Source organism: Haliotis rubra, unplaced genomic scaffold (genome assembly GCF_003918875.1).
Source record: "Haliotis rubra isolate DU_JTF1 unplaced genomic scaffold, ASM391887v1 Scf1186, whole genome shotgun sequence".
Taxonomy (NCBI): Eukaryota; Metazoa; Mollusca; class Gastropoda; order Lepetellida; family Haliotidae; genus Haliotis; species Haliotis rubra.
The window spans coordinates 133,295-265,495 of NW_025765099.1; the positions used below are offsets into that span (position 1 = coordinate 133,295).

Here is a 132,201-nt window from a genome sequence, read left to right on the forward strand (position 1 = left end):
ATGATATGAAAACACTGAATGTAAATAGACTGAAAAACTTGACAATTATTGATCTCAATGTGTGATGTATTAAGGTCACACTTTTGATAATGTAATAATTTGGTTTTTCTCTTATCCTGATGTGATATGAGATGAGATGATTAAAACACTGCATGTAAATAGACTGAAAAACTTGACAATTGATCTCAATGATGTGGTACTTTGTGATAACACATGTATTAAAGTCACTTTTAAAATCTGTCTTGTGTCATGTTGTGCATCTCAAGTGGACCAGTCCACTGTATGGAATAGGTAACAGCCAGGAGATTAGTTATGCAACAGACCATAAACTATGTTGTTATAAGCTGTAGGGGTAGTGGCATGTAGGGGTAATGGGTGGTTACCTGCCGAATTGCCTGGTGGTTACGGAAAAGGGCGAGTGATGACGAATGCTTCAAGGGCCACTCGCCCCTTTCCGTAACTTCCAAGAAGATCGCTATTCGGCTTGTCCCGGAATAACACGAGTTGGTCACGAATGAATAGCTTTCGTCAAGACGGTGATTCGGGTGAGTGAATTCCGACAAAGGTCTAAACTGTTCCCATGAACCCCAATGCAGGTATTGCTGAGTAGGCGAGATATCCATTCTCCGCCAACTTTTCTCTCAGCTGGAGTTAACAACGAACAAACTGGAAAATGAGTTCCACCTATGCACATTCCATCTTCCAGGTAAGGAATTTGTTCTGTCTCGTTGGCAGACATAAAATACACGACAAAGCAAGCGGGCCAAACAAGCCATACTCTAAACAGGCTAAGAAGCTTAGACGAAAGAATCTAGGATTCGCGGAAACACATATTTAGTATAAATCAAACTTCAAAGGATTTGCGGAAACACACACTTGATATAATTTAAACTTGATTGTAAGTTTTCATTTAAAGATTTGATTAAGGGGAATTCTTTAGAAGTTAAATTTTCGTTTACATTAAACGAAACTTCTCAAGAAGATAGATGCACTCTCCACAAACATCGGTCCGTCACTGATCATCGCTTTAAAAAGGATTGATTTAATATTGTGTATCACGTAGATGACCTAATAAGCATGTGAGTAGCGGGTTTATGTCATTGTAAAATGGGGGAGGGTGTTTGAGAGAGAGAGAGAGTGGGGGGGAGAGAGAGAGAGATTTCATAAATTGAGTCATCTCACCCTCTTCAGAAAGACAATTGCATCAGAGAGCATCTGATTTAATATTGTGTATCACGGAGATGACCTAATAAGCATGTGAGTGAGCGGGTTTATGTCATTGTATTCCAAATGGCGGCGGAGGGTAAATAATGGAGACAATCCAGAGAGAGAGAGAGAGATAAGGGTTGCATAAATTGAGTCATCTTACCCTCTTCAGAAAGAAAATTGCATCAGAGAGTATCTAATTTTAACAATTGCCCGGACCCCTCCCCCCAGATCCTCGGCCGAAAGACAACGGCCTCGAGCGTGGATCAGTAAAAAGACCATTGTGTCTTATTTGACATAAACGGATTATGATATCATTGATTTGCGTTAGTCTTGTTATAACCTGTATTCACTTCAGGATTTTAGGTTTCTAAGTGCTGCTGATCACTGGATTGTCAAGTTCTGATTCGATTATTCACAGACCACACAAAAACTCGACTATTACCGAGTGCGGCGTTAAACAACATACAAACAAATACTTTCTGAAGACGGTAAAAAATGATGGTGTCTATTTGGCATAAAGGGATTATGATATCATACATTTATCTGTAAGAACGTTACACGCCTACACAGGTGACTCAGTAAATACACTTCAAAATGTAATGTGTGGGATAGGTGTAAACCGGTGTAGTGTTACATTTGTACACCCTTGTGATTTGATCCGTTGCAATGTTTTTCAGCTATACTAATGAAAATGTTTTTCCTTTATTTCAGTCAGTGGTATGCCAAAACATTTATAAGCAAGTCTCACTTTTTAAGATATTAATTTACCAAATAAAATCATTGTAATTGTGGTATATGTGAACTTAGAAAATACTATTTCATATGAAAAGGATTAACAATACAATTCAGGGAGATATATACTACCCATCAAAAGTTTAGACTCACTAGTATAAATATGTAGCCACTTACTTCGGTCAACTGTTCTAAACTAGATTTTGCAAATACTCAAATAGTACTGTTTAAAGGTACTGTTTACACATGAACTGATGTATTGTTAAACAAATTCGTAACGATGATAAGATTATTGTCATGAGTTAAATAAATGATGAAACTAAGTCAATTATGACAATTGGCGAATTCTTAACAAAACTTTACACCAAAACGCAGCTGTTCACATGCACAATATTTGCACATGCTTTTAGGCAATTTGATGCATGATTCTCGTACAATTCAGCTGCATAAGATTTGCAGTTGGTTCCTCCAAATTAGTGGAGAAATTCATCTTCGATGTAACCAAATATGTATACATAACAACCAGTGAGTGTTATAAGTGAGTCTAAACTTTTGATGGGTAGTGTAGAAGTAAGAAAGCTGTGATGAGACCAAGAAAGGTCGTATTCAAATGTATGTTATTTCACAGGTGTCAAATTTACCTTTACACCGGCTATGCTGACGGGACAGGTAGGAATGTTATTCCGCCAGATGACCTAATTATAGCAGACCGTGGAGAGACAACAAATATGGCGGCTATTTCCTTACCTGGTGGCTGAGTGGGATACTAAAGGATACCTACATCTGAATTTCATATTTCCATCGTCATATACACCTATTTGTGCCTTTGAACTTCGACGACAACAACAGGTGAGTTTCTAATAGCGTTTCACCGAGGGTCACCAACATGGCCGACAATGACAGTGTACATGTCGGTTGCAACACGAGCTATTTTGGTGCGTGTATTTTAAGAAAGGATAAGCCGTTGGTTCAAACAGTTATTGAAAGGTTTATTTTAGATGTTTCAGGAAATTTATAACATCCTTTGATTTTCCTTTCTATGCGTGTCATGTCTGTTGAAAGCCATGTTTTGAAAGGCGGGATTCAAATATTTATCGTCCTGAGAGCTTGCATTCCTGTGTTGTGGTTGTGATAGGACTGTGTGGACGATCTTCGACAAGGCCACAGTTCAGTTAAAGAAGAAATTAAACACACAACCGCTCTCACAAACACAAGAACAAATTTCCTGAAAAATATTTTTTTGGCACCCGAATTGAAAACCTTATCAATGTCATACTTATGTCATTCCTGCAAGTGGATGTTTTGGTCATATACTGACATATATTCAGAATAACGTTACTTAGTACAAACGGTTGCATTTTTTCGCAAATTCATTCGATATGTTTGGAGTATTCCTTACCGACATAACACAAAATAATACAATTCGATTCCCCACATTGGTACAATGTGTGAAGCCCATTTCTGGTGTCCCCCGCCGTGATATTGCTGGAATATTGCTAAAAGCGGCGTAAAACTATACTCACTCACTCACAAAATAACACAAGACAATGTATATGCTTAGGTTGTGTCATACCGAAACGTTGGTATTAGTAGACACAATGAACAAGACACAACCAAGATGTTTTCTTTAAATACGACAGTTAAAAATAATAACATATATTTTTATCAATATATGTGGTCTGAAGTCTTACTACCACAAATTTTGTGTTTCTTCAAATATATGATATGCACCATAAACTGTAAATATTTGTCAGTTCAATTCATGTTTGATTAATGGTTCTAAATATGCATTTATGCAAATAGGTAATTACATAAATACGGATCCCCTTTGTATACCAGTATTGTTTAGCGAAATGAGAGGCCTGGGGAGTCAGGGGTATACTATGTTTTGTTTTTACTGCACCGCTCTTAAACATTAAACATTTCCCAGAGACCTATTTTCCCGGAAGTCACATCTCTAACATCTAAACTAACACTTATTCTCTGAATATATATAATTTTGTTAGAAACAGACAATTTCTTTTAAATTGAAAATGAGCCCCGGTGAGAAAGGAGATTCGGAACCTGAAGAGATCTAGACTTGTTTTATTTAGGGTTTTAGCATTGCAGTAAAGGATGGACGTAAGGAAAATATAGACTTGCACAAGTCACTCAGCTAATAACTAATACTTTTAAATGATAATTTCTAACAAAAATAGACTGGGGTTCCCTTATCTAGACTTGCCTCTTTAAAGGATAGAATTACTATACATGCATGGGCTTAGCACTTCAGTACAGCCTTGGAGCAAGGCTACTCAACACACAACACTGTTGGAGAGGACCCCTTATCTAGACTTGCCTCTTAAAGGATAGAATTACTATACATCCAAGGGCTTAGCATTCAGTACAGCCTTAGAGCAAGGCTAGGGAAAATAGTGCAGTTCAGGGACCGTGAGACAGACTCCTCGAAAACCTAGCACATTCCCCTGGGATCAATGTCACGCTACAGTCACACAGTTCAACGAGCCATACATTCAGCTGTCACGCTCCATTTCACCTCCGCTATGTCAGTTTTATGATGCACGTGACAGCAATCTTAACTGACATGAAACGGGAATACATTTCTGGAAGACAAGGCTGGAATCAATCATATCAAGTCAACCGGTGACGATCAAGGTTAGAATTGGTCTTCAGTAACCCATGCTTGTCGTAAGAGGTGACTAACGGGATCGGCTGTTCAGGCTCGCTGTCTTGGTTGACACATGTCATCCTATCCCAGTTGTTCAGGTCGATGTTCATGCTGATCATTGGATTATCTGGTCAAGACTCGACTATTTACAGACCGCCGCCATATAGTTTTAGTAAAACTTCACCCACCAAAACTTCACCCACTCTCATCTCATCTCATCTCATTCAATCATAACATGTCTTTGGTGGCTATTAAGAAGTTGCAAGAACGTGTAATACGACGCATTTTGAACTTTATATGTTTTAACGTCGACATTTTCGGGCTAATTCTTGCCTTTCATTAGATGGAGGGACGGTGGGGTAGCCCAGTGGTTAAAGCATTCGCGAGCTCCTCTTTAATCGCCAGGGGGGCGGTGGGGTAGCCTAGTGGTTAAAGCGTTCGCTCGTCATGCGATTTCATGGGTGCAATATGTGAAGCCCATCTCTGGTGTCCCCGCCATGATATTGCTGGAATATTCTAAAAGCGGCGTTAATGTACACGCCAGGACTAAGTGCATAGAATGCTTGTACATATGAAACAGTTGTGTGCAAAGAAGGACAATGACTGATTTAATACCAGTGCCGCCGATAACGGGTTTCGGGACGGTAGAATATACCACCAAAGGTTTAAGTCAGAAAATTGTGCTTATAATGCAACGGATATGAAAAGAGTATGTTTGTATGATATAAGAAACTCGAAGCTTTGTTTCAATATGTGATTGCTTTGCAAAAGGGTAGACCAACGCTTCGTCTCTGAAATTATTAAATTTGATGGGTCGTCTCAAAAGCAAATCCAGAACGGGTGTTGCAGACGGTGGTTGGGGTCGGGCTTGTGGGGTAGAGATATAAGCTGAGATAGATAATCCTTTAGGGGAAGCAAACGGCATGTCATTACAATTTACAAATAATATCCAGTCCTGTCGGTGGTCATGCCACCTATATATTTTGAGACATTTAATACGATGGCTGAATTAAGGTTTCCATGGGTATCATACCATTTTACGTATCTCAACATAAACTTTAGGATAAATAAATGAGACATAGTCAACACACATGAAAAAGCATAAAATATCTTTGAGATGACCCCTTGTGCTTGTAGGCAGTACGTGAATTTCATGCCAGGTGAGTCGACGGTCCGTCGTCATACCTGGCTGAGCGACCTAATTGCCATCTATAGTCCGATCTATTGTTTTGGGCAAACATGCTTTTCTGGAAATACTATTACGCATCCCACTCAATGCCCAGTTAGGCCGATGTGGGTTATTTCGATATATGCTATTCGTAAATTTGTCAATTTTAGGGATACAAAGTAACAGCCTAAAACATTTTTTTTCTATTTCCGACAGTACTTTAGGTTCCATGCAGGTAGCAAAAGCACTGTAAGTCCCCATGGTCACTAGTATGGTGATCAGCCTTCAGTTGTTGGCGACCTATAGCTCATTTTTATAGTGTATTGTCTTCATAAATGAAATAATTGTACATGTACATGCTAGTTTTAGACACCATCTCCATCCATTTTACAGTCCTTCGATGACTAATTTTTTAGCAACTGATATTTATTGTTTAAGTAGAACATTTCTCGTCACTATATGGCTGAAATATTGCCGAGGTGACGGTAAATTTTAACTCAATCACCCATATGAAGACTGTCATATTAATTCTACGTTGAGAAAAGATTTTGCTGTGTGAATACTCGATTCGGCAAACTCGTACCACTCATAAAATAATTGAATAATAATCCAGAATTGAAAACATAATTTCTGAATGGGCCGCTAATATTGAGTCCGGGGGATGGAGTCATGGGCCCTCATTTTCCCACACCAAGAATGAACTCGAGGTATACATTTGATCATACAATTGTGTGATAATGTCATTATTCAAAATAGAGGATATTACTGTCACAGGTCAACCTAAAGGTCACACACACACACCTGGGTCGGAAGGGGATAAAAGGAGGGTGGGGCTTAAGGGTTCAAAACTCAACATTGATTAGGTGACACAAAGGTCACACGCTTGTGTGATTACGTCATAAAACAAAATGGCGGAAAAGAAAAATATTCAACCCATGTCAATGCCCGACGATGCTCAGTAAGTGAAAACCCATTGCTTCGGATGTAAAAATAGTTCATTTATCCCTTGTTCCCGCCCGGGGGACCAGAATGTAATCGCCTTACCTTTGTGACGTAACACACTGATGTAGACATAATTATCACAAGCCAAGTCTGACCTCGGGTCACCACACGTGTCTTTGACCGAGGTCAGGGGGCGTCTCAAAGGAAGACTCGAATAAATGACATGAAAGAAGTTAAGGCGATTGATAAATCTAATCGATCAATAGGCGTTATAAGCTGGTGTAATTTTATACCGGTCTTTATCTCCTTACAAACTGTCATATTGTCGGGTCACATGATTTCAAGTTACCAGCAAAATGCTTCAGGGGTCGTTGTCTGGACGGGTACTACAGATGTGTACTCCGGGTACGTTACTGTATATAGAAATGTTCCCTAGCCAAAATCAGAATACAGAAACGTACCCAAGGACGAGTCCATTCTGCAGAATAGACAGAAACCCATGTGCTTGACATAAAAGGCGACTATCTTGGACTAACGGAGGTGGTCCATTCTGCATCGGTTCCCAATTGCGCAGATCGATGCTCATGCTGTTGATCACTGGGTTGTCTGGTCCAGACTCGATTATTTACAGACCGCCGCCATATAGCTGGAATATTGCTGAGTGCGGCGTAAAACTAAACTCTTAGTGCTGTTGTACGAAACAACCATAGCGCCAAGACTACCGTAAGTCTATGTTAAGGTATTCGGTTCCCAATTGCGCAGATCGATGCTCATGCTGTTGATCACCGGATTATCTGGTCCATACTCGATTATTTACAGACCGCTGCCATATAGCTGCTGAGTGCGGCGTAAACTAAACTCACTCATTCACTCACTATGTTAAGGTATGGGAGTTACGGTCACCTTAGTGCTAAGATCGCTCTGTACAACGGCACCCAGAACTGTCACACTGCTGTATGAGATGCCTTTGATTGTGTTATAAGAAACGAGCATACACAGTACCGAATATTCGTGATGCCCCATGCCACTCGCAGTCAGTTGAACGGGAACAACGAGAGTCTGTTTGATTTCATTTGAGACGGATGAATTGCTCACTAACACACGATTTAATAAAACAAAACCAGATTTTGCACAGTCACATTAAATCAACAGACCAACTCCGATGATTTGTCTCATAGTTTAGGAAACCCGAATAAAAAAGTTACAAACGATAATTATTTTGTTGTCACTTTTCGCTATTTTTGACGAGGGGGCACCACCTGCTGGTAGAACAGCCAGGTGTGCGACTTGCACGTCTGAAATTGAAATTTCACTGCACACGCTTGTTGATTACCTGGCTGTTCTACCAGCAAGTGGTGCCCCCTTGTAAAAATAGCAAAAAAAGTGACAACAAAATAATTAAAAAAATTCCGGTGTCTCACATGGAATCAAACGGACAATACAGTTTTTTCGGTCTTAGGATAATGGATACTGACTTGTCCGTTGAGAGTAACCCTTTGGTTAGGGTACATTTCTGTATACAGCAACGTACCGGGATACATATCTGTAGCAGAGATGCCAACCCTTACGCTTTAGGCGTAATTATTACGATTTTGACCATTAAATTACGCCATTACACTAAATCTGCGAAAATTACGCTTTTCTACTCGTTTTACGAAAATCAATAATTGGATAAATTTTGACAGGGAAGTGTTTCGTAACGCACAGGTGCAGGGGTGATGAAATGGCCTTACACCGATAGGAATCGCTTACTCTTAGCATCGCACTCATTCCAATTAACTTGCAAGGAATTAAAGTATTTTGAGTCACATGACCAACAATTTTCGATGTATGGAGCTTCATTGTGATTGGTCACATGTGTTTCTGCCTAGAATCTTCCTTTCGTGAAACCGTGTACCATGTAGAAGCGATCGGCAGACACGTATCACACTTTTTAGGTCCAAATTACACTTTTTGACCTCAAGTATTACACTTAGGCCCAAAATAGGGTTGGCATCTCTGCTGTAGTACCCGTGCTGACAACGACTCTTTCAGCCAAAATAATCCCTACCCTCTGAAATACAGTAATCATGGAGGTCAATACAACGGGCAGTGAAAGGATACAGGTATAAAGACCGTAAACACGGACGTCCATACAACTGACAGTGAAAGGATACAAGGTTCAAGACCGTAAACACGGACGTCCATACAACTGACAGTGAAAGGATACAAGGTTCAAGACCGTAAACACGGGCGTCCATACAACTGACAGTGAAAGGATACAGGTATAAAGACCGTAAACACGGGCGTCCATACAAATGACTGACTGACTTAGTTTGGTTTTACGCCGCTTTTAGCAATATTCCAGCAACATCACGGCGGGGGACATCAGAAATGGGCTTCACACGTTGTGCCCATGTGGGGATTCGAACCCGGGTCTTCGGCGTGACAAGCCAACGGACAGTGAAAGGAACAAGGTTAGACCGTAAACACGGCCCCGTCCATACAACTGACAGTGAAAGGATACAGGTATAAAGACCGTAAACACGGCCTCCATACAACTGTTCAAGACCGTAAACACGGACGTCAATACAACTGACAGTGAAAGGATACAAGGTTCAAGACCGTAAACACGGACGTCCATACAACTGACAGTGAAAGGATACAGGTATAAAGAAAGGTAAACACGGGCGTCCAAGACCGTAAACACGGACGTCCATACAACTGACAGTGAAAGGATACAAGGTTCAAGACCGTAAACACGGGCGTCCATACAACTGTTCAAGACCGTAAACACGGACGTCCATACAACTGACAGTGAAAGGATACAAGGTTCAAGACCGTAAACACGGACGTCCATACAACTGACAGTGAAAGGATACAAGGTTCAAGACCGTAAACACGGGCGTCCATACAACTGACAGTGAAAGGATACTATTCTGTGTTAACTAGTATTTATATTGATTAAACTGGAGCGTTTAATGTACATGATGGTAAACAAACTGTGTCTTTGTGAGATAGACCGTGCGTGATACTATTAATTAATTATTTAAAAATCTTTTATGATTTACGACAATAAACCGACAACTCTAACATATTGACTGTAACGTTACCATGGTTACTGGGGTATCTTTTCCCAGAAAGACCAATGGTTTAATCGACGCGCCACATGTTAGTGAATATATATTCAAATGGTAATGTATGCATATTATATATGTACTCGTGCATGGAATCACTTAAATTACTATGCGCCATCAACCTTGATATATTGTGCTCTTAAACGTTTTGTCCTAAAAACCCTCGTTAAGATGAAGAAATACGTATTATTTGTTTGTTTGTTTATGTTTGTTTATTGTTCAACACCGCACTCAGCAATATCCCAGCTTGGGGTGGGGGGGGGGGTCTGTAAATAATCGAGTCAGGGTCAGACAATCCAGCGATCAATAGCATGAGCATCAATTTACACAATTGGGATACGATGACATGTGTCAACCAAGTCAGCGGGCCTGACCACCCGATCCCGTTAGTCGCCTTTTACGCGAGCATGGGTTACTGAAGATCAATTTTAACCCGGATCTTCACGAGTCAGATGTGCATATTAAGTTCGATACCGTTTATACTCGAAAATATTTTCGTTTTACACAACTTAAATGTAGACTTTGAGTTTTCAGTCTTTGCTGCCCCACAGTCGAATTTCACACGTATTTTAGCACGCACGTTCGGCACAGAACATATAAGATACGCTGTATAAAGGAATACTTTTGTCTGATGAATAAGGGAGGAGAAATTTATAGATCTTTATCTTTATAAGGAACACGGCGTATAAATGAGTATACTTATGTTCCTTACAATTAAGGGACGGTGGGGTAGCCTAGTGGTTAAAGCGTTCGCTCGTCACGCCGAAGACCCGGGTTCGATTCCCCACATGGGTACAATGTGTTAAGCCCCTTCCTGGTGTCCCCCGCCGTGATATTGCTAAAGGCGGCATAAAACCATACTCACTCACTCATTATAAATAAGTGGCCTCCATACATTTACCCCCTTACGTGTCATTTCTAAATGGCATTAAAAGACTAGATAAAGTATACTCTTTGTAATCAAATTACGATATTTCATTGGAAAGAAACCTTAAGTTTTGAACTTAACATTTAAATGATGGAGGTGTTTTGCAAGTTTAAATTTGCTACCTTGCGTAATATTACACTCCACATGGGTACAATGTATGAAGCCCATTTCTGGTGTCCCCCCCACCCTTGATATTGCTGGAATATTGCTAAAAGCGGCGTAAAACCATACTCACTCACCCACTTAATGTCACACAATTGTTATGTCAGTTGAACTTTGGAATTGAGTAAGTGCCCCTGTAGTCACTATGCTGCGCAAATGTCAGTTTAACATCTGAAGTAACTTTAACTAATTGTAGCTTGTTAATATTACACAAATGATATGACATTTAAACATTTGAATTACCACTAGGGTTTCACTGAAGTGTGTAGTATATATAGCAGTACTTCAAAATGTGTTCGTATATATTCGAAATATTCAGTCATGACGACATGTTGGTTTTAGCTGGGGTGTAGTCACGCTGTCAGAAATAAACATGATAACCTTTCCACGAACCGACAATGCTCCTGATAACGCTGAGTCAACAAGGAGTCCGGCATTACATGACGTGATGTGTACAACTCAGGAGGGGTCGTCTCAAAACTCGCTACATTTTATTAGTTCAGTTGTGAAATAATGTGTATTACTCAACCGTTGAAGATATCACTGTTTTATAAATCTACAGGGTTATTACGCATTGTTTAATAGTATCGCGTGCTGTCGGAACTATTTGCACTTGGTCACATGAGCAAACCAACGTGATAAAAAAAATGTCTGCTTATTAGGAAAGATGTTTCAACTGTTCTTTGCTCGGTTGCGTGTAATAGCATTTATATAAAAAAGATAATATGTTGGTTGAAGTATTTGGTCCCTTTTTCATACCCCATTGTTAATTTTTCATACGCGTGTAATACCATATTTATATGATGTAGTTGGGTTTTTTGCAAGTGACCCTAAATTCACTAGCTTGCTTTATATTACACAAACGTTATATCAGTTGAACTTTTGAATTGAGTTAGTGCCCTTGAAGAGAGTTGGATACCAAACCATTCACGAGTTTCATAAATGTGGTATTACACGGGACATCGTATTCTCTCATTCGTCACCACTCGCCCCTTTCCGTAACCTCCAAGAAGACGCTATTCGGCTTGTCCCGGAATAACACGAGTTGGTCACGAATGGAATGCTACAAGAAGGCTTGCCGGAATGACACGAGGAGTTACGAATGACACGATAAATGTGTAGATATCGGAGGAAACCAATTTGTTGGAAAACAATACTGTTTGTCGGTAATTTGTTCCCATGCTGAGTATGGTTTTACGCCGCATTTTGCAGTATACCAACAATATCAAGTCAGGACACACAGGAATGGGCTTCAAACAATCGTCACTATATATGTTATTCAAAAGTCATCAGCAGGGAATTGTTTTGTTTAAAAGTGCGTAAGAGGGATTATTGTCATCCTGCCAATATCGTCATCGCTGAATTTAGATGTCAGAAATTACTCGCATGCTGGAGGCCCTTTTGACACCTTTATCCTACGAGCTAAGCTAGGGACGTTGATCATCTGACAGCGAGGGTTCTATGGAGCTTGACTATTGATAGCACAAAATCAAATTACTCGTTTAAACCTATCTGATTTGTTTTGTTTGGAGATTTTTTTGCACACAGTTTTATTGTTTTTACTCATAAAAAAGGTACCAATTTTGGCTGAGATCGTCTTAATAGGTTATGATTTAACCTATGTTTACATCTTCATGGTAACACTGGGTACAATGTGTGGAGCCCATTTCTGGTGTCCCCCGCCGTGATGTTGCTGGAATATTGCTAAAAGCGGCGTAAAACCAAACTCAGTCAGTCAGTCATGGCAACACGATTATCCTGAAAGACCGATCTTTTACCAATTCTGTATATGCATTCTGACATTGGTTTAGACCAGTAGGTACCATCCCGATCGTGTTATAATGCTGGAATGTGTATTTATCCATGTGTTTCTATACTGTGGAGGGCGATGGGGTAGCCAAGTGGTTAAAGCGTTCGCTCATCACACCGAAGAACCAGGTTTGATTCCCCACATTGGCACAATGTGTGAAGCCTATTTCTGGTGTCCCCCGCCGTGATATTACTGGAATATTGCTAAAAGCGGCGTAAAACCATACTCACTCACTCGTTTTTGGATACGGTCTGCAACTATTTTTGGATGTGAGGCGGGTTCGACCGTTGGGCAAACATTGGCGTGATTTGTTAGACGATGTTATCCAGACACGATTATTTACAGACCTCCGCCATAGATGGAATATTGCTCAGTGCGGCGTTGAACAACAAGCACAACAAACAAACGAATCTGTCTTTTGTCATGACAGGACGATCTGTGGTTTAGCGTCTTTTCTTGCTTGGTTTTTGGTCTTTCAGTAAATTACGATTCTTTTCGAAAAACGTTTACTATTACTCTGTACTATAAGATACTGACATTATCATAAGTATCTTTTATGGGTCAGATTACTCGACAGCGGGGAAAAAAACATGAAGATCCGGGTCAGAATTGGTCTTTAGTAACTCATGGTTGTCGTAAGAGACCACTTTCGGGATCGCTTGGTCAGGTTTGCCGAATTGGTTGACTCGTGTCATCGTATCCCAAGATTTTGGGCTATCTCATTGTAAGAGGCGACTAACGGGATCGGGTGGTCAGTTTCGCTGACTTGGTTGACAAATGTCATCGGTTCCCAATTGCGCAGATCGATGCTCATGCTATTGATCACTGGATTGTCTGGTCCAGACTCGATTATTTACAGACCGCCGCCATATAGCTGGAATATTGCTGAGTGCGGCGTAAAACTAAACTCACTCACTCACTCACTCAAGATTTTGGGATAGACTCACTGTTTATAGATAGCTGGGTGCGTAAACTACAAACAATCAAAACGGAAGCGGAAAGAAAATAAATCATTAATGTAAAATGTTACGATGGTCATCACCAAGGATTTTCCAACCCATGCTTGACGTATAAGGGCAACTAACGGGATTGGGTGGTAGGGCTGGTTGACTTGGTTGACACATGTCATCGTATCCCGATTGTGTAGATCGATGCTCATGATGTTGATCACTGGATTGTCTGGTCCAGACTCGATTATTTACAGACTGACTGTTGCGTTAAACAACAATCAATCAAAAATTTAAAAAATAAGTTTGTCACTCTCACTTTTTCAGTATGGACGAGTTTCCCACGGCGTTCTTCCTGGCGCCCCTGGAGGACGTCATCAACAACCCGTATGTGCTGTTCCGGCTGGTGACCCCCACGCCCCCCAACAGCTTGCAGAAACGTGGAGGGGTGGAGTCAGCAGCGGGGCTTGTCAACGTCATCCCTCAGAGACGGTACGTCATTAAGTTGCCATGATAACATTAATTGTTGGGAAATAAGGAAAGAAGAGATATTTCATCGTAATTGTCCTATTTGGTTTCAAAATATATATTTCTGTACGTGTCATTCGTCGAAGGCGCCGCAATTAGCTGAGAAGACCTGCGTCACGATGTCATATAACTGATTTATGGGAGGCAGCCTCAAACCAATCACACTCACCGAGTTTTGGGGGTTTTTTGGGTTTTTTTTTTATTTTTTGTTGGGGTGTGTGTGTGTGTGTCCGTGCGTGCGTGCGGGTTTGGGGTTAGTGGTGTGTGTGTGGGGGGGGTGGGTCATGTCACAACAGTTGCCTGAAGAGGGTCGGATATTCCAGCTCTATGCATGGCTGGTTTTGAGTACCCAGTTAACGCAGGTAATTGCAGAGCCTTACGATCAACGGCTTCTTTCCCCGAGACTTGGCTATTTATAGGCTGATGTCATACAGCTGGAATGTTGTTAGTGCAGACATTGAACAAATGCCTCACATAGAGCGTGACTTTCTGCCTGGACGAGTGAGTATGGTTTTATGCCGTTGTTAGCAATACTGCAGCATTTTGACGGCGGGGGACACCAGAAATGGGCTTCACGCATTGCACCCATGTGGGGAATCGAACCCGTTTCTACAGACCGACGAGCGAACGCTTTAACCACTAGGCTACCCCACAGCCACTCAGCCTGAACGAGGCAACAGGGATTGAGACTGGATGGATCGTGGGTATTTATGAAATCAGGTGAAACAAATACTCAAATAAAATACAAGATTACCCTCGGATCAAACCCGTGAAGATCATGGTTAGAGTAGGCCCCGGACATCTAAAGATCAGCGTTAGAATAGGCCCGGACATGTGAAGATCAGGGTTAGAATAGGCCCCGGGCCGTGAAGATCAGGATTTGAATTGATCTTCATTAACCCATGCTTGCCGTAAGAGGCGACTAACGGGATCTGGTGGTCAGGCTTGCTGAGTTGGTTGACACATGTCATCGTATCCCAATTGCGGCGATCGGTGCTCATGCTGTTGATCGCTGGATTGTTTGCTCCAGACTCGATTATTACAGACCGCCGCCATATAGCTGGAATATTGCTGAGTGCAGCGTGAAACAACAAACCGACCAACCAAATCAGAGCATATAGGTTTTATTCACCGATGTATAAATACTGAACCGGTCGTGCCGGTTGATTACTGTGATTCACAGCCAAGCAGTGTGTATGAATGACGGCCCTGTGTGATCCGAGCATGTATTGGTTGTCTTCAGGAATGTGTTATACATTATCAAGTCATGTAATAACAAGTTGTATAGCTCCACGTTCCAACAATGATTGAAAACATTGTGCACTGTGTTTGGCCCCATAGGTGTACCATATCACCGTTGGTGTACTAACTGACTTCGTCTTTTCACTCCACAGGGTGTACTAACTGACTTCATCTTTTCACTGCACAGGGTGTACTAACTGACTTCGTCTCTTCACTCCACGGGGTGTACTAACTGACTTCGTCTTTTCACTCCACGGGATGTACTGACTTCGTCTTTTCACTCCACGGGGTGTACTGACTGACATCGTCTTTTCACTCCATGGGGTGTACTATCTGATTTCGTCTTTTCACTCGCCGGGAAGTACTAACTGACTTCGTCTTTTCACTCCACGGGGTGTACTATCTGACTTCGTCTTTTCACTCCACGGGGTGTACTAACAGACTTCATCTTTTCACTCCACGGGGTGTATTAACTAACTTCGTCTTTTCACTCCATGGGGTGTACTAACTGGCATCGTCTTTTCACTCCATGGGGTGTACAATCTGACTTCGTCTTTTCACTCCACAGGGTGTATTAACTAACTTGGTCTTTTCACTCCACTGGGTGTATTAACTAACTAAGTCGTTTCACTCCACGGGATGTACTGACTTCGTCTTTTCACTCCACGGGGTGTACTGACTGACATCGTCTTTTCACTCCACGGGGTGTACTATCTGACTTCGTCTTTTCACTCCACGGGGTGTACTAACAGACTTCATCTTTTCACTCCACGGGATGTATTAACTAACTTCGTCTTTTCACTCCATGGGGTGTACTAACTGGCATCGTCTTTTCACTCCATGGGGTGTACAATCTGACTTCGTCTTTTCACTCCACAGGGTGTATTAACTAACTTGGTCTTTTCACTCCACTGGGTGTATTAACTAACTAAGTCTTTTCACTCCACGGGGTGAACTGGCTGACTTCGTCTTTTCACTCCACGGGGTGTGCTGACTGACATCGTCTTTTCACTCCACAGGGTGTACTGACTGGCATCGTCTTTTCACTCCACGGGGTGAACTGACCACGGGGTGTACTAACTGACTTCGTTTTTTAACTCCACGGGGTGAACTGACTTCGTCTTTTCACTCCAAGGGGTGAACTGACACGGGGTGCACTTACTGACCTTGTGTGTTGGCCCCACAGGATGTACTAACTGACATTGTGCTTTCGCTCCACAGAGTCTACCGAATGGAGACGATTGAGGAAATCGAGATCTTCAAACGAGAGAGTTGATAAAGCGCCCCCTGGTGTTGCAGTGCATGTCGCACTCCGGCGTCGGGTGTGGCTCCGTCGGTTTGGGCTGCGGCATCCTCCCCAACGACAGTAAGTAGTAATCTGAGAAAATTCATATGTGTGACCATGGAGGTTGCTGTTGGCAAGGAAAAGTTGCAGAGTAGTTTTCCACTGACCCTGCTTGTTTTATCTCCCCATTAGCATACGAAAAATGAACCACTCTTGAAAATGGAGGCTGCTAAATGCTTGGCGTAAACGCGTAAAAGACAACATTGTCTTCAGTCAAGCATTCAATTCAAATATTTTCTTAAAACATGTCATCGGGTCTCACAAATAGCATGATTTCCGATACATTTTTTCAATTCAGAAAAAATATTATCTTTTCTTCAGAAAACTGGGTGCTGTTGATCAACCAAACCTACCCCAAGATTCTCAGTCGAATACAAATGGGTTGTGATGCCGCAAAGAACGCTATGGACAAAGGTCACCCTTTCGTCCTTCGGGTAAGTAGGAGCGCTTTAACCGGAACATCCGGGTTACAATATGTGTTGAGCGGCCCTTGCCTATCGTAAAAGGCGACTAACGGGATCGGGTGGTCAAGCACGTTGACTTGGTTGACTCACTATTTACAGACCGCCGCCATATAGCTGAAATATTGCTGAGTGCAACCGACCAACCGAGATAATCAATACAATATACTGAATGTCGACGTCTTTGTTCTAGTTCCAGTTCGGGACGTTGCTGCAGCGGCTGCACACGGAGCTGTTTCCCGAGGAGGAGATGCGGTTCCCCATCCTCCAGTACGCAGAGTGGGAGTTCGCAGAGGTCGTCATCAGGTTCCCTGGGAGTCTCCGCTCTGAAGAAGAAGAACCCCCAACAACATTCTTGTCCCCAGTGGTACGTTGGACCCGGCCCGTAAAGATCATGGTTAGAGTAGGCCCCGGACACCTAAAGATCATGGTTAGAGTAGGCCCCGGACACTTGAAGATCAGGGTTAGAGTAGGCCCCGGACACCTAAAGATCATGGTTAGAATAGGCCGGGACACCTAAAGATCATGGTTAGAGTAGGCCCCGGACACTTGAAGAGTAGGCCCCGGACACTTGAAGATCAGGGTTAGAGTAGGCCCCGGACACCTAAAAATCAGGGTTAGAATAGGCCGGGACACGTGAAGATCAGGGTTAGAATAGGCCCGGACACGTGAAGATAAGGGTTAGAATAGGCCCCGGGCCGTGAAGATAAGGATTAGGATTGGCCCAGAAGCATAAACATCCGGATTTGAATTGGTCTTCAGCAACCCATGCTTGTCGTAAGAGGCGACTAACGGGATCGGGTGGTCAGGCTTGCTGACTTGGTTGATACATGTTATCGTATCCCTGTTGGGTAGATCGATGCTCATGCTGGTGATCACTGTATTGTCTAAACAAGACTCGAATATTTACAGACCACCGACATACTGCTGGAATATTGCTGGAGTTAAGCAACAAACAAACAAAAACAAATGAATTTGGCCGATAACCTTGATATTTAGCAGACAAGTACACGAATGGCCGCTTTGATCTTAGGTTTACTCAAGTGGATGCGTCAGCTCCTTACGCTGTTAGAGCGGTTCGGTTGAGACAACTCGTGTTCTTCCAGAACAAGCGATTCTGGGAGGTAGCCGAAAGGGGCTAGCGGTGACGAATGATGAGAACAATGGTATATTGCTGTCCGTGGTTATACTTGAATGTTTCTAAAAGCTGCCTACACCAATACCGCGATATTAACACAAGCAACCACATTCAGAAAAAGAGTCAAATCAAGCAAGTTGGTAGACGTCGCCTGTATGAGATGAAATTTTATCCTGAAAATGTTTACGTTATGTTTTAATTGATGTTTCCATAATATTGTTTCGACAGTGTACTGAGCTGAATTTCAACTTTGCGGACATCAACCAGAACGAAATAAAACGTGTTTCTAATCCGCAAAACAAGGTGCTAAGAGGACAGATCCCAGCAATAACAGAAGGTACGTATTTGTGAGATTGTAATGAGTGACACATGTCTATTTCGTCGCACTGGTATGTGTAGGGTTGCTTACTTAGGTGTTCCTTTGATGGTGGGGTACCCTAGTGGGTAAAGCGTCCGCTGGTCACGCCGAAGACCAGGGTTCGATTCTCCACATGGGTACAAAGTTTGAAGCCCATTTCTGGTGTCCCTCGTAATGATATTCCTGGAATATTGCTAAAAGTGGCTTAAAAGTAAACTCAGTCAATCAGTCCTTATGCGCTCCAGGAACCTACCAAATTGAAGGTTCGAATTCCAGGTCCAGTCCTGGTTCTGGGTTTGTTTCCTACCATTTAAACATGAAACTCCGTAATAAAGCTGGAATTCTGGTCATATATGTTCCCCATGAAGAGCCAGGTTAGAATTGGTCATGAAGAAGCGCCCAGCAGGATCGTGTGGTCGGGCACACTGACTATGTTGATGCATATGATCGTTTATTACCCACATGGTCAACGCATGGGTAGTTACATAGTAATCTTGTACGTCACACGAGTGTCGTATCGCGTTGAACTGTGTCGTAACGACTTGACCTGACATTCTAACGGTCTAACACTCGGTCTCATAACATACGAATTATACGAAACTCGTGACCTTCCTTTGGTTTCTGGCCTCGCTTTCGCTCGGTCTGATACCATAGGAAGGACACTCGTTTCGTATTTAACGAGACCTCGTGTAGTATTCTCTATTTCCCAGTTGCGTAGAACGATGCTCATGCTGTCGTTCACTTGATAATCTGGTGCAGACGTTCGTTTTGCGATTGCCGTTTGTCGCTTAACGCCGCACTTAGCAATATTATAGCTATATGACGGTAGTCTGTAAACAATCTGGTCGGGACCCGACAATCCAGTGATGAGCATCGATCACAACACGAGCATCGATGTACGCAATTGCAATACAATGACAGGTGTCAACGAGCCTGACCACCCGTTAGTCGCCTCTTATGACAAGCATGGGTTGATGAAGACCAATTCCAACCCGGACCTTCACGTGTTTTACGTTACTGCAAACAGCTGACATTGCAATTCTTTATTCCATTCCGTATTCCATTCCGTATATTTCAGAGGAAATACGAGATGTGCTGCACGGATGGACGGTAAACGAGATCTCGCCATTAGACGATATCGGAGAGGAACGACCCGAGACTTACAACTACGCGCAAGCTGGCCGCTTGTACGAGAGCTTCCGGCGGAAGAAACGACGACAACCAAAGGCCAGCGACAGTTCCCAAGGGGCGGGAGAAAAACCCGATGATAAAATACGTATGCAGAGTGCAACAAGTGGTCAAGACGATAGCATAGACATTAGGGAGGTTGAAACATCGTTTGTGGAGGATGACGGTGGATTTAGCCCTGCCAGACGCAATTTGCCCTCAGACACCAGACAGCCTGTCCGACCCCAGAGAAGGGGAGATAATTACCAACCTCGTTTGCAGGAGAAAAGAGAGCAAGGCTATGGCAATGGTCATCTCTATCCAAACATCACCGTGGTGGACAACAGTCGGGGCCGGACATCGTCCAGCGACAGCTACTACAACATTAATTCAGGTCCTGATGTGCCCAAACCGTTTGACCAGATCCCCCACAGGGATAGTGACCGGTCCTCTCACTCAACAGGGGGTGCGGACAGTGGCTACTCGGGAGCTGACGATGATGGTTTCAGTGGTTACTATGGCAACCGGAGGCAAGATGGCCACCGGAAGCCAGCAAATGATTACATGAGGGAAAGACATGGTCACCATAATGATCCAATGGACAAATACGGCAGCACGACAACGCAGAGAGCTCACGAGAATCTCGGATTCCGTCTGGACGATAACGATGATATCATTCGGAAACATAAGGAGTTAGCTTCCAAAATGAAGCCATCCAGAGGATACGACTATGACGAAGGTGGTCAGTCAAGGCATGTGTATGAACGCCCAAATGAACATTACGAGGAACGGCACGCTTATGCTCCTCGTAGCCGACCTCAAAATCTTCATTACAATGACAATGGTGACAACAGACGGGACAATTACGAACCACGTGACCGATCACGTGGTTACAGCAGCGAGCGAAGTTATAACAGCTCGGCGGCACCAGAAGCCGGGTCAAAGTTCAAGCTTCCGGAACAGGAAGCAATGGCTGAGAGCTTCATCTGATTCTGAAGGATTGGAATGAACAGTTATTGAAGGAGATGTTTATTCTCTGAGAAGTATGGTGGATAGCCACGTACACGGTCTGTACATGCATCTGTACGGTGTACAAACTATTTCAGCATGTTAACAGGGAAAACCATGTATTCGTTGGTGTAGAATTATGCAGCTGAACAAATGCACTCCATTATGATAAAGCCACATATGGAATTTGTGATTCGCGTCACCCATCACCCATCCTATTTCTCTTCAAACTGGATCGATGCTCATGCTGTTGATCACTGGATCGTCTGGTCCAGACTCGATTATTTACAGACCGCCACCATATAGCTGGAATATTGCTGAGTGCGGCGTAAAAGCAAACTCACTCACTCACTTTTCAAACTGCATTCTCAATTCGGTTCCCGTCCCTTATTTTTAGAGCTATGTTGCACTTTTTGATGCAACCACAGCAATGCTGTTCGTGATTTGAAATCGGAAAATCCCACATGTTATTATTTTCATTAACTATGATTTTGAAGTTAGGTTTGTGTTTCCTAAAAATACTTACTCTTATTTATTCGTAATGAGAAACTGTCCTGTGTTTTATGTGGCTTTATGTACTAATGTATGTGTTATTTACTTTACAATTCCTCATAATCATAGTGCATGCTTGGAGGCAGGGGTAGTGATTCCTCGTCTCGGTGATTTCTGTGTTTAAGTCCGGGATGAGTAATCATTCGTGACCCACTCGTGTTATTCCGGGACAAGCCGAATAGCTTCTTGGAGGTTACGGAAAGGGGCGAGTGATGACGAATGGATGAGTAATATGTCATCCGTCACCACTCGCCCCTTTCCAGAGCCTCCAAACCCGTGAAGATCTGGGTTAGAATTGGTCTTCAGCAACCTATGCTTGTCGTAAAAGGCGACTAACGGGATCGGATGGTCAGGCTCGCTGAGTTGGGACACATGTCATCGTATCCCAATGGCGTAGATCGATGTCCATGATGTTGATCACTGGTTTGTCTTGTCCGGACTCTATTATTTACAGACAGCCACCATATAGCTGGAATATTGCTGACAACCAACCAACCGTAACCTCCAAGAAGGCCGCTATTTGGCTTGTCCCGGAATAACACGAATGGGTGATAGGTATGGAGCTCACCACGAACGCTGATCGAGAAACTGCTGAAAGTGACGTTAGACGTCTTCAAAGCTGACACATAATCCGTAAATTTGCGTTCCCATTTTAATTACCTGCGCTCGCACTACAAAGTTATCGTAGCAGGCAGATCACAACTGGCACCCTTTAACACTAAACCAGGCTTAGAGCTAAGATCACGTTTGGAACACGGTTGTGTTCCAGGGCCCCGTTTCACAAAGCTGTCGTAGCGCTACGGCTGTCGTAAGTCTATGCTACAGCGTCGGTGGTACGATTCCTACGAGAAACGTTACGAGATCTTAGGCTTACGAGAGCTTTGTGAAACGGGGCCCTGGCCGCTCTCGTTGACTTATCAATCTTCACTTCGTAATTCAAAACGCCAAAAAGGAAATCATGACACCTGGTGTTGGAGGAAAAGGTACGCATGTTTTGCCAAATTCTGAGAACCTGCCTTAAGAAATATAACCTGAAAGATACATGTATACTTCTTGCCGACCGCTTCACAATCGTAACGTAATTTTGTAATATTTACATCACATATGGTGCTTCTCAACCGCGGAACCCAGCGGTTTTAGTGTTTTAGTGAAGCGAGGTGACTCTACTTCCAGTATGTGTCTCTGAGAGGTGTAAATAGTCCTTGTTATAAAGCCCAGGTTTGCCCTAAGGTCTTGCTCGTGTACAACATGCCTGTACGTATATCCATTCCTTCCGATTGTTTCATCAACGTGTCCTGTGTATATATTGCCTTTAATCGATACTCCATTCACAGTGGAGGTTTCCATAATTATGCACATCAGTTAACCAGCCGGGTCGCTGGAGGTAGCCTAGTGGTTAAAACGTTTGCTGAAGACCCGGGTTCGATTCCCCACGTTGATTACACTATGTGGTGGCCCCCGTCGTGATATTGCTAAAAAATGTTGCTAAAAGCGGCGTAAAACTAAACTCACTCGTTCTCATCCAGAATAATAAACAAGGACGTGACAGTTTCACAGTCTGATTATACATGTTATAAACCTATATCACACATATATCATTTGTCTTCCGTATATCAAACCGTCCTCTACCTACATGTGCCGATGTCTTGTTTACTTTTTCAAAATGAAAAATTAACATATCTTCTCCTCCCTTCCCTCTGAAATTCAAATCGCTCTTAATCACCCAATTTCAAACCATTTATACTGGTGTTATTGATTTGGGATAATTTTTAAGGTGACTTTCTTTGAATGATTACCTCTTTTCCGTTATTGTGCTTTGTCCATCTCATACTGTTCCGGGGCGGTGGGGTAGCCTAGTGGTTAAAGCGTTGGCTCGTCTCGCCGAAGACCCGGGTTCGAATCCCCAAATGGGTACAATGAGTGAAGCCCATTTCTGGTGTCCCCCGCCGTGATATTGCTGGAATATTGCTAAAAGCGGCGTAAAACCAAACTCAGTCAGTCAGTCATACTGTTCCTATGCAAATCAGCACTGCCTTTAAGAGTAGTGGAGGGGCGGTGGGGTAACCTAGTGGTTAAGGCGTTCGCTCGTCACGCCGAAGACCCGGGTTCGATTCCCCACATGGGTACAATGTGTGAAGCCCATTTCTGGTGTCCCCCCGCTCACTCACCCCAGGGCAGGAAAGATCATTGCAGACTATATGCGTGTCTATTATGTATTTGACACAAGTTAATTGTCATTAGAAATAGTAAGCATGATGTTGAAATCCTATTATTTTGTTGAAATATGCAAAAAATCAAAACTGTACTTGTGATTTTTGTCTTGAGCGGATGTTAACAACGTCGTTAAAGACCACCCGACTTCTCACATTATTTTATATATTTTTTCTCATAAAGTGACTGATTAGCCATAGTAAAATGAATATAAAAATTGGGTTGTCCTTTTTTGTAGGAGAACTGCGAATGACTACATGTTCTTCTTCATCGCCACTCGCCTCTTTCCGTAAGCAAGAAGAATATTGGTTTTTGCATTCGTCACCACTCGCCTCTTTCCGTAACCTCCAAGAAGATCGCTGTTCGGCTTGCCGGAATGACACGAATAGTTACAAATGGAATGGAATGGAATGGAATACGAACCGAATACCAAATTCCATTCATGACCAACCCCTGTTATTTCGGGACAAGCCGAGTAGCGATCCTCTAGGAGGTTACGGAAAAGGGCAAGTGGTGACGAATGGAACGGAATGCGGCATTCGGCTAGTCACGGAATAGCACGAAATAGTCACGAATTGTGTCATACCATTCGTGACCCACTCGTATTACTCCGGGACAAGCCTTCTTGGAAGTTGCGGAAAGTGGCGATTGGTGACGAATGCTTATCTAACAGGGCATCCTTTACCTCACCTACTTGGATCGACAACATCAACATTCGGCGGGGAAATGTGATAACGAGTGTTGAGGATATCGACCATTGTAATGTTATAGGTATAGGAGCAGTTAAATGTCAGCATTTTCAACATGTGTTCATTTTCAAGCGAATCCTCCACAAAACTGGTGGTCCGCGGAGCCTTTAGAATATCCCTTTAACCACTCTTCTCAGTTTATACCACAGACGATTGACATGCCGTTCGTTTTCGAAATGAAACAGGGTCCCCGTTCAACAAAGCGATCGTAGCGCTAAGATGATCGTAACTCTCACACTTTAACATAGACTTACGACAGTCGTAGCGCTACGATCGCTTTGAGGAACAGGGCCCTGGATTGTAAAATTGTTATTTGGTTTGAACATTTAAATCTCTTGAAACGTCTATTTTGTCAGACCAAAAATATGCAGACCTGTTAATCACAAATTTATCTAATCGACATTAATCTGATTCCTATGAGTCTTACTTCAAGCACCTTGGGTTACAGCGTTCGCTCATCACACCGAAGAACTAGGTTCGATTCCCCACATGGGTACAATGTGTGAAGCCTATTTCTGGTGTCCCCCGCCGTGGTATTGCTGGAATATTGCTCTAAGCGGCGTAAAACTAAACTCACTCCAAGTATCATGCCTCGTGATATTGCTGGAATCTGGTCCGAGGTTTCTAAGCTCTCTTAGAGCTAAGATAGTCGTAAGTTAATGTTAATGTATGGCACTTACGACCATCCTAACACTAGGTCCAGGTCCAGTTTCCTTGATGTCCGTTAGCTCATTTTCCCAAGGGATGAATATCACCTGGGCTGTGTTTCTCAAACAATCTCAGCACCACGAGTATCGTAAGCCTACGATCACGTATGTGAGTTACGATCATCTTACTGCTATGATCACTTCGTAGACTGACGGGGCGGTGGGGTAGCCTAGTGGTTAAAGCGTTGGCTCGTCACGCCGAAGACCCGGGTTCGAATCCCCACACGGGTGCAATGTGAGAAACCTATTTCTGGTGTCCGCCGACATGACATTGCTGGAATATTGCTAAAAGCGGCGTAAAACCACACTGTCAGTCTACGACTGACTGACTGAGTTTGGTTTTACGCCGCTTTTAGCAATATTCCAGCAACATCACTACGGAGGACACCAGAAATGGACCCATGTGTGGAATCGAACCCGGGCCTTCGGCGTGACGAGCAAACGCTTTAACCACTAGGCTACCCCGCCGCCCTCACTTAGAAATAGCCCCCAAGTATATGCGTGCCAATGGCGGCGCTGTTTTGAATATGCATGTAGAGTTATTTGGTAACTATTTATGACCGATTTGTAGCTAGTGATAGAGTAGTTTCTGAATACAAGATGCAATTACAGGGTACAGTTAGAACCATCAGTGTTTATTCACAGCGTACAAAACAATTGTGGGGCGGTGGGGGAGTCTTGATGTTAAAGAGTACAATGTGTCAAGCCCATTTCTGGTGTCCCCCGCCGTGATATTGAAGGAATATTGCTAAAAGCGGCGTAAAACTAAGCTCACTCACCACCCGACGTATCTTGGGCAGTTTGCCGCTGTTCTCAAAGAATCGAAACAAAGACTTTCTTTCATGAAAATGGCACGGATGTGAAATTCTACTAACCTGTTAGTGTGTATAGTCATCGATTGGTCAGTTTATCTTTGAAATGATAAATTATTGCGACTCTTGTACATATTATTCCATGGTCATTACAAATCATATTTTCTACATACAAATTTGTAAATTTAGAAAATAAACTAATATCAAAACAGTGTTTGAGTGTATATTCGACTACGTCAACGACACCTCATAGTTTTGACGTTAGCGATAACAGCAGAGTATGTACCAGAGCTGTGGAGAGAGAAACTGAAAGACAAGTGGGGTTGTCATGCAGCTGTAACCGTGAACAGCTGGGTTAAAACTGCAACCCCTGCTTGTAAGAGGCGACTAACGGGATCGGGTGGTCAGGATCGCTGACTTGGCTGACACATGTCACCGTATCCCAATTGCGTAGATCGATGCTCATGCTGTCAATCACTGGATTGTCTGGTTCAGGTGAGGTGAAATTTGGTTTAACGTCGTGCTTGAGAATATTTCGCTCATATGACGACGTGCATGCGTGTGTATGTGTATGTGCGGCTGCTTGTACTAGCCCAGACTTAAGCTGGTTTTATACATTCGTGTTCAACTCGCTTTATTCCGGGACAAGCCGAATAGCGGTTACGGAAAGAGGCGAGTGGTGACGAATGGGTTTTATAGTGCTAGCCCACTGAGATACCATGCCGCAGTGAAGCATGAATACCCCACTCAGACCCATTATACTGACTCCGAGCCGACCAGTCCTTGTTGTACCCATTAATGCCGAGCGCCAGGCAGGGACCAACAAGTACCATATTTTAACGTCTTTGGTATGACGCTGTCTGGTCCAGACTCGATTATTTACAGACCACTACTATATAGCTGGAATATTGTCTAGTGCGGCGTGAAACATCTTACTATCAATTAATTATCAGCTATTGGGTGCTTTTCGTAAGACGACTAGCGGGAACGAGTTGTAGGCAAGCCGCTGAATGTCATATATTCCCAATTGTGTATATCGATGCTCATGCTATTGATCTCTGGATTGTCTAGTCCAGACTTGCTTATTTAAAGACCGCCGCCATACAGCTGGACTATTGCTGTGGACATCGTTACACAACAAACAGACTTTAACAGTGTCAGTTATTCATTTCACACGAGGACCCGAGTATGCGAAAATAAATTTGGCACATTCAACACTTGTTAATATGTTTCGGAAATATACTCTCAAAGTTAAAAAAGGTAGGGCAACCTGGACTTTTAATTTGAATAGGAAGCTGTAGCAAACTTTTCAAACACAGATATGTTATTATTAACGCCACATCATTTCTCTTGTATAACCACCCCTAAACACAACGCATGTGTGTGTGTGCGCGCGAGCGCGTGCGTGTGTGTGCATGCATGTATGTATATATGTGAGTGCGTGCGTGCGTGCATATCACTTTGGATACCACCTCAACCCAGTATCGTGTGTGTGTGTGTGTGTGTGTGTGTGTGTGTGTGTGTGTGTGTGTGTGTGTGTGTGAGAACTGGAAATAAAAACGAGATTTAAAAAAAACTTTTAGTGTTTGTTTCTAGCCGTTATATTTTGTTTGGAAAAGAAAACGCACATGCAATTTTCGCGTCATACACCTATCACCTTTCAAGAGCGATTACGGTACAGACAACTAAGGTCATAAGGAAGTGCAAGTCACGATATATACTCTCCAAACATTCAGTACTATCATAGCATCATTGATTGCCTCCGATAGATCTCCCAATTTTTAACAATCGCAAATTAAAAATGAAGTTCCCCTACTTTGTTTTGAAGAGAACACTCTAGTTTTAATGGCTCATGTCATCATTTCTTCATCAAGTCGAGACTGCTTCCATATCAATATTTGTACGAGCAGTAAATATCCCGTTAAGATCTATACTGGCTGCCGCACACCTATCTCCTTAATTTAGCGGTATTTACAAACATTACTCTGCCGTTCGTTACGTTAATGAAACAGAATTAACTATGATACTTAATTAGCTATTTGCCGATGTGTCCAGCCCGTTCACTGCCGCCGATAATGTTTTTATATAACGCGGCGGAAGGGAATCATGGCAGTACAAATAGATGTTTTCTCACAAATAACTGTAACAGTTATCGCCATTTCAGAATTTCTCATGCCATTCGTGAAATAATATACATTTATATCATAAAGTAACCTCCAATAATTGGTTGTGTGATTATTGGAGTGTTTCTTTACAGTAGATTGATAGGGAATGACACAATTAATGTTTGTGAACTTGAATTTGCTATTACATAGATCGTGTGACATCCCCCGATTAACTTAAAAATAATTGGGTTCATAACTTTTCTTTACTTTTTCTCTTATGTTACTTACTGTGAAGAATTTTCTTTTTGCTGTCCTTTATTGTTGTCAAATACCGAAGGGAAAAAATACCGGAATTGTAATTAACCGGTACTTCGCACGTGTGATACTGATGCAATGACGATACTGTTACATGGAGATGACTGTTCGCTAGCCAGTAGCGAATGCTCGAGCTGGTCATGATCAAGCGATAAGCCCAACAGAGTTATTTCCCTTCCTTAGGACGTGAACACTGTTGTCCTCGCAACTAGACATAGAATCACGAAATAACAATCACAGACAGACAGAGTTTGGTTTAACGCCGCTTTTAGCAATATTCCAGCAACATCCCGGCGGGAAACACCAGAAATGGGCTTCACACATTGTACCCATGTGGGGATTCGAACCCGGGTCTTCGGCGTGACGAGCCAACGCTTTAACCATTAGGCTACCCCACCACCCCGAAATAAAAATCGCGATGATTAAATTATGAAGACAGTTGCATGTTTGGGTATTACTTTTACAGAGCAACCAAGCCATTCTGGTGATAAAAAATATTACTTACATTGTTACAATTGTTTGTTTGCAATAAATAACTTGAGTTCTGAGATGGTTACAATCCGACTCTGGATTTATTTAGTAGCATTGAGCATTCGTGACCAACTCGTGTTATTCCGGGACAAGCCGAATAGCGGGTTACGGAAAGGGGCGAGTGGTGACGAATGTGGTATTGAGCAGTCCGTTGATTACCGGCATGAACTGAAGGAAGACAAAGCCATCAACATACCCCGAAAGTTATCTGATCTTGAAGGACATATAATAATAATAAGACGGCTTGTCCGCCGACTGAGCATGCTCTGGCTCTAACGTACAGCACAACGGACATTATTTCCTCGGATAACCCGAGATGTGAGGCTCTACAAAGTTAACAGTCATATGACTTATCCCACCGGGTACCCAATAACTGCTGGTTGAACTGAGGCAATTTTGACAAACAGACGTGCCCAAGGTGAGGCAACACGTGTCATATGTGCTTCGTTGTGGGGCAGGGCTGAAGTCGTAGAAACTCCAGACACGGTCACCCATCCAAGGACTCTCCGTGAAAAAGGTTGCTTAACAATGTGACCTGGGTCCTATGCGCAATGCCACGCATCACCGCCTAGACATGTGCATGGAGGGTGGCCTTTCGTTTGTCAACCCGAGTTATGCTGGCTAGTCCTACTATTAGTTACACAGTGTTTTGAGAGGGTGTACGTATAGGTTAATCACCCTTACAAGGTAGTTATTTAAATAACTACCGTAGTGAGGGTGATTAAATGGCTTACGCCACGAGGGCATACTTATTTACTACGCGTGTAAAGTACTAGGCATGATGAAGATTATCAAAATAAGTACAATTTTATGTGTGTTTTTAAATAGAAATAATTGCCCTAGGTCAGTTAATCAGTTATGCTAATAAAACACTTCAAAGAACAATAGACATTACTTTCCCTGGTGGTTTAAGGGACTGTAAGACCCTTGTAAATTCCATATTTCCTGAGGCGCACCCGATCCCGTTGTATTAATCGCCTCTTACGACAAGCATGGAGCGAAGACCAATTCTAACCCAGATCATTACGGGTTCGGCTGGAGGTGGTCGAAGGAGCATTGACTTGGTTGGCACATGTCGTCGGATCCCTAATGCGTAGATGTTCATACTGTTGATCACTGGATTGTGTGGTCCAGACTCGATTATTTCCAGACCGCCGCCATAGAACTGGAAAATTGCTGAGTGCGGCGTTAAACTATACCAATACATTCAGCTATCGAATGCTTTCCATAAGCCTAGCGGGAACGAATAGTGGGCAAGCCCACATGAATGTCATCTATTTCAAATTGTGCTATTAATCACTGGATCGTCTGGTCCAGACTCGATTATTTACAGGCTGCCGCCATATAGCTGGAATACTGGCTCTGAACAGGGATAATCTACAACATATATAGTCTCCCTGCTCTAAACAGGGATAATCTACAACATATATAGTCTCAAACAGGGATAATCTACAACATATATAGTCTCAAACAGGGATAATCTACAACATATATAGTCTCCCTGCTCTAAACAGGGATAATCTACAACATATATAGTCTCCCTGTTCTAAACAGGGATAATCTACAACATATATAGTCTCCCTGCTCTAAACAGGGATAATCTACAACATATATAGTCTCCCTGCTCTAAACAGGGATAATCTACAACATATATAGTCTCCCTGCTCTAAACATGGATAATCTACAACATATATATAGTCTCCCTGCTCTAAACAGGGATAATCTACAACATATATAGTCTCCCTGCTATAAACAATAAACAATATAACCTCAGCATGAAACACGCACCGATGTAGGTTTTAAGAAATGGCGCGTTATTATATAAAAAATCGATTTTCGTCCAATAATCATGTTACTTTGTTTTTTCGACATGCCAGGAAAGTCCTTTTGAAGTATTGGCTTGTCTCTGCGCAATATAAGGTCTGGTCCAAGGTGACGACAAAACCAGCAAAATACAATGACGTTCAAGAAGATATACGCTATTCCATTTTATTCGGCTTTTCGGAATAACACTATACCACGAGTTGGTCACGAATGGAACCGGAATAACACGAGTTGGTCACGAATGATGGCCATTCGTAACTACTCGCCTCTTTCCGTGACCTACCTGCCGGAATGACCCGAGTAGTTACGAATGGAATGATGACGTGTTAAAATAACCAATGGAATTCATTATTTACATACACTGCGGGACGTGGCTATAAATAGCTCGGGTATTTCCATTTTCAAGGTTTCGTAAATAGTTGTAGATTATCCCTGGTAATAAGCGAGCCTGTAAATCAATATTGAATATGGCGATAAAAACTCGAGGCATCCATGTGATGGGATTAGACTTGAGACGGGAAGTAAACTCGTTTTTGCGTTAGATCTTCCAGACATTGAAATCGAAAGTGAAAGTAGGATGGCAGACGACCTTGGGCCGGGAGGTGTCGCTGTCAACCGCCCTTAGCAACAGACGACAACAGCACTTCGACACATCCTGAAGATTTTCAACGTATTTCGTGAAGTCTTGTACCGTGAGTAGGTTCACTAACGTGTGTGTAATCAACTGGTAATGTTTACAATGGATTTGGAATCTGTATGGCGAAGATTATTGGCTAGTGACCGAGCTGAGACTGAGAAGTGGCAGACAGAAAACTTTGAAATGTTCTGTAATGTCGGTTGAAGACAACCCCGCCCAGGGTCGCCTCCCAACGAACGAACAACATTTGAATCCCATTTCTGGTGTCCTTTTCAGGAAATGAAACTCGGCATACAGATTCTAGTTTCTATATTTGCAATAATGAAATATTACCGATCTAATTTCCACCGACCTCCTTTCTCAGGACATGAAACTGAACACGGAAACTAAATATGAGCAGCCATATTGAAAAATCTGTTGTAGTCATAACTAGGCCACTTTTGTTTAAACTGAAATAACATTTGGTATTTGTGTAGTTGCCAAAGGTACTTATTCAAGTTTTAAGTTCTGTTTTTGTTTTTGGGTTGTTGTTTGTTTTTGTTGTTTTTTGTGTGTTTTTTTGCCCGTTTTTTTTTGGGGGGGGGTTGTTGTTTGTTTTGTTTTTGTTTTTTTGGGGGTGTTCGGCTAGAATGTATTATACCGGATACCTAGCAGGGTTAGGGTTAGGGGTGACAGTCCGTGAGGCCTAAAATTCACACCTAATAAATCCCACAAGGCCTAATTACAGTTTGCCCACATGACATAATTAATAAGGTATTTGGGGCGTGAGACAAGAGTTGGAGAGGCTGATCAGTGGACGGGGGTCACTATGTTAGGGTTAGTTTATTTAGTAATGAGACTTGTCTACTGTGAAAACATTAAGGTTTGATAGATGAAAGCACTTACCTACTGTTAATCTTAATAAGATTAGATCTATTATTGCTGGAGGAGTATTTACATGAAGTGGATATTAATCAGTTTCCTTCTCCAACTAACATGAGAAGGCTGAAACTTGCTATAGATTAGACATATTTGACTTTATGAAGCTGATCAAGCGTGAGCAGTCCAGGACCGAAGTGAGACTGACAAAGTAGAGAGGTCATACACATGAACCAGCAAGGAGACGTCGCTATGTAGCAAGTTGACCAGGGCTTGCTGTGAGCCAAGACCAGGCTAAACACTGGCACCATCATTGTCCTGTACTACACAGACTCAGTATCCCACTTACTTGGTGTTTGGGAACAGTGAATAACAATAAACATAAACATATCACTTTGTCACCTGTGATAATATGCTAAATAATACAGATTTTGTGGTGATAACATAATACCTAATAATATGTTGTTATGATTCCTGTGGTCAGTCCACCCTTATCCAATAAAACCAGTAATACAGAAATGATAAATCACTGTTAAAATAAACATTTCACAATCATATTTGATTTTTGTTGTTTCTTATGATTCACCCCTTCTGTGGTCAATAATGGACCAGTCCAGCAATAATCCACCGTAATCCCATAAAACCAGTGAGGCATGAAGTCCCACATAGCCTAATGAACTGTACCTACCTAATTGAATAATTTTAGGCCTCGTGGGACAACACCGGGTTAAGTTAGGGTTAGGGTTATTTTCATCTCAGTTATTTTATTTTTTTCACCTTCCGCGCTCGCATCACGTGACCTAATTAACTATGGCAGGCAGGTATCTGGTATAATGCATGTGTACCTTTTTTTCTTATCTAAAGTAACAAATATCGATCATGATCATTGACCTTCATTGTTTTACTATAATGTCCATGCCCGTTCCAAATGCATTTTTGTCTCAGTAAACAGTATCTCTTCCAAAAATGTTTGAAGAAAATGAACGTTGACACACAGGGGCTTGCTACGCAAATAAAACTGGCACCAAGGCAGTGTTCATGAATGGTGTTTCAAAGTAACATAACATTGGGTCCTGTGAGTTTCAGATGTCTGTCTGACCCACTGAAAATTCACAGGACCCATAGAATAAAAATTAAAAACACATTTCAGATTTAACATTTCTTATAACTGGCATTGAAATTATTAAAAAACGTAAAATTTATAAACAGCAAACAAGTGTGACGTGCCACATATGACAACTTCAATCAAGGTCATTGTGAAATATACAGTCGGGTTGTAGACTTCCACCGGACCGTCGGCTAATCTGACGGATTTGTTTGAGACGCTATTCGTGAAAACTGCAATGTATACATGGTATATATTGTCACTTAGAACTATATCATCCTTTTATATAGAGCTTAAACCCTGTCAGTGAAAATATATACCCTGATGACAGTGTTTTGCGTTTCAAGCCCCAGTTGCAGGGCATTGGCAAGTATGTTTCACATTTCACAAAGAGACACAGGAACTACCTTGAAAAAATCAGTACAATCACAAGACAATGAAGTTGAAGCGTTAACTGAATGCTGATAACCATGTGAAAATTCAGGGCATCTCAAGGGAATTCAACAATGGCACACATACCATAACATTACCATTAAAAGGTTTCAATGTTTTTAAATCAACATTTGACGTCTGGGCCGTCTTTATCCGACAAGTCTTTTTCTCTTGTCCGTTCACACAAAACGATACATTGTCGGGTTTTTTACCACCAGAAAAATTAGTTTGATGAATTTGTAAACTTTAGATAACTTAAGCCGACTCCTTTCTACGGACAACTTTTTTGGTCCTCAAAATTTGGTTCATCTGCGGGCATAAACTATATATGGGTCCAGGACAAATGAAACTGAACAGACTTGATGGTCATAACAAAATCTAAGAGACAACACTGACTGACTGAGTTTGGTTTTACATCACTTTTAGCAATATTCCAGCAATATCACAGCGGGGGACACAAGAATTGAGCTTCACACATTGTACCCATGTGGAGAATCGAACCCGGGTCTTCAGCATGACGAGCAAATGCTGTAACCCCTAGGCTACCCCACCGCCCCTCCCTCGACAATGACGTACATGGGGACTGGGTAACGGTCCACATTGGCACAGTTTCTTCAACCTAAACAGTGTGACATTACGAAGGGTGGCTTCACATCAGATGCCGTTATTTGAAAATGCCCCCAGCAGTTATTGTCTGATTGTAATAAAGTATCCCAGCTGGGTAGACTTTTTCGGATTTTCTTATACATGGATGTATCCGCTTTAGAAGTTTCACCGTTGACGTTTCAGGTTGTCTACTGATATGTTGTTTTAGGTGTTGGTTGTTGTTGGCGTTGAAGCCGTTATTTGAACTTACCCCTGGTATTATTTGTAGTGGTGACTATTGAGGGGGGAAACAACTACTATTGCAACATATTATAGCAATAGTCTATTGAGACCAACTATTGCATTGCAATATGGTTTTTCTCCTTAAATTGTCTCATTTGAAGTCATTTCCCAAATGAATGTATAGTATGTATAAAATAAACACAAGTTAAAGTAGTTTCAGTCTCTTTTAACTGACAAGACACCCAGATCAAGTAAACAGTTAAAACTTAAACCTATTGGTATTCACAATTTCAAACACAAGCGGTGTTTGCTGCCATGTTAGTTTAAGAAGTAACAGGGGCAGATAACTGTGAACTAATCTGGTACTTCCTGTATTTTGCTCTATGAAGTTTATCAGAAGAAGTCAATTACTAAACTATCGATAGTCACACATATTATCGATGCATCAATAGTTTTTCGTTTCAACCATCGTAATTGCTATCGGAGACTCAAGTTTAACAATTGCAATCTATCGATAGTTTGATGTATCGTTCCAGCACTAATAATTGTGAGATTGTAGTAAAGTATTCCAGCAGTGTACGCTTTTCTGTTTTGATTTTCTGGATGGTATGATGACTGATCCTATTTGATCCTGTTTTTGTGTTTTCACCTCAATATATTATCATGTCATGTAACAATCCTGAATGTGATGTCTATTGACCTATGATATTAAAAACACATTTGATTTATTTGAATCTGTCAACTAAATCAAACCTCACTTTGCCATTGCTGGAAAATTCTGAAAATTTACTTAGGTAAATACCAGTATACAGTTTTTAACTTTAGTGTACAGCAAATGCTTATATGTATTTCTTATGCAACAATGAAGTTCTGTTCGTATCCTTAAAACAGCGTTGACCCATTAGTTTTTTAGGAAATTAAATTTGCATGCAGTACAGCAACTAATACTCCCTTGCTGTAGCCAATGTTTCGTGACATAAACCTACACGTTATTTGTCATCATTCACTGGGTGGTCAGTTAATGATTTTATTACAAGTATAATTAGTGGTAGTCTGGTAGCACCACTCAGACTACCCAACAAAGGTTTCCATGTAGCATTTCTCATGTCTGGAGTATATACTTAACATGATAACTAAAGGTCTGATGTGGCAAATGTGTTACATTTTATGTAATATGTGCATGGAAATGCAGCAAGAGGAATTATCAGCTGATTTAAAAAACAAGTATCGTTCAAAGGATTGACCGATAACATGATAATTGATTAATTACATTTATCTTGCACAGCAGATTTGTCAAAAGGTAACTTACACTGAATACTGTCGTAAAGTGCCTGTGTAAAAACAATGTCCTTCCATCAAAGGATTAACCACCAATATGTTGATTGATTGCTCTTTGTTGTCTAAATAAATCAATGGTCGACATCATGCAAATAAAATTTAGCTGTCATATGTGCTATCTTGGGTGACCAATGAAGTTATACACCAATGGGGAAAACCTGAAACAGTCACATGACCAATTGAGAAACTGTCTCTAGTTAAAGTGGAATCTGTCTATTACGGACTGGCCTGGAACTGACTCATTTGTCCGGATTGTAAAGCAGTTTGGATTAGACAACTTTCATCAGCTACCGTAGGCACTGCCATGATGAGTTACCTCCCTTCGTTGTTAAGGACATGCAACAACTTGAATAGTTCTTTTTATCCCCGCAACACGCTTTATGGGAGTATTAAAATGGACTCCGTCCGTGCACTGCACTTTTGTCTCTTTTTCGAGCAGAACTCTAAAACAGTTCACTATTTCCTCACAAAACTTGGCACATAGATAGATCTGGTGGTGTACTGGTGCCTTTTGATAGTTTTGGAATTCTGAATAAAATATTGTTGGCATTTCCATGGCAACAAGTTTGACTTAGACTGAAATTAGTGGTAGTGCTCTTTTCCAGAGCTGAACTCTAAAACCGTTCAATGTTTCTTCACGAAATTTGGCACATAGATTGGTCTGGCACTGTACTGGTGCCTTTTGGTAGTTTTGGATATTTTGGTCACTTCCATGGCAACCAGCTTGACTAAAACTGAAATTAGTGGTAGTGCTCTTTTCCGGAGCAGAACTTTAAAAACCTTTCAGTACTATCCTTCCACTTTTCTATATACACACCTAAATCTTTGACATAGACATAATCATGAAGAAGAGTATTTTGCCATTGCGGGGATATTGATGACTTTGTCTTCTTGTTGTTTTTTATTTATACTCAGTAAGTATGGTATTTTTGTTCTTATCCTGACTCATGATCTTTGTGTATCTCCCTTTCCTATGCGAATGGTAGTGGAACACTTGAATCCTTTGTAGTTCCCTAAAGCAGACGTAAAAGTACACTCACCCACGAGTTACCACCCTTTTGCCCTTTCCCGTGCAGTCGTGTCACCAGCCTCACTTGTCACTCTCTCCCTTTTCGCCCAAGCGAATGATTGGGCGAGCACTGGAGTCCAGTATATGGCATTATATCCTTTTTATTTAGATCGTATTATTTTTCCTTATCCTGACTCATGCTTAATTGCTTGTCTTCTCCCTCTTGCGAACATAGTGGAACACTTGTATCTCCTTACTGAAGCTCCCTTCAATAAAACGTACGTAAAATCACTAATCACTACTCACCAAGAGTTATCCCTCCTTCCTGTTTTGGCGGGAACTGGCGCCACCGTTCCCCCACATGCTTCACTCTCTCCTTCTTCGCCCAGTGAGCAGGTTGTGAGAGCGCCTGTGTCTCCTTACGGCACTATATCCTTTCATTACTTAGTTAGTTACCTCTATTAGTATATTATAGAGGTTTAGCTAGTATCCTTCATCAATATGTTTTGATATTTTATTGTATTTAGCACTGTTTATTCACGGTGTAGTCCGTGTTTGTTCAGTAGTTTACGTTCATGAAAATATGTTCCAAATGTAAGTTACGTTTCTCTGCTGCTGACCCGCACCTAATATGCCCTAGCTGCACGGTACCATGTTCGTTCAGCTCACGCTGCAATTATTGCAAGCATTTATCTACTTGTGCTTTTAATAAATACCTTCTTTGCGTCCTGTGACGTGCCGCAGATAGGTCGAGAAGGGTTGATCCAGTCATGGATAATTCAGCCGAGTCCCTCACCAGTCTACTGCTGTCTGAAGACCCCCTACTGTCTGGTGTTCCGCTGGAGTTTCCCTCAAAGGAGAGGCGTGGGACGAAGTCCGCCACCTCCAAGAAGAGACCTGCTTCTCCAGACATCCCGTCGTCACAGTCTAAGACTCGGAGATCATCAAACACCCAGCGCAGGAAGTCAGCGCAGACAACCAGAACTTTCTCGGCCGAGATTGTTCCCTTGACAGAACAGGGTCTGTATGATGATCAGCTGATCATCATCCCAGAGGTTCATCGCAAGAAACGACCGGTCTCAGCTACGGTGACTTCAGCGCAGATTTCTTCTCAACCCGAGGTATCAACGCTGACGACAGATGACCGTCCCAGTGGGCCCTCCTGCGCCATCACTGCAGGAAGGGCAGCTTAGTACCACGCAGACCTTCAACCCGGGCGACTTTATGCAGCAGTTCTCCCAGCAGATCATGGAGCTGATGGAAGAACGCTACGCCTGGAAAAGAAGCCAGCCAGCCCAGGTCCCCGAAGCCTTCGCGAAGGCTCCAACGCAGACATCATCTCTAAGGGACCTACCTTCAACGCGGACTTCTGCCAACAGAACTGCACTCCCGGACCAGCCTGCGCCGAAGGTCGTCTCAACCATCCCCTGCGGCGGAGGACTCAGGACGATCAGCATCCGCTGGGTTAGCGTCAGGCCAACAAGATCCCCTGAAGCTTCGAGTCGGATGATCAATGTTCGGCGAAGGAGGAATCGCCATCCTCATTACTCTGGATCGGACAACCAGCCGCTGGCCAGGACCAGTCGCCAATCCCCAGATGCAAACTCAGATGATCAGCGTCAGCGAAGGACTTCAACAACAGTATCTAAGACATCTGCATCCCACAGAGCTTAATGAGGGATTCACCAGGACCTTCGCGAACCCAAGACGCAACTCTCCCATCCAACTCAACCATGACCGCCGATGTTCGCCCGGAATGGATGCTCCATCCAAGAGATCTTCACACAGATCTAAGAAAGGAAGTTACCAAAGATTCAAAGAGAAGTCCCAATTATTTTATATAAACAAGCAAGGGCTCAACCAGAATGAACCTACTGGATCTATGCTTTCAACTGTTCGACCTAATCGACGATCTGAACATCCACGTCAACATAGAGTTTTCCTGGCATGTCACATTCCAGGAGCCAAGAATGTCTTAGCACGCCGACTCTCCCATCCAACTCAACCATCGCCCATGGACGGAATGGATGCTCCATCCAGAGATCTTCACACAGATCATCAAGGAAATAGGAGCTCCGTATGATAGACCTTTCCGCTAGAGGGACCGCGATTCAACCAATCCCACGCTTTCCAACAATCAGCTAACAACATTCGTCTCTCCAGTCCCAGATCCACGAGGAACGGACGCCTCAGCATATCCTGGGAAGGTAGAAAGCGTTTTTCACATCATTGAACCTAGCGATACTACCGAGGGTATTACAGAAAATCATCAGACAAGGAACCTCCAACTGATTTTGATCGGCCTACTGGCCTGCGAGAATGTGGTTCCCCATTCTCATGTGGTTCCCCATTCTACATGAACTCGGACCACCAATACTGCAACTACCAGAGCGTCGAATCTACTAGTACATCCTCACACAAAGCAGGCGACGGCAACCCAAGGGCATTCCAACTTGCGTGTGGACTGTATCAAGGCATGTTTAAACAAGAGAGGGTATTCCGCCAGAGTGGCGAAAGCAGTCAGCACTTGCTTTTACGCAATTCTACACGCAACTTGTAACGACAACAAGTGGCGCAGCTTTGAGAGACCCACGCTGCTAAAATTGGATTTTCAGCTAGAAAAGCAACACATCCCTCAAGTGGCAGACTATCTTTGTCACCTACGCAAACAAAGCTGACTAAAAGGGTCTTCACTCTCAACATACCTAGCGGCATTGAGCTCAGTTATCACTATGAGGACGGGTGCCTTGAAGCTAACGAAAAAGTACCAGAGTTACTGGCCTTGTTACGCTCTTATAATTGGAGGACCAAAACAGAGATTTCAAGCTCCCGGGCGCGGGGACTCAATATCGCTCTCAGACATCTCACAAGTGACGCCTTCACTTAACCACTAGAGACGACATCCTTCGAATTCTTGGCACAGAAAAGCGCTGTTCCTGCTAGCCCTAGCAACAGCAGCCAGGATGTCGGAAATTCATGCTCTAGATTACGAGAGAACGCTTTGATGAAAATCAAAACACAGTGCATATGGGACTGCGATGGGATTTTATCGCTAAGAATCAACTGCCAGGTCAACGGACAGACAATTCCACATCCCAGCATTATCCTCCGTACTTTCGGGACCACATGATAAGCTTACTACTTATCCTTGTGCCCAGTGAGAGCATTGAAAGTTTATCTACATCGATCCAGAATGAGGAGACGCAAGTTTAAACGACTTTTCGTCCCGATATCAACAGCGACACCCGGACGGAAGTCTCCCGCGACTCACGATATCTATCTGGATAAGGACTGTCATACTACACGGGCCTACAAAGCAGCAGGACTCGATCCTCCAAGAGCCTCCAACCCACACTAAATTAGAATTAGGCTGGCATCAACACTCGCTCTACATCGGAATTGCTCGCCTTACCACGATCATGGAAGGCTGCTTCTGGAAATCGGACATGGTGTTTGCAAACCACTACCTGAGAGATATCACCACCGAGGACGTCTCAGGTATTCACCATTTCTGCCCACTGGTTGTTGCACAACAGTTGACAGTTCCCCACAGAAGATGAGTAGTCTCTCGCTTTCTTATCACATGACTTATCAAGCCTACACTCAGCAGAGTTCTGCTTAAGTCCCAAGGCACGTCTCTAGACTAGCATAAGTGATAAACCCAGTACTTGTAGGTTTACTCATACAGCAAAGGGTCGCTTCTCCACATGGAGACGCTTAAATCCACATTGTAATGTTAACAAAAGTAGGACCAAAAGTTAACAATTGTGGTTCCCCATCTAAAGGCAGCTGAAAGAACACGATTGCTAAACAGCAGCAGAGTTTAGCAGTAATACAGTGCCATGATGAAGTTCCCGTAGGGGGTATATATTGACGTAAAATTCATTAAATAAATCCTAAAGTGCTTTTCCCACCACCTTTTCCGTCGGATTCTACAAGCATTAAGCATGAGTCAGGATAAGGAAAAATATGTAATTTGATATTGAATAAAATTGATATTTTTATACTTATCCTGACTCATGAGAAAGCCCTCCCAACCTTCCCACTAGACACTTTGGATTTCCCTGTAAATTCAAGTGTCTGGCTCATATTCAGGAGAGAGTGAAGCATGTGTGGGGAACGGTAGCGCCAGTTCCGCCAAAACAGGAAGGAGGGATAACTCTTGGTGAGTAGTGATTAGTGATTTTATTTTGACGCTTTTATTGAAGGGAGCTTCAATAAGGAGATACAAGTGTTCCACTATGTTCGCAAGAGGAAGAAGACAAGCAGTTAAGCATGAGTCAGGATAAGTATAAAAATATCAATTTTATTCAGAAAATTACATTATTAAAATTACGCTGGGTATGGTATTTGGCTATAATTAACTTGTATTATATGTAAAACATTGAAGAAATTAATTGTATTTGTGACATATTTTCATCGTTATGTAACTTGTTTACATTTCATGTAATCTTGCAGTGTTTGCAGGCACAGGCTATCCGTGGCTGATCCTCACCTCCAATGCCCTTCGCGTGCATTAAACGATGTTCTTCCACCTATGCTGTACATATTGCATTGGTTTATCAAATTTACAATTTAATCAATATTTGTCTTATATCTATAGACGTGCCATGGATCGGGTGAGGAAGTCATCACAAGTCACGCTGATAAATCTGGAGACCAACCTGCTAACCCGTGATGTTGCTTGCTACTGCAGAAATTCATAATACTACTAGTGCTAACCCTCTGACCTGGCGCGACCCTGCTACATCTCTCAGATCTACATCGGAAGACTACGTTGGCTGAACGTCTACATTCGCTGAAGGTCATCTCAGTCTGATGACTTTGTCATCATGGAAGATGATGGAAGGCTGGCGAAGGCTAGCAACACTTTGAGATCTCTGTCTGCGAACCCTCAACGCTCGAGAACACCAAAGCATCCATCTCCAAAACCAAGCCACTCTAGATCGAGATCACACATCTCCCAAGGACATTTTGCGAGGACCAAGTTTGCAAAGGCAGGATTCATGAGAGAGGAGTACTCGTAGGGATGGATCACGAGACAGTTGTTCGCTAAGAGATGCATCGGGAGACAGGTTCGCGAAGAGATGATTCACGAGACAGAGGCTGTGAAGAGATATATATCACGAGACAGAGGTTCGCTGGAGGAGGAATCATTACGACAGAGGTTCGCCGCTAAGGAGGAATCTAGAAATAGAAGTTCGCGCAAAGGATGATTCTAGAGATGGAGATTCAAGAAGGGATGACTCTAAGGATAGAGGTTCATGGAAGCAAGGTTCGCAGGAAGGACGACATGGAGGCATAGTTCACGGACCGAGATTTTCTCTGATGAACAAGGTGACCTCGCCTTCCCAGACTCAGAGGTTACAGCTTGGATAGCCAATGGATTGAACTTAGAGTCTCCTTCTAAAGATGTGGATGAGGTCTACACATATAAGATGTGCAACAACGACTTTGACTCCTCGGGTGACTATTCCTCGATTGAACCTATATCCAAGGTACTTTCTAACCTACGCACGGCTTTTGTGAAAGCCGACTCGAAGTTCCAGAATCAGTATCTGCCATCCTTTAATCTGAGAAAAATTCCCATTATATCACATGGATTATAAAAGCCCGAATCTAGATACTAACATGAAGTTACTGGCCAGCGTAGAATATGTTTCCTAGACCTAATAGAAGATCTTGGAAGTCCAACCCTCAAGTTACCAGAATGGCCGAACCTACTCAGACATCCACACACCAAGCAAGTCAACAGGAACCCAACACTGTTCCAGCTACACGCGGTGGACCGTGATCAAAACCTTTCTGAAAGGAAAGAGGATACTCCACCAGAGCAGCAAAGGCAGTAACCTTAGCGCTACGCAGATCCACTCGTGAACTTGTGGGCTGACGGCGGCAAGTGGCAGACGCTTTGAGACATATGCAAAGCGGAAAGGCTTTTTACAGCTATGAAAGCTACTCATCCTCAAGTGGCGGAATATCTATGTCATCTTAGATATAATGTAGACGCCTGAAAGGTTCGACATTATCCACACATCTGGCAGCCATCAGTACAGTTATCACTATGAAGTCTGGCATCGTTTTGACGAAAGTACCAGAATTACTTGTTCTGCTGCGATCTTTTAAACTGGAGGACCAGCAAGAGACATTCAGAGCACCGCCTGGGATCTGAATGTAATTCCTGCGTCATCTCATGAGCGATGCCTGCAAACCTCTAGAACAGACTACCTTCGAGTTGCTTTACACAGAAGACTCTGTTCCTGCTTGCTGCTCAGATACATTACGCGCTGGACTTTTGAGGAACTAGATTTGACACGGGCACCATGCTGCAGTACATATAGGACTCCAGATGGGATTTATTGCCAAGAATCAGTTCCATCGCATTCAGCCCTATGTAACGATCCTCGACCAGAGGATACGCAGGGACTTATGCTTGTGTCCTGTCAGAGCCCTGAAGATATATCTTCAAAAGACTAAAACAAGGAGAAGAAAATTCAAGCGCCTATTCATCCCGTTATCTACAGAGACATCAGTAGAAATCTCAAGAACGACAATATCGTTCTGGATGAGAGCCGTATATTGAGAACCTACCAAGCAGCAAGACTAGAACCTCCAAGAGCTTCCAACCCACACGAAGTCAGAGCACTGGCATCAACACTAGCTCTGCACTAGCCAATCAAGACATCTCCGGCATTCACCAGTTTGGGCCTCTCGTTTGTAGCACAGCAACTAACGGTTCAACAAAGGCTGAGTTGGAAATCTCACCCTTTGTCACGATGACTTGTTGATAACTTTTACTAAGGAAAAGTATTAGTTTGAAAGTCCATGCGCACAGTCTAGGCCAGACTAGCATGATTGATTAAGACTCTGTACGGGTAAAGATCTTACCTGTACATTAAGGGGTCGCAACTCATTTATGATAAAGATCTTATCATAATCTATGGGTTGTTAAGATAATAAGTAAGCAGAAGATACTAGTATATCTCAAAAACTTGTCTGAGATGGAAGTAAGACAAGAAAGTGGTCCCCCTGAGTTATAATGGAACATGGAAGGATTAAGGATCTAGGAAATGCCGTTACGCAGTTCCCATGGGGGGGATACAGGATGTATCTAAGGACAGCTGATGAATCCACGAAGTGGCTTGTCCCAAGACCAATCCGAAGGATTCTATAAGCAAAGATTATGAGTCAGGATAAGGAAAAATATGTAATTTTCTAAGTAAAATTAATATTTTATACTTATCCTGACTCATGAGGACAAGCCCTCTCCGCTGGAATCATTTCGGATTTTATAGTAGGTCCAGGTGCATGGGCAGAAAATCAGGAGAGAGAGTGACAAGTAAGGTTGGTCACATGACTGTTTACGCGGGAAAAGGGAGGTAACTTGTGGGTGAGTGTACTTTTGCGTCCACTTTAGGGAACTACAAAGGATTCAAGTGTTCCACTACCATTCGCATAGAAGAGGGAGATAAGCAAAGATCATGAGTCAGGATAAGTATAAAATATCAATTTTACTTTAAAATTACATTATTTTTGTTTTTATTCATTTGTTGTAGCATTCAGCAGAATCATTCCACGTCATTTCATTTCGCCATGAAGTTCTTCGATGAGACCACATAAGGCATGTGTGTGCATATGAATCACGTTGGTAATCTATAAAATGTCTAGACATTACAGTCATGTTATAAATTCACTGAAGCAGATCCTGTACTTTTTATAAAGTTCCAAAATGCGTAAAATATAATGATGAATTCATGGATTATACGACAAAAATATAAAGATGTATTTGACTTCAGGGTTCTTTTCAGTCGTAACATTTTGTATCACTGGCAGATAAGGTTTAACTTCATATTCTGTTCATTTCTTATCATAATAATGAAAATAGAAATATTAATGAGTGAAAAAGATTTCATCAAGCTGGCAGACAAGTCTGTTTTATAGCATAATTAGATTCTCCATTATTTTCACAGATAGTGCTTGGTGACAAAAGAAGCTAAGTTGTGATGGCCAGCCACGATAAGGACAGTGGACATCTGGCCACTTCCAGACGAAAGTCTGAGGACAACTTGGCCCCTTCCAGTGGGCAACCTGGAGGTCTGGTGGCCCCATCCAGTGAACAGCCTGAAGGTTGGTTGGCCCCATCCAGTAAGCAGCCTGAAGGTCGGGTGGCCCCTTCCAGTGGGCAGCCTGAAGGTCTGGTGGCCCCATCCAGTTGGCAGCCTGAAGGTCGGGTGGCCCCTTCCAGTGGGCAGCCTGAAGGTCGGGTGGCCCCTTCCAGTGGGCAGCCTGAAGGTCACAAGGGCACATCAAGATTGAGAGGTGACTTGCCTGTTTCTGAAGTTGACATATCCAGTTCAGATGAGGAATACCTGACTGCAGAGGATGACTCTGGTAGCAGCAGAGTCAGTTCAGACGAGGAACATGAAGGTCACTTGGTACTCGCAGGTTCAGCTGAGCATGAGGAGGTTCTTGAGCTGGAGAACCAAGCAATCACTCTGAGTACAGGTGGGTGTCATTGTTGGTTTGATGAACATTCTCGAAGTTGGGGAGTAAAAAATTATGCACACAACTTTAAGGATGACAACTTCTTGTTTATTGCATAGAGGCTAGAGCAATGTTGCAATGTAGATTCATACACTATAGCTAAAAGTGACTACCAACAGCCAAGACATGCAGCAAATCAGCCATCACAGATCACCAACAAAATTTCCTTATCCAGTTTAACTAAGACGAAATCCTGTCTCCTATCCACTGAGAAATCAGGAATCCACGAAAAGAAAACTTTGAATGCTATTGAACTTTGCCATCACAAACCCTTGATTTACAGATACCCAGGATACTCATATATATATAAAGTTTGGTTTGAAGATCTGATTTATAAACTAGAAAAAATAGGGGTTTCAGGCTCTTTACTGAAATGGTTATTTGCAAGACAGAAAACAACAAGTTGTTATAAATGGATTTCAATCTCATTTCCTCAGTGTTAATGCAGGAGTACCACAAGGTTCCGTTTTAGGCCCATTATTATTCCTGATATAACGATTTAGTTGTTAACATTGATTTATTCGCTGATGACACATCCCTTTTTATTATTGTGTAATATAGATGTGGAAAATGAAATCCATTTTTTACTTGTATGTCCTTTGTATAAAGATTTGTGTACGAAATATATAGCTGAATATTATCTATGTAAGCCACCTACATTAGCATTTAAACTACTTCTTTCATCAACTGACCAGCATGTAATAATAAAGCTGTCATACTATATCAATTATGCTCTTATTAAACGTAACAATCTGATAAAAGTTTTATAGGTCCATCGTGATTTCACTACTTGTACATAATTTACTGCCTGTATCATGATTTGCTGTTTGGATCACCACCACCGTGATAGACCTTTCCATGGCTTATTTCATGGGCGAAACGCCATTTTGTGGCAGCCATTAAGCGCTGCAACGATGAACTGGTCTGTGCTATTTGTAACGCCGCGGCAATCTATGACGTTGCAAACAAGTCTAGATGGTGCCCAGTCAACGCTTACGCCACGCGAAAACAACGTCTACTTTACAGGTTCAATTACATCTCGCTTTTAGGGATTTCTGATGTCATGTCTAAAACAAACATTGCAGGTAAGATATATTTAAAGTACTAAAGTTTAAAGAAATGACCAAGTAATGTCAATATCATGTGCATTTTGTTGTAACTCGGCTATTGTATTGTGCACCGAAAACTGAAGGCCTTTAAACGAAGTTGAATTTAACGATGAAACTGTATGTAAACTATAGGCACGCCTGTATCTTATAAGGCCTGCGCGCTCTGAATTTGAACTTGCCTGTATTTTCAAATATGTATAGGGCATTTAAATATTTCCAAACATATTCCCCTAATGTTGTCTTGTTTATATTTTGATTTGATATGTCAAGAACCATCGTCAAAATTTATTATTTAGCTATATAAAGATTATTTCAAGATTTACACACGGTAATCTCTTACTAAATGCTCACAAATGACTACGCTTTGACTATACCTTGACCAAATAATTTGTGAAAAATACCTTCTACTTTTTATCTACATATTTGTGTTATTAAAAGTACTAGTATATTTCTTATTTATCTCACACAAATTAAGACGTTCTCTTGTAACTAGAAGTAACAGCTGGTTAAATATAATTAGGTCAGATAGTTATCTCAATCTGTAATGAGGCTAGGTCAAATGTGATGAGTGGGTATGGTTATTATTGTACTTTCTGTTACAGAGTCACTACCTGAAGGCAGTGCCAAGTGGGTTACCAATAATACTGGAAACTGGACTCAGATAGGATATGAAGATATTATTGACTACCTCATTAAGTCCCACTCATTTGATTCCAAGGAAATGAAAGCTTTTCGAGCAACATATGCATATAATTATGTGCAGAATGGATGGTTAGGTGATATTCAAAGCATTGTGGAAAATGAAGTTCATTATCTTAAAGCCCTGTGTGTCACCCTCTCAGCCAGGAGCCTCTACAGTTCCTTACAATGCAATGCATGGATTGCTGCAAGGAAAGATGGTACTGTATTAACTGCATGTTGCACTTGCCCAGCTGGTCATGGAAGGTCATGTATTCATGTTGCAGCCATTATGTATGCTGTACATCTAGCCTGGTTACATGGATATGCTGGTAAATCTTGTACTGATTTACCTTGTACATGGGGACGAGGGACTGACAGCAATAAATTACTCAGTGAATTAAAGGCCATGAATTTCAAGCATCCAAAAAGATCTGATGATCCCAGTCAAGCTGCAGAAACGTCTACATCATCGAAAAGCAAGCCCTACAGATTTAAGCAGTTTGTTACCACAGAAGACTTTACTGAGCATGTAAATAATTCTCCACTTTGTTCTCTTTGGAAACTGAAGGGTACACTTCTCCATAAAACATTTTCAGCCACTGAAAATGTAAATCCTATCTGCAAGGAAACGTCAAATGATGAATCAAGACATGGATCTCATGATATTGATTATAGCAAGACTGTCACAAAATTGGAATGTTCTGTTTGCCAGGAATTTTATGACAAGTATGTTAATCTTCCAGAGTACAAAAGAGAAGAATTAAGTAATTTAACATTAAACCAGGGTGCATCATCAAGTCCGCTATGGAAAGACAGCAGCATGAGTAAGAATACCAGCATCAAAGGCCAACAGTGTACCTAAAACAAGTAGAGGCGACCCTGAGAAATTCCTGAACAATCACCTGTATGAGAGATTTAAGGGTAATGACAACACTGCTTATGGAGTGACCCATGAACCCATAGCAAGGGCACATTATCAGGATATTTCTGGGAAGAAAGTAATGTGTACAGGAACTGTTATATCATCACATGAACCATTTCTGTCTGCTAGTCCTGATGGAATCATTGAAGATTCTGCAATATTAGAAATAAAATGTCCTACAACATCTGTGCATGCAATGATTGACTCAGGAAAAGGTGATGTTCGAAACATTGAGAGTGAACTAGTTCTTTACTCAAAAAAGGGAGAAATGGATATTTCACTCAGGTGCAAATGTGTATGTTCTGTACAGGAAAACATCAGTGCACATTTCTTATGTGGAGACCAGAAGAACATGACAGAGTCCTGCATGATGTTGCATATGATTCCAGCTTTGTTGACAATACACTGTCTAGATTAAGAGCGCTTTATTTTAAACATATGCTGGTCCTGGTTGGTTGATGACTTCAAGGCAGGTCGGTTACCGTGTTGAGTGAGGAATACAAGCAGTTCTGTGTGTCACCGTAGCATGTGTAGTGTAAATAAAGCTGTAACAGCATCAACACATAAATTACACAGCTATGCGAAGTTTGTTGTTTTGTTAGAGCTGAGTCAATAAATTGCTATCTATCTAATTGATGTGATGTATCTACTATGTTATTGACTTACTGTTGATGTTAAAAAGAATTTGTATATAACCTGTAAACGTGTACATTTCCTTCACTCACTGACACTCAAATGAATAGTAATAAAATCAAAGTTGTGTATTATGAATTGCTGATATTCTATGAAGAAAACTACAGTTCAAGTCAAATACTATTTCACATGCTAGTAACTTAAAAAATAAATGTTTAACATATTTAGGTTGAATAATAAAATACAATGTACCAGTATGAAATGAATATGTGTTTTTGTTTTTAATGAACATGATCAGTATTTATATCTCATGTAATTACTCACACTTAAGATGAAATGTTTAACCCCCCTGAAGCAGGAATATTGTTTTCACACATATCATGGGACAACATATACAGTTACAGAAACTTGTGAGATTTTCCTAGTGGCCCAAGTGGTGATGTATCTGTAAAACAAAAAACACTTTTGGTGATCACTAACTGCTATTGTTTTCTCCAAAATATCATCGGCCCAAAGACAAAAGTGGTGGCCATCTGCCACTGGTAGTTTCTATCACTGTATATATGGTGCCATGCAATATGGCAGTCTAAGGGTTAAGGTGATTTACAAGTTTGATTTCATTGAATATCTATAGGTTGGTATTTAAACATAAAACAGCAATGATAACAAAAATCAAGGTGAGGTGAACATTCAGTTTAATGATTTAAACATCAATTCAATGAGACTATGTATTTATAATTTATCATTCTTGTTGGTGAAATATCACATTGCAAAATCACATACATCTCATAAGCTTAAGCAGCCTACTAGATGTCTGAAACATACATGACTACTCAGTCTTTGTCCTTGATGAGTTCTGGTCTGAGGTTACACAGGACTGCACACACTTTGACTATCTTATCCAACTTTTGAACGGAATTAAGAGGTAGAACCTGATTCAATATTCTGTAAGACTTCAACCTGGCAATTGCTCTTTCTACATGTATTCTTACAGATGCAATTCTTCGTGTTTCTATACACTCTGTAGCACTCAGTTGTTTACGACCCTTCATAAAAGCAGGAATGTTCAGTTTCACTCTTCTAGCATAAAGTTCATTGCTTATTGTAAAGCCTCTATCTGCCATTACCTCATCACCAGGTAACAAGTAGTTTAGAAAACCCGAGTTCTTGGTGATATACACATCACTTGCACGACCCCATAGCATCTTTGAAACATACATAATATATCCATTGGGAGCAATCGCAAACAAGAATTTTGGCAGTATTGTGACTTTTATATGTACTGTAGGTTTGAGCTCCTAACCTTCAATGAAAATGGGCGTTGCAAGAACATTTCTGTACAGTCAATAATGCAGGTAGTGTGTGGATAGGTAGTCTTAAAGGACATTGGCATTGCAGATCTAATAACATCTCTTGGGAGCCAAACAATGCAATCCTTTAGCTTTCTGGCTAAAATTGAGATACAAATTCCAAAAATTTTACTTGCTAATTAAGTGGAATTTGAAAAATCTTCTGCCGAGATCATGAAACTGAATTCCAAGCCTAAGTCTCATAAGTGTGAGTAGTGTTTGATCTGAGAGTGGCATCTTAATGTTTGACCGCAGTACAGATGTAAGATAAGTTATTATTGACAGAAACACTTGTAGAGTAAGTCCAGTGTAAAACACAGAATCAGTGTTAGTCTTAATACTGTCTGCAGAAAAGGCAGGAAAATTAACCTGAACAGAGAGACATTCTTTGTTTTGGTCGTGTAGTGCTGGGTTGCATAATGCTGATCTACTGACTTGTTAAAATGAACCTGTACTCCTACAGTTCTGTTTGGAACTTTTATCATAGGTCTGTGAAGACAAAAACAAGACTTCTGTTTACAACAGTCACAATCACTTGGTCTGGAGTCATCATTCTCCTTTTCCTTCTCTTCAGCTTGAGATACAGGTTGATCTGTCAGTTCAGCTTCAGCATGGCACTCCTCAGTCAGTTGATTGCTCCTTGGGGTCGAGAAACATCAGAGAGAGGGTGTCGGAAAATGGTCCTTCTTCCTTGTGTCACCTGGAGAGTGGAAAGTTAAAAGTATAACAGGCTACTATACATTTACATCAATGAACAGTAATAAATAGTTAATAACATAATTGTCAAAATAACTTTACGTTTAATACATCACTAGTAGGACTATATTGTACATTACATTAAACTTAAAGTACACTAACCTTTCTTTGATATCCCAAATTTAAGACTGGATCAGGATTTTGTTTGCTTGGATGGCCATCCAAAAATGAATTGAGCATATCTGAAAAAGAAATATAAAAATAAAATAAGTACATTTCTATTTAGCCAATGTCACTCCAGTAACTACAATGGGTTATCACATTTTCAACAATTTTTTTCACTCCTGTTAAACACTAGAGCCGTTAAATAAAGAAATTCTTTACATCCCTGTACTATGTGTACACTAACGATACACGGAGGGTAAAGTAATTAAAGCAATAATAAATTACATAATAAATTAATCCAGTAATGTTATTAACTAATTTTAAGGAAAGATATATTGAGTAAATAATGATAAATAGACTGTTTCCTCTCAATCTTTTGGGCATATTGCAAGATATCAGTAAGTTTCTACAATACAAATGTCTCTAGAATAATGATTTGTAGCACATAAGGTTTTAAAATGTTGGAATATTTTACTAGTAAAAATTGTCGCTCAACCCTTTGTTGCATAGCTTTACCCTATAGTGCATTCAGCACCTCCTATACTGTAACATAGGAGGTACGTAATGCTCTGAGATCTTTAGCTTACGAGCTTTGAGAAACAGGGTCCAGCACTGTAGGCCCTACATGAATAACAAAATATCTAACGCTTCATTATCTCTAGTTATCAGATGGGATAAACTATTGTGCCACTAATTATCTTGATAAATACATACCACACTGCTATCAGATGGGTGAAAATCCTTCCGATTAACACGTGACACCCAAACACGGCGACGATCTTCATTCACAGGAAACCTATGGAGATGATAGGGAAACAAACAAGGGCAGTCCTTCGGTGGCAGTTTATGGACTGTACAGGGCAATTCCTTCCATATCGTAGATTTCTCTGGCTATTTGTACAGTCTTTCATAGCACAAATTCTCCCTGATCCACGCTCATAAGGCCTACCTCTGTCCCGAGACATATTTTCGAAAAGAACAAGCAAGTTGCCAGACGTAAAACGCCAATGTCAATTTGCAGCCGCTTTTTAATGGCGGACGACACTAAGCGCCACCACAAAGGGGGATAACTGAGAGTGGCAACGGAAGCACTGCTCCGTGGAAAGGTCTATATGACCGCCTATAAGCCAGAATTTTGAGGACCAAAAAGCAGTCTGTAATTACTACTTATTGCACCATATGTATAATGTATATGTATAACTCCAATGTATATGGGCCAGAGGCCTTTTGTACAATAAACATCTTTGACTTTGATAACCCTGATGTTACTGCTACTTACCTCAATCATGACTTAGAAAAATTGTTAAATGGGCTAGAGACTGGAATGTCGTTTTCAATCCTAACAAAACCAAAAGCATATCATTTTCACACAAACAACCACCCAGTAGACTTCCTGATCTTCACATGAATAATATCAACATTAAAGTAGTTTCATCATAAACATCTTGGTTTAACATTGCAAAGCAACTGTAATTGGTACCAATCCATTCTATTACTTTATTGGGAATTGATTTGTAGATAGCTTCCGCAAATATGTACGTGTTCGGGAGAGGCATTTATATAAGCCCACTGAGCTTGTTTGCCATTCACCTTTCTTTCTCTTGAAATAAAATATTATGTTTAAAACATTACGAGACTCTATCATAGCACACTATCACCCTGTTTTAAGTGCTTAATCCATCCTGCTTACTGGCTTCATTACCTTTTCTATTTGTTGTCATTAATACCGCCTGGTCTCATCTAATTATGTCTGGTGTAATGCACCGTGATGTTGCTGGAATATTGCTAAAAGCGGTGTAAAACCAAACTCAGTCAGTCAGTCTTCTAATTATGTGCCACTTGTGATTAAATTACATGCTGTTGTTAATGTTAATGTGCTGTTTGTCAGAACATACTATGTATATATGTATACTTATGATCACTTGTTTGTAGTCACTTTCTGCCTAATAACAGTGTAACAATCGACATAGAAACACCACTGTAAGCAAACACAAGAAGTTGTCATCTATAAAGTTTTATGCTTCATTCTTGGTGTCACGTTGTACTGGGCCTCCATTTTGTCACCCTGATTGTTTATTTCAAATAAAATACTCCTAGGGGCATTATTCAAAATGTAATGCATAAACAAAACCGAATTGTTTGAGGTATCTTATTTGTGTAATTACACAGAATTTTGGATCAAGCACCGATTCAAACAGTAATTTGAATTTCATTCAGATTGACATTTTGTCATGGGAACTTAATCTTGATGTCTTTCTACCCTGTTTTTATTTACTTTACTTGTTCAAAGATGTCAATATTGTGTTCCAATTTCAAATGGAAACATTTCTATTTTCACCAATTAATATTGATTGCCACAGCGGCTTGTTTAAGTGAAAAATACAGGCTTTAATATCAAACTCTTCTTCACCGAAACTGACATATTGTTCAAATATTTGATGTTCTTAGCCTCTTTTTTACAAAGGAGTAATGATTTGATTTTAAAAATCTCAAAATGGTTGCAATATTGTCCGAAGTTCAATATGTGAAATCACTTAAATATCCAAATATCTACCACATGCCAAGTTTAACAGGATTTTATTTCTCGCAAACATCCTCTTGTATATCTAAAGGCGGCTATTTAATCCCATTGTATCCATTCTGTTACAAATGTTATAAATACTGGACCCATTTGCAAACAAGGCTTTGTTTCTGATATGACATCACAGTTTCTTGCAGTACAAACTTCACACAAAATGCATCTTGGTAATGAGAAATTACAGAAAAAACTGCCCCATGTAAACTTAGGAGATCGTGATACCAGTGATTCTCAGATTTGGTTCCTATCATACTTACAGTTTGTTCATGCTCTGATATTTAATACATATCATTGTTTACCAGTGATTCAGATTTGGTTCCTAACTTCATATTGTCCTTTCAGTTTGTACATGCTCTTATATTTAATACATATCATTGTTTATAGTAAGTTTTATAATCAAGAGAATACCAGATAGATTGAGGCTGGATCTTTAGAATGATGTTCATCAAACTCTTAAGCTCTGCAAGCAGTATTAAATATTTTATTCAGTGTGGAAAGAAAACTCCATGGTTACCATGGTTACTGATGATTCCTCCTGTTTGCTGTTGACAGGTGAACAGCGTTCAGGAACATGGCTTGCTAACACATTTTCAACATCGTCACTGGAGGGGCGGGACAAAGGAACACTGGGGAGAGGTGAGTGTTGATGGCGGAAGGGTCAGTAAGTGACCAGATCTTGTTCAAAACTATTTGGCGTTTTAAACACCTGTGACCCGAGGAGAGAAAAGTTCACATACTGTGGAATTCTTTTATTGTACCAAATTAATCATGTGAAATTTTGCCATTTTTCCTCACAAGCTAGGAGGTTCAAGCTAGGAGGTTTTCAGTGCTTTCAAATCATTCACACTATGATGAACCCATCCAAATTGACATTCTAGTCCAGGAGGAGGAATCTCAAAGGGGCCTAGAAATGGGGATTTCGTAGCCTCCCAGTACTGATTTCGTTTGACACTATTTTTCAGTTAGTATGATGTATTCGGCTCATGAAAAGGCCTGTAATACTCTCAGATTGTGGTATCAGGGGTTTTACAGGCCATTATATATGTAGTGGGGGTCTGCGAGCATTTTGTCAAATTTGGGTTTGCTGCCCGACAACACTTCAAAGTTAATCATGAATAGTTTTACTACTATCAATCTGATCACTTTCATTTTGACTTCTGTGTACTGCTAAAAGGATATAGAAATTATTTGACATAATTTTGTTTTGAAAAAATCAAAATGGCCACCATTTTACATTGTCGTGTTTTGCCTTCTCAGCGCTTAAATCTACATAAAAATGAACACCAGATGTTTCCTTTTACATCCAAAGTCGATACTTTCGACGTGTTTTGATACTTATTTCTCCTAGAGTGATGGCTTGGGCACACAACAAGTCATTTGGTTGGTCATGTCAGGGTAATTTAATGTTTTACAGCTTATTCTTTGAGACAAAGGAGGTATTTTAGCGATTCTCCGACTTTTCATGGAAATGTATGAGAGTGATTTATTTAATGGCAGATCACATTATTTTTCTTACAAAAACAAGTTGTTTTGTTTTCTCTTTACTTCTAGAGTGACGGCATATTATTAGGGATTTTTGTATATTACCCAGGAATTCAAAAATGGCCGCCATTGTAGTTTAACTACATATACTTATCTGAGGACTAAATTTTGTACTGAAGTGAAATCCAAACAAATCATTTGGTGTCTAATGTTTAATACAAGTATAGGAATAGAGCTAGAATTTCAATGATAGGGTCAATCAAAGCTTCCACTCCTACAAAATATTTGATGAAATAACATTATCCAAAAGTGTTTGAAAACTATGCTTCATGGCCGATAACTACGTCTAAGCTTTGGTTGTAGGCATTCAAATTGTTCTATCAGATAACTCTTAATCACTTTTGATACATCTATAAGCTTGCAATTAACCCTTCTTTTCACTTTCTTTCATTTCATATGTTACATCATGTCACAATCGGACCTGTAGAGATCCAGGTTAGAATTGAGTCTTCATTAACCCATGCTTGTCGTAGAGGCTACTAACGGGATCTGGTTGTCAGGTTCACTGACTGGGTTGACACATGTCATCGTATCCCAATTGCGCAGATTGATGTTCATGCTGTTGATCCCTGGATTGTCTGGTCAGACACGATTAAATACAGACTGCTGCCATATAGCTGGAATATTGATGAGTGTGGTGTAAAACTAAACTCACTCACTCACTCACTCATGTCAGAATCAGGTCATCTACTGGCAACAAGTCAAAGGTGTTCAGACAACAATCATCTGCCATACAAAAGACATGCCTATGTGCACACTATATCATTCTTTCTGCTGGCATGCTGACTTTGCATTTACACGATGTCAGTTCAACCAATCCATGGGGAGCAGGATCTCCCGACATCAGAATAGGGATAAGCTGACCATCACAAATGCTCCGACCATGGTCAACTGGTGAAAGAATGTTCATGATTGGTTGCAGAGACTGTTGCCAAACATGGACTTGGTAGTTTACTCTCATCAATGTGATGTTTTAGACTGTTGGATGTTGGTGCGAGGTTTTCATTCCATATCTTGTGTCATCTACAGACATCACTGGATTATTTGGTACATGCATAGAACTCACAAACTGGCCACAAGATGTAATGATTGTTTCTTGAACATCAAATTATCCACCAATTGTGTCAATGTTTGTTGGTGATTTTCAGAGGACTTCTGTAAAGTCAATTCCCAATGTCAAACGTTCTACACGTTCTAAAATAAGTATACTAGTTAAACTACAATGGTGGCCATTTTGGTGGCCATTTTAAAATTCTGGGTAATATGTAATAATTCCAAATAACATGCTGTCACTCTAGAAGTAAAGAGAAAACAAAACAACTTGTTTTAGTAACAAAATAATGTTAACTGCCATTAAATGGAAATCGCTCTCACACATTTCCATGAAAAGTCGGAGAATTGCAAAATAAAACCCTGTCTGTAAAACATTGATTAAAATTACCATGCTATGACCATACAAAATGACTTGTTTTGAGCCCAAGCCATCACTCTAGGAGAAAGCAAGTTTCAAAACACATCAATGAGTATCAACTTTGGAATGAAAATAGAAACATTCAGTGTTCATTTTTTATGTAAATTTAAGTGCTGAGAGAGAACAAAACACGACAAAAAGCTAAAAATGGTGGCCATTTAGATTTTTTGTAAAACAAAATTATGTCAAATAATTTCTACATCCTTTAGGAATTACAAAGAAGTTAAAATGAAAGTGTTCAGATTGATAGTAGTAAAACTATTAATGATTAACTTTGAGATGTTGTTCGGGCAAAACCCAATTTGACGAAAATGCTCGCAGACACACACCCCCACATAAACATGCTTTTGGTGACTGCTCTGTGCAACATATTCCTGATTACAGTGAGCTAGAAGCTGTTCCAATATCTTTGGATTCCCTCTTATTTGTAAACTTTGTTTTGAATTTTCATCCTTTTCATCCATTATTCAAAGAACCGCTGTTTTATCTTAGGTTAGAACTAAAGCAGTTACTTGAAGACAGAAATGATAGATCGGCCATTTTGGTTCTGATGCTGCTGTGTGAGAAGACAAATTGAACCTGACCAGGTTAGACAGTGGAGATGGAGACAAGGGAAATGGACAGGATGGTCAAAACTGTTCAAGACCTGATGCCAAATGCTACACGTTCAGGCATGTACAAAGCCGCTAAAAGTTTGAGAGGTACATTCTTCACTAGAGGGATACACTGTTGGCTTTGCCCATTCTTCAATTATTGATGCTTGTGCCTGTGCTATGTTCAATATCAGTCCAGTCTTTGTTTTGAAGAACTGTAGTGATGACTTTCTGTTTGAAAGAGTACAAGGTGAAAAAGTTGAAGAAACAACAGTTGATGACCATCTCCATCTGATATATGTCTCAGATAATTATGATGACCTACTTACCACAAGGTTTGCAGATTCTGTTAAACAAGGAAAGTTTTCTCAATCAGTCACACATCAAGTTCTCAAACGAGACACAACAGCTTTTAAACCGCTCAACAAACTTTTAGTGTGATCGGACAAAGCACCACCATCATCATAATAAAACTGATTCTAAAGATGAACTTTGGTTTCACAGAGAGAAAGGAAAATGTTTTCTGTACTGGGCAGTTCTTGGACATAATGCACATCTAGTTACAGATATAGAACACACAACTGGAGAAGAGTTGTCTCAAGAGGAGATTACTCAAGCTATGGAAGGCTGTGCACAAAGTGTTCGTAACATTACAACCTGTCGTAACACTGTAGTTTATCATCGTCTTACGAATGTCATAACGATCCACAAAATGTTCGTAACATTACAACCTGTCGTAACTCCATAGTTTATTATAGTCTTACGAGATGTCATAGCGACACGAATGTCGCTACGTCGGATCTGTGATACCTGAGCTCACAAAAGAAGAACAGGGCTGCAGAAAAAAAAATGTCCTTTAAACATCTACCTGACAGGGCATTTAGCAATCTTTTCATACTTGTACGGAATAATGATTTTGCTTTGTTTGGTCATATTAGACCATCCTTAAAACGCAATTTTCTGTCAATACTAAAACGTTAACAGACTTTGTTTTGCTTCGGGAGGGGATTTGCCCTAAATTTGGTAAAAATATTAGGATGTTTCATATGTCCCATTGTCAACAGTATATTGTTGTAGGTTTCCGTTTTGGAAAAGGGTGAGAAGTATATCAAAATTTAGGCCCAATTCTTAAGCTACCTTTTACCTACTTATAAACTCAAATTGTTTGGTGCAAAGTCCTCTCAGTATGCAGCTGTTACCCTTTGCGGCTCTCTGCCTCTTGATCTAAAACTAGTACTAACTCTGCCACGCTTCAAAAACAGACTCAAACACACACCTTTTTCACACTGTTTTATAAATCCTTGTATTTTCCTTTACATATGAACCGTGACTCTTCAGCGCTTTGAGCATTGCCCTTGTGTGTGGTGAAAGTCCGCGCTATACAAAATAGTCATTATTATGTTATTTATTATTATTATTATTACCTCTAAATCGAGAATGATTTGTGTATCTGCATGCTTAATGTAAGTATTTCCGCACATTGCCATTTTAGTCAGGGGACATGAAAAAGTCAAAATACAAAATAACCCTGGCCAAATATGACAATAATTTTTAGCAAATCACGTCAATGAAGAAGTAGAGATGACAGATGACTTAAATAAAATGCCAGTGATTTTTCTGGACAACTGTAAATAGAATCCCATCACAGATAATGTTTTCACAAAAACTATCACTATGAATATAACACAAAAACAGTATAACTATGTACAAATATCACTTAAAATAACAAATGAGACAACAAAATGGTTACAAAATATTTCTGACAGACACTAGTTTCTGTGCCAGTTAAAATCATTAAGGAATTTAATTCATATCAACAGGTCCATGTATAAAATGTGTAAAAGAGAAAAGAATAGATCCTGCTTGTGTTCAACCAAATATCCAAAATAAAACTTGGGTAAGCTGGAATATAAATTATAACCAAAGGCTAAAATAAACTGTAATCCTTAAAAGTTATAACAGTAGTAAATGGACAATATGGACTGTTGAAATTTTGTGTAGAGACAAAACAATGTCATCATGACAACAGCAATGAGATGTGAAATAACATGAGTATTGCCATATGAAATAAAGTCATATCTCTTATTTGGAATAAAAGATTTGGGATAAAAGATCCAAATGATGATATTGAAATGGTACAAATTTTAATTTCAAGATTAAGAATTTAGAGTGAGTGAGTGATTATGGTTTTATGCTGATTTTAGCAATATCAGCATGGGACACTAGAAATGGGTTCCACATTGTACCCATGTGAGGAATCGAATCCAGGCCATCAGCGTGAGGTAACGCTTTCACCACAAGCCCACACCACTGCCCCTAAAAATTTGGAGTGCGGTGGGGTAGTCCTGAAATGGTTAAAGCGTTGGCTCATCACACCAAAGACCCGGGTTCAATTTCCCACATGGGTACAATGTGTGAAATAATTTCTGTGTCCCCCGCCATGATCTATTGCTGAAATATTGCTAAAAGTGGCATAAAACCATACTCACTCCGCTAAAAAATAGAAATCCCAAAGGGTCCTCCATCTTACAAGTCCACTTTAAATCATCACAGAAGGAAAGGAATTTTTGAGAAATTGACAGAATGATTAACAGTCGATATTAACATGGTCTTGAAGTATGTTCTTCACATGTTCCTCAGCAGAAGTGATGTGTAATCGTCAGTTCTGACTCAGCCAAATCGTAAACTTGAATTTTTACTGCAGACACAACTCCTGTGCCAATCTTGGTATACAGCTCAGCTTGAAGAGCCTTCTGACCGATTGTTTCATTGTCATACTTGTGGCGAACATCATCTCTCAGCTTCTGCATTGCCTCAGCAAGCTGCTCTTGTCTGAAAATAGGAGTTGCCATTATTTGATAAGTACGGTCGTTCAAGAATAAAACTGTCATATTTTTGTGTTTTCAGATCTAACAATGATTGAGCTTCCTTTGATCATATTTTGATAACAGACAGCATACTTCGATAATGGACATACCACATATAGACCATGCATACCACGCATAGATCATGCATGCCACACATAGACCGCCCATTCATCATGCATGCCACACAGATCATGCATACCACACACAGACCATGCATGCAATATAGAGATCATGCATATCACATAGATAATTCATCCATGCATGCCACAGAGATCATGCATAGCACACAGATCATGCATACCACACATAGATTCATACATACCACATAAAGATCATGCATACCGCTTCTACATAGATCATGAATAACATACAGATCCATGCATGCAATTTAGAGATCATGCATATCACACATAGAGAATGCATTCACCATGCATGCCACACATTGATCATGCAAACCATACAAAGGTCATTACAAACACCATACATGCCACATATCATGGATACCACACATAGCTCTTGCATACCACACAGATCATGCATGCCACATAGATCATGCATGCCGTATATAGATCATACATACCACACATATATCATGCATGCCACACACAGATCATGCATGGCACATATAGATCATACATACAACACATAGATCATGCACACCACACAGATATCATGCATGCCACTAATAGATCATTCATACCACACATAGATCATACATACCACACATAGATCATGCATGCCACATATACATCATGTATACCACACATAGATTGTGCATACCACACATAGATCATGCATACCACACATACATCATGCATACCACACATACATCATTGCATACCACATATAGAATAACACACATAGATCATGCATACCACACATAAATCATGCATACCAGATAAAGATCATGCATACCAGATATAAATCATGCATACCAAACAGATCATGGATGCCACATATAGATGATACATGCCGCGCCACATGGATCATGCATACATCATGCATACCACACAGATCATGCATACCACACAGACCATGCATGCCGCACATATCATGCATACCACACGCCAGATCATGCATGCCACACAGATCATGCATACCACACACATATCATGCATACCATACAGATCATGCAAGTCACACTGGATGATGCATACCATACAGATCATGCATGCAACATATAGATCATGCATGCCACATAGATCATGCGGCATGCCACAAATAGATCATGCATGCCACATATAGATCATGCATACCTCCACATAGATCATGCATGCCACATATAGACGATACATGCCACACATGGATCATGCATACCACACGTAGATCATGCATACCATATTTTGTGTTTTTCAGATCTAACAATGATTGGGCTTCCTTTGATCATATTTTGATAACAGACAGCATACTTCGATAATGGACATACCACATATAGACCATGCATACCACACATAGATCATGCATGCCACATATAGACCATGCATTCACCATGCATGCCACACAGATCATGCATACCACACACAGACCATGCATTGCAATATAGAGATCATGCATATCACACATAGATGAATTCATCCATGCATGCCACAGAGATCATGCATAGCACACAGATCATGCATACCACACATAGATTCATACATACCACATAAAGATCATGCATACCGCACATAGATCATGAATAACATACAGATCATGCATGCAATTTAGAGATCATGCATATCACACATAAGAGAATGCATTCACCATGCATGCCACATTGATCATGCATACCATACAAAGGTCGTAAACACCATACATGCCACATATCATGGATACCACACGCATGGCTCTTGCATACCACACAGATCATGCATGCCACACATAGATCATGCATGCCGTATATGATCATGCATACCACACATATATCATGCATGCCACACACAGATCATGCATGGCACATATAGATCATGCATACAACACATTATAGATCATGCACCACACAGATATCATGCATGCCACTAATAGATCATTCATACCACACATAGATCATACGCATACCACATAGATCATGCATGCCACATATACCATCATGTATACCACACATAGATTATGCATACCACGCACATAGATCATGCATACCACACAGATCATGCATACCACACATACATCATGCATACACACGCACATACATCATGCATACCACATATAGAATAACACACATAGATCATGCATACCACGCATAAATCATGCATACCAGATAAAGATCATGCATACCAGATATAAATCATGCATACCAAACAGATCATGGATGCCATATAGATGATACATGCCACACATGGATCATGCATACATCATGCATACCACACAGATCATGCATACCACACAGACCATGCATGCCGCACATATCATGCATACCACACATAGATCATGCATGCCACACAGATCATGCATACCACACACATATCATGCATACCATACAGATCATGCAAGTCACACAGATGATGCATACCATACGGATCATGCATGCAACATATAGATCATGCATGCCACACATAGATCATGCATGCCACAAATAGATCATGCATGCCACATATAGATCATGCATACCTCCCACATAGATCATGCATGCCACATATAGATGATACATGCACACATGGATCATGCATACCACGTAGATCATGCATACCCACAGACCATTCATGCCACACACAGATTATGCATACCACACAGACCATGTGCGTTCACACATAGATTATGCATACCACACATAGTTATGCATACCACACGTAGATCATGAATAACATACAACTCATGCATGCCACACATACATTTTGCATACCACACGTAGATCATGCATACCACACACCACACATGGATCATGTATGCAACATATACACCAATATATAGATCATGCATATCACACTGATCATGTATACATGCATACCACAGATACATCATGCAAAGAAAGATCATGCATATCACATTGAACATGCATACCACACATAGTTCAAGTCTGCGAGTTGCACGTGTCAAATTGAAATTTCACTACACATACTTATTGATTACCTGGCCGTTTTCTACCAACAAGTGGTGCCCCTCGTAAAATAACAAAAAATATGATCGTTTGTTAAACACCTTTATTATTTGGGTGTGTCCCCAAATTATGAGGAGAAATCATCAGAGTTGATCGGTTGATTTCGTATGTGACTATCACAAAATTTGGTTCTATTGCAATTATTAGATTTTTGTGTTAGTGAGCAGTTCATCAGTCTCAAATGAAAGCAAACGGACTGTAAGTGTTGGCAAGCTGTAATCATAGAACCTTGTGATTGTGCTTGCTATGAGCATAATCAGCAATGGTCCAACTGTATGACAGCAACCCAGGGCTCAGATAATTTTTCAGCATCAGAATTACATACTCCTTTTTCAATATAGAATTACTGGAAAACCTTGAGGAGTACATTTAGAGTACTGAATGGAAAATAATGGAGTATCAAGTAATCTTGTGTTTCGCTTTAGACATGCACAACAACATTGCTACTCTTGTGTAAACATGTCAATAGACAAAACAATACTTTTCAGATATATACGTCTGTAAATGGTCCTGAGACCGTACGCCATTACTGTTGTTCGTATCATTTGCATATATTTAATCGAAGTACATACAGCCCTTTATCTGCTGACATGACAGCAGCCCCTAAATAATCAGGGCTAGAACAAGCCAGTGGTTGACTATATGAGTAATGATATATGGTACCAGGGTACCTTGACATACTATTATGGAGTAGTAATTTATACTAAAATTCAGTATTAATTATTACCACTACAAGATATGTTAAGATTCAGATATTAGGAAAATATAATTATAGAATATTAGTTTCATCATACTTAGTAATAGCCAAGAGAAAGACTCCTGTCAAAAGTATAAAATTCATCTCAGACACATACCGTTGAAAAGGTATAAGTCTACGTAGTTTAAAAGATGGTTCTAGATACATCCTAGCCTAAAGGTAATAAGGATTTATCTTTTAGACTTACTTTTAGTACGACAAAACTATGTCTACACTGTTTCATAAATTGCCATGATTTATTTTATAAGGTAAACATGTCATCACCTATATTAGACACTTCAATTTAGGCTCATTAAGATTTAACCCACAGTAAGCGTGTCTACTATACTATAATCATCCAAGCGTCCAGTAAATGAGTCAACAAGATTAGAGCCAGTTGAATTAGGATTAGCAGGATTAAGTACTCAGTCTTGTCATTTCATTGGTTATTATAGGGCACGCCCATTTTGTATCATCAACGATTCGTGACCTTTTATTGTTCAATTCTAGATAAATAGTTAGGAAATCAAATGTTTAGACTCTCCCAACGCAGGTTAGCTCTGGCCCATAGCCCAGAGGGTTGTAATGACTCTGTGGCCACCCTGTGTTATTCTGTTTTTGTTAGTAAAGGCCAGACCAATTTTATTTCTGATTTTACTGATATTTGTCCTCAGAAGAAGTAATATTCCTTTTAAATACCAAAAAGTATTTTACTTTTGGCAATTTATGAAGTGTATATGGGGAAAAAACAATGAAAAATATCTTTTTGTAAGTTTACATTTTTTGCCCATAGAAACATTAGGATTTTAATTTTTAGCAGGGAAAATTAGTTTTGATTTTTCTTATTCTTGAAAAATATGACCAGCGGATCGTAAAACAAACAAGAAATAGAATTAGTGTGGCCTAAAATTGTAATTAGCTTCTTGTGACTTTGGACACTGTTCTGAGCTAATTCCCCACAATGATCAGCACGCCCTTCAGAAGGGATTTCGTCAGGGAACCTCATTGGTACCCAGCACAGGCAACCATAACAAAACGATCACCAAGTCAGCTAGTCTGACCAACTGACCTAATACCACACATCACTGCGTATAGTGCGACCACACTTAAAGGAGCACCCCTCCTCTCCAAATCAAGGCTAATCTATCCACCTCGTCTATAACACGACCCTGAATGAACCATATCGTCAGAGCATACATGATCCCCTAAATATGTAATGAAAACATGTTTGTGATATATGCCAAATTATTTCGAAGTATTTGAGACGACCCATTTCCTTCTTACTTCTGACTCCCCAGGCCAGCTGGCTGGGCAGTCGTAATCGAGGTGAGGATCATTCAAACTTTATGTGCAAAATATGTATAGTATGCACAATTAATTCACCAGCAGTGGAAGCTTACATCCAAGAATATTTCATCAAACAATATCTCATACAAAATTTTAATTTTTACTCAACAATATCACTGGGTATCAGACCAACGCATTCATATACCGTATGTCACCTTGAAACCACCATAAGGACCAACTCCAATCCGATATGCAAATGAGGTGTAGTCACCTCCTCGAAATTAGGACCACAAGTCCACACAATTCTATACAGACATTTGCAAGACCTACCTGCAAGATATTTGCATCCTTCTCTTCCTGCAACACCTGGGACTTTTTGTCCTTCAGTTCGATCTCAGACCTCAGACCTTGTTCCCATTTCGCCAGCTCCTTGTGCACCCTGGCAACACGCACATCTTTCTCAACCACACGTTGGCTTTGTGACAATGAATCAAAACATTACACAGCTAAAATACATATCTCTCGTGAGACACTAGGGAGATTCTATCTATCTTAATTTGTCGTTCAAGAGAATTAGAAACGAAACGTCACCTGACTACGGTTGAAACGGATAGTAATTGAAAGTACTCCAGTACTCATCTTCAGCTACTGGCGAGTACTTGAGTACTCGTCATCGAGGCTGCGTCTTTGTTTCAGGTACAAATTTTAAAATGTTAAAAGTGTGTTCTTTAAAAACATAATGATCCCATTTGACTATCCAAGTGTTGTTATGGTATGCGTACATTATATTTGAAGCTCATTGAATTAGAAATAAACAATGGGCACGTTCTTACGTAATCAACACCATTTACTATGTTGCATTCTCATACTAGTTATCAATTGCATGACCTAATGGCATGAATAAATGACACAGGTTTACATACAACTCCAAACTTTGGAGCGTGATTGCTCTGCCATGCCGAGGCTGACACAACTACACGTGGAGTGAGGGGAGAAAATTCTTCTTGGATGAGTACTCGAGTACCAATGTAACCGTTTCAGCCCTACACCTGTAACAAGTTTATTTGAAGAATTGCGTATGAATACATCCAAGCGAACATGAGTGATGGAAGAGTGAGTGAGTGAGTGACACCATTACGCCATAAAAAACAAGCACATAAAAAAGTAGTGCTAACATTTATTGCATTAAATTCTGCAAAATATAAGTTTCACCGTTTCTTGTAAACTTTTATATTGCTGTAACAAACTGAAACTTGTCAGCAATAATCACTTAATTGCGGTGACCATCTTTGTTTACAGCTAAGGGAGGTGAAAGAAGTCTGAAAATATTGACCAATCAGCAATTACCCCGAAACTTACCAACACGATATTGGTTGATCTTCTACCTGGGTACTGGATGATATACTGATGTACTTTAACTTGGAAACCTATCTCTTCAATAACAGCACTAGCTTCTCTTTTAACACGCACGCACGTGTCAAGCCAATAGTGAAGCCCTATAGAACAGAACAGAATTATATATGTTACAGGGGAATGTGTGAAACCAGAGTTTCACGTAATCCCTCATTCTCTTCCCACAGAGGTTACTCCTGTCATATCTTCCTACGTAACCTCTGTTCTAATACGGCCATGTTCCCAGTTCTCGCAAAATCAATCGACAAGATGTTTTATTGATGTGACGCTTAACACATTTAATGGTTAGCTTGTCCGTAGTCAACGAGGGGGTGCATTCGTACCCACTGGCCCCTTTCCGTAACCTCCAAGAGGGACTCGTCCCCTCTCGATGCTTGTTATGTGCGAAAATACGACAAACCAATCAGAACGTGCGTAATGATGACGCTGGCTGTGCTTTGATTTAAAATAATCCCAGCTACTACCTTATTGTTTAAAAAATCGATTATGACAATATGTGTTTGTTTTAACAAATTGCATGAAAAAATATGTATCGTCATATTGAAAGTACTAAGAACTTAGCTAACAGCTAATAGAATTGTGCTAAAAATTGTCTTATGTGAAGTTTTGAAAAGAATCATGCGATTAACGGTGAGAGATTCAAATACACTGTCCAACATTTCTGACGATCTTGCGGGTTTGTTGTGGTGGATCGTACGTGCGCTTCCCAGCAGTTTTAGGAAATGCAATCATAAATCGCTACGAGTTTCAAAACAATAATATTATATCTGTATGTAACAACAGTCCGTTTGATTTCATTTGAAACCGATGAATAGCTCACAAACAGAAAATCTAATAATTGCAACAAAACCAAATTTTGCACAGTCACATGAAATCGACCAACTCTCGTTCTTGTGTAAAGTAGTTCTGATGTTCATGCGCCAATATGAAATCCTTACAGTGGTGGGGCACGAGTCGCTATTCGGCTTGTCCCGGAATAATACGAGTTGGTCACGAATGTATGAAATCCTTCCAGAGGGGCACGACTCGCTATTCGGCTTGTCCCGGAATAACACGAGTTGGTCTCGAATGTATGAAATCCTTCCAGAGGGGCACGACTCGCTATTCGGCTTGTCCCGGAATAATACGAGTTGGTCACGAATGCGAGGGGCGAAGAGCATTTGTAACTACTCGCCTCTTTCCGTGACCTACAAGCAGACTCGTATGGGTGAAGAGAGGCCATTGATCCGCCGTTACCATTCGTAACTACTCGTGTCATTCCGGCAAGCCGGATGGCGTAGGTCACTTCTGAAACAACATTACTGATTGCACAACTAAATCTGATTCCAGCAAATCACGAATCAGAACACTCGCACCATGAAAGGGTCGTATTAGAACAGAGGTTACACTTGTCAACAAACCCTTAGGAAGGTTACGTAGGAGTAACCTCTGGGAAGAAAAATGATAGAGACGGGGACGAGTTTTCTTTGGAGGTTACGGAAAGGACGTGTGACGAATGAGATAGAGCCAGTCAGACATTTTAGCTCGACTGCATAACACCTATTTTGAGAAATTCTTACTCGATCGATTTTGGTTGGTTTATTGTTTAACGCCGCACTCGGCAATATTCCAGATATGGCGGCGGTCTGTAAATAGTCGGGTCTGGACCAGACAATCCAGTGATCAGCATCATAAGCACATCGATCTATACAATTGGGATATGTCACAAGAGGGCATTATTTAAATAACACGAAGATAAGTTGCCATATCTGGGTTGATCAATAGCTGAATATTTGTCAAATGTATAAAGCCTTACATTATACTGTACAGCAAGCACATTTTCTTGAGTTAGAAACAGCTTAAATTTGGTCTATTCCTTGTAAAAAATTACACAAGCCCATTTTGAGAAATGCGGTTATTTCGTGATGGCTGCTATCGCTGCATTGTAGCATATCAAGAGATACAGAACATAATCGTGAGTAACTGAATGCATAAGACTCTTGAAGTATTAGATAACAGTGAATCACGAGGCCAAGACCTTATGAGACCATTATCAGATATGCTTTTTAACGAATCAAAATGATGCATTGGAACATGTGATCAAGTTCAGGTCAATGTTCAATGTATCGAACTATTTAAACGAATGATACCATTAACACGGGTAGAGTAGGTGCGGGCTTGCCAATGGACCTAGGCGAATCGCCGTCACACTGTTTCCCCACTGTGTGACACGCCTACCCTTTCTTGTGTTGACGTTGCATTAAAGAGGTGGACTTCAAAAGTGGGCGGTGTGTATAGTGGAACCCTGTTGTTGCGTGAACTAAGAGACCCCCGACGGACCAGGCGAGTCCGGGCTTACACCCCCATGACGAACAGAGAATGGCAATACGACAGGGTACTCTGACGCCCGAATCACGGTATGAGCTCCGCCCGTTACCCCGCTTGAAATGTATTTTTGTTCATTAGGATTATTTCGAGGGTTTTGGGTTAGGTTTAGGGGTTAGGCTTTACGTTAAGGCTTTTATCCAAAACGGGCGGAAGTCTTAACCCGTATCACTACTGGTGACCCACTTTTACCCAATGGCGTTCACCGACAACTGGGACTTTGATGCAGGAGATAGTATGTACAAATAGATATATGTGGTCAGAAATGTATGTTGGTTTTCTAGTTTTTTTTTCTTTGTAACCTTGAGGAGCGGTCAGATATTCCAATAAATACAGTTTTAACTGATGTATTTTGTGTCGGTCATGGCGTCACATAGCACGAAAACTTTGCTAATTTCTGTTGTATTTACCAAATCAATGCAATTCCTCTATATTTTAATTCCCTGTATTCTTGCTTCAATTCCTGATTTCCCATGCGTACTCCCAACATATTCAAGGAATAAACGAATGCATCTCAAAATACGACAATGCTGCAGTGTAAGATCTGAATTAAGATTTGTTGCATATTAAACAAGTACAGTTTTTCCGAAAGTACAGCGTCTGTTTTCACACCTTTATCCTTTTTGCTTTTGATTTGAGGTAGGCGCTTTATATTGATAACAAAGACGTCTATTGCTTTCTATCATCATCCTTTATTACGTATATATGGCCACGAGGCCAACAGTACAACATGTGTGTAGTAGGACATGCATACGCGCCACACTGAGAGAATGTAGATCTTGTTACAATTGATACAATTATGTGTTCACAGATTTGTGTTTTCGATCGAAGTACAAACACTTGTTAAGAAAGATCCAAAGTCTTAATAGTCTATTCGGTTACAGGCCGGGGAAATTACATTTCGAAACAGATAGCCAAAATTGATTTGGGCTCCCGGCAATAGTTATGTTTGCGTGAACATGGAATCTGGCTCTCCTGGTTATGCTGTGAAAACATGTTTAATGTTTCAAACAGGTTACCGTATTTAACAAAACAAGACATGTTTCCTCATAATTTTATTCAGATCACAACAGGATTTGTTACTTTACTTAGCACAATATGATATACTAATAGGTATATAACATATAACAATAATATCACACAACTGAACGTGTACATCTTATATTCCTTAAATTAGATACCGGTCTAGATAAAATGCGGCCTTCCGGCAATAGTCATTTTGAAATGTGGCTTTCCGGCCTGATACACAGGGTCGCCTGCCACCGAACATATACAATGTTTGAAGCCAATTTCTTGTGTCCTTTGCTGCGATATGAAAATGAGACTCAACATATAGATTCTAGTTTCTTTATTTACAATAGTGAAATGTTCGCGATGTTATTCTCACTAGCCTCCTTTTATTAGTACCAGGACATTAAACTGAACAAATGAAACTGAGCAGCCATATTGCAAAACCTGTTGTAGTCATAACAAGCCACTTTTCTTTAAAATGAAATAACATTTGGGTGTTTATGTAGTTGGCAAAAAGTAATTTTGTTCTTTAAATATCTAAACTAACATATATTTTGATCATGATAATTGACCTTAATTGTTTTACTATAATGTCCATGCCATGTTTGTCTCAGTAAAGGGTATCTCTTCCAGAAACGTTTGACAAAAGATGAACATTGGCACACAAGGGTTTTGTATGCAAAAAAACCCAACAAAACTGGTACCAAGGTTTATAATGTCACTGACGGGGGTCTTAGCACTATGTACTTTTCTACAGAGCTAAGACCTTTCAGTTAAAACATATACCCTGATGACAGTGTTTTGCGTTTCAAGCCCCAGTTGCAGGGCTTTTGGCAAGTATGTTTCACATTTCACAAAGAGGACTCTTTGAGAACCGCCATGAACAAATCGTGACAATCACAAGACAATGAAGTTGAACCCTTACCTGAATGCTAATAACTATAAGAATCGAAGATTCAAGGAATCACAAGTAAATTTAACAATGACACACATTCCATAATAATACCATTAACAATGTTTCAATCTTTTGAAATCAACAAACTAAATACAATTATTGTTAAAATAGTTTGTTTGTACAATTTATTTCTTTTGTAGAAAGCCTTTTGGCTAATTGGTATATTTCTGAGGCGTCTGTAGCTGAACATACTGAACTTCACCTGAATCATAGACACGAGGGGCGGTGAGGTAGCCTAGTGCAAGCGTTCGCTCGTCACGCCGAAGACTCGGGTTCGATTCCCCACATTGGTACAATGTGAAGCCCATTTCTGGTGTCTCCGCCGTGATATTGCTGGAGTATTGCTAAAGGCGGCGTAAAAACTAAACTCACTCACTCATACACAAGATAACAACTTTGGTCTGTTTCAGCAGTCGGTATTCTTCGTCTGAGTGTTCGACAAAATAAAGTCATTCAGCATGTTAAAAAGGTCACTAATTCAGTTGCTTTTTCACATATTTATGAGCAAGTCGAGTAGATTGAAGAAAACTCTGACGAATTATTTTGATGTTTTGCTTATTTTTAGGACATTATTTTGCTTCCCATGGTACGGTAAATATTAAAATGGCACTTGAAATATTTTCAAGGTGCCCTCGCGGCATGACTTATATATCAATAATCACTTTAATTCATTTAATGGAAAATGCGATTATTTTAACAAAATCAAATGTTTGAAAACCGGTTTTGTACCCCAACAATTTATCTATTGCCCTCTCACTATGGCAGTTTAACATTGATGGGCGTCGCCATTTTGAATGTCAGTGCGCGTAACAGGAAATCCTGTTTTGGATGATAACATAGTTGTGGAACACATGCTTCATTTTGGGGTTACACTTTCTCTGTAAAGTACAGGTTCTAGTACGAGATTCGAACCCACACCCTTAGGAAACACTAACACTTTAATAAAACATGGTCTTTGGATATGTGGACATGATCTAGATAGTTATTAATTTTACTCCAGTGTCATTCAATAATTATGTTAATTGCCGCAAAAGGTGTGTACCTCCGTTAGTTACATTCGTGACCAATTCGTGTTATTCCTGGACAGGTCTTCTTTGAGGTTACGGAAAGGGGCGAGTGGCGACGAATGCGTTTGTGCCGTACAACTTCCGTTTACCTTATTCAGAGCAATCACAATCATATTACATCCACTCATACCTCGAAACCATGTGCAGTTGACAAATGTGGATATGTAAATATAATGTTTGTTTACATGGGTTGTACGGTTCCCATGTGATGCGACCAGAACTGGGATAACTAATATTGAGAATTATACGTCTTACTGTCAACTATGCATATCGACAAACAATTATTAAGATCAAAATCAGCTGCACAACTCGTGTCCTTTATTTTAACTACTGATCGCAAAAATGCCAATGGCAGTGCTCCATAGTCGATGTCCGCCATAATAGCTAAATATAGCAGCGAAGAAAATGTAGAAACGTGAAACTGAAACGAAATAGAATTCATTTTTCATACGCTTTACTGTAATTACTCTACTAGCTTAAAAAAAGAAGTGAGCGACCAATTAATGTTCCTGGTTGTGGATGCTGAATTTAGGTGTCAGGTGTTTTCATTCATTTTTATTCATAATGATTCATTCATTCCCAGAAATGGTTACTGCTCAACTTGAAATATGACTTTCTTGCAATATCTAATGATATTTTTAAAATATAGCTAATTATTCCTTTTAACAATATATGTTTATGCCCACAAATAGAACCAGAAAATATATGATGTGAATGGTATTGGATTTTGATTTTATAGTTTAATAATTATGCTAATATGTGTAAACATATAGTAAGTTCTATCTAAATATCGGCAAGCCTGGCCATTTTGCAGTGTTTTATGTAATAATACAGTAAATAGTTTCTTTTAAAAAGAACGGGGAATAAAAGAAAATTAAATTATGTCATAATTATTTTTTTAATGATGTTACATCCATTCTTGATGGGTATGTATGTATAACAATTCAAGTTTGTTTTGGGATTTAAGTTATTTGTGTTATGCCATTTGTGAGAGTATATAAGAGATTGGTATGTTGCTTGGTCATACTTTTCAGAGAATATTTCTTATGAAATACTGGAAAATATACAAGTTCATGTACACATTCATGACACTGTAAAAAGAGTGGTGATCTATTATTTATAATGGTAGGGTGTATTCAGTAACACGCCATCACACATAATACTATGCTGATAATGCTGAATGAAAGGTCCAGTTAAAGTTCTCATCCCCAAATGTTCACATGGCCCCCTAAGCAGTTAGTGGCTCCCTATTTTTATAACATGTTTAGCCTCCAAGTAATGTTGTGTTAATATTACTGCTATTAGCATATAAGATTTGCCAGTAATGATCATTTATAGCTTTCATCATTATTGTGTACATGTAACAGACACCAGACATACAAGGCATAATTACTTCAGAATGAAAAAAGTGGGAGAGTTTGTGCCCCATCTCAGAAGGCTATAGTTATAACTTTGAAGAAAAATGATGGTGTAGAAATTATCCAAAAATGTTTCTTTAATGTTCCTTTGAAAATCCCCTTCCTGGTCAGCTTGATATAAATGGGAAATTCACTGAGCCCTTCATAGCAGCTTGAACTTGTTATTCCATGCATTGTCATCAATAACATTATATTTGCTGAACTAATTAGCGGTTAGAGTTGTCCCCCCTTCACAATTTGCTTGAAAAGGTCATCTGCTCATTGTGTTAGAAGGCCAAGCAGCTGAAGCTTCTTTGATGACATATTGTTACTGAGATGAAACTGTCAAGGTAAATGATGCCTTCATATTTACCTTTTTGTGTGTAGTTTTGCCCAGAAACCAATGCTACCTGATGTGGATATGGTTGTCAGGCTCAATGACTTAGTCATTGTTTAGAATCAAGTCTCAATGATTGCATGTGTGGCTGCTTATGATCTCAATAACTGGATTGTCTGGTACAAACTCAGTTATTTACAGATATCATGTAGCTAGAATATTGTGTAGCAACAAACAACAAGCAAGCAAAACAATTTATGCCAGCTTTGGATTAGGGAATTTGTGTGATAAATGTAGTCAAGGAAATTAAGACATGCAATATTGCCCGACTGCTTTTAGATTTTGCCCATAAGTATGAAGTATAAGAACCCAAAAGAAAATAATAAATTCCATTAAAATATAGATTTTAAACTTGTTCCACTTCAAACACAAACTATTAAACAAATCTCTTAAAATTAGTACTGTAGATCAGCCCAGTGTGCTCTTAAATATGAAGTGTGATTTGCTATGAGCAGCCAAATTGAAATCAGAAGATTCCATTGATTGTAATTTTATGGTGTTATCCCTCTTCTGGTTGAACCTGTATGTATTATACTAATATTGTACAGATTCTCTGAAAATAAAAAGATATTGTCCTGTTCAAGATTCAGCCCACAATTTTTAAATGTCAGATTATTCTGTTAGTATTAGACTTAGGAGACATTATCCCTCTCCTGGTCAAAGGCATACCAGGATTAAATCAAGTTAACTCTCTTAAAGTTGTACTAATTAATGGCCTATTTGCTTTCATAGTCTGCTTTCTACATGTCTGAAATATGATCTACTATCATCAGATTTTAAAGTTGTTTTCCTTTATCTAATTAAGGGCATATGAATAGTAAAAATAGTTACAAAAATCTCTAAACATTGTCAATATTGACCTGTTGCATGTAGACTCTGTTTCACAAGTTTCACATATGACTAAATACTATCAACAGCCATGAGGAATCTTTAGATTCGATAACTGTAATTTTCAACTTTACTCAAGCAGATATTGTCACAACAAGGAATAAGAAAGCCATAATAACTTTACCAGATAGATATAACATGAACCTAACAGTTTTACACACTCACACCCATTCAGCTTTGAGTCAAATAACTATCACCCTTCAAAGGGCATCACGCACAGCACACAGTTTAGACAAAAATCAAACATTGCACAATCACTGTTTCCCTCAAAATACTAAAGGTTACTACATGCAAATCACTAATACATTAATAGTGTGCTAACAATCAACCCTTCTCATACAATACATCCAACTGTAGATTTTTAAGGCATATTCCCACACTTGGTTAAGGACATGTGAGTATCATTATTACTATTTCATTATTAATGCTATACTATTATTTCATTCAGAATTTGCTTTTACAAGTTGGAATTGTTATTTACCACTATAAGCTCAGAGGAAATCTTGAAATTCTATAAACTGTAAGTTTTAAAGGCTTTATCCCACTTTGGGCAAAGGGCATGTCATTCATGATAACAGTTAAAAGTCTCTGAAAATAAGAACTGTTGACCCAGTACATTCATAATTTGCTCACAGGTTTGAAATGTCATTCAATATCATCAGCCCAGATACCATTTTGAAATTGTATAAACTGTAGGTTTTAAAGACATTATCCTACTTCTGCTCAAAGGCACGTGATTAATAATAATAGTTAAAAATCTCTGAAAATTTGAATTATTGACCCAGTACATTAATAGTTGATTTGTAGGTTTGAAATGCTATTTACTATCATCAGCCAAGAGAACTTCTTGAAATTCCATAAACTGTAGGTTTTAAAGGCATTATCCCACTTCTGGTCAAAGGCATGTGCTTAATAATAATAGTTAAAATCTCTGTAAAATAGAATTATAGACCCAGTACATTCATAATTTGCTCAGAGGTTTGTAATGCTAATCTATATCATCAGCCCAGACAGCTTCTGGAAATTCCATAAACTGTAGGTTTTAAAGGCATTATCCCACTTCTGGTCAAATGCATATGATAACTAATAATAGTTAAAAATCTCTGAAAATTTGAATTATTGACCCAGTACATTAATAATTTACTTGTAGGTTTGGAATGCTATTTCCTATCATCAGCAAAGACAGCCTCTGGAAATTTCATAAACTGTAGGTTTTAAAGGCATTATCCCACTTCTGGTCAAATGCATCTGATACCTAATAATAGTTAAAAATCTCTGAACATTTGAATTTTTGACCCAGTACAATAATAGTTTACTTGTAGGTTTGAAATGCTATTTGCTATCATCAGCCAAGATAACTTCTTGAAATTCCATAAACTGTAGGTTTTAAAGGCATTATCCCACTTCTGGTCAAAGGCACGTGAATAATAATAATAGTTCAAAATCTCTGAAAATTTGAATTATTGACCCAGTACATGAATAGTTTATTTGTAGGGTTGGAATGCTATTTCCTATCATCAGCCAAGACAGCTTCTGGAAATTCCATAAACTGTAAGTTTTAAAGGCATTATCCCACTTCTGGTCAAAGGCACGTGGTTAATAATAATAGTTAAAAATATCTATAAAATAGAATTATAGACCTAGTACATTCATACTTTGCTCAGAGGTTTGTAATGTTAATCTATATCATCAGCCAAGACAGCTTCTTGAAATTCCATAAACTGTAGGTTTTAAAGGCATTATCCCACTTCTGGTCAAAGGCACGTGGTTAATAATAATAGTTAAAAATCTCTAAACATTTGTATTATAGACCCAGTACATTAATAGTTTACTTGTAGGTTTGAAATGCTATTTCCTATCCTCAGTAAAGAAAACTTCTTGAAATTCCATAAACTGTAGATTTTAAAGGCATTATCCCATTTCTGGTCAAATGCATGCATGTGATTAATAAAAATAGTTACAAATTAAAATTTCAGCTTAGTGTATTTCCATTTCTTACATGTAAATCTGCACATGGTAACTTTGAAATATAATGAAGATATGGCATCTGCAAAGCTTTAAAAGTCATTTTTTCAGTCATTCCTCCATTTACACTTTTCCAGTTACAGAGTTAGATATTAACATAACCCTTCTTGCCCTTCTGCCCTCTGTATCCAAACTCAGTACAGTCACAAACACTTGGGATGGACTCCATTTCTGAACTTTCATTGTTGAGATGCTTGTAATTCAAGTTCTTGAATTTCTCAATCAGAAAATGACATGCTTCTTTCACTGCTTCGTACAAAGTGTGGTGTGGTGTTGTACTGTGAAGAAAACAGAAAGACATAATCAATGTACCATGTTTGCATTAACTAACTACATCAAAAACATTCAAGAAAATGGCCACCAACATACTTAAGAACATGGAAAGTACTTTGAATAACTTGGAATGGCAGTTGCCAACTGAGTGGATTGAACAAGAGCGGAGTGGAGAGGAGTGGGTGGTGCAAGTGAAATGAGAGAGTGCGTGGATGGGTTGGGGAATGAGTGAGTGAGTGAGAGAAGTGGAGTGGAGTTGACTTGAGAGGAGTGGGTGGTGTGAGGGAAGAGGGTCTAGTGAGAGTAGCATAGTGGGTGGAGTGACTGGAGCGGAGTGAGTGGAGCGAGGGAAGAGGGTGTAGTGAGAGTAGCGTAGTGGGCGGAATGGGTGGAGGGAATGACCAGTGTAGGGAAGATAGCCTGTCCCAACGTCCGAGAGTGGGTGAATTTTTGTGGAGGACGGGGGTTAAAAAAATCTGGTCCGTCCTGATGTCGGGTCAGTTTTAGCAAACCAATGACATAATCATTATTATATTATACCCTTTTTGAATATTTACTGCCAAAGGATACTAGAATAATCAGATGATTCCACTAGGAGAGATTTTACAGTCCAAGCTCTGTGTGTGCACATTAAATTATAGCTTAAAATAAAACAAACCAGTTTTAAGTCTTGAAATGGTGTTTTATTGATAATTGGAGGACAGGCTAGATTTTGGCAGGACTGGTAAAAATGTGACCAGCCAGTCCTGTGGACAGGCTAGATTTTCTACATCTTTCCTACACTGGAATGACTGGATTTAAGTGGAGTGGGGAGGAGAGTGGAGTGGAGTGAGTTGATGGGAGCGGAGCGGAGCAGAGTGATTGGAGAGGAGTGAGAATTTTAGTTATATGAAACATTTATTTTACCAAACTGGTATTTGGGACACTTAAAAAGTGTAACATTAAACTTAACATCTTCACTCATGCACTGTATCTTATCATTAACTATTCAGTTTCCTTTACATGTATGTAAACAGGATGCAAATCCTGCCTTTACTTCCTGATACAGATATCTCTGGAGAAACATTGTGTGACTCTCTCCGCACCCATTTCCGTCGCCACTGTAAGGAGAGTACACATTTTGCTAGACATACATAGGCGAGGTTGAAGAAACATTGAATTACTAATTACCTCATTTCTTATAAACCATGTAAGCTATACCAAAGGTGAATTATATGAATGTGCATTTAACTTTTAGGCTGTTGAGAACTTCTTGGGTTTAGTCTGTTACATAACTACACATCAATGCAGAAATCACATGGAACAAGGATATGGGAACAGGCTAGACATGTTACATTTTCTTACCAGAAGTTTCCCTGTATTAAGTTCTGTCGATACATGACAAGATTCACCTCATAGAGAAAGAACAGTGAACACTGTGTAGAAACAACTCCTATAAACTTGTGACATTATGACACTGTATAATGCTAAAACAGTCAAAAATCTCTATATTGTTATTCATCTTGCGTACTTACCTTGTTCTAAAAGAATGATCTTGGAACTTGCATACTTTCTGAAGTTGAACGCTGCTATTTTCTGTACTTGAATCAAAATTTTCTTTTTTAGTAGATTCAATTTCACCATATACATAGAATATTTTTCATGCCAAGGAGGATAACATTATTCAGTCTACAGTACACAGAAAATGGCTCCTTAAATGTTATGCTAGATGAGTGATATATCTGTTTCTGGCACCCTTTAACTTTGGTTACTGTACTTGCAGTCTGTGCTAAAGTCTCTCAAGTTTGCTGGACTGAAAATGTAAATTTGCATTATTTTCAGCATTTTTGTCTCACTTTATGGACTGGAAGTGGGTGTGCTCTTACTTGACAAGAACAAATTTTACCAGACTTGGCTATTAGACTGGTGGGTAAAGTCAAGGACTGTACTTCAGTTTCCTCGGATATGTTTATGGAATTTATGAATCGTTGGATATTGTTCTCACCCCAGGAACATTATTAGTTTTCATTAGGATTGCTTCTAAATATTGTGTAGTGTATCATTCCCTAATTGAGTTTCTTTTGATGTGAGATGTTCTTGGATATTGTTTTCTCATTCTACTCAGAGACCATATACCGGTATATGGTCTCTGTTCTACTATTCTAAATATTGTGTAGTGTATCATTCCTAATTGAGTTTCTTTTGATGTGAGATGTTCTTGGATATTGTTTTCTCATTCTACTCAGAGACCATATACCGGTATATGGTCTCTGTTCTACTATTGCATTCTATGTCATATCAGTTTTCTGTGTATCTCATCTTCTGTGTTGTTTCTCCAAGATATAGTATATATTTTTAAAGACTTGATAACATGCCTTCATTGACACTTCTAAAGTTTTCTCTAATACTGTTTTGAAATTCTGTAATGATTATTTCTTGCTCAATGAGAGTTTTCTTTAAATCGCTCAATAAATCATCAATGTATCTGAAAAGGTCATTTTTCCTTCACAAGGAATGTATAACAGTGGGGTCAAAAACAATCCAACACAAAAATAAATTGAAAAAAATTGCAAGAAATGGTAAATTACAGTATTTTTATCATTGCAGGCTGATATTGCAGAACAGTTCAGTCAGTGGTCATAAATATGGCAGAATTTAAATGAAATATTAACTTACCTATTTGTGTTAGCATTCAGGTGAAGATGGCCATTCTTCTTTTTCTTCTTATTTGAAGTTATTTCTATATCAGTGCCTGTACTCTGACAACTGTTCATGAAGGAAACATTGTACTATCTGATAAAGGTATTCTGAAACCTTTGGTTATAAACCCAGAGGTCAAATGTTCTAACACTCTTAATTAATTCCATCAACCCTCAACTAGGTACCAGTTAGACACTGACACTCGGGATGGGTAGAGGAGGAGGAGGGTCTTGGCATCTGAGGGAGGAAATGGTGCAAACAGTTCACAACCTAATTTGGTGGCATTTTACAGCAGCTGTGATTGGGTAATTGGGAATACACATTCATTTTTGACATGACAGTAACTGCAAGAATTAAGAGCAAACGTTGTTCCCATTGGGTGATCAGTTTGGTTTAGGTGTCTAAGGTATAAATAGGAGTTTAATTAGCTACTAAAGTTGTGTGTATGTGTGGAATTCTTTTACATCACTTTAATACTTTGTTGATATAATCTTGAAATAGAAATATTTAAGAGTGTTTTGCTACATAACATCAGAGACCATATAATATATTATATGGTCTCTGATAACATCAAGGTGAGATGAATATATTACATGTTACCTACTAGTATGTTAATACCGCCAACCATGCACAGTACATTTTGGTATATAACAAAGCATATCTGTTACACCAAACACATGCACACCTTTTACATGTTACCTCCCCAATATAGAAGATGTTTTCCTTACACTTGAATGCTATGTTATGTAGATGTACTATAAAAACAGTCACATTTCATTGTTTTCAAATGAGTCCAGTTATACAATTATACAGTGTCATATCTGGGTTGTATTTCTCACTTTTGCTGCAAACATTGTAATATGTATTGCAGAAAGCAAACTCCAGTATTTGACAGATAATATTATGTACTATACTACTATATCACAGGTTGATTATAATCAATGAATTGCCATCATCTTTGGATATGAGTGTTTGTCTGTTTCTAGACTTGCTTGAACTGAATTGGTGAAAGTGGAATTGGTTAAAACTGTCTGTTAATGGCTGAATCAACTGAATAGAGACCAGCTTGAGTTAGCACTGACTGTGCAGACTTGCCATAAACATGTCACCAGATGCTTCCCTAATTGCTACTGAGTAGCTGTCTGTTCAGATCTGCTGCTGCTCACCAGATTGTTGAAACAAGAATTCCAAGGAGGAACTGACTCTATGAAAGGTGTGAGAACCTACTGTTTATTTGAGCAAGATGGTTATCTCATATAGGACATTTTGTGGGAGAAATAATAATATTTGTGAAATAATTTGTAACTCTGTGAATGAATTTGGATGGGAATGTATATGGTTAGGTCATTTCGTAATTTTTTGCAATGCATGTAAACAGATAATGTTGTCTTGATTTTAATCCATGTATACAATATGTTGAAAGGTTAAAGTGTGACCCATTAAGGTATTAAATATGAATTTGGATTAATATGTATACTATTGGACAAGTAAATTTAAGAAGGACTGTGGAGTAAGCTCTACCTTAAAAGTTTTGTTTGATAGACTGACAGTGATTTTGTTTGTTAAATTTGATAAAATGAATTAAAATATATTATATATGTGGGTTTTATCACTTGTTTGTCAAGAACAAATCATTGAAGAAAAACATGAATAATATACATGTAGTTATAAGTGTGCAGTTATAACTGAAGATGGGAAAGGTAATTATGAAAGTAATGCTTGCCATTTCTAACCCATCTAACAATCTTAATAGGTTACAGGAATATGCCTGAAGTATTGAGCTCTTAGATTGCAGCACAAGTCTACAGTTTCTTATATTCCATGACTATCATTCCATTAACTTCCTCATGGCTAATGGTATGTCATACCTATGATGCAGCTTCAAAAACAAAAACACTTTTTGAGTAGTATTTCATTGTTAAAATGAACAACAATGTCATGTACTGTGTGCTCAATCACAAGAATTAAGCAAAATTCTGATGTTTTCTATGGAAATAACATTCATTTCATTCTATACATTATTTTAAATGCATACCATTCTAATGCTGATTTCTTCAAAACTTATGTATTAAAGAACAATAAAAATAGAACAAGAACAAGAAATTTATTCAGGATCAGGTCGCATGGCCAAGAGTACAAAGCATTGATCACCCATGTGCACAAGGACAGGTGGGACAAATGTAATTCCATCTTAATGCAGTGAAAATGTATAGCTTTTAAGATATGGCATGTTTTCGTATATAATGCACATAATAATTAATGAAACATTAGTAGATCAGCATTTGTGTATTTATTGCTTACTATATTTAAGATTCTTTTTGCCAGATACCCTACAAGGCTAAATATATTTGGGTATGACATGAAGCAGCATAGTGGCACATATGTTACTGATATTGAATATCTTAAGATATTCGGTAAAAGTGTAGGTCCTGGATGTGATTTTAATTGTTTTCTCTTACAATATAGAAATCTATAAATTGTGAAAGAATAGTGATAATGAGTAGTTTGGACTACTTGGTATTCTTCAATAAAATATTGGTTATGCAGATCAGGAGCAGGTATGTGGAAATATATGGGATATCCAACTTATATCCAGTGCAAATCATCAACCATAGGAATGTTCAGTAATAGACCCTAGAAAATGCCTATAAATGGGTTCGGTCATAGAAATACCAGCAGGTATATATGTCTAAAGTGAAATGGTGTGTGAGCATGCGCTTATGATTAAGGCACTTAAGAAGAAGAGCAAGTGAGTGAGTGAGTATGGTTTTATGTTACTTTTGGCAATATTCCAGCAATATCACAGCGAACCCGGGTCTTGGGTCTTCGGAGCCTTGGAACCACTAGGATACCCCCACCTCGCCAGAAGAAGAAGAAATTATTTTCTCAAAGTGTCACATGCTGTGGTACAAACTGTATAGACATAGTATGATACATTAAAAGAGCACCCAGCCCGTTGGCCTACGAGACACTAATCACTTGATAGTACAAATAAAATATAAAAGTGAATAAGATAGTTATAACACACGCACGCACGCACGCACGCACACACACACAGTAGGTAGGTTGTGTCAAACACCAAGAAATGTAACAGGTTTGTCAGCAGCTATGAAGATATATGTGACCTGCATCTGCATGCATAATGCAGCTTTATCCAATACAACAAAAGAAACCATTCTCTTCCCCGCCCCCACCCATCCCACACCCAATTCACGGGCTCATTTTGTAAATATTTCACTCTCTCCGACTTGTTAAGTTATAATAAACCCATGCCATGCCGACATTATCTTATTCTCATCTATTTTTGCAATCTTTGCTCAGTTTCTACATTCAAATTTCGGGCTAGTGAATTATTTTGTGGGCTAGCAACTTTCAGGCATAAGTAGCCCGCCTGGGTAACAAAATTTGGACACCAGTTCGCACACTGACTTGTAGTATACTCATGCCAATAATGGTTGGCATCCCTTCAATTTTTAATTGGAGAGGGTGTGTGGGTGGGGGGTGTGGGAGGGGGGTGGTGACAACCATTATTGGGATGGGTATATATTAAACATGTTATGCACCCCTCCTTCACCTTCTTCAGTCTGAATGAATAGAACATAGCCGGTGTACAACCCTCCCATCTTTCATTCTGTGGTGTAAATTATATATCCGATATACCCTTTCCGCCTTTCATTCTGCGTGGCTTAGTTTTTTTATACGATATACCGTTCCCGTCTTTCATTCTGTGGGGTTAGTTTTGTATCTGATAGACCCTTCCTTCCTGTCTTTCATTCTGTGTGGTGTAGGTTATATATCCGATATACCCTTCCCGCCTTTCATTCTGTGTGGTTAGTTTTTTATCTGATATATCCTTCCCGCCTTTTATTCTGTGAGGTGTAAGTTATATATCCGATATGCCCTTCCCGCCTTTCATTCTGTATGGTGTAAGTTATATACCTGATATACCCTTCCCGACTTTCATTGTGTGAGGGTGTAAGTTATATATCCGAAATACCCTTCCAGCCTTTTATTCTGTGAGGTGTAAGTTATATATCTGATATAGCCTTCCCGATTTTCATTCTGTATGGTGTAAGTTATATATCCGATACACCCTTCCCGTCTTTTATTCTGTGAGGTGTAAGTTATATATATCCGATATACCCTTCCCGTCTTATATTCTGTGAGGTGTAGGTTATATATCCGATATACCCTTCCCCGCCTTTCATTCCCTGTGTGGCTTAGATTTTTTTATCTGATATATCCTTCCCGCCTTTTATTCTGTGAGGTGTAAGTTATATATCCGAAATACCCTTCCAGCCTTTTATTCTGTGAGGTGTAAGTTATATATCTGATATAGCCTTCCCGATTTTCATTCTGTATGGTGTAAGTTATATATCCGATACACCCTTCCCGTCTTTTATTCTGTGAGGTGCAAGTTATATATATCCGATATACCCTTCCCGTCTTTCATTCTGTGTGGTGTAAGTTATATATCCGATATACCCTTCCCGCCTTTCATTCTGTGTGGCTTAGTTTTTTATCTGATATATCCTTCCCGCCTTTCATTCTGTGAGGTGTAAGTTATATATCCGATATACCCTTCCCGCCTTTCATTCTGTATGGTGTAAGTTATATATCTGATATATACCTTCCCGACTTTCATTGTGTGAGGTGTAAGTTATATATCCGAAATATACCCTTCCAGCCTTTTATTCTGTGAGGGTGTAAGTTATATATCTGATATAGCCTTCCCGATTTTCATTCTGTATGGTGTAAGTTATATATCCGATACACCCTTCCCGTCTTTTATTCTGTGAGGTGTAAGTTATATATATCCGATATACCCTTCCCGTCTTATATTCTGTGAGGTGTAAGTTATATATCCGATACACCCTTCCCGTCTTTTATTCTGTGAGGTGTAAGTTAGTTATATATCCGATATACCCTTCCCGCCTTTTATTCTGTGAGGTGTAAGTTATATATCCGATATACCCTTCCCGTCTCTCATTCTGTGTGGGTTAGTTTTATATCCGATTTACCCTTCCCGCCTTTCATTCCATGTGGTGTAAGTTATATATCCGATATATACCCTTCCCGCCTTTCATTCTGTGAGGTGTAAGTTATATATCCGATATACCCTTCCCGACTTTCATTCTGTGAGGTGTAAGTTATATATCCGATATACCCTTCCCGTCTTTCATTCTGTGAGGTGTAAGTTATATATCCGATATACCCTTCCCGTCTTTTATTCTTTGAGGTGTAAGTTATATATCCGATATACTACCCTTCCCGACTTTATTCTGTGAGGTGTAAGTTATATATCCGATATACCCTTCCCGACTTTCATTCTGTGAGGTGTAAGTTATATATCCGATATACCCTTCCCGACTTTATTCTGTGAGGTGTAAGTTATATATCCGATATACCCTTCCCGTCTTTTATTCTGTGAGGTGTAAGTTATATATCCGATATACCCTTCCCGTCTTTTATTCTGTGAGGTGTAAGTTATATATCCGATATACCCTTCCCGTCTTTTATTCTGTGAGGTGTAAGTTATATATCCGATATACTCTTCCCGACTTTCATTCTGTGTGGTGTAAGTTATATATCCGATATACCCTTCCCGACTTTCATTCTGTGAGGTGTAAGTTATATATCGGATATACCCTTCCCGCCTTTTATTCTGTGAGGTGTAAGTTATATATCCGATATACCCTTCCCGCCTTTCATTCTGTATGGTGTAAGTTATATATCCGATACACCCTTCCCGTCTTTTATTCTGTGAGGTGTAAGTTATATATATCCGATATACCCTTCCCATCTTATATTCTGTGAGGTGTATGTTATATATCCGATACACCCTTCCCGTCTTTTATTCTGTGAGGTGTAAGTTATATATATCCGATACACCCTTCCCGTGCTCATTTTATTCTGTGAGGTGACTCTGTTATATAGAGATTAGTTATATATGGAAAAGGTTTCTCTCATTCTGTGTGGGTTAGCCCTTTTATATCCGATTTACTCTGCTTTTAGTAGATATTACTTATCGACGTGGAAACAGGTTTGGCCACTTCTATTAATACACATCGTATGTACGCCCTTCCCTCCTTTCACACACACTCTGTGATGGAAGTTACATATCCGACACACACACCTTGCCTTTCACACTTGAATCATGGCTTTTACAATATTTCGTTTTCAACACACTTTTATCTTAGGGATAGTTCATAATTGATGGGGTGTGATGCTGATCTTTATGGAGAAGCATGTGCAACGTGAATGACCCACTCCCCTTACAATTTATTTACAAAGTAAGTGACACCCCCCATGCAGCATGTAAAGTACAAAATCAATGACCGCCAACCCCGGCCCCCACTATTCCCATAATGTTTAAGCATCGTTTTAAAATTTTGTCACGTACAAAATTGTTCTCTCTCTCTCTATCTCCCCTACTCTACACAATCATCATCACACCCCACACCACCAGCCATAATTATAAACGGCCCCAAATGTTATTTGTTTCGCTTCAGCTTTGAGCCGTACCCAATACAGCTGAACTATGCAACCAGTTTAAAGTAAAGGGTCATGTATAAATGCAGCAAATTCGGTCACAAACACCTGAATACGGACAGCAATTTTTCACAGTTACATAGCTAATTACGACAAAAATCAGAATTATTTCAGAACACAATGGGGTGTTTGAACTATTTCCATTAACGTGGCCGATTATATGATATTTATTACGTGATGTAAATTGCATGATGCTTGCATTATAAAACAACACAGTTAATGAAAATGAAACGTTGTACACAATGAGAGGTTTGCTTGAGTGGGAATTGCCACACGATATAAACGATTGAATAACTGACGAGTACAAAAATAATTAGAAACTCTTAAGGTGCTTCCAACCTATATTGGAAAATTGTATGTTAGCTACATATTTGCAGAGTAATATGGAAATATGTAACTGATAATTTTCAGTGTCTCCTCACAAAAACATTAACTAAATCATATTCCGCGCATAGATCGCCTTAAGTTTTAGAGTTACCGGGAGCAGTACTGCAGTAAATAGGGTTTTACGAAATTGTGGACTGTTTATCCCAGTTCTGGTCGTATGTTGCGACCAGAACTGGGATACGACCAGAACTGGGATAACTAATATGGAGAATTATACGTCTTACTGTCAACTATGTATTTAATCGACAAACAATTATTAAGATCAAAATCAGCTGCACAACTCGTGTCCTTTATTTTAACTACTGATTGCAAAAAATGCCAATGGTAGCGCTCCATAGTCGATGTCCGCCATAATAGCTAAATATAGCAGCGCAGAAAATGTAGAAACGTGAAACTGAAACGAAATAGAATTCATTTTCAAACGCTTTACTGTAATTACTCTACTAGCTTAAAATAAGTGAGCGACCAATTAATGTTCTGGTTGTGGATGCTGAATTTAGGATGTCAGGTGTTTTTCATTCATTTTTATTCATAATGATTCATTCATTCCCAGAAATGGTTACTGCTCAACTTGAAATATGACTTTCATGCAATATCTAATGATATTTTAAAATATAGCTAATTATTCCTTTTAACAAATATACGTGTATGCCCACAAATAGAACCAGAAAATATATGATGTGAATGGTATTGGATTTTGATTTTATAGTTTAATAATTATGCTAATATGTGTAAAAATATAGTAAGTTGTATCTAAATATCGGCAAGCCTGGCCATTTTTGCACAGTGTTTTATGTAATAATACAGTAAATAGTTTCTTTTAAAGTAAGAACGGGGAATAAAAGAAAATTAAATTATGTCATAATTATTTTTTAATGATGTTACATCCATTCTTGATGGGTATGTATGTATAACAATTCAAGTTTGTTTTGGGGATTTAAGACTTCTAAGTTATTTGTGTTATGCCATTTGTGAGAGTATATAAGAGATTGGTATGTTGCGTGGTCATACTTTTCAGAGAATATTTCTTATGAAATACTCGAAAATATACAGGTTCATGTACACATTCATGACACTGTAAAAGAGTGGTGATCTATTATTTATAATGGTAGGGTGTATTCAGTAACAAACCATCAGACATACCGGTAATACTATTCTGATAATGCTGAGTGAAAGGTCCAGTTAAAGTTCTCATCCCTAAAAGTTCACATGGCCCCTAAGCAGTTAGTGGCTCCCTATGTTTATAACATGTTTAGCCTCCAAGTAATGTTGTGTTAATATTACTGCTATTAGCATATACGATTTGCCAGTAATGATCATTTATAGCTTTTCATCATTATTGTGTACATGGAAGCTGTTTGTAACAGACACCAGACATACAAGGCATAATTACTTCAGAATAAAAAGTGGGAGAGTTTGTGCCCCATCTCAGAAGGCTATAGTTATAACTTTGAAGAAAAATTATGGTGTAGAAATTATCCAAAAACATTTCTTTAATGTTCCTTTGAAAATCCCTTCCTGGTCACCTTGATATAAATGGGAAATTCACTGAGCCCTTCATAGCAGCTTGAACTTGTTATTCCATGCATTGTCATCAATAACATTATATTTGCTGAACTAATTAGCGGTTAGAGTTGTCCCCCCTTCACAATTTGCTTGAAAGGGTCATCTGCTCCTTGTGTTAGAAGGCCAAGCAGCTGAAGCTTCTTTGATAACATATTGGGACTGAGATGACACTGTCAAGGTAAATGATGCCTTCATATTTACTTTTTTGTGTGTAATTTTCCCCAGCAACCAATGCTACCTGATGTGGATATGGTTGTCAGGCTCAATGACTTAGTCATTGTTTAGAATCAAGTCTGAATGATTGCATGTGTGGATGCTTATTATCTAAATAACTGGATTGTCTGGTACAAACTCAGTTATTTACAGATATCATGTAGCTAGAATATTGTGTAGGAACAAACAACAAACAAGCAAAACAATTTATGCCAGCTTTGGATTAGGGAATTTGTGTGATAAATGTAGTCAAGGAAATTAAAACATGCAATATTGCCCCACTGCTTTTAGATTTTGCCCATAAGTATGAAGTATAAAACCCAAAAGAAAATAATAAATTCCATTAAAATATAGATTTTAAACTTGTTCCACTTCAAACACATTTGGTTGAGGGAATATAAGTAATACTATTAAACAAATCTCTTAAAATTAGTACTGTAGATCAGCCCAGTGTGCTTTTAAATATGAAGTGTGATTTGCTATGATCAGGCAAAATGAAATCAGAAGATTCCATTGATTGTAATTTTATGGTGTTATCCCTCTTCTGGTTGAATCTGTATGTATTATACTAATATTGTACAGATTCTCTGAAAATAAGAGATATTGTCCTGTTCAAGATTCAGCCCACAATTTTTAAATGTCAGATTATTCTGTTAGTATTAGACTTAGGAGACATTATCCCTCTCCTGGTCAAAGGCAAACAGGATTAAATCAAGTTAACTCTCTTAAAGTTGTACTAATTAATGGCCTATTTGCTTTCATAGTCTGCTTTCTACATGTCGGAAATATGATCTACTATCATCAGATTTTAAAGTTGTTTTCCTTTATCTAATAAAGGGCATATGAATAGTATAAAATAGTTTTAAAATCTCTAAACATTGGCAATATTGACCTGTTGCATGTAGACTCTGTTTCACAAGTTTCACATATGACTAAATACTATCAACAGCCATGAGGAATCTTTAGATTCGATAACTGTAATTTTTTAGTCAACTTTACTCAAGCAGGTATTGTCACAACAAGGAATAAGAACGCCATAATAACTTTACCAGATAGATATAACATGAACCTAACAGTTTACACACTCACACCCATTCAGCTTGAGTAAAATAACTATCACCCTTCAAGGGCATCACGCACAGCACAGTTTAGACACTAATCAAACATTGCACAATCACTGTTTCCCTCAAAATACTAAAGGTTACTACATGCAAATCACTAATACATTAATAGTGTGCTAACAGTCAACCCTTCTCATACAATACATCCAACTGTAGATTTTTTTACCACTCTTGGTTAAGGACATGTGAGTATCATTATTACTATTTGCATTATTAATGCTATACTATTATTTCATTCATAATTTGCTGACAAGTTGGAATTGTTATTTACCACTATAAGCTCAGAGGAAATCTTGAAATTCCATAAACTGTAAGTTTTAAAGGCTTTATCCCACTTCGGGCAAAGAGCATGTCATTCATGATAACAGTTAAAAGTCTCTGAAAATAAGAACTATTGACCCAGTACATTCATAATTTGCTCACAGGTTTGAAATGTTATTCAATATCATCAGCCAAGATACCATTTTGAAATTGTATAAACTGTAGGTTTTAAAGACATTATCCTACTTCTGCTCAAAGGCACGTGATTAATAATAATAGTTAAAAATCTCTGAAAATTTGAATTATTGACCCAGTATAATCACAATTTGCTTGTAGGTTTGAAATGCTATTTACTATCATCATCCTGATAGATTCAAGACAACTTCTTGAAATTCCATAAACTGTAGGTTTTAAAGGCATTATCCCACTTCTGGTCAAAGGGCACGTGATTAATAATAATAGTTAAATATCTCTGAACATTTGAATTATTGACCCAGTTCATTCATAATTTACTTGTAGGTTTGAAATGCTATTTTACTATCATCAGCCAAGAAAAACTTTCTGAAATTCCATAAACTGTAGGTTTTAAAGGCATTATCCCACTTCTGGTCAAATGCATGTGATTAATAATAATAGTTAAATATCTCTGAACATTTGAATTATTGACCCAGTTCATTCATAATTTACTTGTAGGTTTGAAATGCTATTTACTATCATCAGCCAAGAAAACTTCTTGAAATTCCATAAACTGTAGGTTTTAAAGGCATTATCCCACTTCTGGTCAAAGGCACGTGATTAATAATAATAGTTGAAAATATCTGTAAAATAGAATTATAGACCCAGTACATTCATAATTTGCTCAGAGGTTTGAAATGCTAATCTATATCATCAGCCCCAGACAACTTCTTGAAATTCCATAAACTGTAGGTTTTAAAGGCATTATCCCACTTCTGGTCAAATGCATGTGATTAATAATAATAGTTAAAAATCTCTGTAAAATAGAATTATTGACCCAGTACATTAATAATTTACTTGTAGGTTTGAAATGCTATTTACTATCATCAGCCAAGAAAACCTCTTGAAATTCCATAAACTGTAGGTTTTAAAGGCTTTTATCCCACTTCTGGTCAATTACATGTGAGTTATAATAATAGTTAAAAATCACTGATAATTTGAATTATTGACCCAGCACAGTAATAATTTACTTGTAGGTTTGAAATGCTATTTACTATCATCAGCCAAGATAACTTCTTGAAATTCCATAAACTGTAGGTTTTAAAGGCATTATCCCACTTCTGGTCAAATGCATGTGATTAATAATAATAGTTAAATATCTCTGAACATTTGAATTATTGACCCAGTACATTAATAATTTACTTGTAGGTTTGAAATGCTATTTACTATCATCAGCCAAGACAACTTCTTGAAATTCCATAAACTGTAGGTTTTAAAGGCATTATCCCACTTCTGTTCAAATGCATGTGATTAATAATAATAGTTAAATATCTCTGAACATTTGAATTATTGACCCAGCACAGTAATAATTTTACTTGTAGGTTTGAAATGCTATTTACTATCATCAGCCAAGATAACTTCTTGAAATTCCATAAACTGTAGGTTTTAAAGGCATTATCCCACTTCTTTCAAAGGCATATGATTAATAATAATAGTTAAATATCTCTGAAAATTTGAATTATTGACCCAGTACATTAATAATTTACTTGTAGGTTTGAAATGCTATTTACTATCATCAGCCAAGACAACTTCTTGAAATTCCATAAACTGTAGGTTTTAAAGGCATTATCCCACTTCTGGTCAAAGGCACGTGATTAATAATAATAGTTAAAAATCTCTGAAAAATAGAATTATAGACCCAGTACATTCATAATTTGCTCAGAGGTTTGAAATGCTATTTACTATCATCAGCCAAGAAAACCTTCTTGAAATTCCATAAACTGTAGGTTTTAAAGGCATTATCCCACTTCTGGTCAATTACATGTGATTAATAATAATAGTTAAAAATCTCTGAACATTTTAATAATTGACCCAGTACATTAATAATTTACTTGTGGGTTTGAAATGCTATTTACTATCATCAGCCCAGACAACTTCTTGAAATTCCATAAACTGTAGGTTTTAAAGGCATTATCCCATTGCATTTCTGGTCAAATGCATGTGATTAATATTAATAGTTAAAAATTCAGAATTTCAGCTTAGTGTGTTTCCATTTCTGAAATGTAAATCTGCACTTGGTAACTTTGAAATATAATGAAGATATGGCATCTGCAAAGCTTTAAAAGTCATTTTTTTTCAGTCATTCCTCCATTTACACTTTTCCAGTTACAGAGTTAGACATTAACATAAGCCTCTTGCCTTCTGCCCTCTGTATCAAACTCAATACAGTCACAAACACTTGGGATGGACTCCATTTCTGAACTTTCATTGTTGAGATGCTTGTAATTAAAGTTCTTGAATTTCTCAATCAGAAAATGACATGCTTCTTTCACTGCTTCAGAGACAAAGTGTGGTGTGGTGTTGCACTGTGAAGAAAACAGAACGACATAATCAATGTACCATGTTTGCATTAACTAACTACATCAAAAACATTCAAGAAAATGGCCACCAACATACTTAAAACCATGGAAAGCACTTTGAATAAGTTGGAATGGCAGTTGCCAACTGAGTGGATTGAACAAGAGCGGAGTGGAGAGGAATGGTAGTGCATGGGTTGGGGGAAATGAGAGAGTGTGGATGGGTTGGGGAATGAGTGAGTGAGTGAGAGAAGTTGAGTGGAGCTGGCTTTGACAGGAGTGGGTGGTGTGAGGGAAGAGGGTCTAGTGAGGAGTGCAGCATAGTGGGGGGAGTGGACTGAGCCGAGGAGTCAGTGTGAGGGAAGAGGGTGTAGTGAGAGAAAGGTAGTGGGTGGAGGGTGGAGGACCGGAGGAGTCGAGTGAGGAAGAGTGGGTGTGGTGAGAGAGTGTTGTGGTGGGTGAGGGCCGGAGGATGGTGGGGAAGTGGTGAGGGAAAGAGGGTGTAGTGGGAAGTGGAGTGAGGTAAGGGTGAATGTGGAAGAGTTGTGAGTGGGTGGAGTGGAGTGAGTGAAGTGAGCGGAGTGGAGGGTGCAGTGAGTAGTGCCGAGGGGTGAAGTGGGTTGGGTGGAGAGGAGTGGTGTAGTGAAGCTGGAGTGGGGGAGAGAGGAAGAGTGGTGTAGGGGAGAGTAGTGACTGGAAGGAGGTGGTGGTGTGAGGGGAGGAAGTGAGTGGGTTGGGACTGGAGCAGAGTGGAGTCCCGAGGGGAGGGTGAGTCGAGAGTGGGTGGGCGAGGGAAGAGATTAATGGTGGTGAGTGGCAGGTGGTGAGGAGTGGGTGGGTGGAGTGGAGGTGTAGCGAGGGAAGAGGGTGGTGGAAGTGGTGTGGTGGGTGGGTGGGTGGAGAATGAGAGGACTGGAGCAGAATTGAGTGGGAGCGAAGGGAAGAGGAGGTGTAGTGAGTAGTGTAGTGGGTGGAGTGCAGTGGGTGCAGTGGTGGAGGAAAAATGGAGGAGAGGAGTGGTGTGGAGGAAGGAGGAGGGTGAGTGGAGCGAGGAGAAATGTGTAGTTGGAGGAGTGCAGTGGGTGGAGTGACTGGGGAGGAGTGGGTGGAAGCGAGGAAAGAGGGTGTAGTGAGAAGTAGTGTGGTGGGTGGTGACTGGAGGAGCGTGGTGAGGTGGGCGAGGGAAGAGGGTAGTGAGAGTAGCATACACTGGTGGAGTGGGTGGAGCCGAGGGAAGAGGGAGTAGGTGGTGGAGAGGAGTGGAAGTGGGTGGAGTGAGTAGTGAGTGGAGCGAGGGAAGAGGGTGAGTGAGAGGTGAGAGAGTTGGAGTGGGTGGAGGCCCGAGTGGAGTGAGGAAGAGGGAAGAGGGTGAGTGAGTAGTGTGGTTGGTGGAGTGACTGGAGCAGAGTGAGTGGAGGCGAGGGAAGGGGTGTAGTGAGAGTAGTGGAGTGGGTTGGACCGGACTGGGGCCCAGTGGATGGAGCGAGGGAAGAGGGTGTAGTGAGAGTAGTGTAGTGGGTTGAGTGCCTGGAGCGGAGTGAGCCCCCTGAGGGAAGAGGGTGTAGTGAGAGTAGCATACTTGGTGGAGTGGGTGGAGCGAGGGAAGAGGGTGTAGTGAGAGTAGTGGAGTGGGTGGAGCGGAGTGAGTCGAGCGAGGGAAGAGGGTGTAGTGAGAGTTGCATAGTGGGTGGAGTGGGTGGAGGCGGAGTGAGTGGAAGGCGAGGAAGAGGGAGTGAGTGAGAGTAGTTTAGTTGGTGGAGTGACTGGAGCAGAGTGAGTGGAGCGAGGGAAGAGGGTGTAGTGAGAGTAGTGTAGTGGGTTGAGTGACTGGAGCGGAGTGAGTCGAGCGAGGGAAGAGGGTGTAGTGAGAGTAGTGTAGTGGGTGGAGTGAGTGGAGCGGAGTGAGTCGAGCGACGGAAGAGGGTGTAGTGAGAGTTGTGTAATAGGTGGAGGGAATGACTGGATTTAAGTGGAGTGGGGAGGAGTGGAAAGTGGAGTGGAGCGGATTGAGTTGATGGGAGCGGAGTAGAGTGATTGGAGAGGTGTGAGAATTTTAGTCATATGAAACATTTATTTTACCAAACTGGTATTTGGGACACTTAAAAAGTGTAACATTAAACTTAACATCTTCACTCATGCACTGTATCTTATCATTAACTATTCAGTTACCTTTACATGTATGTAACAGGATGCAAATCCTGCCTTTACTTCCTGATACAGATATCTCTGGAGAAACATTGTGTGACTCTCTCCTGACCCATTCCCGTCGCCACTGTAAGGAGAGAACACTTTTTGCTAGACATACGTAGGCGAGGTTGAAGAAACATTGACTTACTAATTACCTCATTTCTTATAAACCATGAAATTTTTTAAGAATAAATAGGAATAGTTTCATTTAGTTATGTTAACGTAAGCTATACCAAAGGTGAATTATATGAATGTGCATTTAGCTTTTAGGCTGTTGAGAACTTCTTGGGTTTAGTCTGTTACATAACTACACATCAATGCAGAAATCACATGGAACAAGGATATGGGAACAGGCTAGACATGTTACATTTTCTTACCAGAAGTTTCCCTGTATTAGGTTCTGTCGATACATGACAAGATTCACCTCATAGAGAAAGAACAGTGAACACTGTGTAGAAACAACTTGTATAAACTTGTGACATTATGACACTTTATAATGCTAAAACAGTAAACAATATCTATATTGTTATTCATCGCTATGACGTCGTACCTCGTTCTCAAAGAATGCTCTTGGAACTTGCATAGTTTCTGAAGTTGAACGCTGCTATTTTCTGTACTTGAATCAAAATTTTCTTTTTAGTAGATTCAATTTCACCATATACATAGAATATTTTTCATGTCAAGGAGGATAACATTATTCAGTCTACAGTACACAGAAAATAGCTCCTTAAATGTTTTGCTAGATGAGTGATATATCTGTTTCTGGCACCCTTTAACTTTGGTTACTGTACTTGCAGTCTGTGCTAAAGTCTCTCAAGTTTGCTGGACTGAAAATGTAAATTGGCATTATTTTCAGCATTTTTGTCTCACTTTATGGACTGGAAGTGTGTGTGCTCTTACTTGACAAGAACAAATTTTACCAGACTTGGCTATTAGACTGGTGGGTAAAGTCGAGGACTGTACTTCAGTTTCTTAGGATATGTTCATAGAATTTATGAATCGTTGGATATTGTTCTCACCCCAGGAACCTTATTAGTTTTCATTAGGATTGCTTCTAAATATTGTGTAGTGTATCAATCCTAATTGAGTTTCTTTGATGTGAGATGTTCTTGGATATTTTTTCTCATTCTACTATTACATTCTATGTCGTATCAGTTTTCTGTGTATCTCATCTTCTGTGTTGTTTCTCCAAGATATAGTATATATTTTTAAAGACTTGATAACATGCCTTCATTGACACTTCTAAAGTTTTCTCTAATACTGTTTTGAAATTCTGTAATGATTATTTCTTGCTCAATGAGAGTTTTCTTTAAATCGCTCAATAAATCATCAATGTATCTGAAAGGTCATTTTCCATATCACTCATATCAGGTTTGGGAACACATAATTCCTTGATAAATTTATGTGTGTTTTTCATTATATTTCAAGTGTAACATTTCATGTTTCAATTCACTTCAAGCATAGTTTAGGTCATAAGATTCCAATTCATTTAGCTTCTGGAATATTTATACAGTGTGGTAATTTCCTAAAACAGTTGAGGGGTCAAAAACTAAATTTCAAGCCCCATGTTACTACTATTATCAAATTCTTGAAAACACATGGGGTCATCCTTTTGAAAATATGTATACAATTGTAAGAGATAATCTCAAACCTTCAATAGATCTTCATTTCCCACCTTTGTCCTTTTTAACTGGATAATGCCAAGGATAAATAGACTTGACAGAATTTCTCATACAAATATCATTGAAATTCCATCCATATATATAATTACAAATAACAACAATGATACATAGAATTAAAATAATAAGTATACCAATAATACTTCCTTCACAAGGAATGTATAACAGTGGGGAACAATCCAACACAAAAATTAATTGGAAAAATTGCAAGAAATGGTAAATTACAGTATTTTTATCATTGCAGGCTGATATTACAGAGCAGTTCAGTCAGTGGTCATAAATCTGGTAGAATTTAAATGAAATATTAACTTACCTATTTGTGTTAGCATTCAGGTGAAGATGGCCATTCTTCTTTTTCTTCTTCTGTGAAGTTATTTCTGTATCAGTGCCTGTACTCTGACAACTGTTCATGAAGGAAACATTGTACTATCTGATAAAGGTATTCTGAAACCTTTGGTTATAAACCCAGAGGTCAAATGTTCTTACACTCTTAATTAATTCCATCAAACCTCAACTAGTTACCAGTTAGACACTGACACTGACACTTGGGATGGGTAGAGGAGGGAGGGGGGTCTTGGCATCTGAGGGAGGAAGTGGTGCAAACAGTTCACAGCCTAATTTGGTGGCATTTTACAGCAGCTGTGATTGGGTAATTGGGAATACACATTCATTTTTGACGTGACAGTAACTGTAAGAATTAAGAGCAAACACAAATGTTGTTCCCATTGGGTGATCAGTTTGGTTTTTAGGTGTCTCATGTATATATAGGAGTTTAATTAGCTACTAAAGTCGTGTGTATGTGTGGAATTCTTTTACATCACTTTAATACTTTGTTAATATAATCTTGAAATAGAAATATTTAAGAGTGTTTTGCTACATAACATCAGAGACCATATAATATATTATATGGTCTCTGATAACATCAAGGTGAGATGAATATATTACATGTTACCTACTAGTATGTTAATACCGCCAACCATGCACAGTACATTTTTGGTATATAACAAAGCATATCTGTTACACCAAACACATGCACACCTTTTACATGTACCTCCCCCAATAAAAAAGATGCTTTCCTTACACTTGAATGCTATGTTATGTAGATGTACTATAAAACACAGTCACATTTCATTGTTTTCAAATGAGTCCAGGTATACAATTATACAGTGTCATATCTGGGTTGTATTTCTCACTTTTGCTGCAAACATTGTAATATGTATTGCAGAAAACAAACTCCAGTATTTGACAGATGATATTATGTACTATACTAGTATATCAAAGGATGATTATAATCAATAAATTGCCATCATCTTTGGATATGAGTGCTTGAACTGAATTGGTGAAAGTGGAATTGGTTAAAACTGTCTGTTAATGGCTGAATCAACGGAATAGAGACCAGCTTGAGTTAGCACTGACTGTGCAGACTTCCCATAAACATGTCACCAGATGCTTCCCTAATTGCTACTGAGTAGCTGTCTGTTCAGATCTGCTGCTGCTCACCAGATTGTTGAAACAAGAATTCCAAGGAGGAACTGACTCTATGAAAGGTGTGAGAACCTACTGTTTATTTGAGCAAGGTGGTTATCTCATATAGGACATTTTGTGGGAGAAATAATGATATTTGTGAAATAATTTGTAAATCAATTTGGATGGGAATGTATATGGTTAGGTAATTTCTTAATGTTTGCAATGCATGTAAACAGATAATGTTGTCTTGATTTTAACCCATGTATACAATATGTTGAAAAGTTAAAGTGTGACCCATTAAGGTATTAAATATGAATTTGGATTAATATGTATACTATTGGACTAGTAAATTTAAGAAGGACTGTGGAGTAATCTCTTATCTTGAAAAGTTTTGTTTGATAGACTAACAGTGATTTTGGTTGTTAAATTTGATAAAATGAATTAAAATATATTATATATGTGGGGTTTTATCACTTGTTTGACAAGAACAAAGCATTGAAGAAAAAAACATGAACAATATACATGTAGTTATAAGTGTGCAGTTATAACTGAAGATGGGAAAGGTAATTATGAAAAGTAATGCTTGCCATTTCCTAACCTATCTAACAATCTTAATAGGTTATAGGAATATGCTTGAAGTATTGAGCTCTTAGATTGCAGCACAAGTCTAAAGTTTCTTATATTCCATGTCTATCATGACCATTAACTTCCTCATGGCTAATGGTATGACATACCTATGATGCAGCTTCCAAAACAAAAACACTTTTGAGTAGTATTTCATTGTTAAAATGAACAACAATGTCATGTACTGTGTGCTCAATCACAACAATTAAGCAAAATTCTGGATGTTTTCTGTGGAAATAACATTCATTTCATTCTTTACAATATTTTCAATGCATACCATTCTAAAGCTGATTTCTTCAAAACTTATGTATTAAAGAACAATAAAAATAGAACAAGAACAAGAAATTTATTCAGTATCAGAGGTTACATGGCCAAGAGTACAAAGCATTGGATCACCCATGTGCACAAGGACAGGTGGGACAAATGTTATTCCATCTTAATGCAGTGAAAATGTATAGCTTTTAAGATATGGCATGTTTTCGTATATAATGCACATAATAATTAATGAAACATTAGTAGACCAGCATTTGTGTATTTTTTGCTTACTATATTTAAGATTCTTTTTTTTGTCAGATACTCTACAAGGCTAAATATATTTGGGTATGACATGAAGCAGCATAGTGGCACATATGTTACTGATATTAAATATCTTAAGATATTCGGTAAAAGTGTAGGTCCTGGATGTGATTTTAAATCTATAAATTGTGAAAGAATAGTGATAATGAGTAGTTTGGACTGCTTGGTATTCTTCAATAAAATATTTGTTATGCAGATCAGGAGCAGCTATGTGGAAATATATGGGATATCCAACTTATATCCAGTGCAAATCATCAACCATCGGAATGTTCAGTAATGAATGGTAGAAAAATGCCTATAAATGGTTTCGGTCATAGAAATACCAGCACCTATATATGTCTAAAGTGAAATGGTGTGTGAGCATGCGCTTATGATTAAGGCACTTAAGAAGAAGAGCGAGTGAGTGAGTGAGTATGGTTTTATGTTACTTTTAGCAATATTCCAGCAATATCACAGCGAACCCGGGTCTTGGGTCTTCGGAGCCTTAACCACTAGGATACCCCACCTCGCCAGAAGAAGAAGAAATTATTTTCTCAAAGTGTCACATGCTGTGATACAAATTGTATAGACATAGTATGATACATTAAAAAGACCACCCAGCCAGTTGGCCTACGAGACACTAATTACTTGATGGTACAAATAAAATATAAAAGTGAAGAAGATAGTTATAACCACACACACGCACGCACGCACACACACACACAGGTGGTAGGTTGTGTCAAGCACCGATAAATGTTACAGGTTTTTAAGCAGCTATGAAGATATATGTGACTTGCATTTGCATGCATAATGCAGCATATCCAATACAACAAAAGAAACCATTTTCTTCCCCGCCCCCCACCCATCCCACACCCAATTTTCGGGGTCATTTTGTAAATATTTCACTCTCTCCGACTTGTTAAGTTATGATAAACCCATGCCATGCCGACATTATCTTATTCTCATCTATTTTTGCAATGTTTTGCTCACTTTCTACATTCAAATTTCGGGCTAGTGAATTATTTTGTGGGCTAGTAACTTTCAGGCATAGGTAGCCCGACTGGGTAACAAAATTTGGAAACCAGTTCGCACACTGACTTGTAATATCCTCATGCCAATAATGGTTGTCACCCCTTCAAATTTTTAATTGGAGAGGGTTTGGGGTGTGGGGGTTGGGGTGGGAGGGAGGGGGTGACAACCATTATTGGCATGAGTATATATTAAACATGCTATGCACACCCTCCCTCACCTTCAGTCTGAATGAATAGAACAAAGCCGGTGTACAACCTCTCCCGTCTTTCATTCTGTGGGGGTCAGTTTTATCTCCGATAGACCCTTCCCGTCTTTCATTCTGTGTGGTGTAAGTTATATATCCGATATACCCTTCCCGTCTTTCATTCTGTGAGGTGTAACTTATATATCCGATATACCGTTCCCGTCTTTCATTCTGTGTGGTGTAAGTTATATATCCGATATACCCTTCCCGCCTTTCATTCTGTGTGGCTTAGTTTTTTTTATCCGATAGACCCTTCCCGTCTTTCATTCTGTGGGGGTTAGTTTTATATCCAATATACCCTTCCCGCCTTTTCTTCTGTGAGGTGTAAGTTATATATCCGATATACCCTTCCCGTCTTTCATTCTGTGAGGTGTAATTTATATATCCGATATACCGTTCCTGTCTTTCATTCTGTGTGGTGTAAGTTATATATCCGATATACCCTTCCCGCCTTTCATTCTGTGTGGCTTAGTTTTTATCCGATAGACCCTTCCGTCTTTCATTCTGTGGGGGTTAGTTTTATATCCAATATACCCTTCCCGCCTTTTCTTCTGTGAGGTGTAAGTTATATATCCGATATACCCTTCCCGTCTTTCATTCTGTGAGGTGTAATTTATATATCCGATATACCGTTCCCGTCTTTCATTCTGTGTGGTGTAAGTTATATATCCGATATACCCTTCCCGCCTTTCATTCTGTGTGGCTTAGTTTTTTATCCGATAGACCCTTCCCGTCTTTCATTCTGTGGGGTTAGTTTTATATCCAATATACCCTTCCCGCCTTTTCTTCTGTGAGGTGTAAGTTATATATCCGATATACCCTTCCCGCATTTATTCTGTGAGGTGTAAGTTATATGTCCGATATACCCTTCCCGTCTTTCATTCTGTGAGGTGTAAGTTATATATCCGATATACCGTTCCCGTCTTTCATTCTGTATGGTGTAAGTTATATATCCGATATACCCTTCCCGTCTTTCATTCTGTGTGGTGTAAGTTATATATCCGATATACCATTCCCGTCTTTCATTCTGTGAGGTGTAAGTTATATATCCGATATACCATTCCCGTCTTTCATTCTGTGTGGCTTAGTTTTTTATCCGATATACCGTTCCCGTCTTTCATTCTGTTGGGGTTAGTTTTATATCTGATAGACCCTTCCCGCCTTTTTATTCTTTGAGGTGTAAGTTATATATCCGATATACCCTTCCCGTCTTTCATTCTGTGAGGTGTAAGTTATATATCCGATATACCCTTCCCGCCTTTTTTCTTCTGTGTGGTGTAAGTTATATATCCGATAGACCCTTCCCATCTTTCATTCTGTGAGGTGTAAGTTATATATCCGATATACCCTTGCCGCCGTTATTCTGTGAGGTGTAAGTTATATGTCCAATTTTCCCTTCCCGACTTTCATTCTGTGTGGTGTAAGTTATATATCCGATATACCCTTCCCGACTTTCATTCTGTGAGGTGTAAGTTATATATCCGATATACCTTTCCCGCCTTTTATTCTGTGAGGTGTAAATTATATATCCGATACACCCTTCCCGACTTTCATTCTGTGTGGTGTAAGTTATATATCCGATATACCCTTCCCGACTTTCATTCTGTGAGATGTCGTATGATGACAATCAATGACTGTTTACCAACAACATCGCACACCTGTAATACTGCTAAAACAAATACATGCTCATGATATAGTCAGAATTGTACATTCGACTCTGCTTTTAGTAGAGATTACTTATCGACGTGGAAAAGGTTTGGCCTCTTCTATTAATATATCCAATATACGCCCTCCCTCCTTTCATTCGCTGTGAAGGAAGTTATATATGTGTGTACACACACACACACACACACACACACACACACACACACACACACACACACACACACACACACCTTGCCTTTCAGCTTGAATGATAATTACAATATTTTGTTTTCAACACTTTTATCTAAGGGATAGTTCATAATTGATGGGGTGTGATGCTGATCTTTATGGAGTAGCATGAGCAAAGTGAATGACCCACTCCCCTTACAATTTATTTACAAAGTAAGTGACACCCCCATGCAGCATGTGTAAATCTCTCTCTCTCTCTCTCTCTCTCTCTCTCTCTCTCTCTCTCTCTCTCTCTCTCTCTCTCTCTCTCTCTCTCTCTCTCTCACTCACTCACACACACACACACACACACACACACACACACCACCCCACCCCCCACCCCTGTAGTATTTGTGTACAAAATTGATGTCCCTTCTACCTCCCCAGAACAAAGTGGGTGACCCCCCCTAAAATCATCACCGCCAGCCATAAATTATAAACGGTCCCAAATGTGATTTGTTTGGCTTCAGCTTTGAGCCGTACCCAAAACAGCTGAACTAAGCAACCAATTTAAAGTTAAGGATCATGTATAAATGCAGCAAATTCTGTCACAAACACCTGTATACGGACATGTTTTCACAGTTACATAACTAATTACGACAAAAATCAGAATTATTTCAGAACACAATGGGGTGTTTGAGCTATTTCCATTAACGTTGCCGATTATATGATATTTATTACGTGATGTAAATTACATGATGCTTGCATTATAAAACAACACAGTTAATGAAAATGAAACATCGTACACCATGAGAGGTTTGCTTGAGAGGGAATTGCCACACGATATAAACGATTGAATAACTGACGAGTACAAAAATATTGAAACCCTTAAGGTGCTTCCAACCTATATTTGAAAATTAAATGTTAGCTACATATTTGCAGAGGAATATGGAAATATGTAACTGATAATTTTCAGTGTCTCCTCACAAAAACATTAACTAAATCATATTCCGCGCATAGATCGCCTTAAGTTTTAGAGCTAACCGGGAGCAGTACTGCAGTAAATAGGGTTTTACGAAATTGTGGACTGTTTATCCCAGTTCTGGTCGTATCCCAGTTCTGGTCGCTACATAATACAGTAAATAGTTTCTTTGAAAGTAAGAACGGGAATAAAAGAAAATTAAATTATGTCATAATTATTTTTAATGATGTTACATCCATTCTTGATGGGTATGTATGTATAACAATTCAAGTTTGTTTTGGGATTTAAGTTATTTGTGTTATGCCATTTGTGAGAGTATATAAGAGATTGGTATGTTGCTTGGTCATACTTTTCAGAGAATATTTCTTATGAAATACTGAAAATATACAGGTTCATGTACACATTCATGACACTGTAAAAAGAGTGGTGATCTATTATTTATAATGGTAGGGTGTATTCAGTAACATCACCATCACACATAATACTATGCTGATAATGCTGAGTTAAAGGTCCAGTTAAAGTTCTCATCCCCAAATGTTCACATGGCCCCTAAGCAGTTAGTGGCTCCCCTTTTTATAACATGTTTGCAAAAATCCAAATGCAACCTTTCAAAATTTAAGCCTTTATTATATCCCCCATATCTCAGACGATAAGATAGTATACTACCAACATAACGATCAAAGACAAATAAAGTACATTCCAGGTTGAGAGAGCCACCTGATATTATTGCAAATTGAAAAGGGGCCATTCTACCCTGGTCAGACAACTGCAGCTTGTGCCTTTGAGAATCGGTTATTATAATTAAAACCTATTCCTAAATGTAAACGTGATCGACAACCTGTAGGACACAACCATTATATATAACCAACGCTCTGACTATTTAACTTTACCAACTCTTCCGAAGACCATTATCTTTGTTTTAGCAATATTTACTTCAAGTTCCCACGCGGTGGAATAAGCTGACAATGATTTCCACTGTGTTTGCAACCTTTCAACAGATTCAGAAAAATAACAAGATCTTCAGCATACATAAGCAGAAACATATTTAAAGATTTAAACTCGTGAGGTATACATTTATCTTTTTAGGAAAGACTCCTCAAAATGAACTATCTAATGTCGAATTAAAGAAAATGTGTAATGGAGAATAAGAAGTAACTCCCTGAAAACCTTTTGCAAAAATCCAAATGCAACCTTTCAAAATTTAAGCCTTTATTATATCCCCATATCTCAGACGATAAGATAGTATACTACCAACATAACGATCAAAGACAAATAAAATTACATTCCAGGTTGAGAGAGAGCCGACCTGATATTATTGCAAATTGAAAAGGGGCCATTCTACCCTGGTCAGACAACTGCAGCTGTGCCTTTGAGAATCGGTTATTATAATTAAAACCTATTCCTAAATGTAAACGTGATCGACAACCTGTAGGACACAACCATTATATATAACCAACGTTCTGACTATTTAATCCTTTACCAACTCTTCCAAGACCATTATCTTTGTTTTAGCAATATTTACTTCAAGTTCCCACCGTGGTGGAATAAGCTGACAACGATTTCCACTGTGTTTGCAACCTTTCAACAGATTCAGAAAAATAACAAGATCTTCAGCATACATAAGCAGAAACATATTTAAAGATTTAAACTCGTGAGGTATACATTTATCTTTTTAGGAAAGACTCCTCAAAATGAACTATCTAATGTCGAATTAAAGAAAATGTGTAATGGAGAATAGACGAAAATGTGTACATAACTTTATTTATATTTTATATGTGTTCAAATTAAAGAGCCGCCCCCGTTAATCCTATTTTTCTGTACTTTGTCAGAGCCTCCCGAAGTGAGGCGCTGTGTTCATTCAGCCATAACATTGTATTGCAAGTACCGCAAAGTCTACACTCATTGAACCGAAAAGTGGACGATTTTAGCCTTATATATAACACCTCTCCTGTCTTTCATTCTGTGTGGAGTTCTGTGTGATGTTCATCCATCCTAGTATTTTGTTCTCAAAACTTTATTTCATGTAATTTGTTTGGTCTCAACCCTGAGCCGCGATTCAGTTGAACGACGCAAGTCATTTAGAAAATAGACACAGGTATAAGTGCAGCAAATTGGTTGACAAACACCCAATATGGAAAAAATATTCATACCTAATTACAATCAAAATTATTTCAGAAAACACAAATTAGTGTTTGAAATATTTTAAATAATGTATACGATTCTGTGGTATTATTGTGACCACAAAGTGATGAAGAAACAGAATTCATTTCAGATAATCCTTTCAAACAGGATGACATTTTGTTTCCATTTTAAAAATAACACAATTAATCGTCCCATATATGCAAAATGAATAATACGGTTTGACGAAAGTATAAAATAATTAAGAAAAACTTAAGATTTTTTCCAAATTATAGTGAAGAAACAATTAGGGTTACATATTCGAAAGTGAATCTGAAATGGTAAATGTTAATTTGTATTTCTTCTAAAAACAAGAAGAAAATCATATTACACATCAGTGGCTTTTAAGTTTTAGCGTTAGCGGGAGCAGTACCAATAAGCAAATCGGGTTTCACGCAGAAATTGTGGACTGTTTATCCCAGTTCTGGTCGTATCCCAGTTCTGGTCGCTACAGTCGATCCCAGTTCTGGTCGCTACGGACGTCTTTAGCTCCCTAAATTTATTTCTGCGCTGATTGCAAAAGAAGGCAATGAAACATAGTTCTGGCTGAAGCAAAGTTAAATGTTTTCGATGATCATATCTTGACGGCACCTCGGATAGTAAAATACCCGAGGAAGCATTTCTGACCAAACCAAAGAAATGATAAGAGATTAACGATGAATTGTTTCCTTTGATATCAATTTGTATTCATAATAAAGATGTAATCGCTTCCTAAGTAAATATAGCTTCACTTCACCATTCAACGGTGGTTTCAGCGTTGGGCTATAATTCCTCAGTTCAAGCTAAGATTGACTTAGGATGTATTTTTAGAAACTTTCTGTTGAGTTCCGGTGGTAATCTACATGGGCGGACCCAGGAATATTGAAAAGGTGGGGTTCAGGGGTTCAAAATCGCTGATCCCCCATTGGCTCGGGCCAACGCCAATAAAAAATAAATCTTCAATGTGGTCTGAAGTCATTTTCAAAAGTAGGTGTGTGTGCATGGCGTGTAAAGGCATGCGCGTCGCGCGCGCTTGTGCAAGACGGGTGTGTGTGGTGGGTGATGGTGTTGGAACCCTGGACGACTGCGCGTGTGGGTTTATGATGTCAAGGGCCCAACTCTACATTGTAAGTTCAAATCTCAATCATGCATGCCTCTAAAGATACTAGCACTTATGAAACTCATCATAGCTGGGTATCACTATCTGAGGAGGATTAACGAGCAGTCGAGACAATCCTATGGGGAGATAAAACACAGCCCAGAAAACTCCAAACTTCTCCCCATGGGATTGGAGCTCACCGAGGACATTTTGCTATTTTTATAATTTCTCAATCAAAACATTTTATGACATCGAACTGTGTGCTGTGTCAGCAAGATTGAGGCGAAAAGGGCTTGACTTCAAGTACATGAATTCCACTGTGTAATATATTCCTGCTTTCAGGTTTACATGTTTACATAACTTTTACCGATTATTTAACAGTTGAAATGACAATCTTGTGATGTTTCAAGTTAATTGGATCATCAAAAGGTATGAACACGTTATTTTCACAAAGACACACCTTAATTATCTGTCTGGTGCCCTATGTGGCATCCTCCCACAAAAATGCGTTTCTATCCCTGGGATCATTACAAGCTAATGCAAAGAATTTGATTTTTGTCACATACCCCGCCCTATAAATATTTTGAAGGATTGTTGGGATTTGGCTGTCATTCACTTGAACAGTAAGTTTATGTAACCTGCAGGCATTGTGTGGTACGCTAATAGACTTGCACACGCCTATAAGGTAGTAATTCATAATTTAAACGATACCTAATAATTATATTTACCAGACTATTCATCCATGAGCTCAGCATTCAGTACAGCCTTGGAGTATTAAAAGTATTGCACACACTAGGATTGATCATAATTAATTCAATCACTTTGAAATCAACATGATTAAGGGTGAACCCGTGTATAAGTTTCATGGACATTAATTGATGATCTTCAACTTTGATATAAAGCAGGTGACTAAGCTGACACACCAATTCTGTTTTATAGCATAATTAGATTCTCCATTATTTTCACAGATAGTGCTTGGTGACAAAAGAAGCTAAGTTGTGATGGCCAGCCACGATAAGGACAGTGGACAGCTGGTCTTGGCCACTTCCAGACGAAAGTCTGAAGACAACATGGCCCCTTCCAGTGGGCAACCTGGAGGTCTGGTGGCCCCATCCAGTGAACAGCCTGAAGGTTTGTTGGCCCCATCCAGTGGGCAACCTGGAGGTCTGGTGGCCCCTTCAAGTGGGCAGCCTGAAGGTCGGGTGGCCCCTTCCAGTGGGCAGCCTGAAGGTCACAAGGGCACATCAAGATTGAGAGGTGACTTGCCAGTTCCTGATATTGACATATCCAGTTCAGATGAGGAATACCTTACAGCAGAGAGGATGACTCTGGTAGCAGCGGAGCTCAGTTCAGACGAGGAACATGAAGGTCGCTTGGTACTCGCAGGTTCAGCTGAGCGGGAGGTTCTTGAGCTAGAGAGCCAAGCAATCACTCTGAGTACAGGTGGGTGTCATTGTTGGTTTGATGAAATTCTCGAAGTTGGGGAGTAAAAAATTATGCACACAACTTTAAGGATGACAACTTCTTTGTTTATTGCATAGAGGCTAGAGCAATGTTGCAATGTAGATTCATACACTGTAGCTAAAAGTGACTACAAACAGCCAAGACAGACAGCAAATCAGCCATCACAGATCACCAACAAAATTTCCTTATCCAGTTTAACTAAGTCGAAATCCTGTCTCCTATCCACTGAGAAATCAGGAATCCACGAAAAAAACCTTTGAATGCTATTGAACTTTGCCATCACAAACCCTTGATTTACAGATACCCAGGATACTCATATATATATATAAAGTTTGGTTTGAAGGTCTGATTTATAAACTCTAGAAAAAATAGGGTTTCAGGCTCGTTACTGAAATGGTTATTTGCAAGACAGAAGACAACAAGTTGTTATAAATGGACTTCAATCCTCATTTCCCTCAGTGTTAATGCAGGAGTCTCTCACAAGGTTCCGTTTAGGCCCATTATTATTCCTGATATAACGATTTAGTTGTTAACATTGATTTATTCATTGATGACACATCCCTTTTATTATTGTGTAATATAGATGTGGAAAATGAAATCCATTTTTTTACTTGTATGTCCTTTGTATAAAGATTTGTGTACCGAAATATATAGCTGAATATTATCTATGTAAGCCACCTACATAAGCATTTAAACTACTTCTTTTCATCAACTGACCAGCATGTAATAATAAAGCTGTCATACTATATCAATTATGCTCTTATTAAACGTAACAATCTGATAAAAGTTTTGTAGGTCCATCACGATTTCACTCACTTGTACATAATTTACTGCCTGTATCATGATTTGCTGTTTGGATCACTACTGTGATATGACCGCCTATAAGCCGAATTTTGAGGACCCAAAAAGCAGTCTGTAATTACTACTTATTGCACCATATGTATAATATATATGTATAACTCCAATGTATATTTGCCAGAGGCCTTTGTACAATAAACATCTTTGACTTTGATAACCCTGATGTTACTGCTACTTACCTCAATCATGACTTAGAAAAAAAAAATTTAATTGGGCTAGAGATTGGAAATGTCGCTTTCAATCCTACCAAAACCGAAAAGCATATTATTTTCACACAAACAACCACCCAGTAGACTCCTGATCTTCACATGAATAATATCAACATTAAAGTAGTTTCCCATCATAAACATCTTGGTTTAACATTGCAAAGCAACTGTAATTGGTACCAATGCATTCTATTACTTTATTGGGAATTGATTTGTAGATAGCTTCCAATATAAATATGTACCTGTTCGGGAGAGGCATTTATATAAGCCCACTGAGCTTGTTTGCCATTCAATCTTCTTCTCTTGAAATAAAAATATGTTTAAAACATTACGATAGACTCTCATCATAGCACACTATCACCCCTGTTTTAAGTACTTAATCCATCCTGTTTATTGGCTTCATTACTTTTTTCTGTTTGTTGTCATTAATACCCACCTGTTCTCATCTAATTATGTCTGGTGTCCCCTCACCGCGGATGTTGCTGGAATATTGCTAAAAGCTGGCATGTAAAACCAAACTCAGTCAGTCAGTCATCTAATTATGCCACTTGTGATTAAATTACATGCTGTTGTTAATGTTAATGTGCCGTTTGTCATAACATACTATGTATATATGTATACTTTATGATCACTTGTTTGTAGTCACTTCTGCCTGATAACAGTGTAACAATCGACATAGAAACACTCACTGTAAGCAAACACAAGAAGTTGTCATCTATAAAGTTGCATGCTTCATTCTTGGTGTCACGTTGTAATTGGGCCTTCATTTTGTCACCCCTGGTTGTTTATTTCAAATAAAATACCCCTAGGGGCATTATTCAAAATGTAATGCATCAACAAAACTGAATTGTTTGAGATATCTTATTTGTGTAATTACATGGAATTGTTGGATCAAGCACCGATTCAAACAGTAATTTGAATTTCATTCAGATTGACATTTTTGTCATGGGAACTTAATCTGATGACTTTCTACCCCGTGTTTTATTTACTTTACTTGTTCAAAGCTGTCAATATTGTGTTCCAATTTCAAATGGAAACATTTCTATTTTCACCAATTAATATTGATTGGCACAACGGCTTGTTTAAGGTGAGATATACAGGCTTTAATATCAAACTCTTCTTCACCGAAACTGACATATTGTTCAAATATTTGATGTTCTTAGCCTCTTTTATTACAAAGGAGTAATGATTTGATTTTAAAATCTCAAAATGGTTGCAATATTGTCCGAAGTTCAATATGTGAAATCACTTAAATATCCAAATGTCTAACAAAAGTTTAACAGGATTTTCTTTCTAGAAAACATCCTCTTGTATATCTAAAGGCAGCTATTTAATCCCATTGTATCCATTCTGTTACAAATGTTATAAATACTGGACCCATTTGCCAACAAGGCTTTGTTTCTGATATGACATCACGGGTATGTTGCAGTACACACTTCACACACAAAAATGCATCTTGGTAATGAGGAAATACAGAAAAAAACAGCCCCATGTAAACCTAGGAGATCATGATACCAGTGATTCAGATTTGGTTCCTATCATACTTTCAGTTTGTGCATGTTCTGATATTTAAGACATATCATTGTTTCACCAGTGATTCAGATTTGGTTCCTATTGTCCCTTCAGTTTGTGCATGCCTGATATTTAATACATATCATTGTTTACCAGTGATTCTCAGATTTGGTTCCTATCATACTTACAGTTTGTTCATGCCTGATATTTTATTACATATCATTGTTTACCAGTGATTCAGATTTGGTTCCTATCATACTTACAATTTGTTCATGCTCTGATATTTAATACATATCATTGTTTACCAGTGATTCAGATTTGGTTCCTATCATACTTACAGTTTGTTCATGCTCTGATATTTAATACATCATTGTTTACCAGTGATTCTCAGATTTGGTTCCTATCATACTTACAGTTTGTGCATGCTCTGATATTTAATACATATCATTGTTTACCAGTGATTAAGATTTGGTTCCTATCATACTTACAATTTGTTCATGCTCCTGATATTTAATACATATCATTGTTTACCAGTGATTCAGATTTGGTTCCTATCATACTTACAATTTGTTCATGCCTGATATTTAATACATATCATTGTTTACCAGTGATTTTCAGATTTGGTTCCTATCATACTTCATTACAGTTTGTTCATGCTCTGATATTTAATACATATCATTGTTTACCAGTGATTCTCAGATTTGGTTCCTATCATACTTACAGTTTGTTCATGCTCTGATATTTAATACATATCATTGTTTACCAGTGATTAAGATTTGGTTCCTATCATAACTTACAATTTGTTCATGCCTGATATTTAATACATATCATTGTTTACCAGTGATTCAGATTTGGTTCCTATCATACTTACAGTTTGTTCATGCTCTGATATTTAATACATATCATTGTTTACCAGTGATTCTCAGATTTGGTTCCTATCATACTTACAGTTTGTGCATGCTCTGATATTTAATACATATCATTGTTTACCAGTGATTCAGATTTGGTTCCTATCATACTTACAATTTGTTCATGCCTGATATTTAATACATATCATTGTTTACCAGTGATTCAGATTTGGTTCCTATCATACTTACAGTTTGTTCATGCTCTGATATTTAATACATATCATTGTTTACCAGTGATTCTCAGATTTGGTTCCTATCATACTTACAGTTTGTGCATGCTCTGATATTTAATACATATCATTGTTTACCAGTGATTCAGATTTGGTTCCTATCATACTTACAATTTGTTCATGCTCTGATATTTAATACATATCATTGTTTACCAGTGATTAAGATTTGGTTCCTATCATACTTACAGTTTGTTCATGCCTGATATTTAATACACATCATTGTTTACCAGTGATTCTCAGATTTGGTTCCTATCATACTTACAGTTTGTTCATGCCTGATATTTAATACATATCATTGTTTACCAGTGATTCAGATTTGGTTCCCATCATACTTTACAATTTGTTCATGCCTGATATTTAATACATATCATTGTTTACCAGTGATTCAGATTTGGTCTCTATCATACTTTACAGTTTGTTCATGCCTGATATTTAATACATATCATTGTTTACCAGTGATTTTCAGATTTGGTTCCTCATCATACTTACAGTTTGTGCATGCTCTGATATTTAATACATATCATTGTTTACCAGTGATTCAGATTTGGTTCCTATCATACTTTACAATTTGTTCATGCTCTGATATTTAATACATATCATTGTTTACCAGTGATTCAGATTTGGTTCCTATCATACTTACAGTTTGTTCATGCTCTGATATTTAATACATATCATTGTTTACCAGTGATTCAGATTTGGTTCCTATCATACTTACAGTTTGTGCATGCTCTGATATTTAATACAAATCATTGTTTAAATTGGTATATGCCTTCCTTAAGGAAGAGTATTGAAATGACAAGGTTCGGGGAAGCCATGTTTTCAACTATAGCCAATCAAAGCAAGTGATAGTTGAGCAGCTGAATTTGTGGTACAGCTTTCTCGTACAAGTAGCTAGACCCTTTGATTTCACAGAGTGTAGTAGAATGTCTCTACTTCTTGAACTAAATGTGAAGAATCTTACCCTGATTCATGATGAACAAGTTTTGATCATCAACTATTGTTATCAGTTGGTAAGTTTTATAATCAAGAGAAGACCAGATCGATTGAGCTGGATCTTTAGAATGATGTTCATCAAACTCTTAAGCTCTGCAACAGTATTAAATATTTTATTCAGTGTGGAAAGAAAACTCCATGGTTACCATGGTTACTGATGATTCCTCCTGTTTGGTGTTGACAGGTGAACAGCGTTCAGGGAACGCCCAAGCTACTTTAACATGATCAACATCGCCACTGGAGGGGCAGGACAAGGAACACTGGGGAGAGGTGGAGTGTCGACATGAGGAAGGGTCAGTAAGTGACCAGATCTTGTGAAATTTTGCCATTTTCCTCACAAGCTAGGAGGTTTTCAGTGCTTTCAATCATTCACACTATGATGAACCCATCCAAATTGACATTCTAGTCCAGGAGGAGAATCTCAAAGGGGCCTAGAAATAGGATTTCGTAGCCTACCCAGTACTGATTTTGTTTGACACTATTTTCAGTTAGTATGATGGATTGGGCTCATGAAAAGGCCTGTAATACTCTCAGATTGTGGTATCAGGGGTTTTTTTACAGGCCATTATATGTGGTGGGGGTCTGAGAGCATTTTTTGTCACATTTGGTTTGCTGCCCGAACACTTCAAAGTTAATCATTGATAGTTTTACTACTATCAATCTGATCACTTTCATTTTAACTTCTGTGTACTGCTAAAGGATGTAGAAATTATTTGACATAATTTTGTTTTGAAAAATCAAAATGGCCACCATTTTGCATTGTTCGTTTTGACTTCTCAGCACTTAAATCTACATAAAATGAACACCGAATGTTTCCATTTACATCTAAAGTTGATACTTTCGAAGTGTTTTGATACTTATTTCTCATAGAGTGATGGCTTGGGCACACAACAAGTCATTTGGTTGGTCATATCGTGGTAATTTAATGTTTTACAGCTTATTCTTTGAGACAAGGGTATTTTAGCGATTCTCCGACTTTTCATGGAAATGTGTGAGAGTGATTTATTTAATGGCAGATAACAGTATATTTGTTACAAAAACAAGTTGTTAGGAATAGAGCTAAATTTCAATGATAGGGTCAATCAAAGCTTCACACTCCTAGAATATTTGATGAAATAACATTATCCAAAAGTGTTTGAAAACTATGCTTCATGGCCGATAACTACGTCTAAGCTTTGGTTGTAGGCATTCAAATTGTTCTATCAGATAACTCTTAATCACTTTTGATACATCCATAAGCTTGCAATTAACCCTCCTTTTCCCTTTCTTTTTATTTCATATGTTACATCATGTCACAATCGGTCCTGTAGAGATCCAGGTTAGAATTGATCTTCATTAACCCATGCTTGTCGAAGAGGCTACTAACAGGATCTGGTTGTCAGGCTCGCTGACTGGGTTGACACATGTCATCGTATCCCAATTGCGCAGATTGATGTTCATGCTGTTGATCCCTGGATTGTCTGGTCCAGACACGATTATATACAGACTGCCGCCATATAGCTGGAATATTGCTGAGTGTGGTGTAAAACTAAACTCACTCACTCACTCATGTCAGAATCGGAGTCATCTACTGGCAACAAGTCAAAGGTGTTCAGGGCAACAATCATCTGCCATACAAAAAGACATGCCTCTGTGCACACTATATCATTCTTTCTGCTGGCATGCTGACATTTTGCATTTACACGATGTCAGTTCAACCAATCCATGGGGAGCAGGATCTCTCGACATCAGAATAGGGATAAGCTGACCATCACAAATGCTCCAACCATGGTCAACTGGTGAAAGAATGTTCATGATTGGTTGCAGAGACTGTTTCCAAACATGGACTTGGTAGTTTACTCGTTCAATGTAATGTTTTAGACTGTTGGATGTTGGTGGGAGGTTTTCATTCAATATCTTGTGTCATCTACAGACATCACTGGATTATTTGGTACATGCATAGAACTCACAAACTGGCCACAAGATGTAATGATTGTTTCTTGAACATCCAAATTATCACCCAATTGTGTCAATGTTTGTTGGTGATTTTCAGAGGACTTCTGTAAGTCAATTCCCCATGTCAAACGTTCTACACGTTCTAAAATAAGTGTATGTAGTTAAACTACAATGGTGGCCATTTTGGTGGCCATTTTGAATTCTGGGTAATATGTAAACATTCCTAATAACATGCTGTCACTCTAGAAGTAAAGAGAAAACAAAAACAACTTGTTTTAGTAACAAAAATAATGTTAACTGCCATTAAATAAATCGCTCTCACACATTTCCATGAAAAGTCGGAGAATTGCAAATATACCCCTGTCTGTAAAACATTAAATTACCATGCTATGACCATACAAAATGACTTGTTTTGAGCCCAAGCCATCACTCTAGGAGAAACAAGTGTCAAAACACATCAATAGTATCAACTTTGGATGAAAATAGAAACATTCAGTGTTCATTTTTATGTAAATTTAAGTGCTGAGAAGGCAAAACACGACAAAACAAAATGGTGGCCATTTTGATTTTTTTTTCAAAACAAAATTATGTCAAATAGATTTCTACATCCTTTAGCAGTACACAGAAGTCAAAATGAAAGTGATCAGATTGATAGTAGTAAAACTATTAATGATTAACTTTGAGGTGTTGTCGGGCAGCAAACCAAAATGTGACGAAAATGCTCAGAGACCCCACCACATATAATGGCCTGTAAAAAACCTGATACCACAATCTGAGAGTATTACAGGCCTTTTCATGAGCCCAAGACATCATACTAACTGAAAATAGTGTCAAACAAAATCAGTACTGGGGAGGCTACGATTTGAAATTTTTCAGCTGCCTCCTCCTGGACTATTCAGTTCTTAATGAATAATGTTGTGTATGGTTACCTAGGAACAAGTCTGAATGAAGACAGTTGTCACTCAAGCTGTTTATTTTCCTATACTTGCACTCATCATGTATTAACTACCAGTACAACAACCATAATCACCTGTCAGTAAATAAAGAGATGTTTAGTGTTCAGTTGAAAGTACTGTGGCAGCGTTCTAGATGATGTTGTTATCTCCAACCTAAAGACTAAAAGGTTCCAACCACAATGAAATAGGTAATTATTTTGTCAATTAATGTTAACATCCTAGTATTTCCTGGTGTGGTAAACAGTTTTTGTATTCCTTCAGATACCCTTGATTTGCGCACAGATGAAGCAAGGAAGATCTTTGCTCCAACTGAAGCCTACAGAAAAGTGAAACAGAAGTTGAAGGAATTTGGTCATGTGACTATCTGTGGTGCTTCAGGAGAAGGCAAGACAACAATGGCTCTGGTGCTGGGTTCACAGTATAGACAAAAGGGGTACGAAGTCGTGTTTGTGGACAGCCTTAAGAAGTTTGACTTTGACCGCTGTCTAAGTACTTACTCAAGAGTATTTCTGATTGTGGATGATTTGTTTGGTACTGTTGGAGTATCTGCTAATACTTCACAGGTTAAAAACTTTCTGAACAATCTTCTCCCCCATTTAGAACAAAAGCAGAGAGCAGAAGAGAAAAGGTCAGAATTGAGTGAAAACAGTGATGCTGGTGAAAAATCCAGAAAGAAAATGCAAAATTTAAAAGAATCTCAAACAAAGGATATTCATGTTGTCTTCACATCAAAATCATACAATTTCCATGATGGACTTGCAAAACTGCAGTATGAGGGTTTCAAATTGTTCAAGGGTCAAACAGTAGTGGACTTAACTACACACAAGAAATATTGGCTTTCTGACAAAGAGAAAAAGTCAATATTTGAACGACATAAACATGCTTGTGGTGACTGCTCTGTGCAACATATTCCAGATTACAGTGAGCTAGAAAGCTGTTCCAATATCTTTGGATTCCCTCTTATTTGTAAACTTTGTTTTGAATTTTCCTCTTTCTTTAAAATGCACAATCGTTATTCAAGGAACCACTGTTTTATCTTAGGTTAGAACTAAATCAGTTACTTGAAGACAGAAATGATAGATCGGCCATTTTGGTTCTGATGCTGCTGTGTGAAGACAAATTGAACCTGACCAGGTTAGACAGTGGAGATGAAGACAAGGAAATGGACAGGATGGTCAAAACTGTTCAAGACCTGATGCCAAATGCTACACGTTCAGGCATGTACAAAGCCGCTAAAAGTTTTAGAGGTACATTCTTCACAAGAGGAGACACTGTTGGCTTTGCCCATTCTTCAATCTATGATGCTTGTGCCTGTGCCTTGTTCAATATCAGTCCAGTCTTTGTTTTGAAGAACTGTAGTGATGACTTTCTGTTTGAAAGAGTACAAGGTGAAAAGGTTGAAGAAACAACAGTTGATGACCATCTCCATCTGATATATGTCTCAGATAATTATGATGACCTACTTACCACAAGGTTTGCACATTCTATTAAACAAGGAAAGTTTTCTCAATCAGTGACACATCCAGTTCTCAAACGAGACACAACAGCTTTTAAACTGCTCAACAAACTTCAGTGTGATCGGACAAAGCACCACCATCATCATAATCAAACTGATTCTAAAGATGAACTTTGGTTTCACAGAAGAGAGAAAGGAAAATGTTTTCTGTACTGGGCAGTTCTTGGACATAATGCACTTCTAGTTACAGATATAGAACACACAACTGGAGAAGAGTTCTCTCAAGAGGAGATCAGTCAAGCTATGGAAGGGTGTGCACAAAGCAACAATGTGACAGTATTGAAATGTCTCTTCAGTCGTTGTGAAAAACATGATCATCAACAGACACTAAACAGACTTTTGTTGCAGGCTGCTGAAAATGGCAGTTCTGATATTCTAGTGTATCTGCTCCAGGAAGGTGCTGATGTTGACACAAGAGACAAGAAGTTACGAAACATCTTCCATCTGGTCTGTAAGACAGGAATGGAAAAATCTCTGAAAATCCTGTTAAATAGGAAACCTGGAGATAATGTTATAAACTCTGCTGATGTGAATGGCACAACCCCTGTCATGGTTGCAGCACATGCAGCATCACAAGGATGTTTTGAGTTACTACGGAAAATATCAGACTTGAATGTGAAAGATAAATATTGCAATAGAATTATTCATTATGCCTGTCAGGGTGGCAACAAGGCTATCGTGAATCATCTTCTGGCTCCTCCTAACATCAACAGTAGAGGTGAGTGTGGCTGGACTCCAGCAATGATGGCAGCTGTCAGTGGACATCAAAGTGTGTTTGACCTCCTTGTGTCCAACCAAGCTGACCTGACACTGGTGTCTACATCTGGTGATAGTTTACTTCATCTTGCCTGTCATGGTGGGAACACTGCTATCGTACAACACCTCCTGTCTCCCTCTAACATCAACAGTAGAGGTGAGCATGGATGGACTCCAGCAATGGCGGCAGCTGTCAGTGGACATCAAAGTGTGTTTGACCTCCTTGTGTCCAACCAAGCTGACCTGACACTGGTGGATACATCTGGTGATAGTTTACTTCATCTTGCCTGTCAGGGTGGGAACACTGCTATAGTGCAACACCTCCTGTCTCCCTCTAACATCAGCAGTAGAGGGATGACATGGATTGACTCCAACAATGATGGCAGCTGTCAGTGGACACCAAAGTGTGTTTGACCTCCTTGTGTCCAACCAAGCTGACCTGACACTGGTGGATACATCTGGTGATAGTTTACTTCATCTTGCCTGTCGTGGTGGGAACACTGCTATAGTACAACACCTCCTGTCTCCCTCTAACATCAGCAGTAGAGGGAGACTAGGATGGACTCCAACAATGATGGCAGCTGTCCGTGGACATCAAAGTGTGTTTGACCTCCTTGTGTCCAACCAAGCTGACCTGACACTGGTGGATACATCTGGTGATAGTTTACTTCATCTTGCCTGTCGTGGTGGGAACACTGCTATAGTACAACACCTCCTGTCTCCTTCTAACATCAACAGTAGAGGTGAGTTTGGATGGACGCCAGCCATGGTGGCAGCTGTCAGTGGACATCAAAGTGTGTTTGACCTCCTTGTGTCCAAGCACGCTGACCTGACACTGGTGGATACATCTGGTGATAGTTTACTTCATCTTGCCTGTCAGGGTGGGAACACTGCTATAGTACAACACCTCCTGTCTCCCTCTAACATCAACAGTAGAGGGATGTATGGCTGGACTCCAGCAATGAAGGCAGCTGTCAGTGGACATCAAAGTGTGTTTGACCTCCTTGTGTCCAACCAAGCTGACCTGACACTGCTGGATACATTTGGTGATAGTTTACTTCATCTTGCCTGTCAGGGTGGGAACACTGCTATAGAACAACACCTCCTGTCTCCCTCTAACATCAACAGTAGAGGGAGACATGGATGGACTCCAACAATGAAGGCAGCTGTCAGTGGACATCAAAGTGTGTTTGACCTCCTTGTGTCCAACCAAGCTGACCTGACACTGGTGTCTACATCTGGTGATAGTTTACTTCATTTTGCCTGTCAGGGTGGGAACACTGCTATAGTACAACACCTCCTGTCTCCCTCTAACATCAACAGTAGAGGGATGTATGGCTGGACTCCAGCAATGAAGGCAGCTGTCAGTGGACATCAAAGTGTGTTTGACCTCCTTGTGTCCAACCAAGCTGACCTGACACTGCTGGATACATTTGGTGATAGTTTACTTCATCTTGCCTGTCGTGGTGGGAACACTGCTATAGTACAACACCTCCTGTCTCCCTCTAACATCAACAGTAGAGGGAGACATGGATGGACTCCAACAATGAAGGCAGCTGTCAGTGGACATCAAAGTGTGTTTGACCTCCTTGTGTCCAACCAAGCTGACCTGACACTGGTGTCTACATCTGGTGATAGTTTACTTCATCTTGCCTGTCGTGGTGGGAACACTGCTATAGTACAACACCTCCTGTCTCCTTCTAACATCAACAGTAGAGGTGAGCTTGGATGGACGCCAGCCATGGTGGCAGCTGTCAGTGGACATCAAAGTGTGTTTGACCTCCTTGTATCCAACCAAGCTGACCTGACACTGCTGGATACATTTGGTGATAGTTTACTTCATCTTGCCTGCCGTGGTGGGAACACTGCTATAGTACAACACCTCCTGTCTCCCTCTAACATCAACAGTAGAGGGAGACATGGATGGACTCCAACAATGAAGGCAGCTGTCAGTGGACATCAAAGTGTGTTTGACCTCCTTGTGTCCAACCAAGCTGACCTGACACTGGTGTCTACATCTGGTGATAGTTTACTTCATGTTGCCTGTCGTGGTGGGAACACTGCTATAGTACAACACCTCCTGTCTCCTTCTAACATCAACAGTAGAGGTGAGTTTGGATGGACGCCTGCCATGGTGGCAGCTGTCAGTGGACATCAAAGTGTGTTTGACCTCCTTGTGTCCAACCAAGCTGACCTGACACTGCTGGATACATTTGGTGATAGTTTACTTCATCTTGCCTGTCAGGGTGGGAACACTGCTATAGTACAACACCTCCTGTCTCCCTCTAACATCAACAGTAGAGGGAGACATGGATGGACTCCAACAATGAAGGCAGCTGTCAGTGGACATCAAAGTGTGTTTGACCTCCTTGTGTCCAACCAAGCTGACCTGACACTGGTGTCTACATCTGGTGATAGTTTACTTCATCTTGCCTGTCGTGGTGGGAACACTGCTATAGTACAACACCTCCTGTCTCCTTCTAACATCAACAGTAGAGGTGAGTTTGGATGGACGCCTGCAATGGTGGCAGCTGTCAGTGGACATCTAAGTGTGTTTGACCTCCTTGTATCAAACCAAGCTGATCTGACACTGCTGGATACATCTGGTGATAGTTTACTTCATCTTGCCTGCCGTGGTGGGAACACTGCTATAGTACAACACCTCCTGTCTTCCTCTAACATCAACAGTAGAGGGAGACATGGATACACGCCTTTATTGAAGGCTGCCTTCTATGGACATAAAGATGTGGTTGACCTCCTTATACAACACAAAGCTGACCTGACACTCCTAACAGACTGGAAAATGGATATCCGAGGAGTAGCTAGGTTGGGAGGGCATTCTTCATTGACCAGTTATCTACAAAGTGTTTACCTGCCACACTGATTTCACACATCTCCTATCAAACAGCAGCACAGGACTGTTCTTCCATATGCTTCTGCTTGTACCGAGGGTTTGGGGAAAAGGAAAGGTACAAAAATGCTATCAGTGTACACAATAAATATTTTAAAGTCAACCAATCATTTGGATATCATTATAAAAATATAAGAAGAGGTAGATTTGCTGTAACATGTTAATTATCAGGCGATGTTGACTTCTGATGTTGACTCTTTGTATTTCTGAAATCTTTTAGAAGTCGCCAAAAAAATTTGTGTTGATATTTGATGACACTTTGATTTGATGACACTTTGAAAATCAATAAATCATTAGTAGATCTACATTTTGTGTCATAGATGTGACAGAAGCCTATAACAGGGATGGCAGTTTTCCGCCAATTTTATTTCAGAATCACTCTCCTGACTCCCATTTGATGACACAATATTAAGTTTCAGATGAAAATACATTTTCCTGTTGCCATCCCTGCTGGGTTTGAATTTGACCTCATTACGTTTCATAGTTTGTCAGCACAACACCTGGGTTTCACCGAAGTAGTCAACATAGGAGTCATTTAAAATCATGTTGCTTTTATGAAAGGTCAAGGTTATTAAATCCAAAAATGGAATCATCATAGTGTGGATTTTGAACAACCAGTTCATGTCTGTTACTTCAATTTGATACATCTGTCAGGATCTGGCAAACTCGTCATTATATTCCTTCAGGTTAACTTTCTTGACAAGCCAATCAGGGGGGGGTTCTGTTTTCTCAAAATAATGATGACTCTAACCCCAATTCTAAATGTAAACAGACAGTTCTGAATGGAAGCCAACAATGGCCCTGGGGATGTTTTATTACCTGTTATTTCTGACATGTTTCTCATTGTAAAACAGTGGTGTATCTGTATTACATCGTTTCTGTTAATATTCAATCAGGGCAGTGCTTGTATGTTATGATATCGTATTTCTACTGCCAGTATATTTTATTCTCCCATTATATTTGTACAGCCAATATGTCTTATTCTAACATTGTAATTCCTTTGCACTGAATATTGATTTGCACCACGTAAGATCAATTTAGAATACATTTGTAAGTTATAGCACATGTCTTTGTTGTTTGTTGGTTTCAAGTGAAGTTCTTTAATATACAGGGCGGTAGGGTAGCCCAGTGGTAAAAACGTTAAGCCTTGTCACACCTAAGACCGGTGTCCAATTCCCTGCATGGGTATAACGAGTTCAGCCCATCAGCTGTGATATTGCTGATTAGACCATATTAAAACATTCACTCACTTTACATACTACTGTCGACCGCCTCCGTGGTGTAGTGGTTAGAGCGTCCGCCCGGAGAGCGGAAGGTCGCGGGTTCGATCCCCGACCGCGTCATACCAAAAGACATTAAAATATTGTACTTGTTGGTCCCTGCCTGACGCTCGGCATTAATGGGTACAACAAGGACTGGTCGGCTCGGAGTCAGTATAATGTGTCTGAGTGGGGTATTCATGCTTCACTGTGGTATGGTATCTCAGTGGGCTAGCACTATAAAACCAGCTTCAGTCTGGGTTAGTACAAGCCCCGCACATACACATACACACGCATGCACGTCGTCATATGAGAGTGAAATTTTCTAAGATTCGACGTAAAACCCAATTTCACCTCACCTCTCACATACTGTTGTCCCGGTGCTCGATTTTAGGACATGAAACCTACTTCCACCCACTGCAACCTTAAGTAATAACCTTGTTGCTCCTGACAAAAACAGGTTGCACATGCTGCTCAATTATACACTTCACATAATGCTTGAGTTTTGGTACTGATGGTTTTGAATAAAATATTTTTTCTGAATAAAATATTTTTGGCATTTCCATGGCAACAAGTTTGACTTAGACTGAAATTGGTGGTTGTGCTCTTTTCCAGACCAGAACTCTAAAATGGTTCACTATTTCTTCACCAAACTTGGCACACAGATAGATCTGGTGGTGTACTGGTGCCTTTTGGTAGTTTTAGAATTCTGAATAAAATATCTTTGGCATTTCCATGGCAACAAGTTTGACTTAGACTGAAATTGTGATAGTGCTCTTTTCCGGAGCTGAACTCTAAAACTGCTTACTATTTCTTCACCAAACTTGACACATAGATAGATCTGGTGGTGTACTGGTGCCTTTTGGTAGATTTGGAATTCTGAATATAATATTTTTGGCGTTTCAATGGCAACACGTGTAACAGCGGTACCCATGTCATGTCTAGAAACAAGTGAGTACTTGTAGGGTTCGAGGGATTTATTTGGACAAATGGACGCCCAGATCTGCCCTAAAACATACACAATTCAACCATAAATATCATGACAATACATAGATACAAGATAACGATATTACTTTTAAGATTTACAGATCATTTCTGTATACATTACAAATCCCTTTAGATAAAACATATTACACTTTATATAAAGATCATGCACATGCAATTGAACAAATGTATTACCTCGTCTCAGGGACGCAGGCTGGAATGCGTGATTGGTGTACAGTGATAAGCCCTGCACAAATAAATATAGTATATAAATATAGGATAACAGATATGGTACACTTTCATTAGCATGTACAGAATACATTATACATTCCCAAAATAATATACATACATACATGATACATAGAATACTGCTAACCCGTTTACACATACAAAATGTACATATATATATCCTATGAAATACACTTGGCATATACCTCTGTTGAATACACAAGTAAGTTGAATTAACCCTACCTTACAATATAATACACTACTAGCTAAAATACTACATATATATATATATAACAATGCTTAAAATACATAATAACCAAACCTAAGATGCCAGATACATTAATAAATGAACTTACCCTATATCATCTTGTGCAAAGAATGTGCTCACTATGCAGAAAGGAGAAATATGCTGACTGACCAGCAAAAGTTTGAAGTCGTCACTCCACATGACTAAAACAATCATGTGACCCCAGAGAACAATAAAACCCTAATCACAGGCCAAGCCTGTGACTGCCCGAGTGACAATACCCATGAACCTATATACAATGAAAAGGCTGAACTATCCCAGCTTACCTATGAGTTAGTAGATTTGTGCAAGTGCTGAAGTTAACACAAGTATTAAGGAAAGTAAAGTTTAAATATCTAGGCTAAGGTTATTAAATATTTAGGTTCAGGTTATTAATTTACTTCATATAAGTTTACTATGATGATTAGAATCTAACAATACACTATTTACAAAAATACTGCTACACAAGTTTGACTTAGCCTGAAATTGGTGAATGTGCTCTTTTCCGGAGTAGAACTCTAAAACTGTTCAATGTTTCTTCACCAAACTTGGCACATAGTTTGGTCTGGTGGTGTACTGGTAACTTTTGGTAGTTTTAGAATTCTGAATAAAATATTTTTGGCATTTCCATGGGAACAAGTTTGACTTAGCCTGAAATTGGTGATAGTGCTGCTTTCTGGAGTCAGAGCTTTAAAACCTTGCAATACTCTCCTTCCACTTTTCTATATACACACCTAAATATTTGACTTAATCATAACTAATAGACATAATCATGAAGAGTATGTTGCAATTGCGGGGGATATTGATGACTTTGTCTTCTTGTTGGCATTTCCATGGCAACACGTTTGACTTACACTGAAATTGGTGGTTGTGCTCTTTTCTGGAGCTGAACTCTAAAATGGTTCAAAATCTCTTCACCAAACTTGGCACATACATAGATCTGGTGGTGTACTTGTGCCTTTTGGTAGTTTTAGAATTCTGAATAAAATATTTTTGGCGTTTCAATGGCAACAAGTTTGACTTTGACTGAAATAAGTGGTTGTGCTCTTTACGGAGCTGAACTCAAAACCATTCACTATTTCTTCACCAAACTTGGCACATACATTGATCTGGTGGTGTACTGGTGCCTTTTGGTAGTTTTAGAATTCTGAATAAAATATTTTTGGCATTTCCATGGCAACAAGTTTGACATAGACTGAAATTAGTGGTTGGCTGAACTCTAAAACCGTTCACTATTTCTTTACCAAACGTGGCACATAGATTGGTCTGGTGGTGTACTGGTGCCTTTTGGTAGTTAAGGAATTCTGAATAATTTAATGTTTTTGGCATTTCCATGGCAACAAGTTCGACTTTGACTGAAATTGGTGATAGTGCTCCTTTCTGGAGCAGAACTTATAAAACCTTTCAATACTCTCCTTCCACTTTTCTATATACACACCTAAATATTTGAGATAATCATAACTCGTAGACATAATCATGAAGAGTATTTTGCCATTGCTGGGGATATTGATGACTTTGTCTTCTTGTATTTCTTGTTTTTATGGATCCGTCTGCCATATTTTTTCAAGAACTGAAAAAAAATATATATTTATTTTTCTCGCTCAAAAAATAAAATTCTAATGATTTTATTGGCCAAAAATATAAATATACAAGAAATTTTGTTTTTAGATTGTTTTTTGCCTCATATTCACTTCATAAATTGCCAAAAGTAACATACTTTCAGTATTTAGAAGGAATATTACTATGACTGGTGATTTTATTTTTATTTTTTTCCCTCCTTCCTTAAGGTTTTCAGAAGACAAAACTCCATAAAACAAGAAATAAAATTGGTCTGGCTTTACTTTATAAACTTTTATGACATGAACAGTAACAGTCGCTCACTCAATCACTGTCCAAGAAGTCACCAGAGTCACTGTACTAATCAGCTTGTCTGTCCGTCAGCCTGTCCGTCTAATAATTTCTTGTCCAAACCATACTCTCTAAAACGAATATCAAATCATCCACAAAAACACTCACACACACGTTGATCAAGTTGTCAATGTTACTTAAAGATATTTAGAATTTATATTTTCCCCATAATCAAGGCAACAAGTTTGACTTTGTTAATAGTTGTGTCTCTTGTCTAGATCATATCTCTAACACTAATCACAAAACATAACACACACATTAATCAGGTTGTCAACTGGTGCCTTTTGATACTTTTTCCTGCTATTTACCCACAGTTGGTGTCTTCAACCACAGACTCACAAAACCCAGGAAACTATCTGACTTATTGGATGACACTGAAGGTCAAGGTCATAAACTTTGGTATTTTTTAATGGAATTTGATCAATCATAATGTGTTTGATCTCAAAGATATTCTCCTCGATTAAGTTCATGTTTACCTCCTTATAAAGTCAAGGTCAATGGAGGTCAAATAATTAAACATGGATTTAGTTTCTTGAAATTTTGGATCAATTCATGAAAGAAAAAGATTTTGTAATTAGTTAAGATGACGTTTATCAGTAATAATAGATATTGATGTACTGTTGGACTGTTGGTCTTTCAAAATGACACCTCAAACAGATCAATGTCTGTCTCAAAGACCTATCTCACTTAGACTATCCCCACCATCTTGTCGCTTTTATATGTGAACCACCTCAGTGGTGTAGTGGTGAGAGTGTCCTCCTCCCGGAGAGCGATTCCCGTCCGTGTAATACCAAAAGACTTAAAACATGGTAGTTGTTGGTCCCTGCCTGGCGCTCAACATTTTTTAACTGGGTACAACAAGGACTGGTCGGCTCGGTGTCAGTATAGACCCGTGAAGATCCAGGGTAGAATAGGTCTTCAGCAACCCATGCTAGTCACAGAAGGCGACTGTGCTTGTCGTAAGAGGCGACTAACGGGATCGGGTGGTCAGGCTCGCCGACTTGGTTGACACGACATCGGTTCCCAATTGCGCAGATCGATGTTTATCATGTTGATCACTGGATTGTCTGGTCTAGACTTGATTATTTACAGACCGCCGCCATATAGCTGCTGAGTGCGGCGGTAAAACTAAACTCACTCACTCACTCGGTGTCAGTATAATGAGTCTGAGTGGGGTATTCATGCATTACTGTGGCATGGTATCTCTGAGGGGGTATTCTAGGGACGTGGACACCCTCTGTCGTGTAAAAACAAAGTCCAGAAAAAAGTGTCTACTTCGTACGAATTGGTTACTGAGCTAATTAACGCCAGACAATAGACAGAGTGTGTGATTGCAAGACTTCGGGCAATTCTAGATTGTGAAACTATATGGAAACGAAACAAGTTTCGCTTTTTCAGTTTTAATAAATAAGACACTGTGTCGGCAAACACAATGACGCTGATGTCCCCACGGTCCAATCTGACTACCTCTGTGACCTTGTTCCCAAATTTGTCTCTGAAAACAGTCAATGTAATCTCCGTAATAAATCTAAGCTACAAAAAAATAAATTGTAGGGCTAAAATATATGAACAATCGTTCCTTCCTGACACAAGTAGAATTTGGAATTCATTACCGGATAATTTCATATTCACTAATGCAATCGGTGAATTCAAATCTCTGCTTAAAAATGATGAATCAAATAATTATCTAGATCTGAATTATGGCAGTCGGTTCTGTCAGATCGTACACTGTCGACTTAAGCTCGGCTGTAGTGATTTGAATGTGGATAAAGTAAATAGGCACATTTCTAACAACCCTGGATGGGCTTGTGGATACCACAATGAAGATACTGTCCATTATCTTTTACATGTAAGTTATACACTGCTGTTAGAAATAATACATCTTTCTATGTAAATGGCCATAGTCTCCAAGCTGTGTTATATGGAATATCTCCAGCTAACAACGATACCAACAAGAATATAATAGAGTCCCTGCATCAATACAGCTTTAAGTGTAAACAATTTGATAAATTATTCTATACTAATATATGTAAACAATTAATGAAGTGTAACTGCAGGCTCAAGGTTTCTAAGCACCAACAACGTACATATATGATTTTATTTGTCGTTTTGTGTATCCAGTTCTTGTGTATTTTGTTTAAATGGTATATGTACTGGTGAGGTATGGATATGAGCAAAGTTCTGCTTGTTTACCAAACCAGATTCTTCAGGAATAAAAATATGTTTAAACCAAACAATTTCTAAGTAAACTCACTCACTTATCATAGTCACATGCTTACCAGAGTGAACAGAGTTCATGAAACCTTAACAATTCCAGATAACGGTTCACATTTTAACACTTCCCAATCAGTTAATCCCTTACAAAACCCCGACCGCGTCATACCAAAGACGTTAAAATATGGTACTTGTTGGTCCCTGCCTGGCGCTCGGCATTAATGGGTACAACAAGGACTGGTCGGCTCGGAGTCAGTATAATGTGTCTGAGTGGGGTATTCCTGCTTCACTGCAGCATGGTATCTCAGTGGGCTAGCACTATAAAACCAGCTTCAGTCTGGGCTAGTACAAGCAGCCGCACATACACATACACACGCATGCACGTCGTCATATGAGCGAAATATTCTCAAGCACGACGATAAACCCAATTTCACCTCACCTCACCTTACAAAACAACAGACGACATCAAAGGTACACCGTCTGTCCACGTCCTGTGAATGCAAACTTTCAGGTTGTCCACATCCTGAGAATGAACCATCTCTGAGCCAGCACTATAAAACCAGCTTAAGACTGGGCTAGTACAAGCAGCCACACACACACACACGCACATTGTCATGTGAAACGAAATATTCTTAAGTACGATGTTAAACCCCATTTCACCTCACTTCACCATCTTTCACATGTGAGATAACTGACATCAAACACATGTGATCAACTTCCATGTAATTGGTGCAAAGCGCGGTACTGCATGGCGTTGACCTAGGTCAGATTACAAATGACAACTTTCCCGATTGAAATCACTTGTCTCTGCCGAAACTTCATGGTTATAGAATGTTATTATATGTTATAGTTTAGTTTCATTATTGTTACCTAGATAACACCACAGGTTTGACAGAAAGGTCTTTATGAAGGCTCGCACTAGGCAGGCAGTGGGCTGGATGATGTCACAAATGGCCATTATGGCATGTAATACAGACAAAATATATGGAGATTCAATGCTAAAATGGTGCAATTATTAGATTACTGCTCTTGACTCATTTACTAGTATCTTACAACTTGTTTCAAAACAGCTCTAACTTGCTTCCTAGCACCATATCCCTGGTTTTCACCATATCCTTGGTTTTCACCGTATGCCTGGATTTCTTTGTATCCCTGGTATTCAGTGTCCCCGGATTTCTCTGTATCCCTGGTATTCAGTGTCCCCGGATTTCTCTGTATCCCTGGTATTCAGTGTCCCCGGATTTCTCTGTATCCCTGGTATTCAGTGTCCCCGTATTTCTCCGTATCCCCGTATTTCTCTGTATGCCTGGATTTCTTTGTATCCCTGGTATTCAGTGTCCCCGGATTTCTCTGTATCCCTGGTATTCAGTGTCCCCGGATTTCTCTGTATCCCTGGTATTCAGTGTCCCCGTATTTCTCCGTATCCCCGTATTTCTCCGTATCCCCGTATTTTTCGGTTTCTCCGTATCCCTGGATTTCTCCGTATCCCCGTATTCTCCGTATCCCCGTGATCCCTGGATTTCTCTGTATCCCCGTATTTGTCCGTATCCCCGTATTTCTCCTCGTATCCCCGTATTTCTCTGTATCCCTGGATTTCTCTGTATCCCTGGTTTTCTCCATAGTGTCAAAGACATGCATCTCTTTGCACCTTCGCTCACATCAATCTGACATACTTTGACATGTAAATACTGATAAAAATCCAGATTTGACCAACTGATAAGTATCCATAATAGAGATACAGAATCCTTCCTAGACTTTGGACAGTTTCCATAGATGCATTGAAATGATGACATACTTGTCATCAATGCCAATGTATATTACAGTAAGCACTTAACCATTTGTCTGAATCCAAAATGCATTTCAATGAAGAGACATCCTTCAGCTCTACATAAGAAACATTTTTTTAAAAGATAAAAATCAATAATGATTTGTTAAAACAGTTACAACTAGCTGCTGACCTTTTATAAATGTATATTCCTAAATACAGTATAAGAAACGTGAAAACGTTTCAGCTGTGTAAAACACATATACCAGAATAACTTTAAAATATATTGCAAACTGAAGAATTTGTGGCCGAGTCATATCATGATATAGTGTACGTAGTGTTTACCAGTTGTCTGAACTTGCCTGTAACCTTGCTGTCATACCCTGGTGGAATTTAAAATGGATATGCAGAATAAATATGAAGGACACCAGATACCGGGTATGCCCAGTGACGAGAGTGAGTGAGTTTAGTTTTAGTGTTTGTTGTTTAACACCGCGACTCAGAAAGATTCCCGCTACATGGCGGCAGTCCCAGTGAAGTGAAATGTAAGCACAATGTTAAAGATTAAAGTTAATTACAGTGCACTCTGTCTAATTTGGACCAGCTTGGGACCGGACTAAAAGTCTGAATTATACAGTAGTCCGAAGTACACAGATTTTTATGGAGACATAATTCTAGGAACTTACCTGACTTATGATTCATATATTAAATCTATCACATTTCACAATGTCTGAAAACAGTTATTAAATTTCAATTTATCATATATTATCAGCAGAATTAAAATTATAGTTCAAAATATAGAATGAACCTTGAAACTATATATGATATTATGATCATATCACCTCTTAATACTGATCAAAACTAACGGATCGGGTGGGCAGACTTGCTGACTTGGTTAACGTCACCGTATCCCAATTGCATGCACATCGAAGCTCATGATGTTAATCACTGGATTGTCTGGTCCAGATTCGATTATTTATATACCGCCGCCATATAGCTGGAATATTGCTGAGTGTGACATTAAACAACCAACCAACTTATCAAAATGGGTATAAGATGACACAAACCTGGAAATCCAAATAGGTTGTCAGACCGGGTGAGACATACACATCAGGTCGGAAAACACAAGCAGGATCGTCAGTGAAAACAGATGACAAATGTTAGACGGGTTAGAATTGGTCTTCAGCAACCCACGTAGACACGACTAATGGGATCGGATGGTCAGGCTCGCTGACTTGGTTGACACACATATCAGTGTATCCCAACTGCATTGACTGATGCTCATGATGTTGATCACTGGATTGTCAGGTCCAGTCTCAATTATTTTCAGACTGCCGACATATAGCTGGGATATTGCTGAGTGCGGCGTTAAACAACAAACAAACTAATCACTACAGTTCACTATTTCCTATTGAGGCCTGGTAAATGAAAGTGGGAATGGGGTTTGAACAATTCTTACATATTCTAAACACATGGAGGAACCCAACATACATTCAGCAGAAAGAGATCCGGGAGAGGAAGAAGAGGAGAGAAAGGGTAGGCAGAAGAAAGGGGAGGGAGAAAAGGAGAGGAAGAAGCGGTGAGAAAGGGTAGGCAGAGGAAAAAGGGGATGGAGAAGAGGAGAGGAAGAAGAGGAGACAAAGGGTAGCAGAAGAAGAAAGGGTGAAAGAGAAGAGGAGAAAAGGGGTAGGGAGAAGAGGAGAGATGGGAGGGAGAAGAAAAGACAATGGATTGGGAGGAGAGGAGAGAGGGAAAGATTGGGTAAGGCCAAGTTTTCAGATTTCAGTTTCAACACAGTAACTTGGAGTTAAAGAATAACCTCAAAGCTAAGAGGCATTACAGATCACCTGTCTTGTTCCAGTCTAACATCACTAGTAATTCAAAACTGCAAGTGGGATATTCTTTATATTACTAATAGTTTGGTTTTCTACGTCTTATTCATAAAAATCATTTTTGAAAGATTGAATGATGATCTTGACCTTTGTCAAAGCCTAAACTAAATAGCCTTAAAAATTCAGACTATTGTTATGATATCTATCATCTATGTGCTACTAGAACATTGAGATTATCAAATCAATAACGTGCAAAATCTTTGCCAATCATAAGTATGTCATCACTTGATTCTGGCACTTCCTTGAAGTGTGTAAAACCTATTCTATAAATCTTGTATTTTCTCCTGCAGTCCAAACGTGTTCAAAGATAAGAAATACATATGAAATTTGTTTAATCATATATTCATGTACATATATTCCAATCAATTACCATAGATATATGTATCAATCCATAGTTATAGTCATAATATTCCTTTTATGACACTGAGCTTATGGATGTTCCAATGTCACCATGGTGAATACATCAAGAAAATAAAGACAGTTCTTGAAGTCGGTCATAACTAGTTCATAGTTAAACAACTACACAGTTTCCAAACATAACAGTATTGACAAGCAACAGTATTTATAAACAACAGACCCCATTAGTCTGCAAAAATACAGTCCAAAACACAACCATTTCAACAGTTGCTTGTAGCCTCTGCATGCCACAACTCTGTGGCTCACATGGTAAGGTGTTCACCTGTTTAAATTGACCCAGTTGCCTTGAACAAAACAATTAACCAATATAAAACAGGTAACTACATCATCCACAATGTTTCCTAATTATCAAAAATGAATGTAAAAAGTTTGATCGAAAGTGTAACCCGTAGATAAGCCCGACCCTATCTACAGACTGCAATATTTGGTCCCTCAAAATTCAGCTTATCTGTGGTATTATACAGTACAAAATTTAGATCATTGTTGCCACACACACAACAATTGAATTTCAAAGTTTCAACTCTGAATCTTATATACCTTCTGAGAAGATATTTTTCCTGATGCTCCACTCATATGATTCACAAACAAAAACAATAAAAACTGAAAATAAACATAAAACCTTTACAAAAACAACAATGAAACAAGCTTCCACTGACTTAAAGAAACTATGATGTAATCAAAAGCAGAATCATGCATCCTACTTCCCTAGTCAGACAACAAGGGACCGTTCATAATCTATGCTTGGTGGGGTGATGATGATGTTAAGGAGGGGCACCCATTTTGTCCTGGGGGGTGGGGTGGGGGTGTCATCAATTTTGTACACATGTACTAGGGGTCATCAATTTTGTACATAAATATATTTTTAAATTATGCTTAC

The 132,201-nt window shown here is 39.1% G+C and overlaps 3 protein-coding genes across 3 annotated transcripts; all 3 read left to right on the forward strand.

Annotated features, from left to right (window-relative positions):
- The first annotated feature begins 2,596 nt into the window (after nucleotides 1-2,596).
- LOC124260009 lies at nucleotides 2,597-21,820 on the forward strand. Its single transcript, XM_046694238.1, has 7 exons — nucleotides 2,597-2,790; nucleotides 14,010-14,174; nucleotides 16,674-16,818; nucleotides 17,119-17,231; nucleotides 17,452-17,625; nucleotides 18,625-18,733; nucleotides 19,833-21,820. The coding sequence occupies exons 3-7, from the start codon at nucleotides 16,755-16,757 to the stop codon at nucleotides 20,909-20,911; spliced, it is 1,539 nt and encodes a 512-aa protein (XP_046550194.1). The 5' UTR covers nucleotides 2,597-2,790; nucleotides 14,010-14,174; nucleotides 16,674-16,754; the 3' UTR covers nucleotides 20,912-21,820.
- Nucleotides 21,821-31,365: 9,545 nt separating this feature from the next.
- On the forward strand, nucleotides 31,366-57,520 carry LOC124260065. Its single transcript, XM_046694314.1, has 5 exons — nucleotides 31,366-31,427; nucleotides 44,499-44,567; nucleotides 44,913-45,447; nucleotides 54,172-54,255; nucleotides 57,468-57,520. Exons 3-5 carry the CDS (start codon nucleotides 44,946-44,948, stop codon nucleotides 57,518-57,520), a joined length of 639 nt encoding a protein of 212 aa, XP_046550270.1. The 5' UTR covers nucleotides 31,366-31,427; nucleotides 44,499-44,567; nucleotides 44,913-44,945.
- Nucleotides 57,521-68,812: 11,292 nt separating this feature from the next.
- LOC124260073 (serine/threonine-protein phosphatase 6 regulatory ankyrin repeat subunit C-like) lies at nucleotides 68,813-121,134 on the forward strand. The gene is given in 7 exon segments (XM_046694324.1): nucleotides 68,813-68,997; nucleotides 107,095-107,569; nucleotides 112,482-112,567; nucleotides 115,450-117,874; nucleotides 117,876-118,172; nucleotides 119,106-119,654; nucleotides 119,889-121,134. Coding segments are annotated over 4 exon segments (2,889 nt in total). The 5' UTR covers nucleotides 68,813-68,997; nucleotides 107,095-107,569; nucleotides 112,482-112,567; nucleotides 115,450-116,287; the 3' UTR covers nucleotides 120,345-121,134.
- Nucleotides 121,135-132,201: the final 11,067 nt, after the last annotated feature.

Coding starts and splice junctions, on each gene's coding strand:
- LOC124260009 (XM_046694238.1), top strand. CDS start 16,755: ATGTCGCACTCCGGCGTCGGGTGTGGCTCCGTCGGTTTGGGCTGCGGC. Junction 17,232..17,451: donor GTCACCCTTTCGTCCTTCGG/GTAAGTAGGAGC, acceptor TCTTTGTTCTAG/TTCCAGTTCGGGACGTTGCT. Junction 18,734..19,832: donor GATCCCAGCAATAACAGAAG/GTACGTATTTGT, acceptor CGTATATTTCAG/AGGAAATACGAGATGTGCTG.
- LOC124260065 (XM_046694314.1), top strand. CDS start 44,946: ATGGCCAGCCACGATAAGGACAGTGGACATCTGGCCACTTCCAGACGA. Junction 45,448..54,171: donor AGCAATCACTCTGAGTACAG/GTGGGTGTCATT, acceptor TGCTGTTGACAG/GTGAACAGCGTTCAGGAACA. Junction 54,256..57,467: donor CAAAGGAACACTGGGGAGAG/GTGAGTGTTGAT, acceptor TCTGTTTGAAAG/AGTACAAGGTGAAAAAGTTG.